Source organism: Salvelinus namaycush, chromosome 4 (genome assembly GCF_016432855.1).
Source record: "Salvelinus namaycush isolate Seneca chromosome 4, SaNama_1.0, whole genome shotgun sequence".
Taxonomy (NCBI): Eukaryota; Metazoa; Chordata; class Actinopteri; order Salmoniformes; family Salmonidae; genus Salvelinus; species Salvelinus namaycush.
In genome coordinates this window covers 36200520-36344698 of record NC_052310.1, presented here as the reverse complement: position 1 = coordinate 36344698, position 144179 = coordinate 36200520, and the positions used below count along the sequence as shown (strand labels likewise).

Here is a 144179-nt window from a genome sequence, read left to right as displayed (position 1 = left end):
CCACTGCTAGCTAGCCTACTTCACCAGCCAGCAGTACTGTATCATTTTAATCATTTTAGTCAATAAGATTTTTGCAACGTAAGCTTAACTTTCTGAACATTCGAGACGTGTAGTCCACTTGTCATTCCAATCTCCTTTGCATTAGCGTAGCCTCTTCTGTAGCCTGTCAACTATGTGTCTGTCTATCCCTGTTCTCTCCTCTCTGCACAGACCATACAAACGCTTCACACCGCGTGGCCGCTGCCACTCTAACCTGGTGGTCCCAGCGCGCACGACCCACGTGGAGTTCCAGGTCTCCGGCAGCCTCTGGAACTGCCGATCTGCGGCCAACAAGGCAGAGTTCATCTCAGCCTATGCTTCCCTCCAGTCCCTCGACTTCTTGGCACTGACGGAAACATGGATTACCACAGATAACACTGCTACTCCTACTGCTCTCTCCTCGTCTGCCCACGTGTTCTCGCACACCCCGAGAGCTTCTGGTCAGCGGGGTGGTGGCACTGGGATCCTCATCTCTCCCAAGTGGACATTCTCTCTTTCTCCCCTGACCCATCTGTCTATCGCCTCCTTTGAATTCCATGCTGTCACAGTTACCAGCCCTTTCAAGCTTAACATCCTTATCATTTATCGCCCTCCAGGTTCCCTTGGAGAGTTCATCAATGAGCTTGACGCCTTGATAAGTTCCTTTCCTGAGGATGGCTCACCTCTCACAGTTCTGGGTGACTTTAACCTCCCCACGTCTACCTTTGACTCATTCCTCTCTGCCTCCTTCTTTCCACTCCTCTCCTCTTTTGACCTCACCCTCTCACCTTCCCCCCCTACTCACAAGGCAGGCAATACGCTTGACCTCATCTTTACTAGATGCTGTTCTTCCACTAATCTCATTGCAACTCCCCTCCAAGTCTCCGACCACTACCTTGTATCCTTTTCCCTCTCGCTCTCATCCAACACTTCCCACTCTGCCCCTACTCGGATGGTATCGCGCCGTCCCAACCTTCGCTCTCTCTCCCCCGCTACTCTCTCCTCTTCCATCCTATCATCTCTTCCCTCTGCTCAAACCTTCTCCAACCTATCTCCTGATTCTGCCTCCTCAACCCTCCTCTCCTCCCTTTCTGCATCCTTTGACTCTCTATGTCCCCTATCCTCCAGGCCGGCTCGGTCCTCCCCTCCTGCTCCGTGGCTCGACGACTCATTGCGAGCTCACAGAACAGGGCTCCGGGCAGCCGAGCGGAAATGGAGGAAAACTCGCCTCCCTGCGGACCTGGCATCCTTTCACTCCCTCCTCTCTACATTTTCCTCTTCTGTCTCTGCTGCTAAAGCCACTTTCTACCACTCTAAATTCCAAGCATCTGCCTCTAACCCTAGGAAGCTCTTTGCCACCTTCTCCTCCCTCCTGAATCCTCCTCCCCCTCCCCCCCCCCCCTCCTCCCTCTCTGCGGATGACTTCGTCAACCATTTTGAAAAGAAGGTCGACGACATCCGATCCTCGTTTGCTAAGTCAAACGACACCGCTGGTTCTGCTCACACTGCCCTACCCTGTGCTTTGACCTCTTTCTCCCCTCTCTCTCCAGATGAAATCTCGCGTCTTGTGACGGCCGGCCGCCCAACAACCTGCCCGCTTGACCCTATCCCCTCCTCTCTTCTCCAGACCATTTCCGGAGACCTCCTCCCTTACCTCACCTCGCTCATCAACTCATCCTTGACCGCTGGCTACGTCCCTTCCGTCTTCAAGAGAGCGAGAGTTGCACCCCTTCTGAAAAAACCTACACTCGATCCCTCCGATGTCAACAACTACAGACCAGTATCCCTTCTTTCTTTTCTCTCCAAAACTCTTGAACGTGCCGTCCTTGGCCAGCTCTCCTGCTATCTCTCTCAGAATGACCTTCTTGATCCAAATCAGTCAGGTTTCAAGACTAGTCATTCAACTGAGACTGCTCTTCTCTGTGTCACGGAGGCGCTCCGCACTGCTAAAGCTAACTCTCTCTCCTCTGCTCTCATCCTTCTAGACCTATCGGCTGCCTTTGATACTGTGAACCATCAGATCCTCCTCTCCACCCTCTCCGAGTTGGGCATCTCCGGCGCGGCCCACGCTTGGATTGCGTCCTACCTGACAGGTCGCTCCTACCAGGTGGCGTGGCGAGAATCTGTCTCCGCACCACGTGCTCTCACCACTGGTGTCCCCCAGGGCTCTGTTCTAGGCCCTCTCCTATTCTCGCTATACACCATGTCACTTGGCTCTGTCATATCCTCACATGGTCTCTCCTATCATTGCTATGCAGACGACACACAATTAATCTTCTCCTTTCCCCCTTCTGATAACCAGGTGGCGAATCACATCTCTGCATGTCTGGCAGACATATCAGTGTGGATGACGGATCACCACCTCAAGCTGAACCTCGGCAAGACGGAGCTGCTCTTCCTCCCGGGGAAGGACTGCCCGTTCCATGATCTCGCCATCACGGTCGACAACTCCATTGTGTCCTCCTCCCAGAGTGCTAAGAACCTTGGCGTGATCCTGGACAACACCCTGTCGTTCTCAACTAACATCAAGGCGGTGACCCGTTCCTGTAGGTTCATGCTCTACAACATTCGCAGAGTACGACCCTGCCTCACACAGGAAGCGGCGCAGGTCCTAATCCAGGCACTTGTCATCTCCCGTCTGGATTACTGCAACTCGCTGTTGGCTGGGCTCCCTGCCTGTGCCATTAAACCCTTACAACTCATCCAGAACGCCGCAGCCCGTCTGGTGTTCAACCTTCCCAAGTTCTCTCACGTCACCCCGCTCCTCCGCTCTCTCCACTGGCTTCCAGTTGAAGCTCGCATCCGCTACAAGACCATGGTGCTTGCCTACGGAGCTGTGAGGGGAACGGCACCTCCGTACCTTCAGGCTCTGATCAGGCCCTACACCCAAACAAGGGCACTGCGTTCATCCACCTCTGGCCTGCTCGCCTCCCTACCTCTGAGGAAGTACAGTTCCCGCTCAGCCCAGTCAAAACTGTTCGCTGCTCTGGCACCCCAATGGTGGAACAAACTCCCTCACGACGCCAGGTCAGCGGAGTCAATCACCACCTTCCGGAGACACCTGAAACCCCACCTCTTTAAGGAATACCTAGGATAGGATAAAGTAATCCTTCTAACCCCCCCCCCCCCCCTTAAAAGATTTAGATGCACTATTGTAAAGTGGTTGTTCCACTGGATATCATAAGGTGAATGCACCAATTTGTAAGTCGCTCTGGATAAGAGCGTCTGCTAAATGACTTAAATGTAATGTATGATGTAATGTAATGTCTATTCCATGTTGGGTCAAGGTCATTTAATTGAAATTACGTGGAAATAACATTGATTCAACCAGTGTCTACAAATTGTATATGATTAGATTGAATTATTATTATAAAGACAGAAAAATACATATGTAAAAGCTTAATCAAGGAATATCAGTGAGAATATAGCCATCAATATAACAACAGAAAGGAGAATGTAATATATTTGAAAATACTAAAATCAAAAAATACATTGAGATGAAGCTGCCCCCATCTCTGCTAGGCTGCAAAAGCCCTGATTAATAAATATGTATTGTGACACTTTTGTTTACCAAAGACCCCACAATTAGACATTAGTTAAACTTCTTCCCGCTAATAAAAATGACTACACACAACAGTATTGTCCATATAATCCTTGCACACCTTGCCCAGTAGGTGGCTTTTGACTAATGGTAGCTTCACACCATGCCCAAACAGGACGTGTGCCATCGTGCGCAAATAGATTTTCTCCCACCACACCAAACGCGATCATGACACTCAGGTTGAAATATCAACACAAACTCTAAACCAATTATATTAATTTGGATACAGGTCGAAAAGCATTAAACTTTTATGGCAATTTAGCTAGCTAGCTTGCAGTTGCTAGCTAATTTGTCCTATTTAGCTAGCTTGCTGTTGCTAGTAATTTGTCCTGGGATATAAACGTTGAGTTGTTATTTTACCTGAAATGCACAAGGTCCTCTACTCCGACAATTAATCCACACAAAACGGTCAACCGAATCGTTTCTAGTCATCTCTCCTCCTTCCAGACTTTTTCTTCTTTGGACTTTATATGGTGATTGGCATCTACTTTCATAATAAGGTGTATTACCACGACCGACCGACCTCAGTTAATCTTTCAATCACCCACGTGGGTATAACCAATGAGGAGATGGCACATGGGTAGCTGCTTCTATAAACCAATGAGGAGACGGGAGAGACAGGAATTGCACCGCGTTCAGCGTCACAAATAGAACTGACTTCTATTTTAGTGCTTGGCAACGCAGACGCGCGCGAGCAGTGTGGGTGCAATGATTGAATAACATGTATGTGTACATTTATTTTGCAACGCGAGCGCACGCGACAGGAGCGGTGTGGTCAGCATGTAAGGTAGTAATCCTTTATTATTATTATTATTGCTACTACTGCATGAGGCTTTTAAACTGCACAGCATAAAATTGAACATTGAGAATCATTGAAAAGTGAAAGACTAAAGTTACATACATGGGATGCTTTAGTGAATTTCAGAATGTCTGGAATAGAAAAGGCAGAAATAAAACAATTCAATAAGCATTCGCAGCCAGTCATCCAAAACATAGTCCTATGCAGTCGTTAAATTCCTATAGAAGGCTGAGGATGTGTGTTCAACAGGCAGACAAGTTTCAAACCATTTAAATGCATTCAAATCATTTTTGTGAAGAACTTTAGTGTTATTGTGGCATACAAATTGACAGTCCATGACAGGTCTATGAGCCTCTATAGGTACATGGGGCCTTAAAATTAATCTAAAACTTGTCTTATCAATGATCGCTTGCTTTCGGAGTAAGTGATTCTCAAAAAACCAGCTCACCGTAAATGATCGCCGTGTCTAAACACATATGGGACACAAACTAAATGAACCAGCCTTTTTAGGACGAATGTAGATTTCTTTGCCACCTGTTTCTCCACCTAATTCATGGAAAGTGTTTTTTCCTGAGTGATTTTATTGCAATACAAAATAGAACCTGGTTGTTTTCCCCACACTAAAACAGTTTATTTTTTAAACATATGAAAAATATATATTTTTATAATTATATATATTTCAGCAGCTTAGGGAAAGAAAAAAAATGCATGAGCCCAAAAATCTATAGTTGACGAGAGTATTGAGATAGAGTGAAGGAGACGTGTGTTGTTGCAGAGAGTAAGTAACAAAGGCACATGCACAGATCAGTCAGTCTGTCAGGAGGTCCAGTCTGCTTATGAATACCCTGAATTCTCATCCAGAGTCCATCATGGCAAAGACCAACATGGCTGCAACATTTCTTGCTGTATCACTAGGGCGAAATAAAGATTACATTTGTAAGCAGCATAAACCCATAAAACATATTGCCATATCACTACTCTCTCTTGTAGTAGTCTCTCTTGTTTTTTTTACTTTTAGATTCTCCCGGACTGTCTAGTTTTTGTTTTGGTGATTGTTAGTTCTCAAAGATGATCTTATTTTAAAATATATAGCTCTTAGCTTTTCTACCTACTTTTATATCTGGTTTTAGTCATTTCCGTTTACACTGAAAACATTTTATCCTGAAAGTTATTTGAATTTTTGCATAAAAAAAAAAAATAACTACATATTTTTGGGAGTTTTGACAACGATTTATTTTGCAACCCGTCTGCCAAATCCATCCATTACACACGGTTCTTTCTGTCAAGCGCTTCTTTCTCGAGGAGCTTTTCCTTTTCATCAAATTAATAGATTGTTGTCATCGGTGCTATTGAAAATCGGATAGCTTCCTTATGTTTCAGTAAAACATTAGCCAACACTTCAAAGATTAAACGAAGTGTAATCATGAAAGTTTATTATCTCTTAATTATTATCTCTTAATTATATTTTGGTGATTCAATAGATTTTTTCCTGTTATTGTGAACTGTAGGGCTACATATAACAAGTTAAACCTCTCAATTGAATGCCTATCACAAACCTATTTTGTAGGCGATTCTAGTAGGCTAATAAAAGCATGTTGTTCGCAGCATAAACCAGCCTATTATCTCTGAAGTTCATTAATTTATTGGTGATACTGATAAGTCTAAGCAATTCCCTTATGATATCACCTTACCTCCCTACATTGATTCTATTGATGGAAAACCATTGTTTACCTCTTGTGTATCTCCATTTTTTTTTCAACATTTAATTGTAGCTCACAATCAAGGGTGGCTGTATATTCCCTCCAGCAGTAAAGTGTAGGCCTATGACTATATAGCTTTGTGACACTGTCCTACTGGACTCTGTGCCAGTCCCTACTTAAATGTAATGGAGTACTGTACTATGGTATGGTGGAATCTCGTTATCTTCCTGCAGATGGCAGTATTGTATCATGACCTGAGGGCCTACTTGTTTTCTTTCTCCAATCAATAAAAATCTAATCAAATCAAATTGTATTGGTCACGTACACATGTTTAGCAGATGTTATTGTGGTTGTAGTGAAGTGGTTGTAGTGAAATGCTTGTGTTCCTAGCTCCAACAGTGCAGTAGTATCTAACAGTTCACAACAATACACACTAATCTAAAAGTAAAATCATGGAATTAAGAAACATATAAATATTAGATTGAGCAATGTCGGAGTGGCATTGACTAAACTACAGTAGAATAGAATACAGTATATACATATGAGATGAGTAAAGCAGTATGTAAACATTATTTCAACATTATTAAAGTGACTAGTGTTCCATTACTAAAGTGGCCAGTGATCCAAGTCTACAGTCTATGTCCCGTGTGGCTCAGTTGGTAGAGCATGGCGCTTGCAACGCCAGGGTTGTGGGTTCGATTCCCACGGGGGACCAGTACAAAAAAAAGTATGAATGTATGTACTTGTAAATCGCTCTGGATAAGAGCGTCTGCTAAATGACTTAAATGTACAGTACAGTGGAAAGAAAAAGTACGTGAACCCTTTGGAATTATCTGGATTTCTACATAAATTGTTCATCAAATTTGATTTGATCTTCATCTAAGTCAGCAATAGACAAACGTAGTGTGCTTAAATGAATAACACACAAAGTATTGTATTTTTCTTGTCTATATTGAATACATAATTTAAACATTCACAGTGTAGGTTGGAAAAGGTATGATAACAACCTAGGCTAATGACTTCTCCAAAAGCTAATTGGAGTCAGGAGTCAGCTTACCTGGTGTCCAATCAATGAGACGAGATTAGAGATGTTGGTTAGAGCTGCCTTGCCTACAAAAAACACTCACAAAATTTGAGTTTGCTATTCACAAGAATCATTGCCTGATGTGAACCATGCCTCGAACAAAAGAGATCTTAGAAGACCTAAGATTAAGAATTGTTGACTTGCATAAAGCTGGAAAGGGTTACACAAGTATCTCTGAAAGCCTTGATGTTCATCAGTCCACAGTAAGACAAATTGTCTATAAATGGAGAAAGTTCAGCACTGCTACTCTCTACTCTACCTAGGAGTGGTTGTCCTGCAAAGATGACTGCAAGAGCACAGTGCAGAATGCTTAATGAGGTTAAGAAGAATCCTAGAATGTCAGCTAAAGACTTACAGAAATCTCTGGAACATGCTAACATCTCTGTTGAAGAGTCTACGATACGTAAAACACTAAACAAGAATGGTGTTCATGGGAGGACACCACGGAAGAAGCCACTGCTGTCCCAAAAAAACATTGCTGCACGTCTGAAGTTTGCAAAAATGCACCTGGATGTTCCACAGCGCTACTGGCAAAATATTTTGTGGACAGATGAAACTATAGCTGAGTTGTTTGGAAGGAACACACAACACTATGTGTGGAGAAAAAAATGCACAGCACATCAACATCAAAACCTCATCCCAACTGTAAAGTATGGTGGAGGGAGCATCGTGGTTTGGGGCTGCTTTGCTTCCTCAGGGCCTGGACAGCTTGCTATCATCGACTGAAAAATGAATTCCCAAGTTTCTCAAGACATTTTGCAGGAGAATGTTAGTTCTTGAAGCTCAACAGAAGTTGGGTGATGCAACAGGACAATGACCCAAAACACAGAAGTAAATCAACAACAGAATGGCTTCAACAGAAGAAAATAGGCCTTCTGGAGTGGCCCAGTCAGAGTTCTGACCTCAACCTGATTGAGATGCTGTGGCATGACCTCAAGAGAGCAGTTCACACCAGACATCACAAGAATATTGCTGAATTGATACAGTTTTGTAATGAGGAATGGTCCAAAATTCCTCCTGACCGTTGTGCCAGTCTGATCCGCAACTACAGAAAATGTTTGGTTGAGGTTATTGTTGCCAAAGGAGGGTCATGCAGTTATTAAATCCAGGGGTTCACATACTTTTTCCACCCTACACTGTGAATGTTTACACGGTGTGTTCAATGAAGACATGAAAACGTATAATTGTTTGTGGGTTATTAGCTTAAGCAGACTGTGTTTGTCTATTGTTGTGACCTAGATGAAGATCAGATAACATTTTATGACCAATTATTGCAGAAATCCAAGTATTTCCAAAGGGTTCACATACTTTTTCTTGCCACTGTACAGTATGTATATAGGGCAGCAGCCTCTAAGGTGCAGGGTTATGTAACCGGGTGTAAGCCGGCTAGTGATGGCTATTTAACAGTCTGATGGCCTTGAGATAGAAGTTGATTTTCAGTCTCTCGGTCCCAGCTTTGATGCACCTGTAATGACCTCGATTCTGGATGATAGCGGGGTGAACAGGCCGTGGCTCGGGTGGTTGATGTCCTTGATGATACGTTTGGCCTTCCTGTGACATCCGGTGCTGTAGGTGTTCTGGAGTGCAGGTAGTTTGCCTCCGGTGATGCGTTGGGCAGACCGCACCACCCTCAGGAGAGCCCTGCGGTTGCGGGCTGTGCAGTTGCCGTACCAGGCAGTGATACAGCCTGACAGGATGCTCTCAATTGTGCATCTGTAAAAGTTTGTCAGGGTTTTAGGGGCCAAGACAAATTTCTTCAGCCTCCTGAGGTTGAAGAGGCGCTCTTGTGCCTTCTTCACCACACTGTCTGTGTGGGTGGACCATTTCATATCGCCAGTGATGTGTACGCCGAGGAACTTGAAGCTTTCCACCTGCTCCACTGCTGTCCCGTCATGTGGATAGGGGCTCCCTCTGCTGTTTCCTGAAGTCCACGATCAGCTCCTTGTTTTGTTGATGTTGAGCGAGAGGTTGTTTTCCTTGCACAACTCTCACAGGGCCCTCACCTCCTCCCTGTAGGTTGTCTCGTCATTGTTGGTAATCAGCCTACTACTGTTGTGTCGTCTGCAAACTTGAGGATTGAGTTGGAGGCGTGTGTGGACATGCAGTCAGGGGATGAACAGGGAGTACATGAGGGAGCTGAGCACGCACATTTGTGGGGCCCCTGTTTTGAGGATCAGCAAAGTGGAGATGTTGTTTCCTACCTTCACCACCTGTGGGGCGGCCCGTAAGGAAGTCCAGGACCCAGATGCACAGGGCGGGGTTCAGACCAAGGACCCCGAGCTTAATGATAGACCTTTTGAAAAGTTGTGTAGCAGTGGTCCAATATTTTCCCAGCGCAAGCACTACGGTCAATGTGTTGGTAGGACTTCGGTGGTGTTTTCCTTAGATTTGCTTTGTTAAAATCCCCAGCTACAATAAATACTGCCTCAGGATATGTGGTTTCCAGTTTTTATAAAGTCACGTGTAGTTCTTTGAGGGCTGTCTTGGTATCGGCTTGAGGGCGTATATACACAGATGTGACTATAACCGAAGAGAATTATCTTGGGAGGTAATACGGTCGGCATTTGATTGTGAGGTATTTTAGGTTCGGTGAACAAAAGGACTTGAGATTCTGTATGTTATCACCAGGGTTGGGGAGCAATGGATTTTATGTGACTTTATTTATATATATATATATATATACACACTGCTCAAAAAAATAAAGGGAACACTAAAATAACACATCCTAGATCTGAATGAATGAAATATTCTTATTAAATACTTTTTTCTTTACATAGTTGAATGTGCTGACAACAAAATCACACAACAATTATCAATGGAAATCAAATTTATCAACCCATGGAGGTCTGGATTTGGAGTCACACTCAAAATTAAAGTGGAAAACCACACTACAGGCTGATCCAACTTTGATGTAATGTCCTTAAAACAAGTCAAAATGAGGCTCAGTAGTGTGTGTGGCCTTCACGTGCCTGTATGACCTCCCTACAACGCCTGGGCATGCTCCTGATGAGGTGGCGGATGGTCTCCTGAGGGATCTCCTCCCAGACCTGGACTAAAGCATCCGCCAACTCCTGGACAGTCTGTGGTGCAACGTGGCGTTGGTGGATGGAGCGAGACATGATGTCCCAGATGTGCTCAATTGGATTCAGGTCTGGGGAACGGGCGGGCCAGTCCATAGCATCAATGCCTTCCTCTTGCAGGAACTGCTGACACACTCCAGCCACATGAGGTCTAGCATTGTCTTGCATTAGGAGGAACCCAGGGCCAACCGCATCAGCATATGGTCTCACAGGGGGTCTGAGGATCTCATCTCGGTACCTAATGGCAGTCAGGCTACCTCTGGCGAGCACATGGAGGGCTGTGCGGCCCCCCAAAGAAATGCCACCCCACACCATGACTGACCCACCGCCAAACCGGTCATGCTGGAGAATGTTGCAGGCAGCAGAACGTTCTCCACGGCGTCTCCAGACTCTGTCACGTCTGTCACATGTGCTCAGTGTGAACCTGCTTTCATATGTGAAGAGCACAGGGCGCCAGTGGCGAATTTGCCAATCTTGGTGTTCTCTGGCAAATGCCAAACGTCCTGCACGGTGTTGGGCTGTAAGCACAACCCCCACCTGTGGACGTCGGGCCCTCATACCACCCTCATGGAGTCTGTTTCTGACCATTTGAGCAGACACATGCACATTTGTGGCCTGCTGGAGGTCATTTTGCAGGGCTCTGGCAGTGCTCCTCCTGCTCCTCCTTGCACAAAGGTGGAGGTAGCGGTCCTGCTGCTGGGTTGTTGCCCTCCTACGGCCTCCTCCACGTCTCCTGATGTACTGGCCTGTCTCCTGGTAGCGCCTCCGTGCTCTGGACACTACGCTGACAGACACAGCAAACCTTCTTGCCACAGCTCGCATTGATGTGCCATCCTGGATGAGCTGCACTACCTGAGCCACTTGTGTGGGTTGTAGACTCCGTCTCATGCTACCACTAGAGTGAAAGCACCGCCAGCATTCAAAAGTGACCAAAACATCAGCCAGGAAGCATAGGAACTGAGAAGTGGTCTGTGGTCACCACCTGCAGAACCACTCCTTTATTGGGGGTGTCTTGCTAATTGCCTATAATTTCCACCTGTTGTCTATTCCATTTGCACAACAGCATGTGAAATTTATTGTCAATCAGTGTTGCTTCCTAAGTGGACAGTTTGATTTCACAGAAGTGTGATTGACTTGGAGTTACATTGTGTTGTTTAAGTGTTCCCTTTATTTTTTGGAGCAGTGTATATATATAGTACCACACCTAATCATTCCAAGGTTGTTCTTTATTTTTACTGTTTTCTACATTGTAGAATAATAGTGAAAACATCAAAACTATGAAATAACACATATGGAATCATGTAGTAACCAAAAAATGGTTAAGCGAATCAAAATATATTTTATATTTGAGATTCTTCAAAGTAGCCACCCTTTGCCTTGATGACAGTTTTGCACATTATTGGCATTCTCTATTATTCAACAATATAGAAATTAGCAACAATAAAGAAAAACCCTGGAGTAAGTGTGTCCAAACTTTTGACTGGTACTGTATATCCATTGATTCTTGAAGAATATAACTTATAAATGCCTCATTAGCTTAGTTCAACTGTCAGACTCAATGAGAACCCAAAATATAAACTTGTGTTTCTCCAATGTTTGTAAACATTACAAATGTAAACTAACACTGTATAGCCTCATAGCATGGTTAAAACAAGCGTCAGTCCTTGCATCCATAGCTCTGTCTATTAATCTGAGAGTGGTTATATTTCTCCATGCCCATCCCTCAGCTTTTTACCAAAACAGAGGCGGGGCAGCCATTTTGTTATTGTTTCATCTGTGGATTTGCCCTTTAAACAGCTGCATATAATCAAGAAAACACAGTGTCACATTCAAAAAGGTGAACAATAGGCCTTTAGCAAATGCTGCATATTGCATTCATTTTCACATGTAAATAGCACTTTTCAGTCGTGCTCAAAGCATGCCACTCCATGAGTGCAGCTTTTATTTTTCAACTCGAATCAATGAGCCCAATCAGTCCTCCATAACAACAAAATCATAAACAACAGAGTAGGGCTGGCTAATAAATCCTTCGTTTTGGGGTTATGCTCAGGTAAAACAATTTGGCTGATCTGTACTTCCATATTTCTAATTTGGCTAATCTATACTTCCAAGTCCTATTCTTGAAGATCCAGGGGTATAACATTTATTGGAATGACTGAAATTCTGATAGACTTTGGTTTTTAATGTAAATATATACTTTAAACGTATTATTATATTTAGTAGAAAGCGATGGGTTAGAAGAAGCCTACATAACCAACCCATAAAGTAAAATGTAACATCCATATATGGCCAGGTATGTAAACTTTAACATTGATTTATCCTGCAATTGTAACGGCAGCCTTCCTCCTCTTCGTCTGAAGAGGAGGTGTAGCAGGGATCGGACCAAGACGCAGCGTAGTTAGTGTCCATGTTTTAATAATAAACAACTGAACATGAACACAATACAAAATAACAAATGTGGCAAAACCGAAACAGTCCTATCTGGTGCAATGAAAACATTTACATTTACATTTACATTTACGTCATTTAGCAGACGCTCTTATCCAGAGCGACTTACAAGTACATACATTCATACTTTTTTGTACTTCTGTACACAAAGACAGAAGACAACCACCCACAAACCCCAACACAAATCAAGCTACCTAAATATGGTTCCCAATCAGAGACAATGACTAACACCTGCCTCTGATTGAGAACCATATCAGGCCATACATAGAAACGGACAAACTAGACACACAACATAGAATGCCCACCCAGCTCACGTCCTGACCAACACTAAAACAAAGAAAACACAAAAGAACTATGGTCAGAACGTGACAGCAATAGATGTTGTTCAATTGGTAACATACATTTTTGTCTTATTCTAATGCGTCTGAAGGGGAAAGTAATCTAAAAGTAACCGAATGTAATCAGATTACGTTACTGAGTTTGGGTGATCCAAAAGTTACGTTACTGATTACAATTTGGACAGGTAACTAATAACTGTAACAGATTACATTTATAAAGTAACCTACCCAACCCTGGTTATCACAATCACTCCATGAGTGGTTAATCATGAAACATACACCCCCGCCTTTCTTCTTCCCGGAGAGTTCTTTATTCCTGTCTGCGCGATGTACTGAGAACCCAGATGGCTGAATGGACAAGGACAGTATATCCCGAGAGAGCCATGCTTCCGTGAAACAGAGTATGTTACAATCCCTGATATTTCTCTGGAAGGAGATCCTCGCCCTGAGCTCGTCTACTTTATTATCCAGAGACTGAACATTAGAAAGTAATTTACTCGGAAGCGGTGGATGGTGTGCACGCCACCTGAGTCAGACTAGAAGTCCACTCCGAATACCCTTTCTTCGCTGGCGGTGTTTTGGAGCAGCCTCTGGAATAAGTTAAATTGCCCTGGGGGGTACGAACAAAGGATCCAATTCGGGAAAGTCGTATTCCTGGTCGTAATGCTAGCCGCTCTGATATCCAAAAGATATTTCTGGATGTATGTAATAGCCCCCCAAAAATTCTGGGCTAATAATGTAAGAAATACAAAAAAAAAAAAAAATACTGCAAAGTTTCCTAGGAGCTAGAAGCAGAGCTGCCATATCTGTTTGAGCCATCTTAAAGCTGAGTCAAATCTAAATCAAGGATTTTCAAATATATTCCATATTGTTTATTTTATGGCGATATTCCCACTAATATTCCTTTATGTACCGGTAATTAAGATTTTACATGTGTATTTTTTTGGTCTTTCTAATAATAATAATACTATTTAATTTGTAGAGTGCATTTCCCACACTCAATGCACATGTGAAGCTTGTTGATGCTTGCTTCTGTGAGCAGATAATTTGACTGCTGCATTTGACCATTATTTTATGTTAATTAAATTGATTTATATCATGGTGCTTCTATTCCAAGAAAAACAAAAGTAAATAGAAACTAAATATCCTAATGTTAGAAAGTAGAATATAAACAAGATATAGGCTGCTGTGGATGGGGAAGGCTAAATAATTACAACCAAATAGGCCTAATTAAAAGAATAGTGATAAAGGAAACAAAAACACTAGGCAGGGCGTACCTAGAGCTTGTGGCTTAGCAGTACCAGAGTGAAGTTGGAGTGGGAGAGAAGGCCAACAATTTTTTTTTTTTTTTTTAAATCTGCTTGAATTACACTCTGCTCCTCGCCCCACACTCACTTACATGCTCTGGCATTCAGAAGCAGCCCTGCTTTAAGCTATCAAAGAACGTCAGTGAATAATCATACAAATAGATGGAATCGGTGAATTAATGGCTTCAGCAACCATTACACAGTCTGACAAGCTGCTTAACAAATGAGGCTAAATTAGACAAAATAACAATTACGTTGTTCAAACAAGATGATTTGTCGTCCAAACGACTTAGTATCTCGTTTGAACGACTTAGTGTCTCGTTTGAGCTATACTGAGTCATTCAAACAAGATACTTCATCGTTCAAACGAGATAATGCCAGGAGTTTAAGTGTGTTGTTTTGGGGGGGGGCCATGGGCTTCAGGGCTTCTGTTTGTTTCCACCACAGCCGTTATGCTTTTTTTTATATACAGTATTACTGTACTCGCATAAAAACTGTGATGAAAAATGTGGTTTCTGTTAGGTTTCTTCCCCAGTATTTCTTATTTGGCAGCCTTTGCCTCCCAGTTAGTCTCTCTCCCCACTTACCCTGAGGAGACCTCAGTAGAGAGATACTCCCTCAGTAAACACAAGGAATGAACCAAATTCATAATTCTACCCAACCTATTTTACATTGCTCACTTACCCTTCACTGTTGTGTCAGATTTTGACTTCGTAACGGTGTCTGTTTCGCAATGCATTACCTTACTTTTCTATTATGTGACGTAACAAGGTGACTAACTTCACTTCGGATGAAGGGCGTCTCAATAGCTAACAAGTTCAAACGTTCTCTCATCATTGTAGTCCTGACAGAGCACTTGGTGCCTCTTACTGTGCTATTGTACTACCTTATACAGACAGTTAGTATATCAAATCCACTGTGAATACTGCTATATAACTGCTATGTAAGCCAAAACCTATATGCACGTGTGAATACTGCTATGTAAGCCTATGCAAATGCATGCACATGTGAATACTGCTATCTAACCTAAAGCCTGTGAGCAGGGTTACCGCTGAACCAATCGTCTGCCAGTCTCAGTCTCTGCTGCACTGTCTGAGCCTTAGCCTCTTCCTTCCTTACCCCACCCTTCCTTCCTTGCTTCCCTCCCTCCCTTCCTCCCTCCCTCATCCCTACCCATGTTATTTATAACTATGTGGTGATGCAACACATGGTAAAACTGGAATTCTGATAGTCTTTGGTTTTTAATGTAAATATATAATTTAAACGTATTAATCATGCAGTGTGTTTTAATAATATCCAGTAATATCCAGTAATTAACACAATAATATCCAGTGAGCAGCAGGGCCAGCCAGGGCCACGTCATTGAGGGGACCCTGGGCAGCTGGGAACCATGTGGTTGGGTGGGGTGGTGGGGGGAATGCACAGGAGATTACTACTCTAGTGTGTTAGCAGTGCTGAGACAATCTGACAGCATTGCCATGCACGGGTGTCCATCCCCTCTGTCTCTCTCTATCCATTTCTCCCTGACTCTCTATTAATTTCTCTCAAACTGTCAATCTCTGTCTCTCTCTCTCTCCCTCGCCCTCTCTCTCAATTCAATTCAGTTCAAGGGGCTTTATTGGCATGGAAACATATGTTAACATTGCCAAAGCAAGTGAAGTAGATAATATAATAAAAGTGAAATAAACAATCAAATGAACAGTAAACATTACACTCACAAAAGTTCCAAAAGGATAAAGACATTACAAATGTCATAAACTCAGCAAAAAAAGAAATGGCCCTTTTTCAGGACCCTGTCTTTCAAAGATAATTCGTAAAAATCCAAATGACTTCACAGATCTTCATTGTAAAGGGTTTAAACACGGTTTCCCATGCTTGTTCAATGAGCCATAAACAATTAATGAACATGCACCTGTGGAACGGTCATTAAGACACTAACAGCTTATAGACGGTAGGCAATTAAGTTCACAGTTATGAAAACTTAAAACACTAAAGAGGCCTTTCTACTGACGCTGAAAAACACCAAAAGAAAGATGCCCAGGGTCCCTGCTCATCTGCGTGAACATGCCTTAGGCATGCTGCAAGGAGGCATGAGGACTGCAGATGTGGCCAGGGCAATAAATTGCAATGTACGTACTGTGAGATGCCTAAGACAGCGCTATAGGGAGACAGGACGGACAGCTGATCATCCTCGCAGTGGTAGACCATGTGTAACAACACCTCCACAGGATCGGTACATCCAAACATCACACCTGCGGGACAGGTACAGGACAGACAGGACTTGCAAAAAGTGCCCCATTCACTGACAAGTCGTGGTTTTGTGTCACCAGGGGTGATGGTCGGATTTGCGTTTACCGTAGAAGGAATGAGCGTTACACCGAGGACTGTACTCTGGAGTGGGATCGATTTGGAGGTGGAGGGTCCGTCATGGTCTGGGGCGGTGTGTCACAGCATCATCGGACTGAGTTTGTTGTCATTGCAGGCAATCTCAATGCTGTGCGTTACAGGGAAAACATCCTCCCTCATGTGGTTCCCTTCCTGCAGGCTCAACCTGACATGACCCTCCAGCATGACAATGCCACCAGCCATACTGCTCGTTCTGTACGTGATTTCCTGCAAGACAGGAATGTCAGTGTTCTGCCATGGCCAGCGAAGAGCCCCGATCTCAATCCCATTGAGCACGTCTGGGACCTATTGGATTGGAGGGTGAGGGCTAGGGCCATTCCCCCCAGAATTCTGGTGCAGTCCATGAGGAGGAGATGCACTGCAGTACGTAATCCAGCTGGTATATATCACAGCCATATATATTCCCCCCCAAGCAAACACATCGATGGCCCTGAACGAACTTTATCTGACTTTATGTAAACTGGAAACCACACACCCCGAGGCTGCATTCATCGTAGCTGGGGGTTTTAACAAGGCTAATCTGAAAACAAAACTCCCTAAATTCTATCAGCATATCGATTGTGCTACCAGGGCTGGTAAAACCTTGGATCATTGTTATACTAACTTCCGCGACGCATATAAGGCCCTCCCCCGCCCTCCTTTCGGAAAAGCTGACCACGACTCCATTTTGTTGCTTCCAGCCTACAAACAGAAACTAAAACAGGAAGCTCCCGCGCTCAGGTCTGTTCAACGCTGGTCCGACCAATCTGATTCCACGCTTCAAGACTGCTTCGATCACGTGGATTGGGATATGTTCCGCATTGCGTCCAACAACAACATTGACGAATACGCTGATTCGGTGAGCGAGTTCATTAGAAAGTGCATTGACGATGTCGTACCCACAGCAACGATTAAAACATTCCCAAACCAGAAACCGTGGATTGATGGCAGCATTCGCGTGAAACTGAAAGCGCGAACCACTGCTTTTAACCAGGGCAAGGTGACCGGAAACATGACCGAATATAAAACAGTGTAGCTATTCCCTCCGCAAGGCAATCAAACAAGCTAAGTGCCAGTATAGAGACAAAGTAGAGTCGCAATTCAACAGCTCAGACACAAGAGGTATGTGGCAGGGTCTACAGTCAATCACGGATTACAAAAAGAAAACCAGCCCCGTCGCGGACCAGGATGTCTTGCTCCCAGACAGACTAAATAACTTTTTTGCTTGCTTTGAGGACAATACAGTGCCACTGACACGGCCCGCTACCAAAACCTGTGGGCTCTCCTTCACTGCAGCCGAGGTGAGTAAAACATTTAAACGTGTTAACCCTCGCAAGGCTGCAGGCCCAGACGGCATTCCCAGCCGCGTCCTCAGAGCATGCGCAGACCAGCTGGCTGGTGTGTTTAAGGACATATTCAATCAATCCTTATCCCAGTCTGTTGTTCCCACATGCTTCAAGAGGGCCACCATTGTTCCTGTTCCCAAGAAAGCTAAGGTAACTGGGCTAAACGACTACCGCCCCGTAGCACTCACTTCCGTCATCATGAAGTGCTTTGAGAAACTAGTCAAGGACCATATCACCTCCACCCTACCTCACACCCTAGACCCACTCCAATTTGCTTACCGACCCAATAGGTCCACAGACGACGCAATCGCAACCACACTGCACACTGCCCTAACCCATCTGGACAAGAGGAATACCTATGTGAGAATGCTGTTCATCGACTACAGCTCAGCATTTAACACCATAGTACCCTCCAAACTCGTCATCAAGCTCGAGACCTTGGGTCTCGACCCCGCCCTGTGCAACTGGGTCCTGGACTTCCTGACGGGCCGCCCCCAGGTGGTGAGGGTAGGTAACAACATCTCCACCCCGCTGATCCTCAACACTGGGGCCCCACAAGGGTGCGTTCTGAGCCCTCTCCTGTACTCCCTGTTCACCCACGACTGCGTGGCCATGCACGCCTCCAACTCAATCATCAAGTTTGCGGACGACACTACAGTGGTGGGCTTGATTACCAACAACGACGAGACGGCCTACAGGGAGGAGGTGAGGGCCCTCGGAGTGTGGTGTCAGGAAAATAACCTCACACTCAACGTCAACAAAACAAAGGAGATGATTGTGGACTTCAGGAAACAGCAGAGGGAGCACCCCCCTATCCACATCGACGGGACAGTAGTGGAGAAGGTGGAAAGTTTTAAGTTCCTCGGTGTACACATCACGGACAAACTGAATTGGTCCACCCACACAGACAGCCTTGAGAAGAAGGCGCAGCAGCGCCTCTTCAACCTCAGGAGGCTGAAGAAATTCGGCTTGTCACCAAAAGCACTCACAAACTTCTACAGATGCACAATCGAGAGCATCCTGTCGGGCTGTATCACCGCCTGGTACGGCAACTGCTCCGCCCACAAACGTAAGGCTCTCCAGAGGGTAGTGAGGTCTGCACAACGCATCACCGGGGGCAAACTACCTGCCCTCCAGGACACCTACACCACCCGATGTCACAGGAAGGCCATAAAGATCATCAAGGACAACAACCACCCGAGCCACTGCCTGTTCACCCCGCTATCATCCAGAAGGCGAGGTCAGTACAGGTGCATCAAAGCAGGGACCGAGAGACTGAAAAACAGCTTCTATCTCAAGGCCATCAGACTGTTAAACAGCCACCACTAACATTTAGTGGCCACTGCCAACATACTGACTCAACTCCAGCCACTTTAATAATGAAATTATGTAAAAATGTATCACTAGCCACTTTAAACAATGCCACTAATATAATGTTTACATACCCTACATTACTCATCTCATATGTATATGTATATACTGTACTCTATATCCTCTACTGCATCTTGCCATCTTTATGTAATACATGTATCACTAGCCACTTTAAACTATGCCACTTTATGTTTATATACCCCACATTACTCATCTCATATGTATAGACTGTACTCTATACCATCTACTGCATCTTGCCTATGCCGTTCTGTACCATCACTCATTCATATATCTTTATGTACATATTCTTTATCCCTTTACACTTGTGTGTATAATGTAGTAGTTGTGGAATTGTTAGGTTAGATTACTTGTTGGTTATTACTGCATTGTCGGAACTAGAAGCACAAGCATTTCGCTAGACTCGCATTAACATCTGCTAACCATGTGTATGTGACAAATAAAATTTGATTTGATTTGATTTGGTGGCCACACCAGATACTGACTATTACTTTTGATTTTGACTCCCCCTTTGTTCAGGGACACATTATTCCATTTCTGTTAGTCACATGTCTGTGGAACTTGTTCAGTTTATGTCTCAGTTGTTGAATCTTGTTATGTTCATACAAATATTTACACATGTTAAGTTTGCTGAAAATAAACGCAGTTGACAGTGAGAGGATGTTTCTTTTTTTGCTGAGTTTATTATGTATATATATACAGTGTTGTAACGATGTTCAAGTGGTTAAAGTACAAAAGGGTAAATAAATAAAGCTAAATATGGGTCTGTACATAGTCAAAGCTTTCCTTAAGTTTGGGTCAGTCACAGTGGTTAGGTATTCTGCCACTGTGTACTCTCTGTTTAGGGCCAAATAGAATTCTAGTTTGCTCTGTTTTTTGTTCATTCTTTCCAATGTGTCAAGTAATTATCTTTTAGTTTTCTCATGATTTGGTTGGGTCTAATTGTGCTGCTGTTGCTCTCTCTCTCTCTCTCTCTCTCTCTCTCTCCCTCTCACATTCTCTCTACCCATTTCTCTCTGACTGACTGTCAATCTCTCACTCGCTTGTTCTTTTTCCATCTGTCTTTCCTTCACTCTCGCTCTTACTGGTGGGTTTAAAGGATGTACAGAGGTCGTGTCAACACGGCTGTAAGGAGATAAGTCAGTCTCAGTGAGTTTCGTACAGAAGTATTATTTTACTCATTAAGTGCATTTTTGGAGACAGGGATGGCTAAATAAACTGATATCCTTTTGGTCCTTCATAGGAATCATAGAACAAGCACAGTCTTTGATTCATATTATCATTAAAAATTATGAAATTACCAATGATGTCAGTAGGCAAAGATGGGTTTTGAATAGTTCAAATAAATCAAACACATTGCATAAAAACCCTGCATATTTGGTAAAACACGTATGTTAAAGTAAAAGCTGTGATGTGCTTCCCTCTGGCGGTGAAGAGGCACAATAACATGCTGGTACAGTACAGTATTGTGAATAATTTTTTACAGTATCTTTCGTCACTTATACATCAGCAGCAGTGGGTTTGACTTGAGGTTAACAGGCAGGGCACAAGACCAGGGTTGGGTATAATTTGTGGTTGGACTCAGGTCAGCTTACAATAGTATATGACCAGCCACATCAATAAAATAATACATTTGATTTCTTGTTTTATATGTGTATGCAATAGTCATATAAATCAGAAACATCTCCATTTACATTTGGCGCCGGTAACTGCAAAGCACTTTGATTAACAGTGAAAAGTGGACACACTGTTCATAAAACACAATGGGTCATTCCATGTTATTTCAGCAAGCCCATGACACACACCATCTCAGATTGTCCTGAAATCATTTCTGTAGTTCGAAACAGGTAAGATTAGCAATTCCTCAAGCATAATTTTGTGGAAATGTAATTTGATCTCTGAGAACTTAAGCTAATTGATTGCACCCACATTGTCCCTTTTAATTGATATAGGGTTCACATAATATTCAACAAAATAGTGCCAAACATCCAATTTGCACCAAAAAATCTCCCGATCATTGAGTAAGACATGAGGATTCCAATAAAATTGTCAAAAGCCACCCACGGACACCCCACACCACACCACACGCCTATCCCACCCCAACAACCAGTATACAGTATCAGTTCTCTTTGTTTGACAAGTAGTATGGAGCTAACCCCTAAAAAAAGAAAGTAGTAATGGAGTTGCTGTTGGAGTAGTGCTTCATCACCCTTTGTAATGTCTTCCCTGTGAATCTGGAGATGTTTTTTTTCCGCTGTTCAGAGAAATTACCCATTTAAGTGACTTTATTTACTATACATTACTGTGAAAGTACCAGGTTTTGCCCACTAGATGCCGCTGTTCCTGCTACTGCCACCACACCATTTGGACGCCGCTATTCCTGCTACAGCCAAGAGACCAGCAACATGGATAAAAGGGTGTGGTGGCAGTAGCAGGAACAGTGGCATCTAGTGGGCAAAATGTGGTACTTTCACATTAATTTATGGTGAATCAAATCAAATTTGATTGGTCATATGCACATGGTTAGCAGATGTTATTGCGAGTGTAGCGAAATGAAATGCTTGTGCTTCTAGCTCCGACAGTGCAGCAATATCTAATAAGTAATCTAACAATTCCACAAAACAACTACCCAATACACACAAATCTAAGTAAAGGGATGGAAAAATAATATGTACATATAAATATATGGATGGGCCATGACCGACATGCATAGACGAGATGAGGTAGATGGTATAAAATACAGTATATACATCTGGGATGAGTAGTGCAAGATATGTAAACATCATTATTAAAGTGGCATTAACAAAGTGACTAGTGATCCATTTGTTCGAATGGCCAATGATTTCAATTCTGTATGTAGGCAGCAGCCTCACTGTGTTTGTGATGGCGGTTTAACAGTCTGATGGCCTTGAGATAGAAGCAATTTTTCAGTCTCTCAGTCCCAGCTTTGATGCACCTGTACTGACCTCGCCTTCTGGATGGTAGCGGGGTGAACAGGCAGTGGCTTGGGTGGTTGTTGTCCATGATGATCTTTTTGGCCTTCCTGTGACATCAGGTGCTGTAGGTGTCCTGGTGGGCAGGTAGTTTGCACCCGGTGATGCGTTGTGCAGACCGCACCACCCTCTGGAGAGCCCTGCGGTTGTGTGCTGTGCAGTAAATAATGCAAGCTACTTCAATGGCTAATTTCTCTGAACAGGGGGAAAAAACATCACCAGACTGTCAAACTGGACAGTTTTATCTCAATCTCTTCATTCAAAGACTCAATCATGGACACTCTTACTGACAGTTGTGGCTGCTTTGTATGATGCATTGTTGTCTCTACCTTCTTGACCTTTGTGCTGTTGACTTTGCCCAATAATGTTTGTACCATGTTTTTGTGCTGCTACCATGTTGTGTTGCTACCATGTTGTTGTCATGTTGTGTTGCTACCATGCTGTGTGGTCATGTGTTGCTGCCTTGTTATGTTGTTGTCTTAGGTCTCTCTTTATGTAGTGTTGTGTCTCTCTTGTTGTGACGTGTGTTTTGTCCTATGTTTATATTGTATTTATTTCTTAATTTTTTTAAATCCCAGGCCCCCGTCCCCGCAGGAGGCTTTTGGTAGGCCGTCATTGTAAATGAGAATTTGTTCTTAACTGACTTGCCTAGTTAAATAAAGGTTAAATAAAATAAAATAAAAATAAGAAAAAATACTCCAAGCAGCAGCTCCATACTACTTGTCAGACATTGAGAACAGATACTGTATACTGGTTGTTAGGGTGGGAAAGGCGTGGGGTGTCCGTGGGTGGCTTTTGATATTTTATTATTTTGATTGTGTCTTACTCATTGTTAGGAAGAATTATCGTCCAAATCAGATGTTAGGTACTATATTTATTGAATATGATATGAATGCTATAAATTAAATGGCCAATTTGGGTGCAAACAATTAGCTTAATTTCTAATAGATCAAAAAACATTTCAACAAAGTAATGTTTCAGGAATGCTAATCTCATCTGTTTCTAACTACAGAAATAATTTCAGAACAATTTGAGATGGTGGCTGTCAAAATCCTTTTGTGCTTTTTGAGGTAAAATGACTCCAGTGGCAAATGCAGCAGCTACTAGAACACATTAAATATGTCTTGGCCAAGTGTGGCAGAAAAAAACCAGGGCAGTGTTCCAGTTCTCTAAATTACTGCCCACTAACAACGCTGACAGCCTAATTTAATAGATTTTATTAAGTGAAAGATTAGCTAGCTGAAGTAATTAGGTGTTCAGATGAATGCGAACAATTTGGGACCCGAACCACCTCCAGGGGCTGCTGCTGAGACTCATTCACCCCCTCCTCTTCCCTCCTTCTCCCTCTCCTCTTCCCTCCTTCTCCCTCTCCTCTTCCCTCCTTTTCCCTCTCCTCTTCCTTCCTTTTCCCTCTCCTCTTCCCTCCTTCTCCCTCTCTCCTTCCCTCCTTTTCCCTCTCCTCTTCCCTCCTTCTCCCTCTCCCCTTCCCTCCTTCTCCCTCTCCTCTTCCCTCCTTCTCCCTCTCCTCTTCCCTCATTCTCCCTCTCCTCTTCCCTCATTCTCCCCCTCCTCTTCCCTCCTTCTCCCTTTCCTCTTCCCTCCTTCTCCCTCTCATCTTCCCTCCTTTTCCCTCTCCTCTTCCCTCCTTTTCCCTCTCCCCTTCCCTCCTTTTCCCTCTCCTCTTCCCTCCTTCTCCCTCTCCTCTTCTCTCCTCTTCCCTCCTCTTCCCTCTCCTCTTCCCTCCTTCTCCCTCTCCTCTTCCCTCCTTCTCCCTCTCCTCTTCCCTCCTTCTCCCTCTCCTCTTCCCTCCTTATTCCTCTCCTATTCCCTCCTTTTCCCTCTCCTCTTCCCTCCTTCTCCCTCTCCCCCAGTGTTACATTGTGGCTGGGGCATTCTAGGGCCTTCCACAAAACAACATGTTTGTCCCCATGTAAAATATCCCCAAGGCATTTTGCAGTTGGTTGTTGCTTCTCATTGGAGTCATTTAGCAGATGCTCTTATACAGCGTGACTTACAGGAGCAATTAGGGTTAAGTACCTTGCTGAAGGGCACATCGACAGATTTTTCTGGAAGGCCTGATGAATATGTAGCCTTGTTCTTTTGTTTTTTCTGCCTGAATGCTAGCAGGACTTTATAGCTGTAAAAACACCCCAGAGGAAAACACACACACAGACACAAAATATACTCACACACATCTAACACCAGCACACCTGATCTAAACAGAGCAAAACATCAGTAGTACTCAGTTAAACAGAGAAGCTATCATGCTTATACATTATGTGTGGTTTATTATAGGGTACACAAGAGTTATTGGGAATATGCCATCACCAGTTATTACTACACTCTGATGAGATGGATATACAGATGGAGGGGCTGTGTTCATTGATCCTCACCATCTTATGTTAGCCAGAACCCTGAAGCAAGATAGGATTTGACCTGAATTTCACATTTGAGAGCTAACTCCCAGAATGATCGAGTCTGGCAGATGTAATTGTTTTAATTAGTTTCAACAGTTTTAATTATGTAATACCCAAGATGTTACCGGGAGCTATCTCATCACAGTGAGTGAAAGTTGGAGCCCTACAAGTTTATAGTCACAGCTCAGTATACTGCGTAAAACATTAGGGAGCCTCAAGACTCTGGCTGTAACGCAAGATCCCGCCACAGAGCTAGCAGTAAAGAACGCAGAATGGATTTTCATTCACATTGCCCTTGTTTACATGAACCAGATGTTTGAAAACCAGATGTTTCTGTATGGTTTGATTTGTGGACTAGATTACTTGTCCTAACTCACAGCACATATTTTCAAGGAGAGGAAATAGTGTTCGTTTTGGTCTGGATGCCATGAGCAGTCATGACTTTTTTTTCTTCCTCCAAATACTAAACCTGGGAGTTCTGTTCAGCTAATCACTCATCTTTCCTACTTAAAATGTATCTGCTCTTCTCCTTTTGGTTCAATAGATTTGTGTGTGCGCGTACGAGCAGGGTGCATGCATGCGTGCCCGTGCATAACCACAAAAACACAACAATTTCACTGGCTCATCTTTTGTGTTTGGATGTGGTGTATATATCCATGGTTAGGATATCAGAAAGGCCACCATAGACTGCCCCAGTGTTATCAGATGCCTCCAGCTGCCATTGTTGAATTCAGGCCTGCCAAGTATTGGCTCATTTGTATACTGTGGCTCCCAAAGGGAGCAGAATAGCAGCTGAAGCATTTCCTGGTTTCACAGCCATAATCCCTATGAGGAAATATCCTGTGAATATGAGACTTGAGTTTGTTGCCGGAGGGGTGCCAGCTATGATAAAATATGAATTACCCAGTTAATGTAATGTGCGGATGTGTGTGTTCCCCATTAATTGTCTGGCAGCTAACCTCATAAAAAGTGTTGCCCCAATAGCTCAACATGCCAGAGTGCTGAACAGTCAACAAATCTAATAGTGTTTTCCCCGGTCCAGCCAGGGCAGACCTATACATCACTGCTGAGCAGCTACAGGGCACTGCCAACATAATATCAATTTCATTCCCTGCCACCTGCCCTGCCACCCCCATCTCGGAAAGCACGGACTCGACTTCAATCCACTAGAACAGGCACGGGATTATGCTCAAATGGATTTTGTAATGATGTTGGCTATCATGATCTTGCGAAAGGCATTTTACCTCTACAATGTATGCCATGCACCTCAATGGATTGGGAAACAATGTACCACTGGTTAGATATGAAGGGCAAATCATGGTAGGCTTTGTCATATCAGCTGGTGGCTGGTGTCAGGTGCTTACAGCATTGGTATTCCCTGCTTCTTGAACGAGAATTCGTGTGATGTCTGGTTCCGCAAGACTAGTACATAAGTGAGTAATGAATCCACCCAGCCAGGCTCAGATCTGCTTCAGAGCCATGACCCATATTGAAAAGGCAGTGTTCTAAAGAGGGATTGGTGTGTTTGTTTAGTGCAACGTGAGGGTGAGCCGTGACTGACAGGATGAGTTACTCAGGGAGGCAGTTGGCAGAGCTGATTAGATAGAGGGGGAAGATGTGTGAGAGAAGGAGGGTGAGAGAGAAAGAAGGAGACAGAGAGGAAGAGAGAGAGAGATGGAGACAATAAAGAGGAAGAGAGAGAGAGGGAGAGGAGGGAGGGAGTTATCATACCATGGGGTCTGATGATATGTCATCACGGCATAATGAAGACTTTTGATGTAGGCTACTGTATCAGTGAGGTGACAGTTGTGTCAGCAGTTACTCAAGTGAACTGGTAACACTTTACTTGACACCCAGCATCATAACACGTTATGACACAGTCATAACCATGTCATAAAAGCCAACATAACGTGTCATAACCTGTTAAAGTATGTGTCATAACACTGTCATGACACATGTATTTAGACCTGTTATGTTACCTACCACACAAGACAAAACATTCCATTACACCATAGCCTACGTGGCAACAGTATGTTTATGTTGTATTTTTTATTTACCATATTAAATTATCATTGTAATTGCACACACATTGATGTCAGACATGCACCAACCCCAATGCTCTGTTGCTGATGACTGGGATGAACGCAGGAGCAGATTTTAGGAGCAGGAGAAGACACCCTCTTTTTGACTGATAACTGATATAAGGGCATGTTTGTGATAAGCCTATCTGGCTTATATGATTATGATGGTCATAATGCTTCTTGAAAGTGTCATAAAAGCTATTTTCTTAGTCCGAGTAAAGGGACACAGGATGGTCATAATGCTTCATGACAGTGTCATAAAGGGTGTGTAACTGATGCATTTACGAACCCGCAAGAGCGATTGAATATGGCCGTGTCAGTGAACATCAGCAAAAAACGTAATTAAATTGTGGCCAGCAGCACAGTTACCATCACCAACACTCTAGATAACATGAAAACAGCCTAACCAGCTCTGCTAGGGCGAGTAAAATGGTCAGAGTGAGGTGTTCTCGCATGTGTGTCTGGAAGTAGCTAGAAAGCTAGCCAACTTTAGCCAGTTAGTTTGGGTGCTTGACTGCCGTTGATGCTCTGAACGCTCCCAGAGCGAAACACTCTGAATTTCCCAACGGACAATCTGACAAAGCTCTGAATTTACAACGACCAGGGCGCACACCGAGCACACTCTGGCACTACAGAGTGAATTTACGAACACACCCAAAGTGTATTTTCTACAAGCTTTTCGAAATATGATTTTTTTAAAACCTGACTGTAAACAATTCATTAAAACAACAAAGGATTTAAGAAACAAACGTTCAAACAAAGGAAACTTCTTGGCAGGGAAACATTTTTGTTGAATAAATGTGGGTTTTGACACTTACAGTTGAAGTCGGAAGTTTACATACACCTTAGCCAAATACATTTAAACTCAGTTTTTCACAATTCCTGACATTTAGTCCAAGTCAAAATTCCCTGTCTTAGGTCAGTTAGGATCACCACTTTATTTTAAGAATGTGAAATGTCAGAATAATAGTAGAGATAGTTGAGAGAATTATTTTTTTCATTTCAGCTTTTATTTCTTTCATCGCATTCCTAGTGGATCAGAAGTTCACCTACACTCAATTAGTATTTGGTAGCATGGCCTTTAAATTGTTTAACTTGGGTCAAACGTTTCGGGTAGCCTTCCACAAGCTTCCCACAATAAGTTGGGTGAATTTTGGCCCATTCCTCCTGACAGAGCTGGTGTAACTGAGTCAGGTTTGTAAGGTATCCTTGCTCTCACACGCTTTTTCAGTTATGCCCACAAATGTTCTATAGGATTGAGGTCAGGGCTTTGTGATGGCCACTCCAATACCTTGACTTTGTTGTCCTTTTGCCACAAATTTAGAAGTATGCTTGGGGTCATTGTCCATTTGGAAGACCCATTTGCGACCAAGCTTTAACTTTCTGACTGATGTCTTGAGATGTTGCTTCAATATATCCACCTGCCTCATGATGCCATCTATTTTGCCATCTATTTTGTGAAGTACACCAGTCCCTCCTGCAGCAAAGCACCCCCACAACATGATGCTGCCACCCCCGTGCTTCACGGTTGGGATGGTGTTCTTCGGCTTGCAAGCCTCCCCCTTTTTCCTCCAAACACAACAATGGTCATTATGGCCAAACAGTTCTATTTTTGTTTCATCAGACCAGAGGACATTTCTCCAAAAAGTACAAACTTTGTCCCCATGTGCAGTTGCAAACCGTAGTCTGGCTTTTTTATGGTGGTTTTGGAGCAGTGGCTTCTTCCTTGCTGAGCAGCCTTTCAGGTTATGTCGATATAGGACTCGTTTTACTGTGGATATAGATACTTTTGTACCTGTTTCCTAAAGCATCTTCACACGGTCCTTTGCTGTTGTTCTGGGATTGGTTTGCACTTTTCGCACCAAAATACGTTAATCTCTAGGAGACAGAATGCGTATCCTTCCTGAGCAGTATAAAGGCTGCGTGGTCCCATTGTCAGAGTCATGTGTATAGGTGGCAGGGAAGTCAGGCGCAGGAGAATCAACTTAGTGGAATGGAGTTGTTTAAAACTTCTTATGGCTGCAATCCCGTTAACGGGATCGATATGACAACAGCCAGTGAAAGTGCAGGGCGCCAAATTCAAACAACAGAAATCTCATAATTAAAATTCCTCAAACATACATGTATCTTATACCATTTTAAAGGTAATCTTGTTGTTAATCCCACCAAAGTGTCCGATTTCAAATAGGCTTTTCAGCGCAAGCACCACAAACGATTATGTTAGGTCACCACCAACTCACAGAAAAATTCAGCCATTTTTCCAGCCAAAGAGAGGAGTCACAAAAAGCACAAATAGAGATAAAATTAATCACTAACCTTTGATGATCTTCATCAGATGACACTCATAGGACTTCATGTTACACAATACATATATGTCTTGTTCGATAAAGTTCATATTTATATCCAAAAACCTCAGTTTACATTGGCGCCATGTTCAGAAATGCCTCCAAAATATCCGGAGAAATTGCAGAGAGCCACTTCAAATAACAGAAATACTCATTATAAACTTTGATGAAAGACACAAGTTTTACATAGAATTAAAGATACACTTATTCTTAATGCAACCACTGTGTCAGATTTCAAAAAGCTTTACGGCAAAACACAATATTCAATAATCTGAAAACAGCGTTCAGCCACAAAAGCAAGCCATACAGTTACCCTCCAAATTGTGCAGTCAACAAAACTCATAAAAAGCATTATAAATCTTCACTTACCTTTGCTGATCTTCGTCAGAATGCACTCCCAGGACTCCCACTTCCACAAGAAATTATCGTTTGGTTCGGTAATGTCCATCATTTATGTCCAAATAGCTATTTTCGTTAGCGTGTTTGGTTAACAAATCCAACGTCAGGAAGCGCGTTCACTAAAAGCTGACGAAATGTCCAAAAGTTTCGTAACAGTCCGTAGAAACATGTCAAACGATGTATTGAATCAATCTTTAACATAAATCTTGAATAACGTTCCAACCGGAGAATTACATTGACTTCAGATGAGCGATGGAACAGAGCTCCCTCTCATGTGAATGCGCACGGTGAAAGCATGGTCAGGTCATGGCAGACCTGACTAATTCCCCTCTCATTCGGCCCCCCTTCACAGTAGAGGCATCAGACAAGGTTCTACAGACTGTTGACATCTAGTGGAAGCCGCTGGAAGTGCAAACTCATCCATATCTCGCTGTGATTTCAATAGGATCTTGGTTGAAAATCGACCAGCCTCAGAATTTCCACTTCCTGTTTGGATTTTTTCTCAGGTTTTTGCCTGCCACATGAGTTATGTTATACTTACAGACATAATTCAAACAGTTTTAGAAACTTCAGAGTGTTTTCTATCCAATAATAATAATATGCATATATTAGCAACTATGACTGAGGAGCAGGCCGTTTACTCTGGGCACCTCTGTGCACCTTTCATCCAAGCTACTCAATACTGCCCCTGCAGCCATAAGAAGTTAATGACTTAAAACAAAACATAACTCCAAAACTATAAAAACAAAGGGGATACGAGGACCCCTCGCACACCAATACGAACAATACGAAATCTGAACAACAAACAATCTCTGACAAAGACATGAGGGGAAACAGAGGGTTAAATACATAACAGGTAATGAATGGGATTGAAACCAGGTGTGTAGGAGGACAAGACAAAACCAATGGAAAAATAAAAATGGATCAATGATGGCTAGAAGACTGTTGACGTCGACCGCCGAGCACCGCCCGAACAAGGAGAGGCATCGACTTCGGCAGAAGTCGTGACACCCATGGTGTTTATACTTGCGTATTATTGTTTGTACAGATGAACGTGGTACCTTCAGGTGTTTGGAAATTGCTCCCAAGGATGAACCAGACTTGTGGAGGTCTATTGGCCTTGAAGGCCAGCATCCCGGAGTCGCCTCTTCACTGTTGACGTTGAGACTGGTGTTTTGTGGGTACTATTTAATGAAGCTGCCAGTTGAGGACTTGTGAGGCGTCTGTTTCTCAAACTAGACACTCTAATGTACTTGTCCTCTTGCTCAGTTGTGCACCGGGGCCTCCCACTCCTCTTTCTATTCTGGTTCGAGCCAGTTTCCGCTGTACTGTGAAGGGATTAGTACACAGCGTTGTACAAGATCTTCAGTTTCTTGGCAATTTCTCGCATGGAATAGCCTTCATTTCTCAGAACAAGAATAGACTGACGAGTTTCAGAAGAAAGTTCTTTGTTTCTGGCCATTTTGAGCCTGTAATCGAACCCACAAAATGCTGATGCTCCAGATACTCAATTAGTCTAAAGAAGGACAGTTTTATTGCGTCTTTAATCAGGACAACAGTTTTCAGCTGTGCTAACATAATTGCTAAAGGGTTTTCTAATGATTAATTAGCCTTTCAAAATGATAAACTTGGATTAGCTAACACAATGTGCCATTGGAACACAGGAGTGATGGTTGCTGATAACGGGCCTCTGCATGCCTATGTAGATATTCCATAAGAAAATCAGCCGTTTCCAGCTACAATAGTCATTTACAACATTAACAATGTCTACACTGTATTTCTGATCAATTTGATGTCATTTTACTGAACAAAATGAGCTTTTCTTTCAAAAACAAGGACATTTCTACCCCAAACTTTTGAACGGTAGTGTATGTCACAACAGGTGTACATGTATGGGTCATGACAGTGTTATGACCATATTATGACAGGTTATGGCAAGTTATGTCAGCTGTTATGGCATATTATGACATGGTTATGACCGTGTCATAATGTGTTATGACACAGTGTTACCAGTTCATTATTAAAATAATTGAGTTGGAGAGAGGAAATGTCATTATGAGTCATGCTGAAATGCATCTTCTAAACATAGCAGTGTACTATTCACATATCCTACAGGGTATGCATTTGCAGACAAGTGCAAGTCAATATACACTGTAAACCCCAATGCATGTTTTACTCAAATACTTCTAGTAAGTTGAACTCAAAGTTAATGAAAAGTCATTTTTTACTTCAATGTTAATGTGGTACTAACTCAAAACTAAATGAGAAGTCACATCAACTCTATTTTTATGATAACAAATTAACTATTTTCCCAGCATGTTCTACTGCAGGGAAACATTTTTGAATTGTTTTTAATATCTGTGTTTTTGCATGTACATTGAGTGATTGATTCATTAATCTTATGCTACACAAAGATAAATAACTTATCTTTTTCTGAACGAATCCAATATTTTTGTTAGATTTTTTGCACCTGTTACTGAAATGGTTGTTCCAGTTTGAATGGCGTAGGACGTCTCCTCACACTCTTCCTAACTCTGGCAGTAATTAAGAACGCAGGTTGTGGGTGATTTTTGTTACACTGTTGGAACGGTCTGGATACCAATAGGAATTACACAACATTTTGCAAGCCATCATAATGTGACTTGCAGGGAGGGTTGAAAACAGTAACAGGGAAATGAAGCTTTCTGAAGCGTTGAGGCTTTCCAGACAATTGTGTCTAAAATAGGTTCATTACTTGAGGCGTTGATCAACATAATGTACACTAGTGGCACCTGCTGGTCAAAAGAATTTAGAGCAACCAAATTATTATAGATGACACCGTAGCAGGTGAACATTGTTGCCTTCTTATCTTCTACCGAACCAATACCAAACCAGTAAGGTGGATGTTTGACGAAATGAAGCTTCGGACATCATTGATCACGTGATTCTGATAAAGTGATACAGGCATTGGCACACTGTAAACTGCTTAGCGATTTCGACACATGCCTCGGAGCTCCCGGTATCAAACGTAACATCACTAGTTTCTGTAGTGAACAAAAATATAAACGGATTATGCAACAATTTCAAAGATTTTACTGAGTTACAGTTCATATACGGAAATGTAGGCCCTAATCTATGGATTTTACACGACTGGGAATGTAGATATGCATCTGTTGGTCACAGATACCTTAAAAAATGTAAGGGAGTGGATCAAAAAACCTGTCAGTATCTGGTGTAATACATGTGGTATACATGTGGTCTGTGGTTGTGAGGCCGGTTGTTCGTACTGCCAAATTCTCTAAAATGACGTTGGAGGTGTCTTATGGTTGAGAAATTAACATTCAATTCTCTGGCAGCAGCTCTGGTGAACATTCCTGCAGTCAGCATGCCAATTGCATGATCCCTCAAAACTTGAGACATCTGTGGCATTGTGTTGTGTGACAAAACTGCACATTTTAGTGGCCTTTTATTGTCCCCAGCACAAAGTGCACCTGTGTAATGATCCTGCTATTTAATCAGCAACTTGATATGCCACACTTGTCAGGTGGCTGGATTATATTGGCAAAGGAGAAATGCTTACTAACAGTAATGAAAACAAATTTGTGCACACAATTTGAGAGACATACGTTTTTTGTGCATGTGGAACTTTTCTGGGATCTTTTATTTCAGCCCATGAAACATGGGACACTGTCACGCCCTGACCTTAGAGAGCCTTTTTATGTCTCTATTTGGTTTGGTCAGGGTGTGATTTGGGGTGGGCATTCTATGTTTTGTTTTTCTATGATTTTGTATTTCTATGTTTGGCCGGGTATGGTTCTCAATCAGGGACAGCTGTCTATCGTTGTCTCTGATTGGGAACCATACTTAGGTAACCCTTTTTCCTACTTTTTTGGTGGGAAGTTAACTTTGTTTTGTGGCACATAGCCTTAAGCTTCACGGTTGTTTTTTGTATTGTTTATTGTTTTTGATTGCGTCATCCTAATAAAAGGAATATGTACGCTTACCACGCTGCGCTTTGGTCCACTTCATTCGACGGTCGTGACAGACCAACACTTTACATGTTGCGTTTTATATTTTTCTTAAGTGTGTATATATATATATATACAGTACCAGTCAAAAGTTAGGACACACCTACTCATTCCAGGATTTTTCTTTAATTGTACTATTTTCTACATTATAAAATAATAGTGAAAACATCAAAACTATGAAATAACAATTATGGAATCATGTACATTTACATTTAAGTCATTTAGCAGACGCTCTTATCCAGAGCGACTTACAAGTACATACATTCATACTTTTTTTTGTACTGGCCCCCCGTGGGAATCGAACCCACAACCCTGGCGTTGCAAGCGCCATGCTCTACCAACTGAGCCACACGGGGCCCGGGGAATGTACTCATTCAAGGGTTTTTCTTTATTTTTACTATTTTATACATTGTAAAGTAATAGTGAAGACATCAAAACTATGAAATAACACATATGGATTCATGTAGTAACCAAAAAAGTGTTAAACAAATCTAAATGTATTTTACATTTTAGATTCTTCAAAGTACATTTACATTTACATTTAAGTCATTTAGCAGACGCTCTTATCCAGAGCGACTTACAAATTGGTGCATTCACCTTATGATATCCAGTGGAACAACCACTTTACAATAGTGCATCTAAATCTTTTAAGGGGGGGGGGGGGGGGGGGTTAGAATGATTACTTTATCCTATCCTAGGTATTCCTTAAAGAGGTGGGGTTTCAGGTGTCTCCGGAAGGTGGTGATTGACTCCGCTGACCTGGCGTCGTGAGGGAGTTTGTTCCACCATTGGGGTGCCAGAGCAGCGAACAGTTTTGACTGGGCTGAGCGGGAACTGTACTTCCTCAGAGGTAGGGAGGCGAGCAGGCCAGAGGTGGATGAACGCAGTGCCCTTGTTTGGGTGTAGGGCCTGAGACAAAGTAGTCACCCTTTGTCTTGATGACAGCTTTTCACACTCTTGGCATTCTCTCAACCAGCTTCATGAGGTAGTCACCTGGAATGCATTTCAATTAACAGGTGTTCCTTGTTAATTTGTGGAATTTCTTTCCTTAATAATGTGTTTGAGCCAATCAGATATGTTATGTCAAGGTAGGGGTGGTATACAGAAGATATCCTATTTGGTAAAAGACCAAGTCCATATTATGGCAAGAACAGCTCAAATAACCAAAGAGAAACGACAGTCCATCATTACTTTAAGGCATGAAGGTCAGTCAATGCAGAACATTTCAAGAACTTTGAAAGTTTCTTCAAGTGCAGTCGCAAAAACCATCAAGCACTATGATGAAACTGGCTCTCATGAGGACCGCCAAAGGAAAGGAAGACCCAGAGTTACCTCTGCTGCAAAGGATAAATTCATTAGAATTAACTGCACCTCAGATTGCAGCCCAAATAAGTCCTTCACAGAGTTCAAGTGACAGACACATCTTAACATCAACTGTTCAGAGGAGACTGCGTGAATCAGGCCTTCATGGTCGAATTGCTGCAAAGAAACCGCTACTTAATTAAGGATGCCAATATTAAGAAGAGACTTGCTTGGGGCAAGAAACACGAGCAATGGACATTAGACCGGTGGAAATCTGTCCTTTAGTCTGATGCGTCCAAATTTGAGATTTTTGGTTACAGCCGCCGTGTCTCTGTGAAACGCAGAGTATGTGAACGGTTGATCTTCGCATGTGTGGTTCCCACCGTGAAGTATGGAGGAAGAGGTGTGATGGTGCTTTGCTGTTGACACTGTTTGGTGATTTATTTAGAATTCAAGGCACACTTAACCAGCATGGCTACCACAGCATTCTTCAGCAATACACCATCCCATTCAGGTTGTGCTTAGTGGGACTATCATTTGTTTTTCAAAAGGACAATGACCCAACACACCTCCAGGCTGTGAAAGGGCTATTTGATCAAGAAGGAGAGTGATGGAGTGCTGCATCAGATGATCTGGCCTCCACAATCACCCGACCTCAACCCAATTGAGATGGTTTGGGATGAGTTGGACCGCAGAGTGAAGGAAAAGCAGCCAACAAGTGCTCAGCATATGTGGGAACTCCTTCAAGACTTTTGGAAATGCATTCCAGGTGAAACTGGTTGAGAAAATGCCAAGAGTGTTCAAAGATGTCATCAAGGCAAAGGGTGGCTATTTTGATGAATCTCAAATATAAAATATATTTTGATTTGTTTAACACTTTTTTGGTTCTATATGTGTTATTTCATAGTTTTGATGTCTTCAATATTATTCTACAATGTAGAAAGTAGTAAAGATAAATAAGAACCCTGGAATGAGTAGGTGTGTCCAAACTTTTGACTGGTACTGTATATATATATATATATATATATATATATATATATATATATATATATATATATATATACTGCACTGTTGGAGCTAGGAACACAAGCATTTCGCTACACCTGCAGTAACATCTGCTAAATATGTGTATGTGAACAATAAAATGTGATTTGAACATTTGATTTGGAACCAGGATTTTCTGAAAATGTGGGAATTTTGCAACCCTACTTACAGGCCTGATGTGGCATGTAAACCACGAGTTTCAGGCCACCATATTAGGTTAAAGCTAGGCCTCAAAATAAGGCCTGATGATGTGTGTAAATAGATTCATTATAATTATAAAATATGCCTAGGGCTTCACTTGGTTAAAGCCACTACTGAAAATTCATGAATCCAACAACCATGTCTCTGTCACTAGCAAATACAGTCATAGGTGTGAACTCTTCAATTCACTGGAAAAAGCAAGCACAATTACAATGGAGCCGTGGTTAACTGGGGGCATTACTCAAAATGTTCACGCTTATTCAACTCAAATCTGGACCCCCGCAGTGACTCTATCTGTTTGAGTAATGATACATTATCACTTTAAGTAACTGTACCCAGATATATTAAGTGCAACTGTTTTTTTCAAAAGTTTTTAGTAATTACAGTACACCGAGGTTGACAGTGGTGCATGTATCCCAATATTTCACTTAGGCCTATTATATTTATTTATATTGACTTAGCCTATAATTTCGGCAATTAAATGTTAAATAATACTAGTGCAGCATAAGTAACCAGTGCAAGCAGGTGTGATTTTGCACTTGGTAATACATGAGTAAAACCTTAAAACAACGCAGTTTGCAATTAATGTCACTCAGTGCAAAAAATGTAGGACAGAATTTGCAACAAAGGCTAGCTACACCGTTCTAAGTCACTCAATGGCACGCTATTCCAGAATTGCTTTGATGCAGATCGCGGCGCCGTACGTGAATGGAATCTTGTAAATAGGCTACCCTTCTTCAAAACAAATGATGGTACATAGTGTAGCTTCGTAGCATTTACTAGGAGGACTTGGGAACTGCAGTTCACTATCGCAATGTCGGTTATTTTTGTGGAGGTGTGGCAGTCGTTGCCATGACAGCATATAGTTGGCAAACTCCCTTGTTGCCATTGATTATTGGCAGTACACATTCAAACGCTGTCTTTCGCTTGTTTTGGAATGAAAAGAACTGCAGTGACACCGACCGTTTTGTTGAATGACGCATCATGTTGCTGGTGGTAATGGAAGGACGGGGAACATTCTAAAAAGTAGCCCGCACTCTTCGTGTTTGGACCACGTATTCAGGCATGTAATCTTTCCTGCCTCAATACAGTGTTGCCAGGACACCAAGGGAGGGAGAGCTTTAGGCTACAGTAGGCTAAGGGCTATGAGTGTGAAACTGCACACACCCAATTCTACAAATATCCACAGTCTTGTTCAAAACTAAATACAATGGGGACATCTGGAACTGATGCAGTCGAATTCTCAGGGGAAGAGGAGGAAGAAGAGGAGGAATACTATGAATTTGAGCATCTACCTGCACTCCTTGAAGATGAGGTGAGAGTGAATATTTATGTTTACATTATTATCATCATGAATATGATTGTTCTCTCATTGGCATATATTAACTAAGCTTGAATAATGTAGGCTACCAACAATATTGTGGACTGAGGGTCCCCAAGGGACTGACTTTATTGTCTGTGAAATATATGCACCTGGGCTATGTTACTTGTGCGGTCCCAATAGATAGGCTAACCTATACGCTCTTCACCAAGTGATTTAATGATTGAAGAAGACATGTTGTTTTATAAGGTCTAATCAAATCAACAACATGCGCTCTGTCTCAGGACACTAAGATCGGATTCATGTCTGTGATCTTTCCTTATAACTCTCATGGTGATCAAAGACCATAATTATACTGTGGGACATAGGTAATGACCCCTGCTGTGTCCCCTCATGGCTTTAAGTTGATCATCTGGAGATTCATTACAACATTAAAATACTACCCTGTCCTGTTTTCATCTCCCACTTTGAGTTTTAAAGTACCTGCCCAGTGAAAATCTAACTTTTAAAAGTTAATATTCTGTTAACTCATATCCAAATAATGTGGTTGACTCGTCCTATACTCATATTTGTGGCCAAAGCATAAATTGGAGAAACCCCCCCACAAAAACCCTACCTTTACCTTGTATCTCAAACCAACGTTTAAAAAAATGCTTGCTATTTCCTAATAGAACATGATGTCATCTCCCTGAGGAGGATGAGCTGGCCAATCAGCGGTCTACTCGCACAAATATTTTTTATGACTGATATACAGTACCAACCAGTCAAAAGTTTGGACACATCTACTCATTCCAGGGTTTTTCTTTATTTTTACTATTTTCTAAATTGTAGAATAATAGTGAAGACATCAAAACTATGAAATAACGCACATAGAATCATGTAGTAACACAAAAAGTGTTAAACAAATCAAAATATATTTTAGATTCTTCAAAGTAGCCACCCTTTGCCTTGATCACAGCTTTGCACACTCTTGGTGTTTTCTCAACCAGCTTCATGAGGTAGTCACCTGGAATGTGTTTCAATTAACAGGTGTTACTTGTTAAAAGTTCATTTGTGGAATTTCTTTCCTTCTTAATGCGTTTGAGCCAATCAGTTGTGTTGTGACAAGGTATACAGAAGGTATACAGAAGACCAAGTCCATATTATGGCAAGAACATCTCAAATAAGAAAAGAGAAATTACAGTCCATCATTACTTTAAGACATGAAGGTCAGTCAATGCGGAAAATTTCAAGAACTTTGAAAGTTTATTCAAGTGCAGTCGCAAAAACCATCAAGCACTATGATGAAACTGGCTCTCATGAGGACCGCCACAGGAAAGGAAGACCCAGAGTTACCTCTGCTGCAGAGGATAAAGTTCATTAGAGTTACCAGCCTCAGAAACTGCAGCCCAAATAAGTTCTTCACAGAGTGCATGAATCAGGCCTTGATGGTCGAATTGCTGCAAAGAAACCACTACTAAAGGACACTAATAATAAGAAGAGACTTGCTTGGGCCAAGAAACACGAGCAATGGACATTAGACCGGTAGAATTATGTCCTTTGGTCTGAGGGGGTCCAAATTTAAGATTTTTGGTTCCAACCGCCGTGTCTCTGTGAGATGCAGAGTAGGTGAACAGATGATCTCCGCATGTGTGGTTCCCACCGTGAAGTATGGAGGAGGAGGTGTGATAGTGTGGGGGTGCTTTGCTGGTGACACTGTCAGTGATTTATTTAGAATTAGAGTCACACTTAACCAGCATGTCTACCACAGCTTTTTGCAGCGATACGCCATCCCATCTGGTTTGCGCTTAGTGAAGCTATCATCTGTTTTTCAACAGGACAATGACCCAACACACCTCCAGGCTGCGTAAGGGTTATTTGACCAAGATGGAGAGTGATGGAGTGCTGCATCAGATGACCTGGCCTCCACAATCACCCGACCTCAACCCAATTGAGATGGTTTGGGATGAGTTGGACTGCAGAGTAAAGGAAAAGCAGCCAACAAGTGCTCAGCATATGTGGGAACTCCTTCAAGACTGTTGGAAAGCATTCCAGGTGTAGCTGTTTGAGAAAATGCCAAGAGTGTGTATAGCTGTCGTCAAGGCAAATGGTGGCTACATTGAAGAATCTAAAATGTAAAATATATTTTGATTCGTTTAACGCTTTTTTTGGTTACTACATGATGCCATATGTGTTATTTTATGGTTTTGATGTCTTCACTATTATTCTACAATGTTGAAAATAGTCAAAATAAAGAAAAACCCTTGAATGAGTAGGTGTGTCCAAGCTTTTGACTGGTACTGTATGTCCACACCATTCTATTGTATTTTTTATTTTTTATTTTTTATTTTTAACCTTTATTTAACTAGGCAATTCCGTTAAGAACAAATTCTTATTTTCAATGACGGCCTACTGGGGAATAGTGGGTTAACTGCCTTGTTCAGGGGCAGAACGACAGATTTTTACCTTGTCAGCTTGGGTATTCAATCTTGCAACCTTTCGGTTACAAGTCCAACGCTCTAACCACTGGGCTACCTGCCGCCCCAGGGTACGCATACCACATTCCAACACAGAAAAGCTACCTTTTAACATACTGAATCAGCATTTTTTGGAAGGAAAACTATTTCACTCATATTGTAAGTAATTATATTTCCAATGTTAAACAATGTACAGTGTGCAGTGTGATTCTGTGCAGAACAGTTATTCACAGTTTTTCGCTCTGGAAGTTTTGAGCTGCAGGGGCTTTTGCAAGTGTGGCGACTCCGCAGAGAAACGGCAGAGTAATCTTGAGTGGAAGGCGGTATGTGTGGGGTCAGCCTGCCAGATGCATTCAGCTGTAGCCTACACACAAGGGGAACAAGTGTAAACTTAGTCACATTTGACCTTTGAGTACTATGGGATGAATTAAACCACTAACAACTCACCATGATTTCCCTCAATTACTTAGTCACCCAACCAGAAAAAAAATCACTCACTACTTCACTCTTCTTTTCTTTCCCTCTTATGCTCTCTCCTTCTCTAAACCTTTGAGGAGTTCCACCAGTGCGGATTTGGTCTCATTTAGAGCTCTTGGAGTGAGAGGGAAAGTTACGTAGACCTGCACATTTAACTCGAGGAGAGAGGGAGAGACTCAATGTTTCTCTGCGCTGTTCTCAAGGGAAACAGTCTATTTATGGCCTTTTGCTGCTGCTTAAAGTGACAGTTTTCTGCCCTATTATTGTGCCATATTCTACAGCATTGTAGGTGCGCTTTATTCACCTTCCGAAACAAATATTTTGTAACTGACAGGCAACCATCTTTTAGATCTCTCTCAGATCAATTGAAGAGGTACTTTAAAGAGGAATATTCTATCTTCACCCCACTTCCATCTTTTTAAATGTTAGAAAAAAAGGGTTCCAAAAAAAGGCTTCTTCGGCTGTACCATAGGAGAACCCTTTTTGGTTCCAGGTAGAACCCTTTTGGGTTCCGTGTAAAACACTCTGTGGAAGGGGTTCTACATGGAACCCAAAAGGGTTCTACCTGGGGACAGCTGAAGAACCCTTTTAGGTTCTAGGTTCTTTTTTCTAAGTGTTTAAAATTACAACAACTGAATGCCCATGTTCCATGAGACTTCCATGAGACTTTTGAGAAAAGACAGTGGTCTGTTCCACTATTCAGTCACATGCATGTAATGGAAATGCAGAGTACTGGACACATCATCACAATGGAGTCTCTCTATCTCAGTGCCATCAAAGACTGGCTTTTGTGCTCATGTGCAGAGCCAACAAAAGATCCTCTCTTCTTCACACAGAAGTCCAGCACTGAAAATGTCAAACATGCCATGAGTTATTTCGTATTCATTGATGTAATAAGGCTTCTTCATAAGACAAAATGTGCCCGCTTGGCTTTGCACAGTTTGCAGCATGACATACGAGGGTGTGAGGGTAAGTGTGTGTATTGCTGCATGACACATACCGTATTAATTGTGCATGTGTGTTACTCTTGTGTGTGTGTGCATATGTCTGTGTGTGTGTGCGTGCATGCGTGTGCCCACAGGAGAACGTGTCCCTGGCAGATATCCTGTCGTTGCGGGACACCTGTCTGACGGAGCAGGAGGTGTGGGCGGTGTGTGTGGAGTGTGTCCTGGCCTTGCAGAGTATCGCCCCATCGCCCCTCTTCCACACCCTGTGCATCACACCCGACACCCTGGCGTTCAACGCCCATGGCAATGTGTGCTTTATGGAGCAACTCAGTGGTGAGTCAACACAGCCCTCTCTACCTCAGAGATGATCCAGTCTCCCTGTCCATTCAGGGTCATGTTCATTAGGGCACACAAAAACGTTTAAAAACTTTTTTTAACGAAACAAAAAATAGTTATCCTTTTTGCAAGTAGTCCAAGTACTCCCTCCCTGCTTCACTTTATTTTCTTCCATTTAGTGCATATTGAACACAACCTAGGTCTATCAGTTATTCAGTGGATTCTATGGTGTTTCGTTTCAGTTACAGTGCATCTGTTAGTCAGTGCTGTCTGCTATTGTAAAGGACTGAGGCAGCACTCTCTCCACTGATCAATCAGTCTGATCTGAAAAACCATGGCATCCTGAGGTCACAGGTCAATCTGTCCTCCCTATCGGAAGTCAAAGGGTCATGAAGATCAGGACCCGTATTCAGGTCCCCCCTTCAATTTATTATGACTTCAAAGGTCAAACTGATCTTAGATCAGCACTCCCACTCTGAGATGCTTGATGAATAGGGTTTCAGATTCTCCCCATGAAAAGTTTGTTTACAAACCTCATCATATTCTCTTTTGGTCAGCAGTATACGTTTCAAACTAGAAAGTTCCACCTGTTCCCAAAATAATTAAAATGCAAAACGGCTGCTTTTGCAAAAGAGGGATGTCTCTTAAAATGTTGAGCTATTGTGTGATTACATCTGTGTGATGTGATTTTGCAGTCGTCTGCAGCTCCTCATCTCATTTGGATGGAAAGGGTCGGTGAAACAGTCACATCCTTCATGTTCAGGATACTATGCCTCTGTCTCACCTTGTCCCTCAGACATACTGAGAAATCCTCTCTGCCAACAGGCTAGCTTCTTCTCCTCTCAGGGAACTGCAATCATCTGTCTTTTACCAAACAAGGTTGCGTCACCGTCTGTCACACTCACCCTTGTTGTCCCTTCCACACAAACATACACAGGCAGGTAGGCAGGCACGCCAACACATACACACACGTATGCATGGATCCACAGACGTACATGCACACCGGACGCTCACACACATACGCACGCAGACACAACAGTTCAGGGATAGCCTCCCATTTTCTCCCTGGCAACATCAGTAATTGATAAGCATTGATGAGATCAACAGTGTCTGTGTTGCCAAGGGGATTGTTTCCCTGGTAACCGATATTCTGGCGGTCAGCTGGCTATCAGTGCCTTTGACTCACCCTGGATTCACATTAGAATCTATTGCTGATCGCTAATTGAGTTAATTTGGTTGACACAATAAGATGTGCTGTCACATGTCCTTTGTTGTGCACATATTGGAATACTAACCAGCACTTATACCCCAATACTACTTTTCTCCCCTGCACTGATTAGGTTTAATCGAGCTGTTTTTTGAATACTGATGTGTGTGGGATATCATCACGTGTTCCCTTAGGTCACTCTGAATGCTCAATTCCTAACGTGACCAATTAATGCTCAGTATGCAGCAGGGCTATTACTCATGGAGCAGTATCCATTCAAATCAAATCAAATTTTATTTGTCACATGCGCCGAATACAACAGGTGTAGTAGACCTTACCGTGAAATGCTTACTTACAAGCCCTTAACCAACAATGCAGTTAAAGACATAGAGTTAAGAAAATATTTGCTAAATAAACTAGTCAAATGTTTTATAAAACAGCAGTGCCCTAGACCACTGCTCCCGGGTGGCGCAGTGGTCTAGGGCACTGCATCGCAGTGCTAGCTGCGCCACCAGAGTCTCTGGGTTCGCGCCCAGGCTGGGCTGGGTTCGCGCCCAGGCTCTGTCGCAGCCGGCCGCAACCGGGAGGTCCGTGGGGCGACGCACAATTGGCATAGCGTCGTCCGGGTTAGGGAGGGTTTGGCCGGTAGGGATATCCTTGTCTCAGTATGTAAAAAAAATGTAATAAAATGTATGCACTCTACTGTAAGTCGCTCTGGATAAGAGCGTCTGCTAAATGACTAAAATGTAAATGTAAAATGTAAATAAAAAGTAACACAATAAGATTACATAACAATAACCAGGCTATATACAGGGGATACCGGTACCGAGTCAATGTGCGAGGGTACAGGTTAGTCAGGATAATTTCTACATGTAGGTAGGGTTAAAGTGACTATGCATAGATAATAAATAGTGAATAGCAGCAGTGTAAAAACAAAGGAGGGGGGGGGGGGGGCAATTCAAATTGTCCGGGTGGCCATTTGATTAATTGTTAAGCAGTCTTCTGGCTTGGGGGTAGAAAGTGTTAAGGAGCCTTTTGGACCTAGACTTGGCACTCCGGTACCGCTTGCCGTGCGGTAGCAGAGAGAACAGTCTATGACTTTGGTGACTGGAGTCTTTGACAATTTTTTGGGCCTTCCTCTGACACCACTTAGTATATAGGTCCTGGATGGCAGGAAGCTTGGCCCCAGTCGGTCGGATGATCTTTTCAGTCTCCTCATTCTCCTGAGGTGGAACATGTGTTGTTGTGCTCTCTTCACGATTGTCTTGGTGTGTTTAGACCATGATAGTTTGTTGGTGATGTAGACACCAAGGAACTTGAATCTCTCAACCTGCTCCACTACAGCCCCGTCGATGTTAATAGGGCCCTGTTCGGCCCTCCTTTTCCTGTAGTCCACGATCATCTCCTTTGTCTTGCTCACATTGAGGGAGAGGTTGTTGTCCTGGCACCACACTGCCAGGTCTCTGACCTCCCTATACGCTGTCGCATCGTTGTTGGTGATCAGGCCTACCACTGTTGTGTCTTCAGCAAACTTAATGATGGTGTTGGAGTCGTGCTTGAACATGTAGTCATGGGTGAACAGGGAGTACAGGAGAGAACTAAGCACGCACCCCTGAGGGGCCCCGGTGTTGAGGATCAGCGTGGCGGATGTGTTACCTACCCTTACCACCTGGGGGCGGCCCATCAGGAAGTCCAGGATGCAGTTGCAGAGGGAGGTGTTTTAGTCCCAGGGTCCTTAGCTTAGTGATGAGCTTTGTGTGCACTATGGTGTTGAACGCTGAGCTATAGTCAATGAACAGCATTCTCACATACGTAGGTGTGCCTTTTGTCGAGGTGGGAATGGGCGGTTTGGAGTGCGATTGAGATTGCATCATCTGTGGATCTGTTGGGCCGGTATGCGAATTGGAGTGGGTCTAGGGTTTCCGGAATGATGGTGTTGATGTCAGCCATGACCAGCCTTTCAAAGCACTTCATGGCTACCGATGTGAGTGCTATGGGGCGGGAGTAATTTAGGCAGGTTACCTTTCCCATTCCTGGGCACAGGGACTATGGTGGTCTGCTTGAAACATGTAGGTATTATAGACTGTGTCAGGGAGAGGTTGAAAATGTCAGTGAAGACACTTGCCAGTTGGTCCGTACATGCTCTGAGTACACTGCTGGTGCTCTCATGCATGCTTCAAGTGTTGCTTGCCTCAAAGTGAGCATAAAATGCATTTGGTTGTCTGGTAGGCTCGCAGCTGGGTTTCCCTTTGTAGTCCATAATAGTTTGCAAGCCCTGCCACATCCGACGAGCGTCAGAGCTGGTGTAGTAGGATTCAATCTTAGTCCTGTATTGATGCTTTGCCTGTTTGATGGTTCGTCTGAGTGTCACGATCGTTGATGGAAGAATCAGACCAAGGTGCAGCGTCCTAAGCGTACATCATTTATTTTGATGAACACGAAAAAACAATAAACTACAACCGAACGTGAAGCTACATGCAGTGCAGAAAGCAACTACACACAAACAAGATCCCACGAACTAAAGGTGGAAAAAAGGCTACCTAAGTATGATCCCCAATCAGAGACAACGATAGACAGCTGCTTCTGATTGGGAACCATACCCGACCAACAAAGAAATAGAAAAACTAGAATGCCCACCCTAATCACACCCCGACCTAACCAAATAGAGAAATAAAAAGGCTCTCTAAGGTCAGGGCGTGACACTGAGGGCATAGCGGGATTTCTTATAAGCTTCTGGATTAGTGTCCCGCTCCTTGAAAGCGGAAGCGGAAGCTGTAGCCTTTAGCTCGGTGCAGATGTTGCCTGTAATCCATGGCTTCTGGTTGGGATATGTACTTACGGTCACTGTGGGGGCGATGTTGTCCATTCACTTATTGATGAAGCCGGTGACTGAGGTGGTATACTCCTCAATGCCATTGGATGAATCCCGGGAACATATTCCAGTCTGTGTTAGCAAAACAGTCCTGTAGCGTAGCATCCGCGTCATCTGACCACTTCCGTATTGAGTGAGTCACTGGTACTTCCTGCTTTAGGTTTTGCTATTAAGCAGGAATCAGGAGGATAGAATTATGGTCAGATTTGGTAGAAAATGGCATTACACAATGTAATACATTTTAATATTAGCTCTCTCCAGTCCCATCTGAGAGAATATGAGAGCCTTAAAGTAGGTTGTTTTTTGAAATCATATTGTTAGCAGGGAGTACATTCCTTCACTCATTGAGTTCACTGTAGTCTCCTTCCTACAATATGTACGTGTTTGCCTCTCTTGTTATATTATAGACCGAGCTAACTTGTGATCTGGCCTTACCTTGTAGCTGTTGATGCACCTGGAATAGAGTAAAGTGCTATATTCAGATTGAGTGAATTTGCAATTGCCATTATTCAATAAAACATTTTGCATAACCAAATAATTAACAGCACTTTATACAGGTATTTCCCTCTTTTCTTATGGATTGCTCGTTTTGCAGTAGTACAATCCACTCATATTTCCCTTCCTTCCTTCCTTCCTTCCTTCCTTCCTTCCTTCCTTCCTTCCTTCCTTCCTTCCTTCCTTCCTTCCTTCCTTCCTTCCTTCCTTCCTTCCTTCCTTCCTTCCTTCCTTCCTTCCTTCCTTCCTTCCTTCCTCACTCACCATTTCCCTTTCTCATCCTTTTCCCCTCTTTCTTTCTCTACACAATTCCATCCCGACCTCTCCTCTCTTCTCTTCCCTCGGTCTTTGTCTCTACCCAGTAGTGTTCACTTCTCCTTGGCCGTTCGTTCTTACCCTCTGTAGTGTCTCTGGTTTGCCCTCCACCTGGGTTGGGAGCACCTCAGTCATAACTCCAGTGGTCAGAGATGGCACTCTGACGATTGGCCTATGTCCTCCATCACATAGCCTAAAGTCTTGCCTGACCATGTACTGTATACACACATGATAGAAATCAAGCTATTATGAGAAGTACATTTATTTATTGTAATAATGTGGGGTAGTCATGTAATCCGATGTCTTGATTATTGATCACCTGTGAAAGGAAAGGAACATGTTTAGAGTTGGTGGTCGAAAATCTTTTGCTGTTCCGTCTCCAGTGAATATAGCCTAACTCTTTCTGTTCAAGAGTGCATCATTTATTCAGGAGTATGGGTAATGCAGAGGTTGCTAATTCCCGGGGGGGAGGTCATCTTTGAAGCCCTATGTTATATTTATGCATTAAGCCTGGTTTAGCACTATGATTGAGTTCTCTGCTTATGATATGTATGATCTGAACATGTCTTTTGTATTTCATTTCTTATGAATGCTAGTTTTCATGATGTGAAATGATGTCTTGTTCTCATTGGTCAGAGGCATGATGGGTAGTCCTATTTAAACCCTGTCCTTTCATTGTTTGAGAGAGAGAGACGGGGTAAGGTCGGCATGTTGCCGTTGACAGGCGTCATTGAGCCCGGGTTTTCTTTGATATACTGATTCAGTTCAGTTTGGCTTTGATCAACCACCAGTTTGTCATTTTTGTTTGTAAATACAGTGGCAAGAAAAAGTATGTGAACCCTTTGGAATGACCTAGATTTCTGCATAAATCGGTCATAAAATTTGATCGGATCTTCGTCTAAGTCACAACAATAGACAAACGTAGTGTGCTTAAACTAATAACACACAAATTATTGTATTTTTATTGTCTATATTGAATACATCATTTAAACATTCACAGTGTAGGTTGTAAAAAGTATGAGAACCCCTAGGCTAATGACTTCTCCAAAAGCTAATTGGAGTCAGGAGTCAGCTAACCTGGTGTCCAATCAATGAGACGAGATTGGAGATGTTGGTTAGAGCTGCCCTGCCCTATAAAAAACACTCACCAAGTTTGAGTTTGCTATTCACAAGAATAATTTCCTGATGTGAACCATGCCTCCAACAAAAGAGATCTCAGAAGACCTAAGATTAAGAATTGTTGACTTGCATAAAGCTGGAAAGGGTTACAAAAGTATCTCTGAAAGCCTTGATGTTCATCAGTCCACGGTAAGACAAATTGTCTGTAAATGGAGAACAGTTCAGCACTGTTGCTACTCTCTATAGGGGTGGCCATCCTGCAAAGATGACTGCAGGAGCACAGTGCAGAATGCTCAATGAGGTTACGAAGAATCCTAGAGTGTCAGCTAAAGACTACTAACATCTCTGTTGACGAGTCTACGATGCGTAAAACTCTAAACACGAATGGTGTTCATGGGAGGACACCACGGAAGATGCCACTGCTCTCCAAAAAAACATTGCTGCACGTCTGAAGTTTGCAAAAGTGCACCTGGATGTTCCACTGGGCTACTGGCAAAATATTCTGTGGACAGATGAAACTACAGCTGAGTTGTTTGGAAGGAACACACAACACTATGTGTGGAGAAAAAAAGGCACAGCACACCAACATCAAAACCTCACCCCAACTGTAAAGTTTGGTGTAGGGAGAATCGTGGTATGGGGCTGCTTTTCTGCCTCAGGGTCTGGACAGCTTGCTATCATCAACGGAAAAATGAATTCCCAAGTTTTTCAAGACATTTTGCAGGAGAATGTTAGGCTATCTGTCTGCCAATTGAAGCTCAACAGAAGTTGGGTGATGCAATAGGTCAATGACCCAAAACACAGAAGTAAATCAACAGAATGGCTTCAACAGAAGAAAATACGCCTTCTGGAGTGGCCCAGTCACAGTCCTGACCTCAACCCGATTGAGATGCTGTGGCATGACCTCAAGAGAGCAGTTTACACCAGCAATCCCAAGAATATTGCTGAACTGAAACAGTTTTGTAAGGACCGTTGTGCCAGTCTGATCCGCAACTACAGAAAACGTTTGGTTGAGGTTATTGCTGCCAAAGGAACATCAACCGGTTATTAAATCCAAGGGTTCACATACTTTTTTCCACCCTGCACTGTGAATGTTTACACGGTGTGTTCAATAAAGACATGAAAACGTGGAATTGTTTGTGTGTTATTAGTTTAAGCAGACTGTGTTTGCCTATTGTTGTGACGTAGATGAAGATCAGATCAAATTTTACGACCAATTTTATGCAGAAATCCAGGTATTTCCAAAGGGTTCACATACTTTTTCTTGCCACTGTACTTGTACAGTATCGTCAGCTATGCTAAGTCTAATCCTCACTTTGCTAATAGAAAGTCTCACTCTGGGCATGAAGAACCAGATCTGCATTGTTGCCTCCTCACTGTTAAAATCGAACCGCATGGTCAACTTCACAAGCCCCAAATCTAGACCTGACCTACTAAACAGTCTCTAGCTGTGGGAAGAGGCATTATCCTTACTTTCAACCCAGCACAAACAATGGCCTACTTAAGACTGAAAAGGCTCTGCATCGTGACACCAAGGCTCTGATCAGGAGATAGCTGCAGTCTCATTAGTCTGGGTTTGTCTCTGAGCTATTGAATAATATAAGCTCAGCAATAAAATAAGCGTCCCTTTTTCAAGACCCTGTCTTTCGAAGAGAATTTGTAAAAATCCAAATAACTTCACAGATCTTCATTGTAAAGGGTTCAAACACTGTTTCCCATGCTTGTTCGATGAACCATAAACAATTAATGAACCTTGTGTAACGGTCGTTAAGACACTAACAGCTTACAGACTGTAGGCAATTAAGGTCACAGTTATGAAAACTTAGGACATGAAAGAGGCCTTTCTACTGACTCTGAAAAACACCAAAATAAAGATGCCCAGGGTCCCTGCTCATCTGCGTGAACGTGCCTTAGGCATGCTGCAAGGAGGCATGAGGACTGCAGATGTGGCCAGGGCAATAAATTGCAATGTCCGTACTGTGAGATGTCTAAGACAGCGCTACAGGGAGACAGGACGGACAGCTGATCGTCCTCGCAGTGGCAGACGACGTGTAACAACACCTGCACAGGATCGGTACATTCGAACATCACACCTGCGGGACAGGTTAAGGATGGCAACAACAACTGCCCGAGTTACACCAGGAATGCACAATCCCTCCATCAGAGCTCAGACTGTCCACAATAGGCTGAGAGAGGCTGGACTGAGGGCTTGTAGGCCTGTTGTAAGGCTGGTCCTCACCAGACATCACCGGCAACAACGTCGCTTATGGGCACAAACCCACCGTCGCTGGACCAGACAGGACTGGCAAAAAGTGCTCTTCACTGACGAGTCGCGGTTTTGTCTCTCCAGGGGTGATGGTTGGATTCGCGTTTATCGTAGAAGGAATGAGCGTTACACCGAGGTCTGTACTCTGGAGCGGGATCGATTTGGAGGTGGAGGGTCCGTCATGGTCTGGGGCGGTGTGTCACAGGATCATCGGACTGAGCTTGTTGTCATTGCAGGCAATCTCAACGCTGTGCGTTACAGGGAAAACATCCTCCCTCATGTGGTACCCTTCCTGCAGGCTCATCCTGACATGACCCTCCAGCATGATAATGCCACCAGCCATACTTCTCATTCTGTGCGTGATTTCCTGCAAGACAGGAATGGGTCTAGGGAAGAGCGAAGAGCTCGGATCTCAATCCCATTGAGCACGTCTGGGACCTGTTGGATCGGCGGGTGAGGGCTAGGGCCATTACCCCCAGAAATTCCCCCCAGAACTTGCAGGTGCCTTGGTGGAAGAGTGGGGTAACATCTCATTGCAGAAATGGCAAATCTGGTGCAGTCCATGTGGAGGAGATTCACTGCAGTACTTAATGCAGCTGGTGGCCTCACCAGATACTGACTGTTACTTTTGATTTTGACCCCCCCTTTGTTCAGGGGCACATTATTCAATTTCTGTTAGTCACATGTTTGTGGAACTTGTTAAGTTTATGTCTCAGTTGTTGAATCTTGTTATGTTCATACAAATATTTACACATGTTAAGTTTGCTGAAAATAAACGCAGTTGACGGTGAGAGGACGTTTCTTTTTTTGCTGAGTTTACAAACATTAGGAACACCTTTCCTAATATTGAGTTGTTTATTAATAGTTTGACAGGGATGCTGGCCCATGTTGCTTCCCACAGTTGTGTCATGTTGGCTGGATGACCTTTGGGTGGTGGACCATTCTTGATACACACAGGCAACTGTTGAGCGTGAAAAACCCTATGTCATGGAAAGAGCAGGTGTTCTTAATGTTTTGTGGCTTAGCACATGGTTTTATAATAGGCCCCATATTGTCAATTTAGACCGATACCAACACCACTTGTAATAACACATTTATTACAAATTTTAACGAGCTGTATTGTTGTGTGCTATGATGACTGGTTACAAGTGGTTTCATTGGCTTAGCATCTTCATCATATTTTTGAGGGACAGTAGGCCTACCAACACCACATATAATAAAAAATGTATTACACACTCAGGCAGGTAGCTAGTGGTTAGAGCGTTTTGACAGTAACCGAAAGGATGCTTGATCGAATCCCCGAGTTGACAAGGTAAAAATCTGTCCTTCTGCCCCTGAACAAGGCAGTTAACCCACTGTTCCCCGGTAGGCCATCATTGTAAATAAGAATTTGTTCTTTAAAGACTTGCCTAATTATAAAGAAAAATTTGATATACTTTTGTATGTTTGTCTTGTAGATGATCCTGAGGGATCGTTTATACCTCCAGAGTTTGACAAGACTGGCAGTACCTTTGAGGTAAGTGGATTATTTCACTATGAATGGCTACTTCGCAGTCTGTATTGCCTCTCACTATAGCTGTCACGCCCTGGCCTTAGATTGGTGGGTAATTCTGTCACGATCGTCAAAGGTAGAGAGTGAGGACCAAGGCGCAGCGCGTGAAAAGAACATCTTCTTTTATTTAGAAGAGAACAAACACAAAACGAAACCACTTTACAAACTAACAAAATAACAAAACTGACGAACGTGAAGCTAAGCATGAACTAGTGCATACATGCAACATAGAACATCGACATAGACAATTACCCACAAATGCATGATGCCTATGGCTGCCTAAAATATGGCTCCCAATCAGAGACAAATGAAAGACATCTGTCTCTGATTGAGAGCCACTCAGGCAACCATAGACATACCTAGAAACATACACTCAACCATAGACACAGCTAGACTACTATACTAAACATAAACCCAACTACTCTAATAAACCCCCTAAACCTTACAACCACCCTAGACACTACAAACAACACATACATTCCCCATGTCACACCCTGACCTAACTAAAATATTAAAGAAAACAAAGAATACTAAGGCCAGGGCGTGACAATAGCAGATGCTCAAAACAAACATGGGAGAAATCAAAGAAATCTAAATCCTCTCTACGTTTAGCAGCAAATACAGAAGATAACAATATGTCTCACTAAGAAAGGATTTCACTCTCTTTTATTATCGCTCTCATTCTGTCTCATTAACTCGTTACATTTACTTTTACATTTGAGTCATTTCGCAGACGCTCTTATCCAGAGCGACTTACAGTTTGTGTATTCATCTTAAGATAGCTAGGTGGGACAACCACATATCGCAGTCATAGTAAGTAAATTTTTTCCCGCAATAAAGTACTGTAGCTATAAGCAAAGTCAGAGCTAATAAGGGGGAAAATAAATAAATAATTATCTCTTTCTCTTCTCTCTCTCTTGTCTCGCGTTCACTTATTCTAATTCAGATCTCCCTCACTCCCTCTCTGTAATTTCTCCCTCTGCGTTGTCACTCATTGTAACCATGTAGCCCTATAAATTGATTTCCTGCCTAGACTACATTAATCAGTTGATCAATTGCAGCTTTAATGTGTGTGTCATTGAGTACTAAATAAACCATTGTGTGTCTATGTTTGTCTAATTGATCTGGTCTTCCAATGTATGTGCTCCAAGTGGAGCAGCTGAGGCCATAGATATGTCATTAATTATAGTAATTCTATTTCTATCGCTGGGACCTGCTTGTACACACAACAGGAACTAAACATGTCCTTACCGCAGCTGGTAGATTTAATATGTTGGCTCTGTTTATGCGAGACAGACATTTCGACTTAGAGAGGCTTCAGCTAACTATTTTTGTTATGTCTCACACTTTGAGATCTGGATCTTCTGCCTTTCCCATATCCAACACATGAGTACGGGTCGCATTCCTTTTAATTGTTTGGAATCTTGTGTCTTGTCTGAGATTTGGCCTAAAAAACACCTAGTTCAGATTCTTTCAGGAGCCAACAAGTAAGCCATAATTGCAACAAAGAGCTCCATTCCCCCAAGTAAAGCACAAGAAGAGGGAACTCTCACGGCATACAAAGAGACAGGCTCTAGTGAAATTCCCATGTACGTGCTGTAATTTCATCTCCACTGACTCCTGGTATTGCAGCCTTTCATCCAATGAGATGAGATCCAAGGCAATATAGAGGGATGATTATGTGTTTGTTAGATAAGGCCCCAGAATACATTGCCTGCCAGACATGATTCATCTGAGGGTGGTCAAATGAGGGAGCAACTTGGCCCTGGTCTTGGCCTGGCCTGCTGCAGCTTTATTTACTTCTTATTAATGGCCTGATGAATTACTTCCTCAACCAACAGCATGCCAACTAGGCTCGGTTTCCAGTAAGACCACACAGAGTTGCCCAAAGGACTTGTGCTACATATACTAATAATTTGAGGTTACAGTGATCACGGGATACAGTAGTGCTTTATGGCTGTTTGTTTGTTACACAAGGTGCTGACATGAGATCATAAATGACACATATTTTATGTTCTAAATCCCATATGGTTGAAGGCTAACATGTCCAAGCAGTGTCTAGTCGATATATTTTATGATAAACAATTGCATGTGTCTGGTTCTAGGGGTCAGTTTAAGGTCAATGACTCTGTGTCTCCTCCAGGGACACATGTACTCGCTAGGTTCCACCCTCTCTGCTGCGCTGGACTTTGTCATTGAGCCAGAACTGGAGGCAGAGCTGGGGGAGGAGATTCAGAGACTGCTGGAGCAGATGCAGGAGGAGGGGCCGGAGGACAGGCCACACCCCCAGGTAAGGTCACCATCATGGATGACCTTTAATGGAGTGCTGTCTTTACACTCTTATTATACAAATTATTACAGGTAATATGGTGTAAGAAATATCAGAATGGATTTTCTCTCAAGTAGTAATGATAGCACTATCAATAGTAGTAGCAGTATGAATAGTAATAGGCCTACTATAGACCCTTTGGCAAACAGATACAAGAGACATGACAAACTGATATGCAACTGTAATACTGTAGATGTGCACAGACAGTGAACATGAGCACCACCGTGTGGAAGAGCAATGACAGTGCAATGCAGATAGGGAAAAGCATAAAAAATTGTTGATGTCACAGTCATGCATGAAACCAGAATTCTACACAGGGGATAAAACTTGAACATTAAGTGTATACCAGTCAGAGGATGTATTTTCTTTTGGGAAACAAATTAAACTGTTTCAACACTGAGTCCTCAACATTGAAGCGTCAACGATGAAATTAAACGTAATAAAGACACGTTGCGTCATAGAATACGTATGTTTGTGTTAGCTAATATAGCTACAATATTATATGTATCTCGCCCTCAGGACGTCCTATCCCTTGCAGAGGAAAAGCTAGAGCATACCTCTTCCACAGTCCTGTGCCGGAAACTCTCTTCTATAGGAAGAAGAGTCCTGTCAATCGAGTCCGTTGCAACATTTCAAGGTTTGCCTTTAGGCATGAGATATCTTTGTGTATTTCTATTCAAACATCAATTTCTATTGTAGTCCGCTGTGGCCATAACCATACTAACTGTGTATCCATCCACCATCCACAGATGGGTGGGATGGCTCTTGGGAGGCTCGATGGCAGCAGCCCAAACCCAACTGGCAGCTCCACAAGAGCATCAGCTCTGAGGACAGTAGCTTCAAAGACCAGTGCATTGTCTCAGACACCACGGCTGAGAATCCAGACCCAAACGATCCCAATGTAACTCTCCGGCATCACGTATGTGGGGCCTGGGACTCCACCCTGTGGGCTGATGGTATGGGGGATGTGGAAGAGGATGGATGTGTCATAGAGGAGGACATGTTTGGTTCGCAGTTGGATAGCAGATCTCAGAACAGTTCCCCTGTACGCAGGAGGGCTCAGGAGAGGGCTGGGAGGGTAAGGGGGGTTCTGAATCGTTCCTGCTCTGTCCCAGACTCCAATAATCCCCCCACACTCCCGCCAACGCCCCACGAGGATATCAGTGTCAATGTATCGGACCTCACGGAGATAGGAGCTGAGGAATGCATGGGGCACGGGTCTGTTTGGAGCAAGAGAGGGGATAGAGAGACAGCCCCTTATGAGTGCAGTGACTCTAAGCAATGGGGATCAGTAAGAGACAATGAGATGTCAGAAGGGGACAGACCTTCTCACATGCCCATATGTGGTGGTAAAACAGATTCAGACGGTCAAAGTGGAACACGTGATGATCCCACTTTGGCCCGCCCAGCTCAAGACCCAGAAGTGTCGGTTGACTCTGCCTGCAACGTGACTTTAAACTCAAACCTTTACACTCCAAATAATCACATGACTAAAAGCATGCTGTGCCTCAATGAAGAATCACAAGATGAGGTGAGTTCAAGTCTAAATTACACTAAATTATTTAATTGATCTGCTTTGAACATCTACAGTGCATTCGGAAAGTATTCAGACCCCTTGACTATTTCCACATTTTGTTATGTTACTGCCTTATTATAAAATGTATTTAATTTAAAAAAATCCTCATCAATCTAAACAGGTTTTTAGATGTTTTTTGTAAATGTATTAAAAATGTAAAACATAAATACCTTATTTACATAGGTATTCAGACCCTTCGCTACGAGACTCGAAATTGAGCTCAGGTGCACCCTGTTTCCATTGATCATCCTTGAGATGTTTCTACAACTTGATTGGAGTCCACCTGTGGCAAATTCAATTCATTGGACATGATTTGGAAAGGCACACACCTGTCTATATAAGGTCCCACAGTTGACAGTGCATGTCAGTGCAAAAACCAAGCCATGAGGTTGAAGGAATTGTCCGTAGAGCTCCGAGACAGGATTGTGGCGAGGCACAGATCTGGGGAAACTGAGCAATCCGGGGAGAAGGGGCTTGGTCAGGCAGGTGAACAAGATCCCGATGGTCACTCTGATAGAGCACCAGAGTTCCTCTGTGGAGATGGGAGAACCTTCTAGAAGGTCAACCATCTCTGCACTACTCCACCATTCAGGCCTTTATGGTAGTGTGGTCAGACGGAAGCCACTCCTCAGTAAAAGGCACATGACAGACCGCTTGGAGGTTGCCAAAAGAGGAAACCTGGCACCATCCCTACGGGGAAGTATGGTGGTGGCAGCATCATGCTGTGGGATGTTTTTCAGCAGCAGGGACTGGGAGACTAGTCAGGATCTAGGCAAAGATTAACTGAGCAAAGTACAGAGAGATCCTTGTTGAAAACCTGCTCTAGAGCACTCAGGACCTCAGACCGGGGTGAAGGTTCACCTTCCAACAGGACAACGGCCCTAAGCACATAACCAAGACAACGCAGGAGTGGCTTCGAGACAAGTCTCTGAATGTCCTTGAGTGGCCCAGCCAGAGCCCAAACTTGAACCCGATCAAACATCTCTGGAGAGACCTGAAAATAGCTGTGCAGCGATACTCCCCATCCGACCTGACAGAGTTTGAGAGGATCTACAGAGAAGAATTAGAGAAATTCCCCAAATACAGGTTTGACATGCTTCTAGTGTCATACCCAAGAAGGATCGAGGCTGTAATCGCTGCCAAAGGTGCTTCAACAAAGTACTGAGTAAAGAGTCTGAATACTTATGTAAATGTAGTATTCACTTTTTTTTTTAAATAATACATTTGCAGAAATTTCTAAAAACCTGTTTTTGCTTTGTCATTATGGGGTATTGTGTGTAGATTGATGAGGGATATTTTAGAATAAGGCTGTAAGGTAACAAAATGTGGGAAAAGTAAAGGGGTCTGAATAAAGTCTGAATACACTGTACATAGATTTACATGCCTTCGTTTCAGAAAATGCCTTGTTTCAACTCTTCAGGCTGATTTTCCCAGCCCAGATTAAGCCTATTTCTGGACTAACAAGCATTTTCAGTGGTGATTTTCCATTGAGCATGCTTTTTAGTCCAGGAATAGGCTTAATCTGGGTCAAGGAAACTGGCACTTGTTTTTCTACTGTAGTGTGCCCTTTGGGAGGGAGAGAGATGTTAACAGTGTTTGTGATTGATTGTGACATAGTGGATCTCTCTGAGGGATCTACTCACACGGAGTGAGCAGAGATTGTCTGTGAATGAGCTATGGGCCCTGTGTCATACCTGCCTCTCCACACTGCAGACGTACATAGACTACCCAGGTTAGTGACACATCTGTCTACCCGCCACTGATACTCTGCTCTGTGTAAACCAATTACATTATTTACTAAGCCGTAAGCATCCAATCCCTCACCTTCTCTGGTCTCTGTGAACCACTTTTCTGTTGATTCAATTATTATGAGAAGCGTCAATATGGCAGTGGCAATAAATCATTCAGAACTTTGTTTAGTGTGACATACATTTGACAAATGTATTAACCTCTAAGGCCTACTGTTCTTTCTTCTTCCTTTTATTTCCTTTCTGAAAGCATACTTATGCTTGGACACAATGTACGTGGGTTGTGAGGGAGAAGTTCTCTTCTTGAAACCTAAAAACACAGGTATGGCTCTTTTTGCTTATCCACAGTAGTCAGCAATTGTCTTTGTCTGGAATGATAAAGTTACTTCAGCACTTTCCATATGTTCTTTGTCTCTGTTTATTTGCAACTGTTTTGACGTAAAATATTCAAAAGTGCTCTTGAGCAAAGTGTCTGAGGCAATATTTCTTTGAAATCTTATCACATTCAATAATTCAACATGAATGTTGTTGTAGGATCCTGTGATGCATTTTATCTGGCCCCTGAATTCCAGGAGCATGGAATCGTAACTGAAAAGGTTTGCCTCAACTTCTGACTTTCATTTTTTAAATAAATGTTCCATCAAGTAGATGTTTCTGAATACTGATTACTGAAGTGGGTTTACTGAAGTGGGTTTCATCTGTCTGTATGTTCAGGCCTGTGTCTATGGGGTGGCTGCCATCCTATGGGCCACTGCCAAGTTCAATCTGTCAGCCAACCAAAAACTGGCTATGCCCAGGAAGTTGAAGAGGCTGCTGCTGGAGATGGCCAAGAAGACGCCCTTCGAGAGACCATCCATTGTCATAGCGAAAAAGGTATTAATAGTTTCAGCTGTCAACCACTCTATTGAAAAGCACATCTATCTATTCTTCTTTTGATCAATGTGTTAGTAACACTATTTACGTATGTAACATCTTTGCATTTTAATAGACAGCAATCCTGACAAAAATATTGTACTGTTCACCTTTTAATTTGTAAAAGTGATTGTATTGAAACTACTAATAATTCATTTATCTCATTTTGAAATGAAAGTATTTGTAGGAAAGCAGTGGCAATTGTTACTGAATGGACTATCCTGGTGTATGAAATAAAGTGAATGAATGAACAAATTAGCAAAATGTCTTTACTGTAAAGTGTGTTGCGATTTTAAATGCACTTTAAATAAAGTTTGATTTGATGAACAAAGGTATTCATGAATTAATAAATAAGCGAATGAATGAATGAAGTAGCTCAGGTGTTGAGGGAACAGATGTTCATGTGTTTCATTATGTTTCTGCTGTTACAGAGCTGTCGTGATTATCTATCATGCCAAGGAACGAACGCTGAGACAGTGTGGACGAAGCTGATCAACAGAGTCCACCCGGTACCATTCCATTGTACTACCCCAGATAGCACATAATGTTCTGAGAACCACATTTTTCTTAGAGCATGGTGAGAGTGTGGTTGTACTATGGTTATTTTGCATACAACCTTCCCACAACGTTCAGGGAATGTTGCAGGATAGTTGCTTGGATTTGGAACATTCTCAGCACATTTAAGGAACTTAAATTTAATAAAACATTTTGGTAATGTTCTAGGAATGTTCTCCAACTGGTTTGACACTGGGAAAGTCTCAAATAGTTTAGAGAACGTTAACAAACAACATTCTTCTGTGGGAATTTCAGTACTTCAGAATAATGTTTCCTACATGTTTCCTCATGGTTCTATTTAAAGTCATGTTCTCGGAACATTAAGAAAACTTTCCATAAAAACCACAAGAAAACATTACTAACATTCAAAGGACATACTCCTTTCCTGGGAACAGGCCCAAATCCCCTTCATTAGTGTGAAGAGAAGACAGAGAAAAAGAGGACTGTAGTCAGGCTGCCTTCTGAGAATTCTTAGGCGATTGAATAAACCCCCACTGCCTTCCATTCTACGAGCTAACATGCAATCATTGGAAAATAAAGTCGATGACATACGAGGAAGATTAAACTACCAACGGGACATTAAAAACTGTAATACCTTATGCTTCACGGAGTCATAGCTGAACGACGACATTATCAACATACAGCTGGCTGGATAGAACAGCGACGTCTGGTAAGACAAGGGGGGCGGACTAAGTATATTTGTAAACAACAGCTGGTGCACGATATCTAAGGAAGTCTCGAGGTTTTGCTCGCCTGAGGTAGAGTATCTTATGATAAGCTGTAGACCACACTATCTAACTAAAGAGTTTTCATCTGTATTTTTCATAGCTGTCTACATACCACCACAGACCGATGCTGGCACTAAGACCGCACTCAATGAGCTGTATTCCGCAAACAGGAAAACGCTCATCCAGAGGTGGCGCTCCTAGTGGCCGGGGAATTTAATGCAGGGAAACTTAAATCTGTTTTACCTCATTTCTAATCAGCATGTTAAATGTGCAACCAGAGTGAAAAAATACTCTAGACCACCTTTACTCCACACACAGAGATGGGTACAAACCTGTCCCTCGCCCTCCATTTGGCAAATCTGACCATAATTCTATCGTCCTGATTCCATGAAAGATGGAAGCACCAGTGACTAGATCATTAAAAAAGTGGTCAGATGAAGCAGATGCTAAGCTACAGGACTGTTTTACTAGCACAGACATGCTAGCACAGACATTGAATATGTTCTGGGATTCCTCCGATGGCTTTGAGGAGTACACCACATCATTCATTGGCTTAATCAATAAGGGCGTCGATGATGTCGTCCCCACAGTGATCGTATGTACACTACCGTTCAAAAGTTTGGGGTCCCTTAGAAATGTCCTTGTTTTTGAAAGAAAATCTATTTTTTTGCCCGTTAAAATAACACCAAATTGATCAGAAATACAGCGTAGACATTGTTAATGTTGTAAATGACTATTGTAGCTGGAAACGGCAGATTTTTTATGGAATATCTACGTAGGCATACAGAGGCCCATTATCGGCAACCATCACTCCTGTGTTCCAGTGGCACGTTGTGTTAGCTAATCCAAGTTTATCATTTTAAAAGGCTAGTTGATCGTTAGAAAACCCTTTTGCGTTAGCAGAGCTGTTAGCAGAGCTGAAAACTGTTGTTCTGATTAAAGACGCAATAAAACTGGCCTTCTTTAGACTTATTCATTATCTGGAGCATCAGCATTTGTGGGTTCGATTACAGGCTCAAAATGGCCAGAAACAAAGAACTTTCTTCTGAAACTCGTCAGTCTATTCTTGTTCTGAGAAATGAAAGCTATTCCATGCGAGAAATTGCCAAGAAACTGAAGATCTCATACAATGCTGTGTACTACTCCCTTCACAGAACAGCTCAAACGGTATCTAACCAGAATAGAAAGAGGAGTGGGAGGCTCCGGTGCACAACTGAGCAAGAGGACAAGTACATTAGAGTGTCTAGTTTGAGAAACAGATGCCTCACAAGTCCTCAACTGGTAGCTTCATTAAATAGTACCTGCAAAACACCGGTTTCAACGTCAACAGTGAAGAGGCGACTCCGGGATGCTGGCCTTCTAGGCAGAGTTGCAAATAAAAAGCCATATCTCAGACTGGCCAATAAAAATAAAAGATTAAGATGGGCAAAAGAACACAGACACTGGACAGAGGAAGTCTGCCTAGAAGGCCAGCATCCCGGAGTCGCCGCTTCACTGTTCACGTTGAGACTGGTCAGGAAACGTTTTACCTGTCAGGAAACTTATGGCTTCGTTCCCAGAACCAAAAATGTACATTCCCACATCTTCCAAGGAATACAATGTGCTAGCTGGGACTGTAGCTACTGCTTGAAAGGGGTAGTGAGACACATACTGCCCATTGAAAGTGAAAGGGAGGACACATTGCTATTCCATTCTTGTCTGTCGAGGATAACTCCCTTCCTTACCTTTCAGCCACTCACAAAGGACATTGATGCAGAGGATCAGAATGGATTGGACAGTAGAGGAAGCTCAAGTCAGGAATCAACACACATCATGAGTGGTATGATTCATTCATCTTTTCAGACATTATGCTCAAGCGATTTTGTTGACCTTACTATCAGTACATCTACATACAGATTTGTGATCAAATTGTATTGATGTTTTAACTGTGGTTGTTGTAACTGTGTGTAGGGTTTGTGCCCATGGCTACTGAGAGCCGATTGGCTCCTGTTCCTGGCCCTGTTCCCCATTGCTATCCAATCAGTGGAGCCCCCCAGCTTCCAGAGGCCTTCACCTCCCCTGCCACACACTTCACCCCCATCGTCCTGACCAGGGAGGGGGACACTGAGGAAGAAACTCCCCTGTCTGCTTCAGACATTGAGGGGTAAGCAGTTTGCTTCCTTTCTATGGAGATAAGGTACCAGTCATGGCATTATTCCAAGCACCATTGATGTCTTTGAAAGGTGGATCCAACCATAGTTTATTTATTGATTATTGAAATGTCATTCCATTCGTTCACTGATTTCAAGAATGCATTTTTAATTATCACATGTTGTGTTGCAGGACTAGAGGCAGTGAGATCCAGCCTGTGCAAGAGGCCAAGCACCCAGAAACACCCTTACACATTGAAGACCTACCCCTACCTCAGTCAGATAGAGACCTACAGGACAACGGACAGGACAGCCCTGTCAATCAAAAGAATGTGGTCACATGTCACTCCTCCTCCACTGCCTCCAGCAGCAGGACATTGGTCAACTCTCCACCTCCCACCTCCCCCGAACTGACCACCCAATTGTCTGTGTCTTCCTCTTGCCAATTGTCATCCTGCTCTCATCTGACTGGTGGTGGTGTTTTCAACAACTTCCTCTTGCGACATGACCCACTAACAGGGGACCTAACCCTGGTGCCGGTGCAGATAACAGTCGCTGAGTCCCTCCATGGACTGGAGCTCAATCTGCCCCTGACCTCAAGCTCCAGCTTCTTCCAGGGTCAACCTACACATCCAGGGGGCCATAGAGACCATCTGACCCCTGGTCAGGGAGCTGAAACCCTGCTGTCTTGCCTTAATGGAAGCGCTTGCAGCAGAGCCTTGGACTCCTTAGTGTCAATGTCCCAGCCCCATAATGGAGAGGAAGGTCCAAGGACAGGAGAACGTGAGGATGAACCCCTATCAGAGTCCCATGGACCTCCTCAGGGAGACTCCCATCTGAATCACCCTTCCCTACAGGAAGTTATTGGCCTGCTCAGGGCAGAGTTTGCCTTTGATGGCTATCTGGAGAATGGTTTGGAGGATCTAACAATGGGTAAGTAACATAGAGATTAATATTCACTCTCTCTAACATCACATTTAGCCTATGGTCCCAGATCTGCTTAGGCTGTTTTGCCAATTCCTACGGTTCTTGTCACGCGAGTTGGTAAGACGGAACAAACAGATATGGCATCAGGCTAGGAGCCTACTATCTCTGTTTTTCCCCCTGGTGGATTTGGTTTGGTTAATTGGTTCGTAGAGAGATACTACAGTTGTGTCATGACATGTATGGTCACTGCTGTGAAACGTGTATGACACGCTTTCTGTCTCTCATGTTTATGTGTTCAAAGGGGAGTATATCCTGTCTCTGAAGGACCTACAGTACCAGACGTTCTGCAATGTTGTGAAAGAGAAGTTCTGTGACCTTTACTGGGATGAGGACTTATTGGGAGTGCTACACTGTGTGGTCAACTACAGCCAATTCTCTCTGTGAGTATGTCGACGATTGCCTGTTTTATTGGTGATACAAACACAGGTCTTCTCTCAATAACAGAAGCCTAACAAGATAAACGATACAAGTGAAAAAGAAAGTCACCCTTTTTCATTTATATAGACAGAAAGCATTAGCAACCAACTGATCCTGTTGTTTTGGACAACACTTTATCTCCAGTAACACTTTAACGTTACACTCTTGGTTAAACAAACAATAATGCCTGTGTTATAAAACTGTCTTTAGCTGACTGTCAATAGTATCAGAAGGATGTTGCTCTCCTCAAAAGTATTCTCTGTCAACAAGCTTATCCAGTCAACAAGCTTAGTTTGTCTCTATGAGCAGGGGAGAAGCCCAAAATTGGCGGTGTTTGTGTTTAGAATTTTAATTTCTCTCATGTGAGTCCTCAACAACAATAAACCATTTAGATTCTACCACCCCTCCTCCCCACACACACACACACACACACACACACACACACACACACACACACACACACACACACACACACACACACACACACACACACACACACACACACACACACACACACACACACACACACACACACACTCAGACACTCAGACACTCCACTCATAATCAGCATTCACAGAAGATTCACTTCAGACACACTTCCGGTCGCTCCTTTTTTTTTTCAGCAAGAAGGGTCCCTATGGTAATAGCTCATCTCGTGTTTTTTGTTTGTCTCAAGAATATTGGCTTGGCACCATTGATGAGCTACTTATGGTTCTTCCTGCCTTGTCTTTGAAACGATCCTCAAGATCCTGGAGGAGTGTACCTAAATGAAGGAAAAGGGGAAATAAGGACTTGCCCCTTTTTTGTTAATTAATCTGTAGACAAAGACAGATGGAGGGGCACATGAGTGTGTTGAGGAGATGTGCAGCTTGTCCCATGGTTGCCATGCTCTTAACACATGGGGCAGTGTGTTGAGAGAACCTTTAATCTTCTGTGGTAATGAGACAGACAGACAGACAGGCATCACAGCCTTGGACAGACAGACGAATAGACAGATACTCTCCTCTGAGTGGGACTTCTAGACTGTAAGCTGGAGAAGACTGTCATCACTAGGGTAGCTCATTGGAGAAGTCCTGATGCTGCTGGAACACTCTGCTTTGGATACAAACAGTTTTGGACAACTCAACCTCAGTTGTCAGGAAGCTGCTAAAGGAGACACTAAGGATTGATTTGTTTGTTTTGATAGATAATTATTGATTGGTTTGTTTTGATTCATTCATATGTGTTGGCCGAATTAACTATTTTGATTATGCCTGTGAGGAGTGTGCTAGTCTCAATTGTATGTCTAGATTTCTGATAATATGATTATTTGTCTGTGTTGTTATTCTCACTATTTTGTCTGCATTGTTTATGTTGTGTCTAATTACTGTCTGTGATGTTTCAATAGCTTTTCCGTCTGAGCTCTTGTAGTCTGCATTTTGTTTTATTGAATTAGTGTGTTTTGTCTAAGAAAGTTGTCTGTGCTTGTCTGAGTTGTCTGTTCTTTGTGCTTTTGTCTGTGTTTGTTATGTGTCTGTCTAGTTGTCTGTGTGTGGCTGTGATGGTTGTGGCTAGCTGTGACTGGCTGACTGTTGTGTTGTGATCTCTGTCTCCCTCTCTTTCTCTCTCTGGCTGCTGATGTGCCACATGCAGAGGCTCTAACGAAGAGTCACCATCAAAGCCTTGGCAAAGGGCATCCACCTCACCCCTGAGCGCTGCTGGCTGTAGAGGGGAGGAGAGGGACGCACCCCGGCATGGTCATGTCGACCTGAATGGCAACCTGCACCACAGTGGACCTGTAGCTTCAGATGCATGGGAGAAATTTCAGAGAGACCAGAGGCCCCTGTCTACATACAGAGTAACAAAGACTAGACCTGAACATAGAGATGCCGTATCAGAGGAAGGTCAACATAATGGCTGCCCAGGTAGGAAAGAAAATACATTAACTTCACAACTGGCATCACTGTTACCTTACTGTCATCACTCCCAGCAAGCACATTTGGTTCCTTGGAAGTTGTGGCAACGTACCTTTTTGGTTTCCCATTGGTTCTGGGAACAAAGCCATACGTTTCTTGACTGGTAAAACACAGCCCTTCTTACGTCAGCTGATGTCACAAAGTACTGTAGAGAAACCCAGCCTTTAAACTTCAAACAGCAAGCAATGCAGGTGTAGAATCATGGTGGCTAGGAAAAACTCCCTAGAAAGGCCGTCACCTAGGAAGAAACTTAGAGAGGAACCAGGCTATGAGGGGTGGCCAGTCCTCTTCTGGCTGTGCCGGGTGGAGATTATAACAGAACATAGCCAAGATGTTCAAATGTTCATAGATGACCAGCAGGGTCAAATAATAATAATCACAGTGGTTGTAGAGGGTGCAACATGTCAGCACCACTGGAGTAAATATCAGTTGGCTTTTCATAGCCGATCATTCAGAGTATCTCTACCGCTCCTGCTGTCTCTAGAGAGTTGAAAACAGCAGGTCTAGGACAGGTAGCACGTCCGGTGAACAGGTCAGGGTTCCATAGCCGCAGGAAGAACAGTTGAAACTGGAGCAGCAGCACGAGCAGGTAGACTGGGGACAGCAAGGAGTCATCAGGCCAGGTAGTCCTGAGGCATGGTCCTAGGGCTCAGGTCCTCCGAGAGAAAGAAAGAAAGAGAGAGAAATATAGAGAAAAATAGAGAGAGAATTAGAGAGAGCATACTTAAATTCACACATGACACCGGATAAGACAGGAGAAATACTCCAGATATAACAGACTGACCCTAGCCCCTCGACACATAAACTATTGCAGCATAAATACTGGAGGCTGAGACAGGAGGGGTCGGGGGACACTGTGGCCCCGTAGGACGATACCCCTGGACAGGGCCAAACAGGCAGGATATAACCCCACCCACTTTGCCAAAGCACAGCCCCCACACCACTAGAGGGATATCTTCAACCACCAACTTAATATCCTGAGACATGGCCGAGTATAGCCCACAAAGATCTCCCCACGGCACGAACCCAAGGGGAGGGCGCCAACCCGGACAGGAAGATCACGTCAGTGACTCAACCCACTCAAGTGACGCACCCCTCCTAGGGACGGCATGGAAGAGCACCAGTAAGCCAGTGACTCAGCCCCTGTAATAGGGTTTGAGAATCCCAGTGGAGAGAGGGGAACCGGCCAGGCAGAGACAGCAAGGGCGGTTCATTGCACCAGTGCCTTTCCGTTCACCTTCACACTCCTGGGCCAGACTAAACTCAATCATAGGACCGACTGAAGAGATGTCTCTTCAATAAAGACTTCTCACAAGACGTCTCTCACATGGATAGGCAGACCATTCCATAAAAATGGAGCTCTATAGGAGAAAGCCCTGCCTCCAGCTGTTTGCTTAGAAATTCTAGGGACAGTAAGGAGGCCTGCGTCTTGTGATAGCGTACGTGTAGGTATGTGCGGCAGGACCAAATCGGAAAGTTAGGTAGGGGCAAGCCCATGTAATGCTTTTTAGGTTAGCAGTAAAACCTTGAAATCAGCCCTAGCCTTAACAGGAAGCCAGTGTAGCGAGGCTAGCACTGGAGTAATATGATCAAATGTTTTGGTTCTAGTCAAGATTCTAGCAGCCGTGTTTAGCACTAACTGAAGTTTATTAAGTGCTTTCTCTGGGTGCTTTCTCCGGAAAGTAGAGCATTGCAGTAGTCTAACCTAGAAGTAACAAAAGCATGGATTCATTTTTCTGCATTATTTTTGGACAGAACGTTTCTGATTTTTGCAATGTTACGTAGATGGAAAAAAGCTGTCCTTGAAACAGTCTTGATTTGTTCGTCAAAAGAGAGATCAGGGTCCAGAGTAACGCCGAGGTCCTTCACAGTTTTATTTGAGACGACTGTACAACCATCAGGATTAATTGTCAGATTCAACGGAAGATCTCTTTGTTTCTTGGGACCTAGAACTAGCATCTCTGTTTTGTCTGAGTTTAAAAGTAGAAAATTTAGCCTGTTCTGGGAACATTAATATTTAGGTTGAAGGTAATTAAATAACGTTCTGAATTTTTTTTCAATAAGGCTTTTAATAACACTGATAGCTTAGTTTGTGTTTACTGTCATTTGCTTAGGCATTAATCATGCAAACACACTTTTTTTTTTTGGCACGGCTTCAGTGAGATTCAAACCTAGGATCTTCTGTTTTCCATCCATGGAATTAGTCCATTGCGCCACCAAGATGGAGCTAGCTTGCCATGTTTTTTTTAACTAATAAAAAGCTGTTAATTTTAGTCGATTCAAACAGACACTGTTTCAAAGGAAACAAGCACTCATTAAGATCAAGTGTGACCAATTAGTAGGCACGGCCAACACACCTGAACACATTTAAAGAAAATATTCACCTATTTTGAATGTTATTGTTTTTTCATCTCTGAGTGATGTTCTATTGATTCCCTGGTTCATTTAATGTTTTTTAATGTACAATACCAGTCAAAAGTTTGGATACACCTACTCATTCAAGGATTTTTCTTTATTTTTGACTATTATCTACATTATAGAATAATAGTGAAGACATCAAAACTATGAAATTGAACATATGGAATCATGGAATAACAGTCTTGAAGGAGTTCCCACATATGCTGAGCACTTGTTGGCTGCTTTTCCTTCATTCTGCGGTCCAACTCATCCCAAACCAATTGGGTTGAGGTCGGGTGATTGTGGAGGCCAGGTCATCTGATGCAGCATTCCATCACTCTCCTTCTTGGTCAAATAGCCCTTACACAGCCTGGAGGTGTTATGTTTCATTGTCCAGTTGGGGGAAAAAATGATAATCCCACTAAGTGCAAACCAGATAGGATGGTGTATCACTGCAGAATGCTGTGGTAGCCATGCTGGTTAAGTGTGCCTTGAATTCTAAGTAAATCACAAACAGTGTCACTAGCAAAGCACCATCACACCTCCTCCATGCTTCATGGTGGGAACCACACATGGGGAGATCATCCATTCACCTACTTTGCGTCTCACAAAGACATGGCGGTTGGAACCAAATATCTCACCTTTTGGACTCATCAGACCAAACTACAGATTTCCACCGGTCTAATGTCCATCGCTCGTGTTTCTTGGACCAAGCAAGTCTCTTCTTATTGGTGTCCTTTAGTATTGGTTTCTTTGCAGCAATTCGACCATGAAGGCCTGGTTCACGCAGTCTCCACAACAGTTGATGTTGAGATGTGTCTGTTACTTGAACTCTGAAACTGCAATCTGAGGCTGGTAACTCTAATGAACTTATCCTCTGCAGCAGAGGTAACTCTGGGTCTTCTTTTCCTGTGGCGGTCCTCATGAGAGCCAGTTTCATCATAGCGTTTGATGGTTTTTGCGACTGCACATGAAGAAAATGTCTAACTTCTTGACATTTTCCACATTGACTGACCTTCATGTCTTAAAGTAGTGATGGACTGTCATTTCTCTTTGCTTATTTGAGCTGTTCTTGCCATGATATGGATGTGGTCTTTTACCAAATAGGGCTATCTTCTGTATACCACCCCTACATGTTACGCCCGTTGATAGAAGGATCAGACCAAGGTGCAGCGTTGTAGGCGTACATCTTTCTTTTATTTGATGACACCGAAAAAACAACAAATACAAAACGAAATGCACAGTTCTGTAGGGCTGGAAAGCAACAGTACAAAAACAAGATCCCACCAACTAAGGTGGAAAAAAGGCTGCCTAAGTATGATCCCCAATCAGAGACAACGATAGACAGCTGCCTCTGATTGGGAACCATACCCGGCCAACAAAGAAATAGAAAAACTAGAATGCCCACCCTAATCACACCCTGACCTAACCAAATAGAAGAATATAAAGGCTCTCTAAGGTCAGGGCGTGACACTACATTGTCACAACACAACTGATTGGCTCAAACGTATTAAGAAGGAAAGGAATTCCACAATTAACTTTTAACAAGGCAGACCTGTTAATTATAATGCATTCCAGGTGACTACCTCATGGTACTACATGATTCCATATGTGTTATTTCATAGTTTTGATGTCTTCACTATTATTCTACAATGTAGAAAATAGTAAAAATAAATAAAAACCCCGGAAAGAGTATTTGTGTCCAAACCTTTGACTGGTACTGTATATCTGAGCTATTGCCATTCGAGCAGGTAGAAATTTGGCCGAGATGACGTAGATTTGCGATAAAGCTGCTCTCACTACTGGAAGTTAATAAGAATATGACTTTTAGATCGCGAAAACGTCTGTCATACATGTCAGATTTCAGTACTGGCTGATGTTATAACGCGAGAGGTTGCCTTCTCTCTCGAATGAGCCATTAATAATATTTTTTTGCGATATTCCTACTTCGAGAAATGTCTAATTTAACGGAGGGTCTAACACATTTCTCCTATTTGTCTGCCTCTTCAGTCCAGGGTGCATTGCATGGTGCCTTTGCGAATGTCACACACTGTGAGGCACATCGATCTGCAGGTTGAACATGGTGAAATTGTAGACTGCTAAATTTATTGTGCAGTTTGTTTAGGCGATTTTACAGCTAACTAGCTACTTCACATACTGATATTGACTTTGGTATTATTGTGTGTAGCTATGTTTGGTAGCTAGCTTCCTTTTGTAGTCAACTTGAGCTGCAACAGATTTCAACAATGATTTTCACATTTTGCCACCAACCTTATTATAACGCAAAAAGGAAAAATGTGTTAAAAATTTTTTTTTCCCAAATGTTAGTGTTATGCAATACTGTAAATTATAGGAATGATTGGTTTTAGGTGGATTTTTCCTTTAACAATAGAGAGAGTTTTATTGACGCTGAGAACGGAATGTATGTTTTTAAATAACATTCTTAGAACGTTTTCTGAACGTTAAGTTTTCTTGTGGTTTTTATGGAACGTTTTCTGAACGTTCTGGGAACATGACTAAATAGAACCATGAGAACCAGCAGAAAACATGCTGAAGGACTGAAATTACCACAGTAGAACGTTGTTTCTGAACGTTCTGGGAACATGACTAAATAGAACCATGAGAAAACCTGTAGAAAACGTTATGCCGAAGTACTGACATTCCCACTGAAGAACGTTGTTTCTTAATGTTTTCAGAAGAATTTGAGATCATTACTTTAAATAGAACGATGAGGAAACCTGTAGGAAACATTATGCTGAAGTACTGAAATTCCCACAGAAGAAACATATGGTTCTCAGAACGTTATGTGCTAGCTGGGTATCCTGCAGCATTCCCAGAATATTGTTCGAAGGTTGCATGCAAAATAACCATAGGACAATCATGCTCTTACCAAGCTCTAAGAAACATATTGTTGTCAGAACGTTATGTGCTAGCTGGGCTGTTAGCATTACTTCACAACTGTCATCACTTTTACCGTTATCATGATAAACGTCTGTGAGATGACAGAGTTAGATGAAGTTGTATAGGCCTACTGTAGCGAGATGTTATGACAAATCCAGCTTTGAATGGCAGTTGGATCAAGTTGTTAGAGAAATGACTGGCTGTTGGATTAAATTGTTAAGAGCACCGTTTATTCAAGACAGCCCAAATCGTGTTGCGATGTCACAATGATCTCCTCAGCTGGAAAGGGTTGTTGTGGAAACAGTTACTTCCTCTCCATCTACACACACCAATACATTCACTTAGCATAATACCCACTCACACCAACGACACATTGGTAACAAACACTGCACACTCACATACACACAAACATACCTCTTCAGTTTCACACAAAAGACGTTATGTTTTATATGATTAGTCAGACCAAAAATAGGCTGCTCACATTGGTAGGTGGAGTACGCCTGTGATGCAGAATCTAACAAATTAGCAAGATTAACATTTAACTGCTTGCCAACAAACAAATTTAAAAGAGCCTTTTAATGAAAGAAAACTTCAGCCTTGAGAGAATTTCACCCCTCAAAATCTCTGCACACACACACACACACACACACACACACACACACACACACACACACACACACACACACACACACAGAGACACACACAGAGACACACACAGAGACACACACACACACACACACACACACACACACACACACACACACACACACACACACACACACACACACACACACACTGCCTGACCCATCCCTTTTTCTCTCTCTCTTCCTGATCTGCCTGTTTCCTGGTCCAGGATTGAGAGCTGCTGAGTGTTTGGGTAAGGGGGCCATGGAGAGTGCCGCGCATCCAGTGGGGGTCAGTGATGAAAGCCCCCCTGAAGCTGACTCTCTGTGTGGGATGGACGAGCCACTGAGGGTGGGCCACCTAGGCCAGATGAGCTGCTCCAAGGACATGGAGGACACAGAATCGCTGGTGTTTGAGCGTCTCCTCTCCCCCTGCTCTGGAGCAGAGGTGTCTAGCCACAGCCTCAGCCCAGCCTGGGGCCTGGCCTTCTATGGAGAAGACTGTTTTAGTCATGACGTGGTGGAATATGCTATAACCCTGGGGCAGCACAGTGAGTCACCGTGCCTGGAGCTGAAAACACAGGTGGGTAAACTGGGAGGAAAAGCTATTGAGATGAAATAGAATAGACCAGCTGTGAGTCATGACTGACCATATAGTATACCATGGTCTCAATGTTTGGAATAGTGCTTTATTGTAAATGTGTTTATATTATACTCTCATTTTAGCTCATTTTAGAAGACATTATATGGCAACACTGAATACTATCTGATGCTTCAAAGATTACAACATAATTCGTTACTACTTTCTACCAAATGGTATGTAATGAAAGAGGTACATAATGATGTTTGATTACATTCATTTGACATAAATGAGAAGTACTTATTATGTAATTACCTTGTAAGTCTATATACATACAAGAAAACAAGCAGACTAAAGTAAAGCATAATCATGTTTGTCTTAGTTTTTTTTTTACAATCACTTGGTCCCATTTCTCAATATTTAGGTCACTTTTTCAAAACTCTTCACATTGTTCTCCTAACCAACTTTCAGCTTGGTACAGAAGTTAATTTCACATCCAAAATGCACTAAAACTACCAAAACACTTCATACATGTCTCAAATCAACACACTCTTCCATAACACTAGCAAAGGTTGTCACCCAACAGGCACACTTTGTCACTCATAAAACAATGACCTAAAAAACACTAACAACAGGTAGCATTACACAATGTTTTCTTTTGTCAAATTTCTTTACCAAACAAGAATGACACATCTCTACTGTTTAGAATTCACTGTACTATATGTTACAGGAATGAATCAGACATGATGCAATATGCTTCAATATGTTTTATGTCATTTTTTGGCATTGAGTGATTCCAAAATACAGGAATTTGTATATACACCATCTACCAATACAGATACAGTAGCAATGCTAGTCAACCCTGTCTTCTGCATTTGGCCACAGGTTCTCATCCACATCACATCTTATGTCATCTTGGGCAATACACCTAGGAAATAATCTTTTGGCATGCCTGGTCCTTCCCTGGCAATCTTCTGCAGATATGTCCAGGCATCCAGCATTCACTGCATCCAGGAGGGACATTTGATCATGTGGATGGTGGTCATACACTTTCCACCTCCATGAGGATATGTGACACCATTCTGGGATGGGCTGCATACCGCCCTGTGACTGTACGGGAGTGGTGAAATGCCACATTGTCCCATACAATTACAAACGTTGGCCAATTTCGCCTCACTGCAACCCTTTACTCACCTGGCACAACCCTTCCATAAAGGTCGTCCAGGAATGAAATGAGACACTCGGTGTTGTATGGCCCAATTAGCGGTTTGTGTAACAGCAATCCATCAGAGGATATTGCTGCACATATTGTGATGTTGGCACCCCTCTGGCCCGGGACATCCACTGTGGCTCTTTTCCCAATCACATTCATTCCTCGCCACCATGTTGAAACCAGCCTCATTCACAAAGATGAATATGTGGGGTGTTTGCCTGGCTTCAAACTCCATGACTCTCTAAAATAAATCCACAAGGCAACATAAGAGTTAGGCTATTACAGTAGTTTACATTATACCAAAAAAATGCCATTGTGTGCCTCTGTCCTGTTTGGTTTTGTTCAAAACCAGTTCTGTATTTTATAGTCATCTTACCTGGACATATTGGTTCCTAAGTTTCTTGACTCGTAAAGAGTTCCTGTCAAAGGGGACAGTGTACAACTGCTTCATCCTTACTTGATGTTGTTTCAGGACTCTAGAAATAGTTGTTATGCTTACATTGTGAATATTTCCAAATGTAATGTTGTCTGCCATCACTCTGTTCCCGAATCTCAGAGTTTTATGCCATTGTTTCTGATGACCATATCAACGATTGCAGTTTCATGCACAGCAGTGAAAATCCTACCTCACCCGCCTATGGGAGGTAACCGTTGGGTCCTAAGCCGAAATGCAAAAACAATTACACGCAAGTGGGTTTGGTGGCTTTGGTCAATTTACTTCTGTAATGTGCAGTTCAGTCAGATGCCCTTGCAAAATGCACATCTTACCTGTTGTTTTGCCAGAAATTTCTCACAATAGATGCCACTGTTGAGCGTTACAGATATGGATTGCACTCTCAGACCAGCCTCTCTCATTGATAGACCATGATTTATTACATGATCAATTATAGTAGCCCTAATCTCACCTGAGACTACAGCTCTTGATCTTCCTCCCAGTCTTCTTCCACCACGGATACGTACTCCTCTCCCTCTCCCAGCCACTCTTCTTCCTCTGTCAGCCACTTCTCTATCTCTGGCTGGGTCCATGTTTACATTACAGTACAGGATTATTCCTAAAATGTCCCCTTTTGTATAGATGGTAATGAAATTGAAAGACTAACACCTGGGTAGGTGTTCAGCTACAATGGGAATCAGCCGTGGTTGGTCTAATTGTTTTGATAGTATTTCATTTTTTAGATTTGGAATATATTTCAAAACGGGTTTACTGTAGAAATGTAGCAGATTGTTGTCTTATTCAATTTTGTGTTATGTTAGGTTTTAAACTTAAGTCTAACAGTTTTGAAAATAGTATGTAAACATGTGCAGATTGGCATGTAGGTACATATAGTTTTGTTGGTGGTTGTGTCTGAGTGAGGAAAGAATTCATGACATTTGAAAGATGTAGTCATTGAATGCATTTTGTGCCAAAGCAATGAAAAATGATCCACAGTTTTGCCCAGATAGACTGCTGTTGTGCTCACTGTGTGAAGAGTTTTGAAAAAGTGACCTAAGTATAGAGAAATGGGTCCTAGCGATTGTAAAAAACTTTAACACAGTGTCATTGTCTAAGCCTGTTCTAATTCTACTGTTCAACTCACTATATTAAAAGGCCTCCTTTCTCTTTGAACACAATTTTATCCTGGCATTGTTTGTTGCATTGCAGCCAATGATCAAGCTGTATTCATTTCTTATGGCGATACAGACTTGTGTAATGTCAGTTACATAGAAGTGGCACTTTTGATATAACAGAGTGGCTGTGGATCCGAATTCTCTGCAACCCTCTTCCCGACAGCTAAAGGTCCGAAGTTTGTGCACATGTTCGTGATTCTCTACTTTACGCACAGTCTCTGCTCTGCTCGTTTCGGCTACCCGGAAAACAGGCTACTCTGGCGAATTTCAGTGATGAATGGAGAATGGGGCTTTTTTAATAATAATACATTTTAATTTATGCACTTTTCAAGACACCCAATAAAGTTAATTAAAATAAAGTTAGTTATTTGTTTAGAAAAGTTATATTAAAGCTGAATCAATGTCCGCAAGATCACATAATGATAATATTCTCCATAACAGAATCAATTGTAATAGCATAGTATAACATTAATGTAAGACAAAAACACCACTTAATTTCTTATGAGAATTTGGGATCATTGTGCGAATGGTCGCAATTTTCTCTCAAGCAGCCAAAACTCAACATCACACGAGCCACTAGTCAAAATATGTGCTTTGTTTGCAACAAAACACAGGTATGCTACATCTGCTCTAAAATTCGCTCACTGTACATAATTCAAAACAACATTGTACTTCAATGTTTAGTGCGTAAAGTAGAGGTAAAGAAACACATGCGCGGAACGTGATTTCGGATCCTCGACTCTGGGGAAGAGGCTTCCAGGGGGGGTGGGGCGGGCGGAATGGGGCGGTTGCCTTCAAGTCCGCAGCCTCGGCCTTAATTTAAAATGATTGGATTGAATAATGGCCTATAATAGAGAATGTACCACTGCCTTGCAACTCCTTCCGTTTGAGTTATGTTATAATATAATTTTTTGACTGTCAGCATGCACCAAATAACATTGTTTTAATAAATTACTATACATTCATGATTATATAGTTATTACACTTTCAGTCAAACTGGATAAGTGCATGGATTTCATGAAAAGTCTACGGGATGATTTGTTTAAAACCAAGCAAAACGACATTAATAGCTGTAGCAAATCAATGGTATGATCATGATTTGAGGTGGATAGGAAGAAAGGAGTTGGGGGTTTTAGGGTAATTGACACATTATGTTCTCCAAACTGTTATTGAATATTAATGTGATATATTTCCGAACTTTGACAGAAAGGTCATTATCATGTGTAATAGAATAACAATGAGCTGTCTTTGTCTGTGTATGCTTTGATGGTAATGATGTGGGCTTTTATCTGCTCCTTCACTGGAACAGTCTGACCGCCCCACTCTCACACATTAAGAGCCATGGCTCCATATCGGTATTAGATGTGCCCCGTTTCTCACTTCAAAAGATCTATTGATTTCTGTTACCATAGTGAGGGATGCAAGCAGAGAGCCAGCCCTGTACATACATTGGAGACACTAATAGGCTCTTTGTGTACTGCATCTACACCCTAATGGGTTCTTCGGCTATCCCTACTAGGACAACATTTCACCCAACAAAAAACGCTTAAAGAACCCTTTGGTGAAAAGGTTCTACCTGGAACCAAAAATATATTTTTTTGATGTATCACTTATGGGATTAAGAGCAGCGATCCACAATGTTAGAAACCAATCACACAGTGTCTGTCGGAGACAGGTCGAGTGGTGAATAGGGCGCCCATCGACTAGTCATTCGCGCTCTCTTCCTTGCAAAGAGTCACTATGCCCCTGAAGCTCTCCTCAGCACGACCTGAACCTGTCTTCCTGCTAAACAGTTCCTAGTCGAACCGTGAGGTTAACACTGTTGAACGTTCGACCTCAGCCCTGTTATTTTGTGTTGAAAGACTGACTGTAAGGAAAGTTATTTTGCTTCATGTATAATTCTCAGATTTTTCTACTCACTATGTCTCCAGTGGTAGCTATCGTCACACGGCTAGTTGCTGAAACCAGAAGGCTTGGCTAACCTAGCTAGCTTGCTGGAAAGCTTGCTATACCTCTACAACTGGCTTTTCTCCTGGCGAGGTAGAATCGCTAGCTCTCCTCTCTCTCGTTTAGTTCGACCCATGTCCCCTTGTGTCGTGTTGACTAGACTGTCCGTCCTTAACTTCACAGCTTGACAAACGAGAGAAACGCTTTGTTCATCGAGAGACAAAGAGAGCATGAGCTTTCTCCGGCTAGCATTGTGCTAACTAGCTAGAATATTAGCTCATGAGGTGAACGCTAGCTAGCTTTGCACGAGAACTATGGCAAAAGTTAATCTTGTAGCCATGGAGCCTTCTACTACGAGCAGCACTCCTGCCCCAGCACCGGCACGCCTGTGTCCATGCAAGGCTACTATTTCCGGCAAGGATACACACTCTTTGTGTGTCGCCTGCATGGGGCTTGAGGACGCAGAAGCATCTCTCGCTATCCCAGAGTCGTGTGCCTTTTAGGGCACAGCCTGCGAGGGTCCTCAAATGGCGAGTGCGCAGAGCAGCCCCTAAACCAGACTCGTCGCCAGTACAGCCTCCGGGCTTGGATGCTACCCAGCCCTCCTGGGATGAGGTTTTGGACTATCTCTGTCCTCTGTTTCAGACAGAAGCAGCGTAGGCGGGGTCTTGGATATTCGCAATGGAGGAGGAATACGAACTCCTCAAAGCTAGCGAGGAAAAAGAGGAATCCCAACCCCATAGCACGAGGCCCTCTTCCTCACCCAGCGCAGCATCTGCATTCGATGAAAATATTTGGGATTGTCGATGTTTGCAAACGGGCAGCGTCCAGGCTCGGTATTGACTGGCCCCCAACCGTGGGGGGTGGCAGCACATAGAGGGATTGGATCGACGGGAGGAAGCTCCTCTCTCGCACCATCCTGGGGAAGCAACTACTCCCAGCGGTCCCAGCTTGGACAAGCCCCTGTCCAGTAAAGTCCTAACCTGACACTTTGTGAGCACGGCACTACTCTCCCTGGGAAGATGGAGCGCTTCACCTCCTCCTTATTCCAGAAGGTCTTAGTGTCTGCGGCACATTCAGTAAAGGCCTTTAAATGTAACATCCCTGCTGCTGGCTTACCAGGCTGATTTGCTACAAGAGATGGGCAAACTCTTGGTCAAAAACACAGCCGGCCACAGACTTTGGGATGAGATCTGTGTGGTTACAGATCTCAACCTCCAGAAGTGCCATTCAAGGCTGTGTGCACTCCAGGAGCCTTGGTGTGGTAGGATAGAGAGCCCTTTGGTGCAACTTGTCCAGCTTGTCAGACAAGGAGAAAACAGACTTCCTGCAATTCCTGCCAAGTCCTTCCCCTGGAGGGAACAACGGGCGCCCGACATAGGAGTAAGTCCCCAGCAGCAGAGATGGACAGTGCACAGCTCACACGATGTCCTGGCCTGTCCTCTCTCTGGTGGAGAGAGAGAGGCACATATGTGCTCCTAAAATCCGACCCCTTGTGCAGCGACTCATTCCTATGCGTACGGAGGGGGCTCACTCTTCTTCCAAGTGCCCTCCGTGTCACAGCTCTCCCTTTGGCTCTTCTCTAAGTAGCTGAGGCAGGAAGACAATTTGTCAGTCGCCACCAAGCAGTGTCTCCAATCCCAGCGTCTAGCCAAGGGAGAAAAAAAACGTAACAAAAGGGCAGCACTAGTGAGTGAGAGTCATTTAACTTGTGTGCAACTTGCCGCAAGAGCAGGGCACTGACACGCATGCGCAGTCCAGCCCTGAGCATTGACCACAGTTATAAAGGGGTACAGACGACTGCAGCTGGCCATGAACCCATCCATTTAAAAAAATATGTTTACCCCTTTTTCTCCCCAATTTTCGTGGTATTCAATTTGTAGTTAGAGTCTTGTCCCATCGCTGCAACTCCCGTACGGACTTGGGAGAGGCGAAGGTCGAGAGCCACGCGTTCTCCAAAACACAACCCAGCCAAGCCGCACTGCTTCTTGACACAATACCCGCTTAACTTGGAAGCCAGCCGCACCAATGTGTCAGAGGAAACACTATACACCTGGCGACCATGTCAGCGTGCATGGCGCCCGGCCCGCCACAGGAGTCGCTATGCGCAATGGGACAAGAACATCCCTGCTGACCAAACCCTCCCTTAACCCGGACGACGCTGGGCCAACTTGGATTAGCTAACACAACGTGCCATTGCAACACAGGAGTGATGGTTGCTGATAATGGGCTTCTGTACGCCAATGTAGATATTCCATTAAAAAATCTGTCGTTTCCAGCTACAATAGTCATTTACAACATTAACAATGTCTACACTGTATTTCTGATCAATTTGATGTTATTTTAATCTACAAAAAAATTGCTATTCTTTCAAAAACAAGGAAATGTATAAGTGACCCCAAACATTTGAACGGTAGTGTACATATGAGATGAGTAATGCAAGATATGTAAACATTATTAAAGTGACATTATTAAAGTGACTAGTTGTTCCATTTATTAAAGTGGCCAAGGATTTCTGTGTATGTAGGCAGCAACCTCTCTGTGCTAGTGATGGCTATTTAACAGTCTGATGGCCTTAAGATAGAAACTGTTTTTCAGTCTTTCAGTCCCAGCTTTGATGCACTTGTGCTGACATTTCCTTCTGGATGATAGTGGGGTGAACAGGCAGTGGCTCGGGTGGTTGTTGTCCTTGATGATCTTTTTGGCCTTCCTGTGACATCGGGTGCTGTAGGTGTCCTGAGGGCAGGTAGTTAGCCCCCGGTGATGTGTTGTGCACCACCCTCTGGAGAGCCCTGCGGTTGTGGACAGTGCAGTTGCTGTACCAGGCGGTGATACAGCCCGACAGGATGCGGTCAATTGTGCATCTGTAAAAGTTTGAGGGTTTTAGGTGACAAGACAAATTTATTCAGCCTCCTGAGGTTGAAGAGGCGCTGTTGCGCCTTCTTCACCACACTGTCTGTGTGGGTGGACCATTTCAGTTTGTCAGTGATATGTACTCCAAGGAACTTAAAACCTTACACCTTCTCCAGTGCTGTCCCGTCGATGTGGATGGGGGGGGTGCTCCCTCTGCTGTTTCCTGTAGTCCACAATCAGCTCCTTTGTTTTGTTGTAAGATATGTAAACGTTATCCTCAAAGCGGGAAAATAACTTGTTTAGCTTGTCTGGAAGCACGACGACAGTGTCCACGACATGGCTGGTTTTCCTTTTGTAGTCGTGGATTTTCTGTAGAACCTGCCACTTACGTCTTGTGTCTGAGCCATTGAATTGCGACTCCACTTTGTCTCTATACTGACGTTTTGCCTGTTTGATTGCCTTGTGGAGGGAATGACTACTCTCTTTGTATTCTGCCATATTCCCAGCAACCGCTGGAAAGCGTGGAGATTAAATATATTTTGTATAAACTGCTTTACTGATTGCCCTTACGTTGCAAAGCGGAATTGTCTCGCCTTAGAGCTTGTGGTTTTCCACCCGTCATCCTTCACACCGTTTGTGTCCAGTACGCGCGTTGTGCATTTACTTGGATAGATTTAGAGCACTACTCAAGAGCGACCAGCTCTTTGTTTCCTGGGAGCCCCCCTCAAGGGTCAATGACTATCCCATTGGATAGTGGAGGCTATTATATTGGCTTATAATAGCAAAGGTTTTACAGCCCCTGGAGGGCCTGAGTGCTCATTCCACCAGAGGCATGGCTACCTCTTGTGCACTGTTTAAAGGCATTTGTAAAATGGCTTGTTGGGCTACCCCTCATACTTTTATTAAGTTTTACCGACTGGATGTCCCTGCACCTTTGTTGGTGCATAATGTCCTCAGTGTCAGAGTCTCTGAGGGAGGAATGTTTTGGATGACTACCTGTGTTTGAAAGGCATGTCTATGATACGAGATTTGGCCCTATACCATAAGTGATACATCTCAACAAATATTTGAAATAGAACTCAAGGTTAATTTCTTAACCCCGGTTATATGATAATATGTTACTCACCACTTGGATTCGGTCTTAGATAGCAAAATTTGAAATGGTGTTTTATACATTGGATAAAAGTAGAGACTCAGAGCTACAAAATGGTATATCATACACTGCATTTTTGAGGAACAATGGGAATGTAACGGCGGCCTTCCCTCTCTTCACTAGAAGAGGGGGTGAAACAGGGATCGGACCAACACGCAGCGTAGCCAGTGCTCAACATGTTTAATTAACAAAAACTACAGTGAACACTAAACAAATACAAAATAATAAAAGTGGCAAACCGATACAGACCTATCTGGTGCAGAATACAAACACAGAGACAGGAAACAACCACCCACAATCCCCAACACAAAACAAGCCACCTATATATGATTCTCAATCAGGGACAACGATTGACAGCTGTCTCTGATTGAGAACCATATTAGGCTGAACACAGAAACAGACGAACTAGACACACAACATAGAATTCCCACCCAGCTCACGTCCTGACCAACACTAAACAAGCAAAACACATAAGAACTCTGGTCAGGACGTTACAGGGAAAGTAATTCTGCCTTGAAAGTTGATAAACTTGTAAACTCACTTTTGAGAAAATGGCCTTTGAATGTTTTGGTATCTAGTGAGGAGCTCTTTGTCTACACCCATTCAACATTGTTCACACCCTCTTAAGCTTTAGCCCCACCCATCTCGTTTTGCTCTCAGAGCGTTCAGAGCGCACACTTGACGCTCTGGCCGATGATTTGTTTACCTATGGACAACCTGAAAACAGCCTAACCAGCTCTGTTGGCAACAATTTAATTATGCTTTTTTTGCAGACGTTTACTGACACCGGCCATATTCAATTGGTGTTGTACACTTTAGCTTAAGACATGTAGCTAGCTAGCTAAACAATGAACCTAGCTAGGTAAACATTGTGTAAGATCACACACGTTGCGTAACGTTAGCTAACGAGCCATCCAGCTAACATTAGCTAGTTAAACAACAATGAATACAGTGCCAAATCATGTCGTTACTACCCTGCATGAATATGGTGGGAGCTAACCAACCAGGTTCAATGTTAGCTAGCTAACATTAGGCTCTAACTAGAAAAGCAAATGGCTCTAGGATACAAATAATAGCGTCAGCTAGGAACCCAGCCAGCTAACGTTAGCTAGCTAGCTAACAGTACACTTTAGCTACAAATGAAACCACTTTCTGTCAAAATTAGAAATGTGTAATATCTAAAAATGTAGCTAGCTAACAATAGACTATCTTACCTGTATACATCATCATGCATGATGGACGCGTCTCCTTGCCACGAATGCCATGCCACGGTTGCCCATAGTTTGAAGATGAAATCCGGAGACAGGTGTTTTCTCCATCTCTTTAGCTATCATACTCTAATTCCACTGATTTCAAAACTTGATCCTCCAGAAAGTGGAGAGCATCACTTATGCAGCTCCACTACACAATACATTCGACAGATTACCAACACAGACTGACCAGCTCAAATAGACAGAAGCCTTCTATATGGCAGACCAATCCGTACTTGGCTAGTGGGAAGGTTGCTGCCTTTTTCTGTGGCTAAACCAACAAGGCTCGTAATTGAATGATTTTATTCATATTTACAGATGGCATACATGTTTGTTATTAAGGCACATGAAAGTTCACATGTTCGAGAAGGTATTTCTGCCAAAAAACGCATTTAGATAAAGGAAAATCTTTTTTACATTCAAACGGCTCTCCTGTGAAGTCGTGACCTGCGACATACACCTAGTTTCCTTAATCGGGTCATATATGAGTGAGACAGTGGTGGGCCGTCAGGGCCAGCAAGGCCTTCTCTGCTGGCCTAAACATCATCAGAATATATATATTTTTTAAATATATTTTCCCACAAATATGTATTAAATTATTCCCCAGAGTAAGAGTTATACTCTTCATTTCATAGCTTTCCTCTTGGTTGCACTGCTTCCAGCCCCATGTTGAGATTTGGAGGGCTGGTCTTTATGTTAGATCTTTTATCCAATCATATTCAGCCATCATGTGTTGCCAGGGGTCTAAAATCTGCCCTCAGGCCTTCAGAATCAACAGTGCAGGCGCTTGTAGCTTAAAGTGAATGGAAATGAACATTTAGTGTCAACCAATCAGCTTTAGAGTTGGCTATTGTACGCCTGCTGGCTGGCTCCAGTGTTACACAGGAGCCAGCTAGCAGGCGTAGTGCGTGCACGTCTTTTGATTGGATTACCAATATTGAGAGGCAGGTCCTATGGGCAGGTCTATGCAGAACCTCAGAACTAGGAAACTGAATTTGATAAACGAATTAATTCGCGTACTACTAAGCTGTTTTTTCAACCCACAATGGCGGAAGGAGGAGAAGATATCGATTTGGTCGAGGATATAATTATAACGCCATTCTCAAGACGAACTTTTCAAGAAAAGTTAGACATTGTAAGGAGAGGTCGCCCGACGCCGACGCTACAAAGCCTGTCACAGGCGGGAAAGTTCCAACTACGAGCGCTATCAATGGCTCACAGGCCCCGAGAAGCACTGCAAACTGTACTGCTGGGAATGCCTATTATTTGCAAGTGATCGATTTGGTGTTTGGAGCCACACTGGCTTTGCAAACTTGAGTTGTCTAACCAAGGCAGCAACGAGACACCAAAGTACGGCTGGGCACTTACAAGCAATGGTGCTTTTGAAAACTTTTGGGGATACCCGAGTGGATCTACAGCTCAACGAACAAGCGCGCAGGGCAACGGAGCTGCACAATGAAAAGGTGAAGAAAAATAGGGAAATATTGAAAAGACTCATTGATTGTGTCATGTTTTTGGGTAAACACTGTTAAAATTTCAAGGTGACGCAACGCCTGGTTATACTGCGTTTCTGTCTAAATGTATAGTGTCTAGAGCCATGGCATCATAATGATGGTAATAAGAGGTGGATTAATTCGGGTGGGACCGTGTAGGACCTCACTGAAGGCCCAGGCCCCAGGCCCACGGCACGCCACTGGAGTGAGATGTATCACCACATTTCCCTTCTCACAGTGCGCAAGGACGAGAGACATGTTTTGTGAATGACTAGTGGGCGAGCGAGTAGCGCCTTATAGAGTGTGTGATCTGAATGGCTTGGTGTCTACTTTATATTTCATGTATTGCATTTTCTCCTTGTAGGAGCTTCAACAGCAGCGCATGATCGAGATGAAGAATCTGAAAAAGACCCGGAATTTCTACCAAAAGCTGCTCCACCAAGAGAGAAGAAATAAAGGTACCAATCAATCCCTCATCACTTTTATAATTTCCAATGTCTACTATTGGTTGATAAATAGAGAAAGAAATGCAATATTTCTATGTGTTTTTCTTCTGAAGGTTCGGAGGCTAGATTGATGCTGTCCAAACTCAAGGTCCAGCTTGAGGAGTTGAGGTCCAAAGTGGAGTTCCTAGACTGTGTAAAGAAATATCTTGAGGTGCGCACAGGTTGAACAGATGATTTCTTAATCCGGCCCTGTGTCTTGTGAAAGACTTATGTATGGCCTTGTGTCAATAGAGAATGGTTGACTAAGTTACTAGTTCTCAATTCTTACTTCAGAGACCCCCAACCGTTCCATAGCTAGCACACCTGATTCAATGGTGGACATTCCGAGTCTTTTCGTTGAGTCGGCTTCACGTAAATGAGCCGGCTCATTTGGCTCCCAAACAACTCTTAATTAAAAATAAATATGTTTAAAAATCAACCTACAACCATGAAAAAATTGCAAATCTCCAATGTGAAGCCTAAATGTTTTTTTTTTTACCTGGCCAAATTATTAGATGGCCTGCAAAAAAAAAGAAACGCACTAAAACAATCTACGTGGACCAGATTGATCTGCTCTCCCCACTATTTATTGTTTTGCAGTGAGGATTCACTCTCTTTAGAGAATTACTTTGTAACTTATCTGGAGAAAAATGTTGTTTTAAGCTATAAAAACGGTAGTAGCAGTATACAAATCAGGGAGCGAATGACCCATCATTAGATTCAACTTGTTAATAAACACAATAATAAAACCTATGGAATTTTAACAATATAATATGGCTATTAAACAAGAATAAAAAAACATGTATGGTTCTACAAAGAACCTTTGAGATTGAGAGAGGTTCTTTATAGAACCATTCTCCCTTAAATGTTTATAAAGTAGCATATAAAAGGATTCTATATAGCCCCAAAAAGGCTTGTGACCATAGCGGAGTATAGAACCTTTTTTATGGTTCTTTATAGAACCTTAGGAAAGTGTTCTTTATAGCAACATACAGGTTCCATTTAGAACCTTATGAGCATGGTTCTTTATAGAACGTTTAAAAAAGTTCCATATAGCACTAAAAGGTTTGCCGCTATGGTTGCAAGCCAAATAACCCTTATTTGGCACTATATGGAACCATTTGTTTTTAGTGTGCATCTCTGCCTGGTTGTTTTGGTCAGGTTCTGAGTGTGGATCAGTGGGGTATGGATATGTCCCTCCTCCCCTCCCTGGCAGCATCTGGTCCAGGCAGCCCTCTGGATCTCCAGCCCTCAGAGGAGCCTGCCGTGCTGGGATTGGTGTCTTTATCTGGGGCAGAGAGAGGGAAGAGCAGCCTGCAGGCCGCCACACCCCTGGGTCTCATGTCGTACCTCTATGCCAGGTAACATTAATACACTATATATTAGCTTACAGTAACACGTTTAGGTTACAGTAAAACATGAACTATTAAACCCATGAGTGTGATTAACAGTGTATCAGCACGTATGGTTTAAATAGTGTCCCTCTAGTGGACAATGTGTTATTAAACTGAGCACCACATTTTACTGTCCACCATCATGCCTATGATTGCTGAGAACATTTTACATTATATCCTACATATGGCCCAAATAGACATTTCTGTTTATTTAGATTTGTGCCCAAACGTGTTTCATTGTGATTTGTCCTAATTCTTCTAGACATGTTGTGTAGTGAGATGACATTCAACAGCTACCAAACTAAACTCGGTGTTCTATCTCCTCTGACAGAAATGCTCCATTGGAGGGCTACATCCAACAGTTCCTGTACACATACCGCTATTTCTGCACCCCTCAAGAACTCCTTCAGTTCCTGATGGAAAAATTCACCAGTGCTGTAGCAGCAGGGTATGTAGGCTACTGTAGCAGAAGTAAAAGACAGACAGACAGACATAAAACACAAATTAATTTCATGCTCTTTGGATGGTGTCCGTTCTATTCATTCTATTTCTATGGTTATTTGATTCTGTGGAATTAGAATGTCTGGTCAAGTAATTCTGGTTCTATGGTCAAATGTTAATTGAGATAATATAAATTGGCATTTGTCAGAAACAATAAGAAAATGAATGGCTACTTGTATAAAAAGAAGAAAAAAAGAAGGGAAAAAAAGCCTAAATGACAGTACTACTATGACTGTCAAGTAAGAAAACTATAAACATGGGCCTGTATAAATGAGGATCACATTTTTGTTCACATAAAATTATATTGGCATGGATTGGGCCATACAATTAAACTAGCCATTCAGCTGGATCCAGAATTTCAACAAAACTCTATACTGTTTGATGATTACATCATCATTAAAATCCAATAAAATAAAACTGTATTTATATAGGATAGGTCCCATTTTGAATGAAGTACAACTTACAGTATAAGCACTACATAAATGCTTCACAAATCATCTATAAGTGTATGTCATACTCTATAAATGGTGTTTAAACATACAGTAGATTTGTTGAATTTCTTTCCTTAATACGTTTGGGCCGATCAGTTGTGTTGTGTTAAGGTAGTGGTGGTATACAGAAGATAGCCATATTTGGTAAAAGACCACGTCCATATTATGGCAAGAACAGCTCAAATAAGCAAAGAGAAACATCAGTCCGTCATTACTTTAAGACATGAAGGTCAGACAATCCGGAAAATGTCAAAACTTTGAAAGTTTCTTCAAGTGCAGTCGCAAAAACCATCAAGCACTATGATGAAACTGGCTCTCATGAGGACCGCCACAGGAAAGGAAGACCCAGAGTTACCTCTGCTGCAGAGGATAAGTTCATTAGAGTTACCAGCCTCACAAATTGCAGCCCAAATTAATGCTTCAGAGTTCAAGTAACAGACACATCTCAACATCAACTGTTCAGTGGAGACTGCATGAATCAGGTCTTCATTGTCAAATTGCTGCAAAAAAAACAATACTAAAGGACACCAATAATAAGAAAAGACTTGATTGGGCCAAGAAACATGAGCAATGGACATTAGGCCGGTGGAAATCTGTCCTTTGGTTTGATGAGTCCAAATTTGAGATTTTTGGTTCCATCCGCTGTGTCTTTGTGAGAAGCAGAGCAGGTGAACAGATGATCTCCGCATGTGTGGTTCCCACCGTGAAGCATGGAGGAGGAGGTGTGGTGGTGCTTTGCTGGTGACACTCAGTGATTTATTTAGAATTCAAGGCACACTTAACCAGCATGGCTACCACACATTCTGCAGCGATACGCCATCCCATCTGGTTTGTGCTTAGTGGGAACCACACATGGAGGGAGTCTATTCTACATAGTTTTAACTCCGGAAACGGTAAATAGCTACGCCAGCTAGATGGGGTTCTGGTCTGGAATAGATAAGAACAAAAAATGTGCACCCCTTGGAATGGATTGAGAAACGCTGCTCTACAGGACGTTGGGTTCTGGGCTGGATGGATAGCTGGAGAGAGAGTTGCAGGCTCATGTCTAGCACAGAGAGGGAGAGAGATAGGCTACAGGCACACACTTATTTCTTACTACAGTAGCGTTGGTCTCCAAACATGCAATGATGTCAAATAATCCAAGCCCAGGCCCAAATCAGTTCTCAGAATATCAGGCCTGACCCGGGCTGGAAATCAAAAATCAAAACTTCCAGGGGAGTTCTGAAAAATAGCTGTCCTGAATTTATTTTACTCTTTTGTAATAATGACAGCTTTTTAAATTTCTCAAAAAGCACAACTGAGCTATGTCCGAGAGAGTGAAAGTATGCCAAAGATTTAAATATATTAGGCTCGAATATAGCTCATTTTCATATTTCACCTCATAATCTGTGTAATTAGAATGTCGGGTCTAGTAATTATATTTCTGTGGTTATTTGTGGTTATCCTTTTTCTACCAGAGGTGGTCCAAATGTGTCAGGGGACCGTGCTAAGGTGTACCATCGGAGTCTGGATGTGCTGCAAACCTGGCTGACTGACTGCAGATTGGTGGACTTCAGCCCCAAGTCCATCCTGCTGATCACACTGGAAAACTTCCTCACCAATGAAGTAATTAAAGATCGATCATCAATTAAATGACAAAGCAATCGAATGATAAAACCAATCACTCAAGCAAGTCAATTCATCATGAAATGAATGTCTCAACTAATCAGCTAAATCTGAAGCAGTATAGTTGTTGTTTTTGTTGATGTTATTGTGGTTGCTTTTGTTGTCGATTTTTCAGAGTATTTATAAATACAATACTCTTAAACAATGTTTTTGTAATGACCTGGTTCTTATTTAGGTGTCTCCAGTAGACAGCAGAGGAGAGAGGCTTCTGACCACTCTTCAGAGCTCTCCCAGGAGGAGGTGGAGCCAAAGCTGTGGGAGCCCAATCAGCATGCAGGAAGAAGATGATGCATTGTCTTCTCATACCAGATGCAGAAAATCCCATGTTGAGGACTCTGGAAAGAAGGTCCATATAAGGATTATCATATGTGTACTGTTATGTTGGTGATGTTGTTTGTCTTACCTGAACCCAAAAGCATATGATTGGTCCAAAGTACTGGACGTTTGTCTGGCTCAAAAGGAACCCATTTACACTGATATATATTTCAACTGATGGAGACCATCAGAGCTGTGTCGTATGCGTTACATGAATGAATACGTTACATTAACACCAAACATTAGCACCAAACGGAAGAAAACAGACTTGAATCCAGGAGAGACTACCTGCCTTGTCCAATAAGAACCACTTTTTGTTATCATTTTTAGTATAGTCGGACCTAATGAGTACGACAATGGTGTATACAGTGGCGGGGGGTTGAAGAGTTTTTCTGTCTGTAATAAAGCCCTTTTGTGGGGGGGGAACACATTCTGATTGAGTGGGCCCATGGCTTCACCCTTGCCCAGTTATGTGAAATCCATATATTAGGGCCTAATGAATTTATTTCAATTGACTGATTTCCTTATATGAACTGTAACTCAGCGAAATCGTTTAAATTGTTGCATATTGCGTTCATATTTTAGTTCAGTATACGTATTCATAGACGGAACCTTTCTAAGTTGATTTATGTCCGTAGAGTTTCCAGTGGAGAATATCCAGGGTGGTGGAGCCCCAGGCGACCCAGACCAAAGACCAGGCCTACTCATTAGCAGCAGCCCTGCCGCGGCCCTGCTACACCTCCCTTATGGATGACATCTCCAGTGCCTGCCTCAGAAGCGAGGAAAGACACCCTTTTAGTCAGAGTGAACACAGCGCCCAACACACGGCACAGCAACTCACTCTACTGCAGCAGGTAAACACATGTGCACGCACGAATGTGCATACACACACTGACATGCACACACACGCGCACAAACATACACACATGGACATGCACGCACACACAGCCCACCAAATCATCCTGCAGCAACAGATAAACAGACTTGCACAATTTCTCCCTCTCTCATGCATTCACACTCACTCACAAACAAATTGTTATTTACTAACACTGGGGGGAGACAAATCCCTACTTTATGAACTGAAAACAAATTCACAGACCTACAGTTGAAGTCGGAAGTTTACATACACCTTAGCCAAATACATTTAAACCCAGTTTTTCACAATTCCTGACATTTAATCCTAGTAAAAATTCCCTGTCATAGGTCAGTTAGGATCACCACTTTATTTTTAGAATGTGAAATGTCAGAATAATAGAGAGAATGATTTATTTCAGCTTTTATTTATTTCATCACATTCCCAATGGGTCAGAAGTTTACATACACTCAATTCGTATTTGGTAGCATTGCCTTTAAATTGTTTAACTTGGGTCAAACATTTCGGGTAGCCTTCCACAAGCTTCCCACAATAAGTTGGGTGAATTTTGGCCCATTCCTCCTGACAGAGCTGGTGTACCTGAGTCAGGTTTGTATGCCTCCTTGCTCGCTCACGCTTTTTCAGTTTTACCCACAAATGTTCTATAGGATTGAGGTCGAGGCTTTGTGATGGCCACTCCAATACCTTGACTTTGTTGTCCTTAAGCCATTTTGCCACAACTTTGGAAGTATGCTTGGGGTCATTGTCCATTTTGGAAGACCCATTTGCGACAAAGCCTTAACTTCCTGACTGATGTCTTGAGATGTTGCGTCAATATATCCACATGGTTTTCCTACCTCATGATGCCATCTATTTTGTGAAGTGCACCAGTCCCTCCTGCAGCAAAGCACCACCACAACATGATGTTGCCACCCCCGTGCTTCACTGTTGGTATGGTGTTCTTCGGCTTGCAAGCCTCCCCCTTTTTCCTCCTAACATAACGATGGTCATTATGGCCAAACAGTTCTATTTTTGTTTCATCAGACCAGAGGACATTTCTCCTAAAAGTACAAGCTTTGTCCCCATGTGCAGTTGCAAACCGGAGTCTGGCTTTTTTATGGCGGTTTTGGAGCAGTGGCTTCTTCCTTGCTGGGCAGCCTTTCAGGTTTTGTCGATATAGGACTAATTTTACTGTGGATATAGATACTTTTGTACCTGTTTCCTCCAGCATCTTCACAAGGTCCTTTGCTGTTGTTCTGTGATTGATTTGCACTTTTCGCACCGAAGTATGTTCATCTTTACTGCCCTCCCAAGCAAAAAAGGCAGTAACTGCTCATTTGGTCATTTTTGTTACATTAAATGCATGCTTAATCATGTGGACAATTATCCTGCCTCTATTGTATTGTGTTTTGGAGAAAACGGGGGTCGTATTAGCAGTAACTGCAAAAAGTTACTGTGAAACCAAGGTAAATGGCAGTAACTGAACTTACTGCCTTTTAGCTTGGTTTCAACCTGCCCTTGGCTGCAGTTACTGCGTTTTACCTTGGTTTCATATCATTTTATTCTGATAGTGATGCAATCGAACCTGCATGACACTGACTGACAGCTACACACACACACATTGCTAATCTAGGGTTACAACACCATGGCACAGCATTCCCGGGGGAAAATTATGGTTGAACTTGCGCTGAAATGCCGACATCTAGACACGGGTAAGAACTAGCTAGCTAAGTAGATCTGAGATCAAAATTAGCTAGCTAACTAGCTAGCGAGCATAGACTAACAATGCTACCTGCTCTCATAGGAGATCTGCAATTGATACTAACTTCAATCAATTAGCCATATAATGAATTATTTTCTGAAATTTCATCTGATGGTTTCTTTGAATCAGTACACCATACACACAATTTCTAGCCAGTGACAGCCACTTAGCTAAAACTGACGTGCCCCTACCAAAACGTCAAAATCTACCTAGCTAGCATTAGCATGAAGCAATTGATTTGTGCTACATGGTCCCATAAGAGACGACCAGCAGTTTATACTAGCTTCAATCTATTATACCTGGAATTAATATAATCCCTAGTTGTATTCTGACATTCCATGGGTTATTTGAATCCGTAACGTTACACCACACACACGATCTCTAGCCAGCTGATGGTCAGTTGGACGTGCACCCCATACTGAATTGTCAAATGCCACGCACACTCGTTTTCCGGATGAGCACACACACACAGCATTGCTAGCTCATTAATAATATATCTACTCACATGTTCAGGGTTTCTGGTTTTCTTTTATATTCCAGTATTGCGTGACTGTCCCGGTCAGGAAGTTAAAATCCCAAATTTTATCCACCACCTTTGTTGGTGGAATATGTAATTAGTACAACAAGCTTTGACATGCCAAATGTGTGCTCAATGTGTCTGCTTCAGTGTCATCATTACATGAATGCAGAAAAAAACAGTTTTGCATGACTTCCACCAATACCTGTGGTCTAGATGATTAGTATCTATGCGGATAAAAATTGTCATGTGAGGGTGTATTAGGACAGTACAACCACGTCAATACTAGGTTTTATTCCTGTCAATGTCCATCCATGCAATTTCTTTGTCTTTGTAAATAAAGATGAAAATTGAAGACCCTTTTTGGGAGCAGGTATGAAATTAATAGATGAACTGAGTTATGACAGTGAAAATTATTATGATAATGTTTGCACAAGATAAAATCAACATTGATTATATCCTATATTATAGAATAACTGAAAAGGATTATGATCACATGTTTGCACACCACCAAAATGTCAGTATTAATTATTATCATCCATGACAGAAATTAATCATTAGGATGCATGTCCCTGATTATTTGCTCTATTTATTTCAGTTGAGTTTGAGGGCCACATTCCAACAAAGATTGATTTGAATAGATTTGAAGAAATAGAGAACCAGTGGGTGGTCTCTGACTCCTTAGACAGGCTGATTGTCACGACTTGATGGGCAAGTCAATCACCAACAAACTGATTCCACCAATGGATCAGAGGGGAAAGAAAGCTTCAGCGAGCAAATTGAACATGAATCCAATCCTACAACACAATGAGTCCTTCCATCCCCAAATCAGCCACTACAGACGAGAGCATGCCCCACATCGCCTCTACCTCCCTAGTGACGTCAATATTCGGTTCATGCATAATGACTACAAGGAGAAGAACAAAGATGCCAGCTGCGGTTATGAAACCTATCGCAAGGCGGTAAAGGGAAGGAACATCAGCTTTGTGAAGCTTGGAGAGGAGGAGCGCGAGCTCTGTTTGGTGCAGGGTCATCATCTGAAGATGGAGCACAGGGAGAATGAGGTCATGGAAACCCAAGCCTGCCAAGATAACAGCCATGCAGCACCTGAATTCACCATCCCCAACCCTGACTGCATGCAATGTAGGAAATATGAGGAACATAAGAAGTCTGCAAGGCAGAGCAGAAGCCATTACCAGGCTGATGCACAGAAAGATTGGCCTGAGGACTGGTCTGTGAGGAGCGTTGATATGCAAAAAGACATCATGCTCCCTCGCATGCCAGGTGTGAAAACAGCATTGTTCACAAGAACAATTGTTGCCTATCGCGAGACATTCGCCACCATTGGAAAGAAGTCTCAAAAGAAGAAGAAAACAATCTCAGTGGTATGGCATGAAGGAACAGCTGGTCGGAGGGCAGAGGAGATTACTTCATCTTACGTAACAGCACTGGAGAGGGAGAGAGATGTCAAGCATGCAGTGTATTGGGTGGGTAACTGCACTTCTCAAAACAAAAACTGGTGCCTCCTAACATCACTGGTGAGTGTTGTCAATGCTGACTCAACTTTGATGGACGACATCACCCTCAAGTTCTTCGAGCCAGGACACACCTTCATGAGTGCAGACAGTTTCCACCATGGCGTGGAACAGGAAATGAAAGCTCGACCTGGAGGTGTGGTGTACGACTTCGGGGACTTCCTCCATGTGGTCGCCACTTCCAATGCAGGCAAGGTGGAGGTGGTGGAAATGAAAAAGGAAAACATCCTGGCATGGAAAGCTGGCCATTCCATCGTCAAGCTGAAGAAGGCAGCAGCACCAAAGCTGGCAGAGATGTCTGAGATCCAGTTGAGGTGTGGATCCAGGAGCCTCTTCTACAAAGTCTTCCATGAAGAAAAGGACTTCACAGAGCTTGACTTCATCATGAAGAAAGTCACTCTAGAGACACCCTCGACACTACGTACACATGATAGAGGGATAGAAGAGTCCAAGAAGATGGACATAATCACCAAGCTGTGTCCTCCGATGCCTGCAAATCGAAGGCAGTTCTGGAATGCCTTGGCTGTGAACAGCTTTGCTGAGGATGAGGACTGATATGGAAGAGCACTGAAGAAGTTTTACTTAAAAATTAAATGTTACTTGAAAATGAAATGTAACTATTCAGCATTTTATCAATTTTAGCTAAATGTCATTTGGGTACTCTTATGAATATGAACATGTAAATATGTTTAAAATGTATTCTTAATGCTGTTATTTATTCATTCATTCAAAAGTGTCATTTGAAAAAATACAAAAAATGTTTCTATTAGCAATCTCATGGTCATTTTTTATAATTTGTATTACCCTATGTCATACTTCTATCATGTTCCATCATTATATATTACAAGACAGGTAATCATTTCATGTAATTCAAACAATTCCAGTGCTGCTTTTCACATTTATTCTTATAACAAGACATGGGCTACTTGTCACACACAGTATGTAATGTGACTGACGCAGAACCTACATCTCTATGTAAATGCAACTGGTATCTTAGTGGAAGACACACAAAGGATGCCGTTTCAACTCTGTTACACTGTCAGTAAATACACTGCTCTTGTATTAATAGCATAAATGACAAGTATAGTAAACTAACAAAGGAAAATGACAGATACTGCTCTTTGCTTTGGTATTACCCTGCAATTTATAACATATCATGCCAAGGAAGAAGGCAGAAACTGCTGTTTAAGGGTCAAAGGTCATGTCAGAGGTCAGGGTCAACATGAATTTAAAAAAAGTACTTATAGTAAGGTAACAGATCATTACATCACCAATGATCTCCCTAGAATTCATTTGGCTGGACAATTAAAAAACTTTGAAGCCATTTTTCTCAGTTCCACTCTATGAGCAGTTACTGCTTTTTTGCTTGGGAGGGCAGTTTAGGAGACAGAACGCGTCTCCTTCCTGAGTGGCTGTGTGTTTAGGTGTTTATACTTGGTGTTTATACTTGTGTACTATTGTTTGTACGGATGAACGTGGTACATTCAGGTGTTTGGAAATTGCTCCCAAGGATGAACCAGACTTGTGGAGGTCTAAAAAAAATTATTCTGATGCCTTGGCTGATTTCTTTTGATTTCCCCATGATGTCAAGCAAAGAGGCACTGAGTTTGAAGGTAGGCCTTGAAATACATCACAGGTACACTCCAATTGATGTCAATTAGCCTATCAGAAGCTTCTAAAGCCATGACATCATTTTCTGGAATTTTCCAAGCTGCACTGCGCCCGGCCCGCCGCAGGAGTCGCTGGTGCGTGATGAGACAAGGATATCCCTACTGGCCAAACCCTCCCTAACCCGGACGACGCTAGGCCAATTGTGCGTCGCCCCACGGACCTACCGGTCGCGGCCTGGGCGCAAACCCAGAGTCTCTGGTGGCACAGCTAGCCCTGCGATGCAGTGCCCTAGACCACTGCGCCACCCGGGAGAACCCCAAAACTATAGTTTGTTAACAAGAAATTTGTGGAGTGGTTGAAAAAGGAGTTTTAATGACTCCAACCTAAGTGTATGTAAACTTCCGACTTCAACTGTATATATAAATGTGAAATATAAGCTCTTGTTTTTTTTTAAATGTAGGAAATGTTTCAAGGCTGTCACCCCAATAATTTCCTCAACTCTAGAGCTCAAGGAGTCGGGGACAAAGCTTTTGGTGTCACCAAGTGAGTAAATATTCCCTTTGGTTCAAATATTTCAGTGGCATTCTCGTCAAATGTGTTTTAAAGTACCAAATGAGTATACCAGAATGCATAATCTGAAACAAACATCACTTGCTAGATTATGAGACTTATGTGACAGTCAGCCATTGCATCCTTGACAATCTCTGACATAAAATCAACCGTTCATTCACAGCTCAATCTCCAGTCTGATTGCCTCTCTCTTATCCCACAGACATGTGTTACACTCTATACCTCCAGTAGAGGGCAGCAGTTTATTTGTTAATGAGGAGATGCCACAGGACAGCCACCTCCAACAGCTACTGAGATATGCTGACAGCGTCTCCAACTGGGTCTCTGCTGAAATTGTCATCTGTGATTCGATAAAGGTGAGATCTGCTAGTAATGGGGATACAACTCTGTTTGGACATTACTGTTTGATCTCTATATCTATATGTATGTCATTTATTCAACACACACACACACACACACACACACACACACACACACACACACACACACACACACACACACACACACACACACACACACACACACACACACACACAAGACGGCCCCAGAGAGGAAGGCAGACGTTTTACATGTCCCCAACCTATTGTGTTTTTGTTCGTTTCTTTGCGTTGTTTGTAACTTATAATTTGGCCGCTACCGTCTCTTATGACCGAAAATAACTTCTAGACATCAGGACTGCAATTACTCACCACGGACTAGCAGAATCCTTTTTTTCCTTTCACGACTCTGACGCGCCCGACGCGAAGGATATACTGCTTTCTCAGAAACAGGCCCAGATCCCCATGATCTGCGTGAAGAGGAGGCAGAGAAAAAGGGGCCAAAGGGCGGGCTGCCTTCTGAGAATTCGTAGGTGATCAAATAAACCCCCACTTCCCTCCATTCTGCTAGCAAACGTGCAATCTTTGGAGAATAAAATCGACTGGCTACGCAAAAGATTAAACTACCAACGGGACATTCAAAACTGTAACATCTTATGCTTCACGGAGTCGTGGCTGAACGACGACACTATTAACATTCACCTGGCTGGTTACACGCTATACCGGCAGGATAGAACAGCGGCGTCTGGTAAGACAAGGAGGCGGCGGACTGTGTATTTCTGTAAATAACAGCTGGTGCACAATATCTAAGGAAGTCTCGAGCTATTGCTCGCCTGAGGTAGAATATCTCATGATAAGCTGTAGACCACACTATCTACCTAGAGAGTTTTCATCTGTATTTTTCGTAGCTGTTTACATACAACCACAGTCAGAGGCTGGCACTAAGACAGCATTTAATGAGCTGTATTCCGCCATAAGCAAACAAGAAAACGCTCACCCAGAGGTGGCGCTCCGACTAGCCGGTGATTTTAATGCAGGGAAACTTAAATCCGTTGTACCACATTTCTATCAGCATGTTAAATGTGCAACCAGAGGGAAAAAACTCTGGGCCACCTTTACTCCACACACAGAGACGCATACAAAGCTCTCCCTCGCCCTCCATTTGGCAAATCTGACCATAATTCTATCCTCCTGATTCCTGCTTACATGCAAAAATTAAAGCAGGAAGCAACCGTGACTAGATCAATAAAAAAGTGGTCAGATGAAGCAGATGCTAAGCTACAGGACTGTTTTGCTAGCACAGACATGGAATATGTTCTGGGATTCCTCCGACGGCATTGAGGAGTACACCACATCATTCATTGGCTCAATCAATAAGTGCATCGATGATGTCGTCCCCACAGTGATCGTATGTAAACTACCGTTCATAAGTTTGGGTTCACTTAGAAATGGCCTTGTTTTTGAACCATCAAACAGGCAAAGCATCAATACAGGTCTAAGATCGAATTGTAATACACCGGCTCTGGTGCTCGTCGGATGTGGCAGGGCTTGCAAACCATTACAGACTACAAAGGGAAGCACAGCCGAGAGCTGCCCAGTGACACGAGCCTACCAGACGAGCTAAACTACTTCTATGCTCGCTTCGAGGCAAATAACACTGAAACATGCATGAGAGCACCAGCTGTTCCAGAAGACTGTGTGATCACGCTCACCGCAGCCAATGTGAGTAAGACCTTTAAATAGGTCAACATTCACAAGGCCGCAGGGCCAGACGGATTACCAGGACATATACTGCGAGCATGCGTTGACCAACTGGAAAGTGTCTTCACTGACATTTTCAACCTCTCCATGTCCGAGTCTGTAATACCAACATGTTTTAAGCACACCCCCATAGTGCCTGTGCCCAAGAACAGAAATAAATCTTGCATAAATGAGTACCGTCCCATAGCACTCACGTCTGTAGCCATGAAGTGCTTTGAAAGACTGGTCATGGCTCACATCAACACCATTATCCCAGAAACCCTAGACCCACTCCAATTTGCATACCGCCCCAACAGATCCACAGATGATGCAATCTCTATTGCACTCCACACTGCCCTTACCCACCTGGACTAAGCGAACACCTATGTGAGAATGCTATTCATTGACTACAGCTCAGCGTTCAACACCATAGTGCCCTCAAAGTTCATCAATAAGCTAAGGACCCTGGGACTAAACACCTCCCTCTGCAACTGGATCCTGGATTTCCTGACGGGCCGCCCCCAGGTGGAAAGGGTAGGTAACAACACATCCACCACGCTAATCCTCAACACAGGGCCCCCTCAGGGATGCATGCTCAGTCCCGTCCTGTACTCCCTGTTCACTCATTACTGCATGGCCAGGCACAGCTCCAACACCATCATTAAGTTTGCGAATGACACAACAGTGGTAGGCCTGATCAACGACAACGATGAGACAGCCTATAGGGAGGCGGTCAAAGGAGATGATTGTGTACTACAGGAAAAAGAGGACCGAGCACGCCCCCATTCTCATCAACGGGGCTGCAGTGGAGCAAGTTGGGAGCTTCAAGTTCTTTGGTGTCCACATCACCAACAAACTAACATGGTCCAAGCACACCAAGACAGTCGTGAAGAGGGCACGACAAAACCTATTCCCCCTCAGGAGACTAAAAAGATTTGCCATGGGCCCTCAGATCGTCAAAAGGTTCTACAGCTGCACCATCGAGAGCATCCTGACTGGTTGCATCGCTGCCTGGAATGGCAACTGCTTGGCCTCTGACCGCAAGGTGCTACAGTAGGTAGTGCGAACGACCCAGTACATCACTGGGGCCAAGCTTCCTGCCATCCAGGACCTCTATACCAGGCGGTGTCAGAGGAAGGCCCTAAAAATTGTCAAAGACTTCAGCCACCCTTGTCATATACTTTTCTCTCTGCTATTGCACTGCAAGCGGTAAAAAGGCTTCTAAACAGCTTCTACCCCCAAGCTATAAGACTCCTGAACATCTAATCAAATGGCTACCCAGACTATTTGCATTGCCCCACCCCTCTTTACACCGCTGCTACTCTCTGTTTTTGCCATCTATGCAGAGTCACTTCAATAACTCTACCTACATTTACATACTACCTCAATTAACCAGTACCTCCCTGTATATAGTCTCGCTATTGTTGTTTTACTGCTGCTTTTTAGTTACTTGCTACTTTTTATCTTTTATTCTTGTCTGTATTTTTTTTTAAACTGCATTGTTGGTTGGGGGCTCGTAAGTAAGCATTTCACTATTAAGTCTACACCTGTTGTATTCGGCACATGTGACTAATAAAATTTGATTAGATTTGAAAACACTAATATTCATTTATTTTCAAAGTCAGTCATTGTCCATTAAATCTAATTACATGATAGCCATCAGATGCACTTCTATGATGTTTTAATTGATTTCTACAATGATTTGTGTGAATGCTTGACCATACAATCTCTCGTCTTCTTTTCTTGCTGCAGATCCAAGCGGCTTTGCTCACCAAGTTTCTGTTAATTGCCAAACACTGCTATGAATCGAGAGACTTCGCCACAGCCATGCAGGTCCTTGGAGGTCTGGAGAATGTTTTTGTCAGGCAATTACCCGTAAGTCTGCATGCCTGCATCTGAAATGGCACCCTATTCCCTATATACTGTAGTGCACTACTTTTGACCAGAGTAATGTAGGGAGCACCCATTAAATAAATAACATACTCTTAGGCCCTTAAGTGAAATGTCTTGTTTATGCTGCTGTTATGGGAACCAGTGGATATTTTATTCCTTTCTGAGTTAGATGAACATCAGAATTTGTGTTCAAATCAAATTTAGGAGGACGTAACAGCACCTAAAATGGGTGCTTACCTTATGAAGTGCCATAAAGTGTAACAACTGAAATTATGTATTCTTGTTGTTTGTCCATGTTCTAATAATACTCTTCCTGTTCTTGTCATTACTGAACTTAGAGTTTTTTTTAATATCGCTTTGGTACTATTTTAACAAGTATGTGGTGAATTTTCTAAACTATTAGTACAAAACTCCAAACTGGTAACACTTGTTAAGGCGTTTGCATGCTTCTCAGTCAAAACAGTTTGGTATAGCTCGTTATGTGACATGTTATGTGATGTTATGTGACATTGTGATATTTTTGTTCTTTTTGGACTTCGGTGAGGGTTTTTTGGACTGTTCGGGCACAAGAAGTTCGGAGCCGAAGTCTATGCCCCTTTGTCAGTGATTGGTCAACAGTAGGGATTCTTCAATAAATTATTTGTTTTAATTCAACGAGAGACTGCACCAAACATCTTAGTAAAATTGTGAGACGAAGATCTCTTCTGCACAAACGTCAAAATTAATGACAGATATATTGAGTCATCTATTTCTTGAGATTAGTATATACTGGCTACGGCGTCTCAAAATGGACAAACAGTAATATTGCTGCTATTTTCTCGTTTTTCAAGCGAAGGTCTTTTAAAGGAATATGCCAGTCTTACATTAAAAACTATTCATTGTGCGTTCATTGTGAAATATAATGAGTAGATTGATTTAATCACCAAAACACAACTTAAATGATATCTTCTCAATTTAGTAATTTTAAAACCAGTTAATTCAATAGCAAAAAATGTAAGATACATGTTTCAAAATTGCCCCTTGAATGTAGCATGCTACCGTACTGTAAATTACAGTATATTACACTGTTTTCACATGAGGCAGTATTAAATCAAATTTTATTAGTCACATAGACCTTACAGTGAAATGCTTACTTATTAGCCCCTAAACAACAATGCAGTTTAAAAAAATACAGATAAGAATAAGAAATAAAAGTAACAAATAATTAAAGAACAATAGCGAGACTATATACAGCGGGGTACCGGTACAGAATCAATGTGCGGGGGCACTGGTTAGTTGAGGTAATATGTGCATGTAGGTAGAGTTATTAAAGTGAATATGACTACTTTGATTAGCTGTTCAGGAGTCTTATGGCTTGGGGGTAGAAGCTGTTTATAAGCCTCTTGGACATAGACTTGGCGCTCTGGTACCGCTTGCCGTGCGATAGCAGAGAGAACAGTCTATGACTAGGGTGGCTGCAGTCTTTGACAATTTTTAGGGCCTTACTCTGATACCGCCTGGCATAGAAGTCCTGGATGGCAGGAAGCTTGGCCCCAGTGATGTACTGGGCCGGTCGCACTACCCTCTGTAGTGCCTTGCGGTCGGAGGCTGAGCAGTTGCCATACCAGACAGTGATGCAACCAGTCAGGATGCTCTCGATGGTGCAGCTGTAGAACCTTTTGAGGATCTGAGGACCCATGCCAAATCTTTTCAGTGGGAATAGGTTTGGTCGTGCCCACTTCACGACTGTCTTGGTGTGCTTGGACCATGTTAGTTTGTTGGTGCTGTGGACACCAAGGAACTTGAAGCTCTCAACCTGCTCCTCTGCAGCTCCGTTGATGAGAATGGGGGCGTGCTCGGTCCTCTTTTTCCTGTAGTCCACAATCATCTCCTTTGACTTGATCACGTTGAGGGAGAGTGTCACGCCCTGACCTTAGAGAGCCGTTTTTATTTCTCTATTTGGTTAGGTCAGGGTGTGATTTGGGGTGGGCATTCTATGTTGTCTATTTCTTTGTTTTTGTCCGAGTATGGTTCCCAATCAGAGGTAGCTGTCTATCGTTGTCTCTGATTGGGGATCATACTTAGGCAGCCCGTTTTCCCACTTTCTGTTGTGGGATCTTGTCTTTGTTTGTTGCATGGGTTGCACTCCTAAGCTTTTCATTCGTTGAGTTGTTTATAGTTTTTTTGGTGGAACATTTTATTAAAGAAAATGTACGCCTACAACGCTGCACCTTGGTCTTCATTTAACGACGGACGTTACAGAGAGGTTGTTGTTCTGGCACCACACGGCCAGGTCTCTGACCTCCTCACTATAGGAAGTCTCGTCGTTGTCGGTGATCAGGTCTTCCACTGTTTTGTCATTGGCAAACTTAATGATGGTGTTGGAATCATGCCTGGCCGTGCAGTAATGAGTGAACAGGGAGTACAGGACGGGAGTGAGCCTCTCCCTCAAGTGCGCCTTCCCAGTCAGGTACGTCCTGTGCCTCCTCCCCGCACTCGCCCTGAGGTGCGTGTCATCATCCCGGTGCCACCTATACCGGTCCCATGCATCATGCCTCCAGTGCGCCTCCACAGTCCAGTACGTCCTATGCCTCCTCCCTGCACTCGCCCTAAGGTCCGTGTCATCAGCCCGGTGCCACCAGTACCGGTCCCACGCATCAGGCCTCCAGTGCGCCTCCACAGTCCAGTACGTCTGGTGCCTGCTCCTCGCGCTCGTCCTGAGGTGCGTATCACCAGCCCGGTACCACCAGTGCCGGCCCCACACACAGAGCTTCCGGCGACAGTTCCCAGTCCAGAGCTTTCGGCGACAGTTCCCAGTCCAGAGCTTCCGGCGACAGTTCCCAGTCCAGAGCTTCCGGCGACAGTTCCCAGTCCAGAGCTTCCGGCGACAGTTCCCAGTCCAGAGCTTCCGGCGACAGTGCCCAGTCCAGAGCTTCCGGCGACGTTTCACAGTCCGGAACCTCCAACGACGGTCCACAGTCCGGAACCTCCTGAGACGGTCCACAGTCCGGAACCTCCTGAGACGGTCCACAGTCCGGAACCTCCTGAGACGGTCCACGGTCTGGAACCTCCTGAGACGGTCTACGGTCTGGAACCTCCTGAGACGGTCCACGGTCTGGAACCTCCTGAGACGGTCCACGGTCTGGAACCTCCTGAGACGGTCCACGGTCTGGAACCTCCTGAGACGGTCCATGGTCCGGAACCTCCAGCGATGGTCTGCAGTCCGGAGCCTCCAGCGGGGATTCTCAGTCCAGAGCCTCCTGCGAGGGTTCCCAGTCCGGTTCCTCCGGCGACTATCCACGGTCCGGTGCCTCCGGCGACGATCCACGGTCTGGAGTCCCCGGCGACGATCTACGGTCCGGTTCCTCCGGCGACGATCCGGAGCCCCTGGCGACGATCCACGGTCCGGAGCATCCGGAGCCGCCCCCGATGGTAGATGCCCACCCGGACCCTCCCCTATTGAGTCAGGTTTTGCGGTCAGAGTCCGCACCTTTGACCATAGAGAGCCTGTTATTCTCTATGTTGGTTAGGTCGGGGTGTGACTAGGGTGGGTCATCTAGGTATTTATATATCTATGTTGGCCTGGTATGAATCCCAATCAGAGGCAGCTGTTTATCATTGTCTCTGATTGGGGATCATATTTAGGCAGCCATTTCCCCTTTGTGCTTTGTGGGATCTTGTCTAGTTATAGTTGCCTTTGAGCACTACTCTGAGCTTCACGTTTCGTTTGTTCACTTTATTGTTTTTGTTATTTGAGTTTTCTCTTCCTAATATAAAGGATGGAAACATACCACGCTGCATTTTGGTCCACTCCTTATGACGATCGTGACACATTCTGTCTCCTATTAAAACTTTTTTAACCTTTGATGAAAGAGACAAGAATGTAGTCAAGACGACTAGCTTGATTAAGTCTCCTCCATGTATATCTCACTAGGTCGGGGCTTTTTAGTCTCCAAATATCCACTATTTGTAATGTGTCAATAATATTTGTGATTTAAGGGCACGGTGATGTTTGTAGAGTGATTATCTTTACGGTCCATTGTAACGGCTGTCTAATTCCTCCTCCTCGGATGAGGAGAAGGAGTAGGGATTGGACCAAAACGCAGCGTGTTGTGAAGACATGATGAATATTTATTTAAAAAAAAGACGAATACGAAAAACACTTGGAAAATTACAAAACGACGTAGACAGACCTGAACATGTGAACTTACATAAACACGAAGAACGCACGAACAGGAACAGACTAACCAAACGAACGAAAACGAAACAGTCCCGTGTGGTGCGACAGACACAGGAACAATCACCTCCAAACAAACAGTGTGAACAACCTACCTTAATATGGTTCTCAATCAGAGGAAACGTCAAACACCTGCCCCTAATTGAGAACCATATCAGGCAACACATTGAACCCAACATAGAAACACATAACATAGACTACCCACCCAGCTCACGTCCTGACCAACTAAACAAAGTTAAACAAAGGAAAATAAGGTCAGGAACGTGACAGTACCCCCCCCCCCCCCCCAAGATGCGGACTCCGGCCGCAAAACTGAACCTCAAGGGGAGGGTCTGGGTGGGCATCTGTCCACGGTGGCGGCTCCGGCTCCGGACGTGGTCCCCACCCCACCATAGTCAATCCCCGCCTCCGTAGCCTCCTCCAAATGGCCACCCTCCAAATTAACCCCACCGGACTAAGGGGCAGCACCGGACTAAGGGGCAGCACCGGACTGAGGGGCAGCACCGGAATGAGGGGCAGCACCGGAATGACTGGCGGATCCTGGCTGGCTGGCTCTGGCGGATCCTGGCTGGCTGGCTCTGGCGGATCCTGGCTGGCTGGCTCTGGCGGATCCTGGCTGGCTGGCTCTGGCGGATCCTGGCTGGCTGACGGATCCTGGCTGGCTGACGGATCCTGGCTGGCTGACGGCTCTGGCGGATCCTGGCTGGCTGACGGCTCTGGCGGATCCTGGCTGGCTGACGGCTCTGGCGGATCCTGGCTGGCTGACGGCTCTGGCGGATCCTGGCTGGCTGACGGCTCTGGCGGATCCTGGCTGGCTGACGGCTCTGGCGGATCCTGGCTGGCTGACGGCTCTGGCGGATCCTGGCTGGCTGACGGCACTGGCGGATCCTGGCTGGCTGACGGCACTGGCTGCTCCTGGCTGGCTGACGGCACTGGCTGCTCCTGGCTGGCTGACGGCACTGGCTGCTCCTGGCTGGCGGACGGCTCTGGCTGCTCCTGTCTGGCGGACGGCTCTGGCTGCTCCTGTCTGGCGGACGGCTCTAGCGGCTCGGGACAGACGGGCAGCTCTGACGGCTCGGGACAGACGGGCAGCTCTGACGGCTAGGGACAGACGGGCAGCTCTGACGGCTAGGGACAGACGGGCAGCTCTGACGGCTCGGGACAGACGGGCAGCTCTGACGGCTCGGGACAGACGGGCAGCTCTGACGGCTCGGGACAGACGGGCAGCTCAGACAGCGCTGGGCAGGCAGGCAGTTCTGGGCAGACTGGCAGTGCAGGCGGCTCTGGGCAGACGGGCACACCTGTAGGGAGGAGACGGAGAGACAGCCTGGTGCGTGGGGCTGCCACAGGACCCACCAGGCTGGAGAGACCTACAGGAGGCTTGATGTTAAGAAGAGGCACCTGAAGGACTGGGCTGTGGGGGAGCACTGGAGCTCTGGTGCGCAGCCTTGGCACCACTCGCCCAGGCTGGAATACTACTCCAGCCCGTACCCTCCAGAGTGCAGGCACAGGTTGAACCGGGCTGTGGATGAGCACTGGAGATCTAGTGCCTACTACGCGCACCTCTCCCTTAGGCTCCACTCCCACATTTGCCCGGTACGAGCGGAGCGTAGGCATAGGACGCACTGCACCCTCCCAGCGCCCCGGAGACACAGCACGCAGAGCCGGCGCAGGATACCCTGGACCGAAACTGCGTACCGGAGACCAGACGCGCTGAGCAGGCACAATACGCCCCGGCTGGATGCCCACACTCACATGACACTTTCGGGGGGCTGCCCTATAGCGCACCGGGCTATGGGCACGCACTGGCGACACCGTGCGCTTAACCGCATAACACGGTGCCTGACCAGTAACGCGTTGCTTATAATAAGCACGAGGAGTGCTCTCAGGTCTGCTACCTGGCTTAGCCACACTCCTCTCTAGCCCCCCCCCCCCAAAAAAATTCTGGGGTTGCCTCTCGTACCTGTCGCGCTGCCGTGCTGCCTCCTCATATCGCCGCCGCTCAGCTTTCGCTTCCTCCAGCTCAGCTTTGGGGCGGCTATACTCCCCAGCCTGTGCCCAGGGTTCTTCTCCGTTCAAAATCTCCTCCCATGTCCAGGAGTCCTGGGATTTCTGCTGCTGCTGTCGCTGCCCTTCTCCCCGCTGCTTGATCCTTTGTAGGTGGGTGATTCTGTAACGGCTGTCTAAATCCTCCTCCTCGGATGAGGAGAAGGAGTAGGGATTGGACCAAAACGCAGCGTGTTGTGAAGACATGATGAATATTTATTAAAGCAAAGACTAATACGAAAAACACTTGGAAAATTACAAAACAACAAAACGACGTAGACAGACCTGAACATGTGAACTTACATAAACACGAAGAACGCACGAACAGGAACAGACTAACCAAACGAACGAAAACGAAACAGTCCCGTGTGGTGCGACAGACACAGACACAGGAACAATCACCCCCAAACAAACAGTGTGAACAACCTACCTTAATATGGTTCTCAATCAGAGGAAACGTCAAACACCTGCCCCTAATTGAGAACCATATCAGGCAACACATTGAACCCAACATAGAAACACATAACATAGACTACCCACCCAGCTCACGTCCTGACCAACTAAACAAAGTTAAACAAAGGAAAATAAGGTCAGGAACGTGACATCCATTAAGGTACTTAACACTGTGTTATAGTCTCCTACCATAATGATTTGATAATTTGTTGCCTGTAAGTTTAATAAATTGGTGTAAATATTTTTGAAGAGGTATGGATCATCCTGATTTGGACCATATAGATTAATGAGCCTAATCTCTTTTTCGTCCACTTTCATATTCAAAAATATCCACCTTCCTTGCGAATCATTCCTGACTATTTGCACATTCAGATCGACATTTTTGTTATTTCATATCATCATACCTTTTGAGTTCCTTTGTCCATGACAGAAAATTATTTCACCACCCCATTCCTTTTTTCCACGCAACTTCATCTAAGTATGTAGAGTGAGTTTCCTGTATACAGTATATGTTATATTCCTTTTCTTTTAGCCACGTAAAGACTGATCTTCTTTTTTTATAACCTTCTAAACCGCTACAATTATAACTGGCTATACTTATTTCACCCCTTACCATAACTAGATGCTATTCTCAGTCTAAATTGACCATAAATAGTGCTTGTAAAGTTACTGCCATCAGAGGTATTATGACGGTCAAAATTTGAGCTTTCAAATGTCTGATATTTAGAATTCAACAAATAGGTTCTAGCAATATTTGTTTTATTCCCTTGCCTGTTTGCCTGTGAGCCAGTGCCACAGATGGTAGCAAATTGAGACAAGGTATTATGTGTGTAGTAGGTTGATGTGTATGATACTGGATGTGATTTAGTGAGAGTTTGTACGATGTCTGTATAAGAGTAAGACTATAATGTGTGCTGTCCAAATTAGAGGTCGACCGATTATGATTTTTCAACGCCGATACCGATTATTGGAGGACCAAAAAAGCCGATACCGATTAATCGACCGATTTTAAAAATGTATTTGTTATAATGACAATTGCAACAATACTGAATGAACACTTATTTAAACTTAATATAATACATCAATAAAATCAATTTAGCCTCAAATAAATAATGAAACATGTTCAATTTGGTTTAAATAATGCAAAAACAATGTGTTGGAGAAGAAAGTAAAAGTGCAATGTGTGCCATGTAAGAAAGCTAACGTTTAAGTTCCTTGCTCAGAACATGAGAACATATGAAAGCTGGTGGTTCCTTTTAACATGAGTCTTCAATATTCCCAGGTAAGAAGTTTTAGGTTGTAGTTATTATAGGAATTATAGGACTATTTCTCTCTATACGATTTGTATTTCATATACCTTTGACTATTGGATGATCTTATAGGCTCTTTAGTTTTGCCAGTGTAACAGTATAGCTTCCATCCCTCTCCTCGCCGCTACCTGGGCTCGAACCAGGAACACATCGACAACGGCCACCCTCGAAGCAGCGTTACCCATGCAGAGCAAGGGGAACAACTACTCCAAGTCTCAGAGCGAGTGACGTTTGAAACGCTATTAGCGCACACCCCGCTAACTAGCTAGCCATTTCACATCGGTTACACCAGTCTAATCTCGGGAGTTGATAGGCTTGAATTCATAAACAGCAGAGCTGCTGGCAAAACGCACGAAAGTGCTGTTTGAATGAATGCTTACGAGCCTGCTGGTGCCCACCATCGCTCAGTCAGACTGCTCTATCAAATCATAGACTTAATTATAACATAATAACACACAGAAATATGAGCCTTAGGTCATTAATATGGTCGAATCCGGAAACTATCATCTCGAAAACAAAACATTTATTCTTTCAGTGAAATACGGAACCGTTCCGAATTTTATCTAACGGGTGGCATCCATCAGTCTAAATATTCCTGTTACATTGCACAACCTTCAATGTTATGTCATAATTACGTAAAATTCTGGCAAATTATTCCGCAATGAGCCAGGCGGCCCAAACTGTTGCATATATCCTGACTCTGCGTGCAATGAACGCAAGAGAAGTGACACAATTTCACCTGGTTAATATTGCCTGCTAACCTGGATTTCTTTTAGCTAAATATGCAGGTTTAAAAATATATACTTCTGTGTATTGATTTTAAGAAAGGCATTGATGTTTATGGTTAGGTACACGTTGGAGCAACGACAGTCCTTTTTCGCGAATGCTCACTGCATCGATTATATGCAACGCAGGACACGCTAGATAAACTAGTAATATCATCAACCATATGTAGTTATAACTAGTGATTATGATTGATTGATTGATTGTTTTTTATAAGATAAGTTTAATGATAGCTAGCAACTTACCTTGGCTTCTTACTGCATTCACGTAACAGGCGGGCTCCTCATGAGGCAGGCGGTTAGAGCGTTGGACTAGTTAACCGTAAGGTTGCAAGATTGAATCCCTGAGCTGACAAGGTAAAAATCTGTCGTTCTGCCCCTGATCAAGGCAGTTAACCCACCGTTCCTAGGCCGTCATTGAAAATAAGAATGTGTTCTTAACTGACTTGCCTAATTAAATAAAGGTGTAAAAAAAAAAAAAAACATCGGCAAAATCGGCGTCCAAAATTACCATACCGATGAATCGGTCGACCTCTAGTCCAAATAAATAATAACTCTGCCAATTTGCATGGTTGAGAGTCTTTGTGTGTAACATGTAGTGCGTATAGGCTTAATATTCATGATGATAATTGTATCCATATGGTATCACCGTCAAAGTTGCATCATAATTACATTATTGAAAAAACACATCCCAGCATTTCCATAGCAATTGACGTTTCACATGATCATGAAAGAGGCCTTGCATTACTTTAGAGACGGCTTCACTACAGTACAAATGTATTCCGTACAATATGTTATTATTCCCCAATGCCCCTATTCTGATATCTTCCCCTTGCTTGTTGTAAACATATATAAACTTCTAGACAAATGCATAAAAAAGATAGACAAACAAGAAACATATTAAATTATAAAACATTTCTCGACAATAGAGGGAGAGAAGAGAAGAGAGGGAGAGAGAGTGCGAGAATATAGCGAGATTAGGTGTGTGTGTGTGTATGTATAAATCCATATGTGTAAGCGAGCATGTAATTGAGTATGTGTGTGTTCATATCCACTTCATAGTGTTCAGATATTTTTACAGTTCCCATATTTTCTTAACCTGAAGTCCCTGTAGAATTTAGTACAGCCATGGTGATATGGAGCTGTCTCGGAATAGCTGTCCATCTATAAAGAGTTTGTCCACAATGTGAAAGGTACGCTTACCCTTCTCCCTCTGTTGCCTCTGTACCGGATACAGTCTTACGACTGTATCTTATTTGTTTATCTCCCTTGGAAATTGGTCATTGAGACCGAATTTGGTCCCTTTTAGTTCCGTTCCCCTGCTTTTGATCAGCTACTTTTGTTGGTAGTGTTCAAATTTTGCCATGATCAGTTGGGGACCCTTGGTCTTGTCGCTCTGAGCTCCAAGTCTGTGTACTCAGTGGAAAGCCACCTTGTTTACAGTCTCTATAGGACGTTTCAAGGCAGATTGCATGAATTCTCTGATCGCGCCCTCTGGATTATTGGATGCGTCCTCAGGAATCTTAGAAAAAAATAGATTTTCACCCATGCTACGACTTTGTATGTCTAGTAGCAACTCCTTCATCACCCTGTTTTCCCTGAGTAGACAATCCATGTTGGAATCGTGGATTTTAACCTTGGCTGTGAGTGCCTTGTTCTCTCCTTGGAGCGTGAGAATTTCACTCTGGCTAAACTCCAAACTCCCCCTCAGCCCTGCTACCTCCTCACACAACTTTTCCAGTGTTGCATGTATTCCAGCCAGAGCACTAGCCTCTACTTCAACGGTAAGTAAATCGTTCGTGTCTGTAGATTCATCTGTTTTTCTTTTTTGGGAGGGGGTTAAAGTTATTTTGTGAGGTAGTCGGATCTTTCCATGATGGAATATGTTGTTCCTCCATAGCGTAAAGCTGTTGGTACTCGTCGATTTCCCTCAGGATCTCCTTAGTATCCAGTTTGGCTCTTTACTGCAACCAGTTGTTTTACGAATGAAACAATGAGTCTTTCCCAGGACGACGACAGGTGTCTGTAGTACAGCCAGCTAGCACTCGCGGAATCCACGCAAAAATTAGTTTGGTATTTTTACATAAATTGTTATGGCTGTATTGTTGTTAAAAACCCAATAATGTTGTGGGTCCATCAGACCCGCAAACACTGGATGAATAACAAAAACATGAACACCACACAAGGGTTAAAAATGTGCTTAGAGTTTTGAAACAACTGCATTTTTTATCTGTTTTGAGTTGTGTACTAAGAGCTTTAAAAATGTACCGCGTGCTCGTGAAAGCTGCACCAAAGTGATACAAAAAAAACTCTTAATGGGAGTAAAGCTTCCGTAAGCGTGAGACGGATGTATTGGTTCTTGCTAAATTAAACACCTCCTCTCTTGCCGATAGGCTTGGAAACATCTGTCTACCAAGGTGTGTGAGGTCCTAGAGGAGCTGCGAGCTGTGCAGGTAAGGCGCGTGTGTGTGTGTGAGTGCCTTCTGCTGTACCAGAGACACATGTGGGGCTTCAGGCAAATATGCCAAAAGAAAAACACCTTCAAGCAGCACATCTGTGTGTGAAATTCTGTGACACACTCACATCTGGCCAGCATTTTGTTATATGCTTTTTTAAATTATGCTACCAGGCATCACACCGTATTCTCTTTTGAGAACGGCTGGAGGCTATATACAGTTGAAGTCGGAAGTTTACATACACTTAAGTTTACATACACATTCAAACTCGTTTTTCAACCACTCCACAAATTTCTTGTTCACAAACTATAGTTTTGGCAAGTCGGTTAGGACATCTACTTTGTGCATGACTCAAGTCATTTTTCCAACAATTGTTTACAGACAGATTATTTCACTTATAATTCACTTATAAGTTTACATACACTAAGTTGACTGTGCCTTTAAACAGCTTGGAAAATTCCAGAAAATGATGTCATTGCTTTAGAAGACTCTGAGAGGCTAATTGACATCGTTTCAGTCAGTTGGAGGTGTACCTATGGATGTATTTCAAGGCCTACCTTCAAACTGTGCCTCTTTGCTTGACATCATGGGAAAATCTAAAAAAATTAGCCAAGACCTCAGAAACTTAAATTGTAGACCTCCACAAGTCTGGTTCATCATTGGGAGCAATTTCCAAATGCCTGAAGGTACCACATTCATCTGTACAAACAATAGTACGCAAGTATAAACACCATGGGACCACGCAGCCGTCATACCGCTCAGAAAGGAGATGCGTTCTGTCTCCTAGAGATGAACATACTTTGGTGTGAAAAGTGAAAATCAATCCCAGAACAACAGCAAAGGACCTTGTGAAGATGCTGGAGGAAACAGGTACAAAAGTATCTATATCCACAGTAAAACGAGTCCTATATCAACATAACCTGAAAGGCCGCGGAAGAAGCCACTGCTCCAAAACCGCCATAAAAAGCCAGACAACGGTTTGCAACTGCACATGGGGACAAAGATCGTAGTTTTTGGAGAAATGTCCTCTGGTCTGATGAAACAAAAATAGAGCTGTTTGGCCATAATGACCATCGTTATGTTTCGAGGAAAAAGGGGGAGTCTTGCAAGCCGAAGAACACCATCCCAACTGTGAAGCACAGGGGTGGCAGCATCATGTTGTGAGGGTGCTTTGTTGCAGGAGGGACTGGTGCACTTCACAAAATAGATGGCATCATGAGGTAGGAAAGTTATGTGGATATATTGAAGCAACATCTCAAGACATCAGTCAGGAAGTTAAAGCTTTGTCGCAAATGGGTCTTCCAAATGGACAATGACCCCAAGCATACTTCCAAAGTTGTGGCAAAATGGCTTAAGGTAAACAAAGTCAAGGTATTGGAGTGGCCATCACAAAGCCTTGACCTCAATCCTATAGAAAATGTGTGGGCAGAACTGAAAAAGCGTGTGCGAGCAAGGAGACCTAGAAACCTGACTCAGTTACACTAGCTCTGTCAGGAGGAATGGGCCAAAATTCACCCAACTTGTTGTGGGAAGCTTGTGGAAGACTACCTGAAACATTTGACTGAAGTTTAACAATTTAAAGGCAATGCTACCAAATACTAATTGAGTGTGTAAACTTCTGACCCACTGGGAATGTGTTGAAAGAAATAAAAGCTGAAATAAATCATTCTCTCTACTATTATTCTGACATTTCACATTCTTAAAATAAAGTGGTGATCCTAACTGACCTAAAACAGGGCATTTTTACTTGGATTAAATGTCAGGAATTTTTAAAAACTGAGTTTAAATGTATTTGGGTAAGGTGTATGTAAACTTCCGACTTCAACTGTAGAACCAAACTTGATGCAATATATTCTCAAAGAACACACATGCCGACTTTGCAAAGATGAGGAAAAGTAATGTGCCAAACTTCATAGCTTGTTTTTTCATGAAAAGTTCAAGATGTTATAAATCAAGGGAAGAGTAAGACATCTCTCTATCTCTCCCCCACTTTCTCTTTCTATCCCTCTTTTTTTTTATCTCTCACCTCTCCCTCCCTCTTTGTCAGGTCTTTCTGAAGAGTGATAACCTGTGTCTGATGGGAGGGGATCATGTGAGGAGGAGACCCACCCTCCCTGCTGCCCACATCCTGGCCATGCACATCCAGCAGCTGGAGATAGGAGCCTTCACTCTGACCAGCGGTGCCTATAAGTGGCCAAAACTTAGGTGAATGAGCGTAATGCAACATCTCAGGGCCAGTTTTCTGTAAAGAGATTAGGTCTAGTCCTGGAGTCAAAAGGATATTCTATGGAGAATCTGAATGGAGAATTGTACGTGGTTTAAGTCCAGGACTAGGCTTATTCAGAGTTCGCGGAAACCAGCACATAAAGTCCTGGGCCTGTATTCACAAACCATCTCAGAGTAGGAGTGGTAATCTAGTATAAATTTAGCCTTTTAGATCATAATGAATAATATAAAAAAATGTGACTTACACTATATATTCAAAAGTATGTGGACAACCTTTCAAATTAGTGGATTTGGCTTTTTCAGCCACACCCATTGCTGACAGGTGTATAAAATCGAGCACACCGCCATGTAATCTCCATTGACAAACATTGGCAGTAGAATGGTCTTACTGGTGAGCTCAATGACTTTCAATGTGGCACCGTCATAGGATGCCACCTTTCCAACAAGTCAGTCAGTTCGTAAAATTTCTGCACTGCTAGAGCTGTCCCTGTCAACTGTAAGTGGAAACGCATAGGAGCAACAATGGCTCAGCCGCGAAGTGGTAGGCTACACACGCTTACAGAACGGGACCACCGAGTGCTGAAGCACGTAGAGCGTAAAAATTCTATCTGTCCTCGGTTGCAACACTCACTACCGAGTTCCAAACTGCCTCTGGAAGCAACGTCAGCACAATAATTATTCGTCGGGTGCTTCATGAAATGGGTTTCCGTGGCCGAGCAGCCGCACACAAGACTTCGGCTGGAGTGGTGTAAAGCTCGCCGCCATTAGACTCTGGAGCGGTGGGAACACGTTCTCTGGAGTGGTGAATCACGCTTCACCATCTGGCAGTCCACCGTACAAATCTGGGTTTGACGGATGCCTGGAGAATGTTTGCTGCCCCAATGCATAGTGCCAACTGTAAAGTTGGCACTATGGTGGAGGAGGAAAAATTGGTCTGGGGGTGTTTTTCATTGTTCGGGCTAGGCCCCTTAGTTCTTAACTCTACAGCATACATTCTAGACGATTCTGAGCTTCCAACTTTGTGGCAACAGTTTGGTTAAGGCCCTTTCCTGTTTCAGCAATGCTATGCCCCAGTGCACAAAGCAAGATCCATACAGAAATTGTTCGTCAAGATCAGTGTGGAAGAACTTAACTGACCTGCACAGAGCCCTGACCTCAACCCCATTGAACACTGTTGGGATGAATTGGAACACCGACTGCGAGCCAGCCCTATTCACCCAATCAGTGCCCGACCTCACTTTTATTTATTTTGTATTTATTTATCTAGGTAAGTCAGTTAAGAACAAATTCTTATTTTTTACATTTATTTAACTAGGCAAGTCAGTTAAGATAATTTATTTTTATGACAGCCTAGGAACAGTGGGTTAGATGTCTTGTTCAGGGGCAGAACAACAGATTTTTACCATGTCAGCTCGGGGATTTGATCTTGCAACCTTTCGGTTACTAATCCAACGCTCTAACCACTAGGCTACCTGCCGCCACTTATTTACAATGACACTGTGCCAATTTTGCGGCTGGTTGTGATACAGCCTGGAATCAAACCAGGGTCTGTAGTGACGCCTCTAGCACTGAGATGCAGTGCCTTAGACCGCTGCGCCACTCGGGAGCCTTAATGCTCTTGTGGCTGAATGGAAGCAAGTCCCCATAGAAATGCTCCAACATCTAGTGGAAAGCCTTCCCAGAAGAGTGGAGGCTGTTATAGCAGCAAAGGGGGGACCAACTCCATATTAATGCCCATAATTTTGGAATGAGATGTTGAACGAGCAAGTGTCCACATACTTTTGGTCATGTAGTGTATATAGCTCTTTTCAATGAACCAAAGTCAATTATATGGACAGAGAGAACCTGATCCTAGATCAGCACTCCTACTCTGAGATGCGTTGTGATCTGGGTCTGGAAAATCATATAGCCTACACTAGGCCTATACACTCATCCATCTACTGGCCTATAGCATTCATTTGCACTTATCTGCAAGTGAGATTAATGAATCTACTCTGGTCGCCTTTTGCAATGACATGGATATCATACTGACACTCATTCTTTAATGTTGTAAACTTGATATTAACTTTCTCCCTTGATGTAATGAAGTGGGCCAAGTTGCCACCAAACGAGATTCCCTGTGTCCTTCTACCCACTCAAATATGGCGGACAGATGCTGGGTTCACCGAAAGTTGTGGCAGACGGTAATGACACAGCTGCTCATTCCATGGCAGTCGTGTAGGATTTGGGTTCCTCTACTAAAGCTAGCACACAGCCAGATGGTGTATCGGGATGGTGTGTGATTTTGGGAGATGTGGCACGCCAGGTGTTCTGAGATGCATTGATGTTGACAGATGCTGGGGTCATAAAGGGTCATGGTGAGAGGCAGCGTCACAGCTGGTTATGACAGACCCTAGGTTCCCCCACTATTGTGGAAATCAGGTCACTTATTGTACTGTATATGATGCAAGTGTTTAGTAACGTGGTGCCAAATTATGAGTATGTTCCTGCCGCAGATTAACAATAGCAAACTCCTATTTCTCCTTTTCACTCTCTCTGTCTTGTCCTCCAACTCCATGGTGGCTGCAACTTCAATCTCTGCTTTTGTCCTAATTTTATGTACTTTCTTGTCTCCCTTCTTTACCGCTCTATCTGCTCTCCCCCCTATATCTTTATCTCTCTCCTGCTCTCTCCTTCCTCACTCTCCAGGACCATAGCGAAGGTGGTGAGTCAGGTGCATGCGTTCCAGGAGACAGTGTACTCCTTCACTCCTGACCTGGAGCTGCAGGCCTACCTAAGACTACGCATCGCCCACCTCAGCGGCTGTGACATCCCCCTGCTGGCTGCAGACAACGAGGCCAACTTCCACCACACCCCCACTGAACGACACACCCGCAGGATCCAGGACACACTAAAGAGGGTGAAGGCCACCTTCCAATGAACTACAGCCTTGCCTGATCTAGAATCAGATTTGCCTTTTAGATCATAATGAATATGATGATATGGACAGAGGGGACCTGGTCCTAGATCAGTACTCATAATGCTTTATGAAATTGGGTCCTGGTCAGACAACTACTCAACAGACCCCATACCCCACTGAGTTACTTTGGTAGCAGACACTGGGTGGGTGTCTCTATATATTGGTAATAACTTTGATTAGACATTATGAGGACGGTCTTATTTGAACACAATGACAGAGCCACATGAAGGCATCCAAGGTGGATAATTTTGACTTCACTCTGATTTTATACAGTGAGCAGTCCAGCTCAATCCCCCACATTGCACCCCATGGCATGACAATCCACTGCACACCTCTAACTCCTTGATTATCTCCAAAGTAGAGTACAAAGTCATCTGAAAAATATAATTGTTTCTTTTGATATTAGAGTGAGAAGAGGAGGAAACAGTATTGGACTTTTTAAGGGGAAGAACGATTGGTTCTGTTGGTTGGTTCTGTTGGTCTGACAGATATGCTTTTCTACCTGTGAAAATGTTCAACAACAAACGGAATGATTTTGAATATTTCACAACAACATTTCACAACATCTTTATCTAGCACTGGTGGAGGCATATGGATCACATTTCTCTCTCATGTACACCATTTTGATTGCTAGTCTCTAAGACAACATAATAATGATAATGTTTCATAAAGAGATGACATCATGTCTTTAATTCACTGAGCGTTATGTATTATAGCTCAATTAGATTTGAAAAGTGAGATATTTTGATATAACCACAGATAGGTAATTACCATTTTCAACTCTCCAGAGCACCATCTGAATACATTGCCAATAGCTACTTGACATGATAATTACAGTATTTCAAGATACTAAAAATGGATCAAACTCATGATGTGACATGCTATTACGGCTAAATCAGGGATGGGCAAACTGGAGGGTCCCATGCCGCACCCCTTTTGTAGTCCCGGGGATCAATTTCTAAATATATAAATATATATATAAATGTATATACAGTACCAGTCAAACATTTGGACACACCAACTCATTCAAGGGTTTTTCTTTATTTTTACTATTTTCTACATTGTAGAATAACAGTGAAGACATCAAAACTATGAAATAACACAAATAGAATCAAGCAGTAACCAAAAAAGTGTTAAACAAATCAAAATATATTTTAGATTTTAGATTCTTCAAAGAAGCCACCCTTTGCCTTGATGACAGCTTTGCACACTCTTGGCATTCTCTCAACCAGCTTCACCTGGAACTCTTTTCCAACAGTCTTGAAGGAGTTCCCACATATGCTGAGCTCTTGTTGGCTGCTTTTCCTTCACTCTGCAGTCCAACTCAACCCAAACCATCTCAATTGGGTTGAGGTTGGGTGATTGTGGAGGCCAGGTTATCTGATGCAGCACTCCATCACGCTCCTTCTTGGTCAAAAAGCACTTACACAGCCTGGAGGTGTGTTGGGTCTTTGTACTGTTGAAAAACAAATGACAGTCCCACTAAGCACAAACCAGATGGGATGGCATATCGCTGCAGAATGCTGTGGTAGCCATGCTGGTTAAGTGCGCCTTGAATTCTAAATAAATCACTGACAGTGTCACCAGCAAAGCACCCCCACACCATCACACCTCCTCCTCCATGCTTCACGGTAGGAACCACACATGCAGAGATCGTCCGTTCACCTACTCTGCGTCCCACAAAGACACGGAGGTTGGAACCAAAAATATCAAATTTGGACTCATCAGACCAAACGACAGATTTCCACCGGTCTAATGTCCATTGCTCGTGTTTCTTGGCCCAAGCAAGTCTCTTCTTATTATTGGTGTCCTTTAGTAGTGGTTTCTTTGCAGCAATTCAACCATGAATACCTGATTCACGCAGTCTCCTCTGAACAGTTGATTGTGAGATGTGTCTGTTACTTGAACTCTGTGAAGCATTTATTTGGGCTGCAATTTCTGTGACTGGTAACTCATCTTCTGCAGCAGAGGTAACTCTAGGTCTTCCTTTCCTGTGGCGGTCCTCATGAGAGCCAGTTTCATCATAGTGCTTGATGGTTTTTGTGACTGCACTTGAATAAACTTTAAAAGTTGTTGAAATTTTCCGGATTGACTGACCTTCATGTCTTTAAGTAATGATGGACGCCGTTTCTCTTTGCTTATTTGAGCTGTTCTTTCCATAATATGGACTTGGTATTTTACCAAATAGGGCTATCTTCTATATACCACCCGTACTTTGTCACAACACAACTGATTGGCTCAAACTTATTAAGAAGGAAAGAAATTCCACAAATTAACTTTTAACAAGGCACACCTTGTTAATTGGAATATATTCCAGGTGACACCTCACGAAGCTTCTTGAGAGAATGCCAAGAATGTGCAAAGCTGTTATCAAGGCAAAGGTTGGCTACTTTGAAGAGTCTTAAAAATAAAATATATTTTGATTTGTTTACTACTTTTTGTGTTACTACATGATTCCATATGTGTTCTTTCATAGTTTGTATGTCTTCACTATTATTCTACAATGTAGAAAATAGTAAAAATAAAGAAAAACCCTGGAATACTGTATATATTGGAACTCAATCGGGGTCTCTGCTTACTGTTGAGAGTTAGGATAGTAGAATATATAAGTTCAATTTCAAAAATTGGTTGTGCATCAGCAGTTTTTCTCAGTCACTGACAGTCACTCAATTAACCCATGTCAGCCGCCAAAATATTTAATTGGTAAATTAGTCAAGTGGCCAGCTATTGATTTTTGAATTCACTCTAACTCAAATATATTAAAAACTGCAAACATTTCTCTCCACCCTATAGCAAAACGTGTAGAAGACAGCTAAAGACAGCTCCGACTACATGTGTGGGTATGGATGTGGGTGCTCAAGCCACTGAGGCCCCTCATGAGTTCAGATTATTTGTGGCCCCCACCCCCATCAAAGTTGCCCATCCCTGGACTAAATGAATGCAAATGCCTGAATAGTTGCTATAGTTTTTCTAAAACGAACTGTGTTCATGTTGGAATGAAACTACAGTATAAGCTACAAACTGCTGCATAGGCACGCTTGCAAAGATGACATTTGTGTGATTTGTAAACAAATTGAAATGAATTGTCTGAAACATCAAAGATTACAAGGTAGCTTACTTTGAATTTTTTAAATCCTTGACATTGTGCAAGGAGGCATGCATTTGTAACTACTGCACTTACTTAATTACCATATAGGTTAAATACATCATTTTAATGGCAATTAATATAACTTAATAAGATGTCAATGTGTTAAATATGTTCGTATGATTATGCCTATTTGTTGTATTTTTCCACATATGTTCATATATTTTCTGACGTAAACATTTTTTTCACGATGTTATATCAATAATCAACCAAGGACAAGGATGTGGCCTACCATGCTCAAAATGTGTAGCAAACTCAATCTATTAAAATTATGTATTGTAGAAGTGTTGTACTTATATTGTTGTATGCATTTATAGAAATACAGCATTTTAAATATACCTGATCACTGAAGATCAGAGAGGAGAGCTTATCACAGTGGCAGACTCACTGTGTGCGTGTGTTGGTGTGTGAAAATTGGGGTTCCGAATTGTCTCTGACTCTAAATAGGGCCTTGCCATAGAGGCGAGGAAACGCTCTGTATGGAGGGGACTTCCCCCGGCGGCATCCCGTGAGGACCAGACGGCTTCCGTTGTTATCTGACGGGACCAGGGCGCATCTTCAAAGCACACGAGATAAAGGGTCGTAATTGGGAGGCCAAGCCTTCACATGAACAGTCAGATCATCGACAAAGGAGACATTCAACATATCCTTATCTGCATTGTCATAGCTAAGCGATCCTTTTAGGGTTATTGTCCGACAGCTGCTGGGGGAATTCCATCTGAAGAGGCTGAAACACTTGAAAGGTTTCACGTACAGAGAAAGGACACACGGCAACATTGGCCTGGTTGGATCATTTGGGTTGACCAACTTTCGTCAACGTCCCATTTCCTGATTTTTTGGGCACATTCTTTTTCCAGAACATGCCATTTTGGATAGGCCTATTTGGGGATGCTTTACTCAGTAGTATGCATCACCAAAAATGTAGCAATTATAGCCGTTTTTCAGACTTATTTACAGCTTGCGCTCCACGATTTACATTTCAACTGGCAGACAATGGTGTTGCTGCTGTAATACCTTTGATCTGTAATGTTTCAACCGACTGAGCCAAATGCTGGTTGTTGGACCAGTGGCGCCAGTGCTCACCGGGGTATCAAAGATGTTAATATTAAACCATAAGAGCAGTTTTGTACTTGCCTTTATTTTACATTTGATTTTAGTGTCGGGCAAAGGGCTGACATTTAGGAAGGCATTATGCAGATGATCAGACTCCCATACAATGGGGTTATACAAGTTTGGCAATGTTGATTATTATATCCGAACGGTCAACTATAATAAAATAGTATTCCCTTCCAATCCTAAATCAGAGGTAAATAGAGGCTACAGACAGTCATTGCCTGGAAATTAAGTTTAGGCCAATTATCACAAGGAACACTCTTGGAAAAAATGGTTCCAAAAGGGTTATTTGGCTGTCCCCATAGGAGAACCCTATTTGGTTCAAAGTAGAAGCCTTTTTGTTTCCAGGTAGAACCCCCTGTGAAAGGGGTTCTACATGGTACACAAAGTTTTTTTTCCTGGAAACAAAATGGTTCTACCTTGAACCAAAAAGGTTTCTTCAAAGGGTTCTCCTATTGGCACAGCCTAAGACCCGTTTTAGGTTCCAGGTGGCACCTTTTTTTCCTAAGAGTGTACAGATCTAGACACTGACATGTTGCAGCATGATGTTGCAAGTTTAGTCATATTTAGGTTTCTGTTTTAGTAGGTCTGTGGCAAACGCCTGTTATCTTGATTAGAACGTGGTTTTAATTGGTCTGCTGTTTTCAGTGTGATCTTCTCCGTTATGGAATAGGCTACAAATTAAACGTCAAGTCGTTGTAGGCCTATATGCCTCTACATATCATAACCTAAGAACTCTGAAGCAGAGGTGGACTCTCAATGTGACGTTTCTGTATATTTTCAGCTGGGGTGGACAAATGTAACCCATCTGGGCAAAAACTGGTTGAATCAACGTTGTTTTACTAGTTGATTTCACAGTAGTTGACTACTCAACCAAATGTAAATCAAAACTAGTCGTTGAACTGACGTCTTCGCCCAGTGAGATGAGCTCTACTGGTTCTCACAGACTTGGTGGCGCCAGACTTTCACACACTCACAGTATGTGAAGACTTCAATAAGGACCCATTAGGACCTAATCATTGGGAATTGATCAGGTGTTAATGCGCTTTTGCAAATGCAAATCTTGGAGAGGGCCAGGTCTATATATGGCCATCTCACAATATTCTCTGACCATCCTCGGATAGTTTGCTGAGCTCATGGAAGCAAACATATTCAATAACTTCACTGTAGACTGGTTGGCGAAGAGCCATCACGACCATCAAGAAAGAAGGACCTGTGGACACTGGACCTGTGGATACTATGCTAACCCACTCCAAACCCCATGTCCCATGCATGGTCCAGCCTCGACCGCCAACCTCTTATAACAAGGTCTACCTCCAGCCAAAGCCAAAGATCACAAGGTTTGAATTCACGAATTCCACTGAAAAACCCACAAATCTGGAATCCAGATTGAGCTCACCTCTGCATCCGTCGAGCTGCTCTTCCCCAAATCGTGTTAAATGTAGGCTACTATACTTTAACATTTATATTAATATTACATGTAAAAACGTGGTGTTGTGACACATTTAAATCATGTTTTTTATTGAAGAGCATTTTATTGACTGATATTTTTTCACAGTTTCAGAAAACAGTGAGTACTCCTCGGGGTATGATAGTGAGGCTGCCTCCTCGGAATGCCCCTCGGTGGAAGAGGGGAGCGAGGAAGATAGAGACGGAGCCCAACGACGTGTACGTACTAGGTTCACACCGTCGCAGATTGAAAAGATGGAGAAGATATTCAACAAGCACAAATATCCAGATGCTGGAAATAGAGTCAAAATGGCACTGATGTTAAACCTCTCTGAAACTCAGGTAAGACTAGAATACAAAACTCAATGTAATTTATGCACATTATACATTGTGCTGTAGGACTATTTAATTTGATTATACTAGTGCTGGTTTGGTTCTAATGGTTTTTATGTTATGTGTTTTGTGTTTCAGGTGAGAACTTCGTTTCAGAACAGGAGGATGAAACAGAAACGGGAAGTCCAAGACTTGCGCGCTGAGTACTTCGCTCCCGTCCAGTCTCCGAGGATATTCCAGCCCATAAGCCCATTTCAGTACCACGGCTTCGGGGGACAGCACCTATCATACACCGCTGCCAACCACGCGATGTACCTGCACATGGTGCAACAGTTCCCCCAGCAACAGATGGTTTCTTATCAGCACCCCCACCCAATGATGTCCAACACACATTTCTACTAAAGACTATATACTACAGACTGAACTTTCGACTCAAACACTTACAAATCCAAAGTGCAATACAGTTTTTATCTTGGGTGGGATGTTTGTAAATCATTTGTTTAAAGATGTGCAGAGATTGAAGTCTATTTTATCATTCAAGTATATCTTATATCACAACCTTTCTTTTCTATTTAGTCTCATTCGTATGTAATGTTACAAAACTGCATAACAACTTCCAGCTGAACAATTAGCTTATGCACACAAATGTTGTGGTTTAGATGTAACCTATTGTTTGTCAGTATGTACATCGGCAATCTTCTCTGTAAGGGCATGTGCATAGCGTCATTTAATTCTGATAAGTGTAAGATAAATCAAACCCAAATCAACGTTTATTGTTCCCATACACAGGTTTGCAGATGTTAACTCAGGTGCAGCTCCAACAGTGCAGTAATAGGCTACACAGCAGTACAAAATAATACACGTATAATCCAAAAAGTAAAAAGAAAGAAATGAAGACATTTCAGAAGCAATCCAATTAACAACACAAATAGCACTATAACAGTAATCCAAATGCAATCTATGCGTAGCTACACCGGATGAACTTACACATGATATACTAAGAATGATATGTACAGCAGTAGATATATGAAATCAAACCAAATCCAAATGTATTGGTCACATGCCGCCCAATACAAAAGTGAAATGCTTACTTATGAGCCCATTTCCAACAATGCAGAGTTAAAAAGTAACAACAAAAAGCGAAATAAAAAAGGAAATATTAACACAAGAAAATAACAGTAACGAGGCTATATACAATGAGTACCAGTGCCAAGTCGATATTGCAGGGGTAGGAGGTAGTTCACATAATTGAGGTAATATTGTATGTACATGTTGGTAGGGGTAAAAATTACAAGGCAATCAGGATATAATAATAAACAAGTAGCAGTAGCATATGTGAAGAGTGTGTGTGTGTGTGTGTGTGTGTGTGTGTGTGTGTGTGTGTGTGTGTGTGTGTGTGTGTGTGGCATCAATATGCATGTGTGAGTGTGTATTGTGTGTTTGAGCGTATGTAGTGTATGTTGGAGTGCCAGTGTAGTATGTGTGAGTGTGTGGGTAGAGTCTAGTGAGTGTGCATAGAGCCAGTGCAAGAGCGATTAGAGTGAGCTATGTCAACAATCCCGTATATAAATACATATGCTGTGTGTACAAAACAGTTGAACTAAAATACAATGTAAAGTAGTAGAAATACACTGAACAAATATCAATGCAACATGTAAAGTGTTGGTCCCATGTTTCATGAGCTGAAATAAAAGATCCCAGAAATGTTCCATACACAGAAAAATATAATTTCTCTCAAATTTTGTGCACAAATGTGTTTACATCTCCGTTAGTGATCATTTCTCATTTGCCAAGATAATCCATCCACCTGACAGGTGTGGCATATAATGAAGCTGATTAAACAGTCATGATCATTACACAGGTGCACCTTGTGTTGGGGATAATAAAAGGCCCCTCTAAAATGTGCAGTTTTATCACTCAACACAATGCCAAGATGTCTCAAATTTTGAAGGAGTGTGCAATTGGCATGCTGACTGCAGGAATGTCTACCAGAGCTGTTTCCAGACACTTTAATGTTAATTTGTCTATCATAAGCCGCCGTCGTTTTAGAGAATTTGGCAGTACATCCAAGCGGCCTCACAACCGCAGACCATGTGTAACCACACCACATCCGGCTTCTTCACCTACGGGATCGTGTAAGACCAGCCACCTGGACAGTTGATGAAACTGTGGGTTTGCACAACTGAAACATTTCCGCAGAAACCGTTTCAGGGAAAGCTGCATGCTCAACAGGGTCTTAACCTAAATGCAGTTTGGCGTTGTAACCGACTTCAGTGGGCAAATGCGCACCTTCGATGGCCACTAGCACGCATCTGTGAAGTGTGGCCACTAGCACACATCTGTGAAGTGTGCTCTTCACAGATGTATCCCGGTTTCAACTGTACCGGGCAGGTGGCAGACAGCGTGTATGGCGTCATGTGGGAGAGTGGTTTGCTGATGTCAATGTTGTGAATAGACTGCCCCCTGGCCATGCTGCTGCTCCAGTTTCAACTGTTCTGCCTGCGGCTATGGAACCCTAACCTGTTCACCGGACGTGTTACCTGTCCCAGACCTGCTGTTTTCAACTCTCTAGAGACAGCAGGAGCGGTAGAGATACTCTCAATGATCGGCTATGAAAAGCCAACTGATATTTACTCCTGAGGTGCTGACCTGTTGCACCCTCGACAACTACTGTGATTATTATTATTTGACCATGCTGGTCATTTATGAACATTTGAACATCTTGGCCATGTTCTGTTATAATCTCCACCCGGCACAGCCAGAAGAGGACTGGCCACCCCTCATAGCCTGGTTCCTCTCTAGGTTTTTTCCTAGGTTATGGCCTTTCTAGGGAGTTTTTCTTAGCCACCGTGCTTCTACACCTGCATTGCTTGCTGTTTTGGGTTTTAGGCTGGGTTTCTGTACAGCACTTTGAGATATCAGCTGATGTAAGAAGGGCTATATAAATACATTTGATATGATTTGATTTTGGTGGAGGTGGGGTTATGGTATGGGCAGACATAAGCTATGGACAACGAACACAATTGCATTTTATTGATGGCAATTTGAATGCACAGAGATACCGTGACGAGATCCTGAGGTCCATTGTCATGCCATTCATCCGCCATCATCATTTTATGATAATGTACGGCCCCATGTCACACGGATCTGTTCACAATTCCTGGAGGCTGAAAATGTCCCAGTTCTTCCATGGCCTGCATACTCACCAGACATGTCACCCATTGAGCATGTTTGGGATGCTCTGGATCGATGTGTATGACAGCGTGTTCCAGTTCCCGCAAATATCCAGCAATTTCGCACAGCCATTGAAGAGGAGTGGGACAACATTCCACAAGCCACATTTAACAGCCTGACGAATTCTATGGAAGGAGATGTGTCGCGCTGCATGAGACAAATGTTGGTCACACCAGATACTGACTGGTTTTCTGATCCACGCCCCTACCTTTGTTTTAAGGTATCAGTTGCATATCTGTACTCCCAGTCATGTGACATTTGACTTAATTCCCTCATAACTCCACCACCACCTTTAGACATGGAGGAACCATGAATAAGGTCGAGCAGACATGCCTGTTCTAAGTGGGAAAAGCATCTATTTGATTTTTTCTGATAGAAATAATAGCATTCTTCATGAACTGTAAATGATATGTTGATAAGAACTATTGATAAGACCAAGGTAAATGAGTAATCCATTTGGAGAAGGCGTTTATAACTACACATAGCAATTGTTTTAGATACTTTTTCCTTATGATCCCCGGTGAGGAACGTGAAACCAGCCATATGGACGCAAACTGAAAATCATATATCAACGTGATATGTAAATGCTGCCCATTTTACACAGTGAAGTAGGCTATAAATAGTCGTGCCATTATTCAGAATATTAATTGTGTACCTTGATCATTTGCGTTGATGAAAATTGGAGACCCAAGCTGTAGGCTTCTTTAGAGCTGAACCTGCCAAATTGATGTTTGTGCTTCAGAACGTTTTAATTATACGCCGGGGCTTTTTGCCATTTGTATCATGTTCAGTATTAGCCACTATCGGGAACCACCGTCAGTAGTACCCACATACATTTATAGCTGTCACTTTAGTGCTAGTATTCTTCCATTTGTAGCTTACGTTCGGCATCCTTCCATTCCGTTAAGCTTTCTTTCCTCTGTCAAGTCTGTGTAGTTGTTCCTGAGGGTTGCTAGCATTAGTGGATCATATTAGGCTAATGTTGCGCAATAATTTGTAGCCTATTGGAATCATGGAACTCAGACCGTATGTAGCACGTTTCGTGATGACTGGACCTTTGTCATACAACTGATGATTAGAAAGGATTAGGGTAGATTTATAGGACAATTGTTCAAACTTTAGTGTACACTTTCTTCCATGTTCCAATAGTTCATGCATGGAACTTGAATGTGACAACTTTCAGGATAAATCAAACCACTGTAGTTTTGATTCCTCAATATATTTATTGTGTAAAGACTCTTCAAACCATTTTTTCCTTATGATTCATACATACTTTCCTAACCCAAAAAGGTGCCTAAATAATAATATACAAGATCCAAGTCTTTTTAAATCTACCAGTTGGTGCTGAAACGGAGACGAATATGCATATATTTAGATAGCTTTATATCATTGATCCCTACATTCTGAACCCCTTCTCTCAATGTATTCTAGTGAGTCTGTTGACAAAATTCTAATTAAAAGGTGGACCATATTTAAAAGGATGGCTTAAGATAAATGTACTGAAAACCCTACTGAATGAAAACTCCACGAGATAATCTGTTGGCCAACAAGTGGGAGGGTTTTCAGCTGTTGAATTAATTAAACATATTAAGTGCGCTCAAGGGAACCATGCCTGCAAAGCGCCTGCAAAGCCCTATTACGCACCAAAGCAGAGCTTTGCAAGCTTCCGACCAACCTCAATTCACTGTTCATTTTTTAAAACATGAGACACCAAACGCGTTCACTGGGACGGTTAACTCGAGGTTCCACTAGTACAGTACATAGCAATCTAGGTAATCGGCCTTCAGTTTTAGTGCCCCCCATTTTTGGAATAGCCTACAAAACATCCTTTTTTCAGGACCCTATCTTTCAAAGATAACTCGTAAAAATCCAAATAACTTCACATATCTTCATTGTAAATGGTTTAAACACTGTTTCCCATGCTTCAATGAGCCATAAACAACTAATGCACATGCACCTGTGGAACGGTTGTTAACACACTAACAGCTTAGGTAGGCAATTATGGTCACAGTTATGAAAACTTAGGACACTAAAGAGGCCTTTCTACTGACTCTGAAAAACACCAAAAGAAAGATGCCCAGGGTTCCTGCTCATTGGCGTGAAAGTGCCTTAGGCATGCTGCAAGGAGGCATGAGGACTGCAGATGTAGCCAGGGAAATAAATGGTCTGGGGCGGTGTGTCACAGCATCATCGGACTGAGCTTGTTGTCATTGCAGGCAATCTCAATACTGTGCGTTACAGGGAAGACATACTCCTCCCTCATGTGGTACCCTTCCTGCAGGCTCATCCTGACATGAACCTCAAGCATGACAATGCCACCAGCCATACTGCTCGTTCTATGCATGATTTCCTGCAAGACAGGAATGTCAGTGTTCTGCCATGGCCAGCAAAGAGCCCAGAGCTCAATCCCATTAAGCATGTCTAGGACCCGTTGGATCGGAGGGTGAGGGCTAGGGCCATTCCCCCAGAGATGTCCGGGAACTTGCAGGTGCCTTGGTGGAAGAGTGGGGTAGCATCTCACGGCAAGAACTGGCAAATCTGGTGCAGTCCATGAGGAGGAGATGCACTGCAGTACTTAATGCAGATGGTGGCCACACCAGATACTGACTGTTACTTCTGATTTTGACCCATCCCTCTCTCTTTGTTCAGGGACACATTATTCAATTTCTGTTTGTCACATATCTGTGGAACTTGTTCAGTTTATGTCTCAGTTGTTGAATCTTGTTATGGTCATACAAATATTTACACATGTTAAGTTTGCTGAAAATAAACGCAGTTGACAGTGAGAGGTTTGTGAGCTGAGTTTTGCTGAGTTTATGAGATGAGTAATGTCATATGTAAATATTAAGTGACTAGGATACCGTAGAGTAGCATAGAATACAGTATATACATATGGGATGAGTAATGCGAGATATGTAAACATTATTAAAGTGACAAATATAGTGAGGATCGTTAAAATATGCTTTACATACATTTATTCTATACCTATATCGTGAGCAATCATTCACAATCCAATGCAATAGCCCAGGGATGTAAGCACCCAATTATATATGCTACATGTGTCTCTTCCTGACACACGCGCGGACAGACCCCCAGAAAATCCACTGGATGTGGGTGCGTGCATGTCACCTCCCTCTTGTCCACCACAGCAGTGGCACCATACTGTGCTTTAATGTGCATGTCTGTTTGTCTCCAATGCGATACTTCAAAGGTTAGCTAATGGGAAGATCATGCTCAACAATTAGTTGTAATTGTCCATAGAGTCTGGGGTTTTGTGTGCTGGAGAGCCAGATCTCAGGTTTGATGTTCAGCCTGAGGACACACTTTGATGATGTGATATGATTGCTGAGCCCCTGTGCCTTGAGATGGGGAATTGATAGGACACCTTTGTCTATGTAAATAAATGTGAAAACCAGTCATTGTCTAGTTGACCATGAACGGATCAATTAAAGTGCGTTCATTTTAAGGAGGTAGGCTAGGATCACAAAACCACCCATACAGATAAATACTGACTTATAGCTAAAATGTGGAGGGCAAATACAGTAGGCTATATCATGCAATTATGAGACATTACAGTGATTTTGGTCTCCTGATGAGACCGGCGATGAATTCAATTTAGGAACTGCATTAAAACCTGCTATGAAACATGGTCACCAGTTTCACAATGCGCCAGGGGCTTATAGCAAATGCCTATTCAAATTCACAAGTAAACAGAGATCAAATGTGGTTCTCTCACTTTCCGTTTAGGCGTGCTGCTAGCAATCACACCCACTTTGTCAGACAGCCAATTGGTCTTCATCGGCAATCAGCTTCACGTTGGCGAGCATACCGCTGGGCGCTTCTGTCTACATCTGGAACAATGGTCTCACAAATTATAGTTACAGTAGCCTGGTCCCATAGAATATCAGTCACAACAGAGAATTTAACGTATAGAAAAAAGGCCTAATGCCAGCATAAGGGTATGTCACATGAATCAATGCATTTTTAGGTGATATTTGCATTGCATGGGCATACCTTCCCTATAAAAATAAGATGAATGTAGCCTATCAATAAATCGCAAAAAATGATATTGACATATTTTATTTACTTTTCCAAATGAAACAATGTATTATAATCATATATAGCTTTGTTCACCCCAGTCTACTCTAATCTCGTATAGGCCTATAATGAAGTCATAGGCCTATAATGAAGTCAAAAACCACAACTGCAACATCTATACATTTCAATTACACCGACTAAGTTTGTATCGTTCCGTTGAGAGCCCTTTACATGTGCAAATACAGTGGGGTGTCTCCTATATAGAGCGAAGTCCCGAGTCTAGAGGCCTACAACAGACTACCTGCGAGCTAACTGGAGCGCACCCCGCACACCATGGCGAAATTCTCAGTAGAATGGCTATCTCACAGTTTTTACAACACTTCAACGGAACGAGGGGACGTCGAAGAAGGCACACAATATGGCAGACATGGCATAACAAGGTCTCGCATGCCTTGTGTAGTTGTTCCTCGGCCTCCATCAACCTAATAAGAGGTTTCAGTTGAGCCGAAAGTACCTACTGAAGTGATACTTCATGTCAACATGGAAGAACTTGCTAAAGAGTCGACTAAAGACGACACTCCATCATCTCCAAACAGTAAGTGTATACTTTCCTTGTCAAAACAATCCATTTGAGCATTTCATGTTGGAATGTGTTCCATTAGGCACTTGTGATTTCTGGATTATTGACAATGTTTTTTAAAAACCATTCCAGATAGCTGTGGCTCCACGACAGGTTCTGAGAGCGAGGTGGGGGACGATAGTGAGGGCGAGTCTGCACTACACCGCAGGATGAGAACCAAGTTCACCTCTGATCAGATCTGCAGGCTAGAACAGACCATTAAAACAAACACAAGTACCTCGGTGCAACTCAGAGGAGAAAGAATGCTGATAAACTGAATCTCTCTGAAACTCAGGTAAAGACAGAAGCTATAGCATGAAAAACTATGTAATGTCTTCAAGACTTGGATGTATGATATGATCAAGAACAACATTACAAAGTTAGCATTCACCAATGTATCATATTGGTATGCCTTCCTTTCAAGGGAAAGCGCGAAGTCCAAGACATGGGCCCAGAATTCTTCGCTCCTCCAGCATCTCTGCTTCCACCATTGGTCTACGCAGCCGCTCCGTCATTACAGCACATTGCGCTTGGTGGACATCTCCCAACCCTCGCCCAGAGCACACAAGTGCTGTACCCGCATCACATTGAGCAAGTTCCCATGCAACCAATCCACCCCATGATGCTGGCACCCTTTTACTACTGATTGGACTGCAATCCTAAAGACTGATTCTTATAATTGAACTTCTGTTTTATTATTGAACTTCTGTTTCATTATTTGAGTCACATCTGGTTGATTCCCATTGGGGGAATTCGTATCTAGAATCTAGATGTGTTTTCATCATTGTCCTTTTTGAGAGGATTTTAGGCATTGTTATTAATTGCAAAGAACTAAGTTATATTTATATAATTATCAATATATGTAAACATTTGTAAATGTCGTTTCTCACAAATAAAAATGCGCATTTTTACTAGCTTGCTGTTTTTTTGCTTGTTTTCGCCATTATGCATGTACTATTCCACATTAGCATCGGTTCAGTCCTTGAAATAGCCTAATTGTATTTTTACCAAGCAGATACTTCTCAATTATCTCCTTAAACGAAAAAAAAGAAGCTTGCCTGCATCTTGGATTGGTCGTATGAAAGAACACAATGCATTAGTGTAAAAAAAAAAAGCTGTCATTACCGCAATGAATAAGGTCAAGCAACAAACCGTATAATTTCAGCAAACTTTACTTATGGCAGTTACATATTATATGCTGATTTTGTATCGCCCCTGGCATCTATAGGTTTAGCAAATATAATGTCCAGATGGCATGAGGTGCCTCCTCAAAGGGAAGAAGGAAGGGGGTGGCGGGTGTAAGTGGTTTCTTTCTTCAACCCATCTCTTTACGGACACATCATGAGCATAATTATCCTCAATGGTAACAGAGGACGTATCAATAACGAATTATATTGATGGATATCTTTTTTTTATGTATTGTTTTCGTAACAAATTATGTGATGTATTTTAGGAACACAAACAAAAACACTAAATAATTGCAATTTCACTGCTCAAGAAAATAGTAATTTGTTACATGATCTAATGCCGACATTAAGGGTGGTCTTCAACGTTTGATATAAGGCAGTAGGCGGTATAGTTCATTCCGTCTGTCTAGAGCAGCATGTAACGGCATTTGGATGCCTCTGTTTGCCTAATGATGTAGGCAAATATTTCCCGACGGCGTCGGGTGTTGTGGCTCCGAGCCTTGACTGCATCTTCAGAGAGGCTGAAAGAGACATCAAAGAGGAGGTCACAAGATCATTGAGCTCTATTGTCTCTCAATCGGAAGATTCGCACTTACTCGAGAGGCGCCAGGGAACAGCGCCCTAAAGTCTGTAAGAGGTATAGGCCTATATTGCCTCACCCCAATGTCATTAGTTGATACCAGCTAAATAGGTGGCTGATTGTGTCATTCAGTCATAAACAATTCTGGAGTTATTTGATTGTCCAAACCATTTACCAATGGGAAAATGCATGTTGAAACAGGTCTCATTAAGTGACCTCTTATCGGATGATGCTTAATGTATCTCAACCAGTTCTGAGTGGAGTTGTTTTAAAACACCCCAAAATCTTACACTACACTCAAGGCGCGCAGTGCATCTGAGGCCAAACATGACCAGATAGGAATCAGGGCCTACCCAGATAGGAATCAGGGCCAGGGGCTATGTTTATGGCATGCCTAGGTACAGTCCATTCGGAAGGTATTCAGACCCCTTGTCTTTTTACAGCCTTATTCTAAAATGGATTAAATAAAACCATTTCCTCAGCAAATCTACACACAAAACCACATAATGACAACGCGAAAACAGGCTAGAAATTTTTACAAATGTATTAAAAACAAAAAACAGAAATACCTTATTTACAATGTGGAAAAAGTCAAGGGGCCTGAAAACTTTACATTGGTTTTGGAAAGGACTCAGACCCCTTGACATTTTCCACATTTTGTTAGGTTACAGCCTTATCCTAAAATTAATTAAATTGTTTCCCCCCTCATCAATCTACACACAATACCTCAACGACAAAGCAAAAACAGGTTTTAGAAATGTTTGCAAAAAAAAAAAAATGAAATTATTACATTTACATTTACAATTTCCGCCTAAAATGTAGGAGAATATAACACATTAGATCTGGTAAAATATAATACAAACAAAAAAACATGCGGTTTCAATTTTTGGGGGGGTTCCATCATCTTTGAAATGCAAGAGAAAGGTCATACATTGAGATAGGATTATAGGTGTAATTTAGATGTTGTCCACAAGATGGCAGTTTATGTGTGTGCAAAGTTTCAGACTGATCCAGGGAAGAATAACATCACTACACAATATTTTGTATCAAATCTGCCAGGAATTTGCCCAAATGTGCTGAATTGGTCAATTTATACATTTTCAAGTACATAACTATAGAGAACATACAACAATGCTATGGTAATAAAAAAATGAAGTTTACACACTCCCAGGAATATCATACATGATGGATCAAATCAAATTTTATTAGTCACATTCGCAAAACACAACAGGTCACCTTACAGTGAAATGCTTACTTACGAGCCCCTAACCAACAATGCAGATAAACATTTTAAAAAATCAGAATAAGAAATAAAAGTAACAAGTTTTTAAAGAGCAGAAGTTAAATAACAATAGCGAGACTATATACGGGGGGGAACCGGTACAGAGTCAATGTGCGGGGGCACCGGTTAGTTGAGGTAATATGTACATGTAGGTAGAGTTATTAAAGTGACTGTGCATAGATTATTTGCAACAGAGAGTAGCAGCAGTGTAAAGGGGGGGGGGGGGGGGGGGAATGCAAATAGTCTGGGTGGCTGTTTGATTAGATGTACAGGAGTCTTATGGCTTGGGGGTAGAAGCTGTTAATAAGCCTTTGGACCTAGACTTGGTGCTCCGGTACCGCTTGCCGTGCGGTACCAGAGAGAACAGTCTATGACTAGGGTGGCTGGAGTCTTTGACAATTTATAGGGCCTTCCTCTGACATCGCCTGGTATAGAGGTCCTAGATGGCAGGAAGCTTGGCCCCAGTCATGTACTGGGCCGTACGCACCACCCTCTGTAGTGCCGAGCAGTTGCCATACCAGGCAGTGATGCAACCAGTCAGGATGCTCTCGATGGTGCAGCTGTAGAACCTTTTGAGGATCTGAGGACCCATGCCATATCTTTTCAGTCTCCTGAGGGGGATGAGGTTTTGTCGTGCCCTCTTCATGACTCTTCATGGTGACTGTCTTGGACCATGTTAGTTTGTTGGTGCTGTGGACACCAAGGAACCTGAAGCTCTCAACCTGCTCCACTACAATCGATGAGAATGGGGGCGTGCTCGGTCCTCTTTTTCCTGTAGTCCACAATCATCCCCTTTGTCTTGATCACGTTGAGAGAGAGGTTGTTGTCCTGGCACCACACGGCCAGGTCTCTGACCTCCTCCCTATAGGCTGTCTCATCATTGTCGGTGATCAGGCCTACCACTGCTGTGTCATCGGCAAACTTAATGATGGTGTTGGAGTCGTGCCTGGCCGTGCAGTAATTAGTGAACAGGGAGTACAAGAGGGGACTGAGCACGCACCCCTGAGGGGCCCCTGTGTTGAGGACTGGCATGGCGGATGTGTTGTAACCTACCCTTACCACCTGGGGGCGGCCCGTCCAGTCCAGGATCCAGTTGCAGAGGGAGGTGTTTAGTCCCAAGGTCCTTAGCATATTGATGAGCTTTGAGGACCCTATGGTGTTGAACGCTGAGCTGTAGTCAATGAATAGCATTCTCACATAGGTGTTCCTTTTGTCCATACGGGAAAGGGAAGTGTTAGGGCGGTATGCAAATTGGAGTGGGTCTAGGGTTTCTGGGATAATGGTGTTGATGTGATCCATGGCCAGCCTTTCAAAACACCTCATGGCTACAGACGTGTGTGCTACGGGTCAGCAGTCATTTAGGCAAGTTACCTTAGTGTTCTTGGGCACAGGGACTATGGTGGTCTGCTTAAATCTTGTTGGTATTACAGACACGGACAGGGAGAGGTTGAACATTTCAGTGAAGACACTTGCCAGTTGGTCAGCGCATGCTTGCAGTACACTTCCTGGTAATCCGTCTGGCCCTGCGGCCTTGTGAATGTTGACCTGTTTAAAGGTCTTTATCACGGATCTCCCCGGTACTGATGCTCATTCTGTTCACCAGTTCCGGAGGTCTACGTCACCGGCTTTCTAAGCTTCACTGAACGGGATTCATTGTCATCAACCCCGGACTGTCTTGTCTGATTACACACACCTGGTTCCCATTTCCTCAGATTTGTACATTATATTTGTGCCCTCTGTCTTTGTCGGTTATTGTTCCCATGTCCATTGGTGGTGTGAGTACCTATGCGTTGGCGCAGCAGTTATGCTGCGTGCTATATATATTGTGTATTATGGGTATCATCCCGTGTCGGTCAACAAGGTTTACCCTCGCTTTTTGTTTGGGTACAGCCCAGTGTTTTTGTATACATGTTGGTTTTGGGTGTATTCAAAACCACTATTGTGTATTCCTGTGCCTGTCTCCAAAATCCTTTATACCAGCGTGACAGAATAACCGACCCGAAAATGGAGACAGCAGGAAAGACCGAGCTGACGACCATTGTAGGGACAGTACAGCACCACGAGGACTGTCTCTCCAGACTCGGTATCGGACAGTGTACTGGCAACCATCCTGCGCTTGGAGTGGAGTGTGCAGTCCCTCCAGTCTCCAGCACCGATTCTGGTACCAGCTCCCACACCACGACCTATCTCCGTTCCATCGGAGCCAGTCCGTAGAATACCCTTGTCCCTCCCGGAGTGATTCGACGGCACACCAGCAAGATGAAAGCGGTTCCTTCTACAATGTGACCTGTACCTCGCTCGCTACACCGGGGCTGTTTCCAGAAGACACAGGGTTGCCACAGTCATCTCGGCACTGACCGGACGGGCTCTGGACTGGGGTGCCCCGGTCTGGGAGACGGGCGGATCCGAGGTTGAGTCCTACGAGCGCTTCACCCTCCTCTTCCACTCGGTGTTTGATCATCCTGTAGAGATCCGAGAGGAGGGTGAGCGTCTACTCCGACTACGCTAGGGATCTAGGACCGCCTCGGTGTTCACCCTGGAGTTCCGGACCATCGCGGCCTCCACCGGATGGAACGAGTTGGCTCTGGTTACCGTTATCCGCAACGGACTGAGGGAGGAGGTACAGCTGGAGTTAGCCTGCCGTAATGACAACCTCTCATTCGACCAGCTCATCAGCATGGCGATCCGGTTGGACAACCTCCTGCGGTCCCGAAGAAGACCTGCGTGGAATTCAGAACCCATGGCTACCCCTGCTCCATGGCCAGAGCTGATGGAGATGGGCTTGGCACATTTGCCCGAGACAGAGCATAGGAGAAGGAGGAATCTGGGCTTCTGCTTCTATTGTGCAGAAAAGGGGTAATTTCTCTCCGACCTGCTCTCTATCCACTAGGAGGCGAGGAGGTGACAAGCCAGGGAATTTTCCTGCACCAACCCAGGTAGAAGGCAAGGTTTCCTCTCCTTGTCTGTCAAATCGACCAGTGTGTTTTCCTGTTAAATTCCCTGAGTACCCTAGCCCTTCACTCCCGTTAGCTCTGATTGATTCCGGGAATCTCTTAGATAGCGCACTGGCCACTGCATTATGCATTCCTTTGGTTCCACTACAGTCACCCATTCCAGTTCGAGCCCTGGATAATCGTCCAATAGGGACAGGGCTCATACATCACATTACTGTTCCTGTTTCTTTGCTGACCCATGACTATCCATCAGAACAGATCACTTTCTTGATTATAAACACCCCCACGCACCCCATTGTTTTAGGTCTCCCCTGGTTGAGTTCGCATAACCCGGTTATTTCCTGCTCCGAGAGGAGACTGCTGGGTTGGTCGCAGAAGTGTCAGGGGAGGTGTCTTGCAGAGTCCGTCAACACCACTATGGTGGAAAGTCCAGACTGTGCTCCTCAAGTGGATTTACCGGAGGAGTACCAGGATCTGCACCGGGTTTTCTCAAAGACCCAGGCTACACGAATGCCTCCCCATTGCTCCTGGGACTGTGCCATTGACCTGTTGTCTGACGCAGCCCTCCCGAGAGGACATGTCTATCCCCTCTCCTATGCGGAGACCGAGCCATGGAGAACTATCACCAGCCTCCTCAAGCTTCTTTTTTGTCAAGAAGAAAGATGGGGGACTGCGCCCCTGCATTGATTATCGAACACTGAACAAGCCCATCGTCAACTTCAGCTATCCTTTACCCCTCATCCCAACCATCATCGAAGAAATGCACGGGCGCAGTACTTCACGAAGCTGGAATTGAGGAGCGCCTACAATCTGGTGCGCATTCGTACAGGTGATGAATGGAAGACTGCTTTTCCCACGACCACGGGTCATTACGAGTATCTCATAATGCCCTTTGGTCTGTCTAATGCTCTTTCAGTCTTCGAGGCCTTCATCAACGAAGTGTTTCGGGACATGCTGGGACTGGGCGTAGTGGTCTATATAGACAACATTTTGGTCTATTCTGCTGACCGCATCAAGCATGTCTCGTTAGTCAGGTCTGTGAATACTGTTGGAGCATGATCTATATGTTAAACAGGAGAAATGTTTGTTTTGGGTGTATTAAAAACTCCTATTGTGTATTCCTGCGCTTGTCTCCAAAATCCTTTATACCAGCGTGACAGTCTTACTCACATGGGCTGCGAAGAGCGTGATCACACAGTCTTAGAAGCACAAGCATTTCGCTACACTCGCATTAACTTCTGCTAACCACGTGTATGTGACCAATAACATTTTATTTTATTTGACATTTAACATGTTGATAGAAATTTGGTAAAACAGATCTAAGTTTCCATGCATTTAATTCCCCGATTACTAGAAGTGCTGCCTCTGCGTGAGCGTTTCTTGTTTGCTTATAGCATAATACAGCTCATTCAGTGTGGTCTTAGTGCCAGCATCAGTCTGTGGTGGTATGTAGACAGCTACGAAATATACAGATGAAAACTCTCTAGGTAGATAGTGTGGTCTACAGCTTATCATGAGATATTCTACCTCAGGTCGAGCAAAACCTCGAGACTTCCTTAGATATTGTGCACCAGCTGTTAATTACAAAAATACATAGTCCCCGCCCCTTGTCTTACCAGATGCCGCTGTTCTATTCTGCGGATACAGCGTATAACCAGCCAGCTGTATGTTGATAATGTCGTCGTTCAGCCATGACTCTGTGAAGCATAATATAATACAGTTGATTGTCCCGTTGGTAGTTTAATCTTCTGTGTAGGTCATCGATTTTATTTTCCAAAGATTGCACGTTTGCTAGCAGAATGGAAGGAAGTGTTTTTTTTCCGATCGCCTACGAATTCTCAGAAGGCAGCCCGCCTTCTGGCCCCTTTTTCTCTGCCTTCTCTTCACGCAAATGACGGGGATCTGGTCCTGTTCCCGAGAGAGCAGTAAATCATTCAAGTCGGGCTCGTCGGACTTGTTAAAGGAAAAAAAGGATTCTTCCTGTCCGTGGTGAGTAATCACAATTCTGATGTCCAGAAGTGATTTATGGTCATAAGAGACGGTAGCAGCAACATTATGTACAAAATAAGTTTTAAAAAGTTACAAACAACGCAAAGAAATGCACAAAAAAAACACAATTGGTTAGGAATACGCAAAATGTCAACCTTGTTCTCCAATGCCATCTTGCATACATCTGGGCTGTCTTGAAGAGATAGCTTCATTAGCTTCCCCACAGAAAAGACACTAACCTTCCACACATCTAGATGGCCGTGCGGGATGGGTGTGGAGCCAGAGACAGCAGTGGGGTCAAACTGTAGAACCCAGTTCCTACATTTGAATATACAAATGGATTTTTTTCAAACAAAACTACACTACATTTTATCTCTGGGCCCATCTGTCATGCCCTGATCTGTTTCACCTGTCCTTGTGATTGTCTCCACCACCTCCAGGTGTCACTTATTTTCCCCAGTGTTTTTTATCCCTGTGTTTCCTGTCTCTCTGTGCCAGTTCGTCTTGTATGTTTCCATCAACCAGCGTTTTTCCCTTTCTCCTAATTTTTGCATTCTCCTTTTTCTAGTCCTCCCGGTTTTGACCCTTGCCTGTTTCTGGACTTTGTACCCGCCTGCCTGACCATTCTACCTGCCTTGACCACGAGCCTGTCTGCCACTCTGTACCTCCTGGACTCTTATCTGGTTTTGACCTTTTTTGCCTGTTCATGACCATTCTCTTGCCTACCCCTTTGGATTAATAAACGTTGTAAGACTCCTACCATCTGCCTCCTGTGTCTGCATCTGGGTCTCGCCTTGTGCCTTGATACCCTCAGAGCAAGATTACTGAATGTAGGTAGATTATTTACCTTCAGAGGTGAATGTATCAAACCAGTTGCCATGATAAAAGTGATTTGTTGTTGTGCACCATCCTCATACAATAGCTTGGTATTTTTTTTGCTGTAATAGCCACTGTAAATTAGACACTGCAGTTAGATTAACAAGGATTTATGCTTTCTGCCTATAAAATACATGTCTATTTCCCGGAAAGTTGGCTGTTGTTTACAATGTCATTCTAGTCTCATTATCACATATTGAGCAAGAACTGTCCCGGGTTAGGGACACCAATCCCGTAGAGTATAAGTATTCATACCCTTTACTCAGTATTTTGAAGCACCTTTGGCAGCGATTACAGTTTAGAGGTTTATTGGGTATGACGCTACAAGCTTGGCACACCTGTATTTGGGGAGTTTCTCCCATTATTCTCTGCAGATCCACTCAAGCTTTGTCAGGTTGGATGGGGAGCGTAGCTGCACAGCTATTTTCAGGTCTCTCCAGAGATGTTCGATTGGATTCAAGTCCGACTATGGCTGGGCCACTCAAGGACAATGATACTTGTCCTGAAGCCACTCAAGCATTGTCTTGGCTGTGTGTTTAGGGTCGTTGTCCTGTTGGGAGGTGAACCTTTGCCCCGGTCTGAGGTCCAGAGCGTTCTGTAGCAGGTTTTCATCAAGGATCTATCTCACTTTGCTCCGTTCATCGTTCACTCGATCCTTACTAGTCTCCCAGTAACTGGCGCTGAAAAACATCCCCACAGCATTATGCTGCCACCACCATGCCTCACTGTAGGGATGGTGCCAGGTTTCCTTCAGACGTGACGGTTGGCATTCAGGCCAAGGAGTTCAATCTTGGTTTCATCAGACCAAAGAATCTTGTTTCTCATGGTCTGAAAGTAATTTAGGTGCCCTTTGGCAAACTCCAAGCGAGCTGTCATGTGCCTTCTACTAGCAGTGGCTTCCGTCTGGCCACTCTACCATAAAGGTCTGATTGGTGGAGTGCTGCATAGATGGTTGTCCTTCTGGAAGGTTCTCCCATCTCCACAGAGGAACTCTGGTGCTCTGTCAGAGTGACCATTGGGTTCTTGGTCACCTGCCTGACCAAGGCCTTCTCCCCTGATTGCTAAATTTGGCCGGGTGGCCAGCTCTAGGAAGAGTCTCGGTGGTTCCAAACTTCTTCCATTTAAGAATGATGGAGGCCACAGCGCTCTTGGAGACCTTTAATGCTGCAGACATTAGACAGGTGTGTGCCTTTCCAAATCATGTCCCATCAATTTAATTTACCACAGGTGGACTCCAATCAAGTTGTAGAAACATCTTAAGGATGATCAATGGAAATGGGATGCACCTGAGATCAATTTCGAGTCTCACAACAAAGTTTATGTAAATAATATATTTCTGTTTTTTTATTTTTAATAAATGTGCAAACATTTCTAAAAATCTGTTTTCGCTTTGACGTTATGGGGTATTGTGTGTAGATTGATGACGATTTAAAAAAATATATATTTTAGAATAAGGCTGTAATGTAGCGAAATGTGGAAAAAAGGAAGGGGTAGAATACTTTCCGAATGCACTGTACATATTGTAGCCTACATATGATGGTATGGACAAGTGGGCAGTCCTGCAAAATCACAGCTCTGGTATTGAGTCCCTGACTGTGCACTCAGTTAAACAAAGACATGTTGAGTTTCATGTTTCCAAACAATAGGCCTAAATTATATTTTTTTTGCATAAACCATTGATGGATCTGAGGGATACTGACACCTATTGCTGTTGGATATTGGGCCATTGAAGACAAGACTGGTATTGGGCTCTGCAAAAAAATCTCATAAACAGTTTTCTATAGTTCAGCTTCTTGCATTTGTTTGGATTGGCACAGATAACAACCAATGAGTGATCTGCAGATGAGAGTGGTGTTGCTGCACTCAAGGAAAACTGGCTAGCTACTGAAAGTAACTTTGATTGACATTCATTCTCAGCCATAACATATGATAGTATTGTATAGGCTAAATGTAAAGCGTAGGCCTTTATGTTAAAATAAAAGTGACTGTATTTGTGTTGTTAGTTTTGATAAAATTGTTTTGATAAAATTGTGTTACGCACACACGCAGGGTTGGGTAGGTTACTTTCTAAATGTAATTCGTTACAGTTACTAGTTACCTGTCCAAAATTGTAATCAGTAATATAACTTTCGGATTACCCAAACTCAGTAACGTAATCTGATTATTCAGTTACTTTTAGATTACTTCACCCTTAAGAGGCATTAGAAGACAAAAATGTATGTTACCAATTGACCGACATCTATTGCAGGATAAATCAATGTACCCCTTGATCTTCAAGAATAGGACATGGAAATTAGGGATTCGATCCAGCAACTTTTCGGTTATTGCCCCAACACACTAACCACTATGCTACCTCCCACCCCAAAATGTAACCACTCTCAGATTAATAGAGTGGTCAGAGCGGCAGGTAGCCTAGTGGTTAGAGCGTTGGACTAGTAACCGAAAGGTTGCAAGATCGAATCCCTTAGCTGACAAGGTTCAAATCTGCCGTTCTGCCCCTGAACAAGGTAGTTAACCCACTGTTCCTAGGCCGTCATTGAAAATAAGAATTTGTTCTTAACTGACTTGTCTAGTTAAAGAAAGGTAAAATAAAAAAAATAGCTATGGATGCAAGGACTGACCATCCATGATATCAAAATTATTGTTGTAATCATGTTATGAGGCTATACAGTGTTCTTTACATTTACAACGTTTACAAACGTTGGAGAAAAACAAACGTATTTTTGGGGTTCTCATGGAGTGTGACAGTTGAACTAAGCTCATGAGGAATTTATAAGTTATATTCTTCAAGAATAAATGGATATATATTTATAGTTGAAGTCGGAAGTTTACATACACTTAGGTTGGAGTCATTAAAACTCAAACTATAGTCTTGGCGAGTCGGTTAGGACATCTACTTTGTACATGACACAAGTAATCTTTCCAACAATTGTTTACAGACAGATTATTTCACTTATAATTCACTGTATCACAATTCCAGTGGGTCAGAAGTTTACATACACTAAGTTGACTGTGCCTTTAAACAGCTTGGAAAATTCTAGAAAATGATGTCATGGCTTTAGAAGCTTCTGATAGGCTAATTGACATCTTTTGAGTCAATTGGACCTGTGGATGTATTTCAAGGCCTACCTTCAAACTCAGTGCCTCTTTGCTTGACATCATGGGAAAATCAAAAGAAATCAGCTCCACAGTTCTGGTTCATCATTGGGAGCAATTTCCAAACGCCTGAAGGTACCACGTTCATCTGTACAAACAATAGTACGCAAGGATAAACACCACGGGACCACGCAGTCGTCATACCGTTCAGGAAGGAGATGCATTCTGTCTCCTAGAGATGAATGTACTTTGTTGTGGAAAGTGCAAATCAATCCCAGAACAACAGCAAAGGACCTTGTGAAGATGCTGGAGGAAACAGGTACAAAAGTATCTATATCCACAGTAAAACGAGTCCTATATCAACATAACCTGAAAGGCCAGACTACGGTTTGCAACTGCACAAGGGGACAAAGATCATACTTTTTGGAGAAATGTCCTCTGGTCTGATGAAACAAAAACAGAACTGTTTGGCCATAATGACCATCGTTATGTTTGGAGGAAAAAGGGGGAGGCTTGCAAGCCGAAGAACACCATCCCAACCGTGAAGCACGGGGGTGGCAGCATCATGTTGTGGGTGTGCTTTACTGCGGTTGGGACTGGTGCACTTCACAAAATAGATGGCATCATGAGGTAGGAAAACCATGTGGATATATTGAAGCAACATCTCAAGACATCAGTCAGGAAGTTAAAGCTTGGTCTCAAATGGGTCTTCCAAATGGACAATGACCCCAAGCATACTTACAAAGTTGTGGCAAAATGGGTTAAGGACAACAAAGTCAAGGTATTGGAGTTGCATCACAAAGCCCTAACCTCAATCCTATAGAAAATGTGTGGGTATTACTGAAAAAGCGTGTGCGAGCAAGGAGGCCTATAAAACCTGACTCAGTTACACCAGCTCTGTCAGGAGGAATGGGCCAAAATTCACCCAACTTATTGTGGGAAGCTTGTGGAAGGCTACCCGAAACATTTGACCCACGTTAAACAATTTAAAGGCAATGCTACCAAATACTAATTGAGTGTGCAAACCTTTGACCCACTGGGAATGTAATGAAATAAATAAAAGCTGAAGTAAATCACACTCTCTACTGTTATTCTGACATTTCACATTCTTAAAATAAAGTGGGGATCCTAACTGACCTTAAACAGGACATTTTTACTAGGATTAAATGTCAGGAATTGTGAAAAACTTTGTTTAAATGTATTCAGCTAAGGTGTATGTAAACCTCCAACTTCAACTCTAAATATATAATGTATAAATCCAATAATGGACTTATAATTGCAGATTGACCCTTTTAAGTCTATCAAAAGTGTGTGAGTTTGAGCATCTGTCCATTAGGCCTATGGATTATTTTTTTTATCAGCATTAATTAGATTGAGCAATAAAATCCCCACTTTTAATCCATATGCTGGGAACCGCACTATGCAGCTGTTGCAAGAGCGCATTTTTCACTGGCTGTCCACTGGTTTCAAAAACAATGATTGATAGGCAGCTTAAACCACTTGAATTCAACCATCATTGGGTTCAAATACACATTAAGAGTTGTGAATAGCCATCCACAACAACCACAACATTTAAAGCGCAAATAGCTAATTGAGAGAGCAGCAGTGTGATTCACATCAATGCGCTATGTAGACATTAATAATAAGTTAAAGCCGTATCGCTGTAGACCACACCGCTGCTGTCATCCTTACCTCCCAGCGTTAATTCAAGGTGGATAATATTTGAAGGCCGATAGCAGTCGCACCATTGGAAGACATAGCTTGGACTGTACCCTACAAAAGCCTATTCCTGCTCTTTTCCCGTGATCCATCAAACACATTTGGTGTGTCATCATAGTGGTCTCTGACTTGTGGTAAGACTCGCTCAGGTGGAACTAATGTAAACCTCTGGCTTTTTTTCAATGCTGATTTGAATGTCACTGAGAAGACAGAGAAGTGTCAAAGATTTTTTCCCCCAAACATCCTTTCTGAATTTAAAAGTAATCCTCGCAATAATCAAGTTTTTCTGAAGTATCTGTAATCTGATTACAACATTATGATGGTAATTTAATGGATACAGTTACCGTTTTTTTTCTATCAATCAAATTTATTTATAAAGCCCTTTTTACATCAGCCAATGTCACAAAGTGCTGTACAGAAACCTAACCTAAAACAGCAAGCAATGCAGATGTAGAAGCACATTGGCTAGGAAAAACTCCCTAGAAAGGCCAGAACCTAGGAAGAAACCTAGAGAGGAACCAGGCTATGAGGGGTGGCCAGTCCTCTTCTGGCTGTGCCGGGTAGAGATTATAACAGAACATGGCCAAGATGTTCAAACGTTCATAGATGACCAGCAGGGTCAAATAATAATAATCACAGTGGTTGTAGAGGGTGCAACAGGTCAGCACCTCAGGAGTAAATGTCAGTTGGCTTTTCATAGCCGATCATTCAGAGTTTACAGACAGCAGGTGCGGTAGAGAGAGAGAGAGTCTAAAACAGCAGGTCCGGGACAAGGTAGCACATCCAGTGAACAGGTCAGGGTTCCACAGTCGCAGGCAGATCAGTTGAAACTGGAGCAGCAGCAGCATGACCAGGTGGACTGGGGACAGCAAGGAGTCATCAGGCCAGGTAGTCCTGAGGCATGGTCCTAGGGCTCAGGTCCTCCAAGAGAAAGAGAGAGAGAGAATGCGAATGAGAAAGAGAGAAAGAGAAAAATAGAGGGAGCATACTTAAATTCACACAGGACACCGGATAAGACTGGAGAAATACTCCAGATATAACAGAATGACTCTAGCCCCCCGACACAAACTATTGCAGCATAAATAATTCCTTACACGTAATCCGTTACTCCCCAACCCTGCACACACGTTACAATATAGTGAAGTAAATTACAGATACTACAAACTGCCCTCCACCCTCCCAAGCAGGGACATGAGGACCACAATTTTACATAACTCATTGACAGATTAGCGCACAGCCATACACTGAATAAAATATATGGTAGTCCGTACTTCCCATCCACATGTATGAAGGCATACATTGGGCATGTTTGAATAACAACTGTTTCAGTGATCCATAGTTAGGGAGTAATCAGACGATACATTGTAGTTAAAATACCACCATACCACCTTGTACTTAAAGCATGCAGAAATGACCTTAAGGTTTTTAACATTATTTAAGATTTTGAGGAATGGCAAGCCTTTTAAG

The 144179-nt window shown here is 43.1% G+C and overlaps 2 protein-coding genes across 2 annotated transcripts; both read left to right on the top strand.

Annotated features, from left to right (window-relative positions):
* Positions 1-37494: 37494 nt before the first annotated feature.
* LOC120045849 (kinase non-catalytic C-lobe domain-containing protein 1) lies at positions 37495-115059 on the top strand. The gene is made up of 27 exons (XM_038990783.1): positions 37495-37599; positions 41620-41818; positions 51553-51611; positions 53791-53937; positions 54496-54613; positions 54726-55267; positions 57170-57284; positions 57835-57896; positions 58015-58173; positions 61227-61287; positions 61446-61638; positions 61818-62557; positions 62853-62991; positions 64661-64932; positions 71135-71487; positions 83366-83459; positions 83561-83658; positions 84648-84847; positions 85212-85328; positions 87330-87477; positions 88491-88706; positions 94591-94673; positions 94903-95056; positions 98510-98632; positions 109851-109910; positions 111961-112118; positions 114828-115059. Exons 1-27 carry the CDS (start codon positions 37495-37497, stop codon positions 115057-115059), a joined length of 4947 nt encoding a protein of 1648 aa, XP_038846711.1.
* Positions 115060-120595: 5536 nt separating this feature from the next.
* LOC120045848 (homeobox protein vent1-like) lies at positions 120596-121540 on the top strand. The gene is made up of 3 exons (XM_038990782.1): positions 120596-120788; positions 120915-121147; positions 121277-121540. Exons 1-3 carry the CDS (start codon positions 120596-120598, stop codon positions 121538-121540), a joined length of 690 nt encoding a protein of 229 aa, XP_038846710.1.
* The last annotated feature ends 22639 nt before the right edge of the window (positions 121541-144179 follow it).

Bases quoted from the DNA above. Each gene is read 5' to 3' on its own strand.
- LOC120045849 (XM_038990783.1), top strand. From the start codon at position 37,495: ATGGGGACATCTGGAACTGATGCAGTCGAATTCTCAGGGGAAGAGGAG. The intron at 88,707-94,590 runs GTAAACACATGT...TTTTAAATGTAG, and splicing joins AACTCACTCTACTGCAGCAG to GAAATGTTTCAAGGCTGTCA. The intron at 95,057-98,509 runs GTGAGATCTGCT...TTCTTGCTGCAG, and splicing joins TCATCTGTGATTCGATAAAG to ATCCAAGCGGCTTTGCTCAC.
- LOC120045848 (XM_038990782.1), top strand. From the start codon at position 120,596: ATGCTAACCCACTCCAAACCCCATGTCCCATGCATGGTCCAGCCTCGA. The intron at 120,789-120,914 runs GTGTTAAATGTA...ATTTTTTCACAG, and splicing joins GAGCTGCTCTTCCCCAAATC to TTTCAGAAAACAGTGAGTAC. The intron at 121,148-121,276 runs GTAAGACTAGAA...TTTGTGTTTCAG, and splicing joins TAAACCTCTCTGAAACTCAG to GTGAGAACTTCGTTTCAGAA.